Below are 138,392 nucleotides of genomic sequence, written 5' to 3' on the forward strand. Positions count from 1 at the left end.
GAGACACAGAGGCCAGGAGACACTCAGGAACCAGAGAGAAGGAGACGGGCAGACTCTGAGGCCTTGGAGACATGGAGGGTGCTAGAGAGCCCCAGCCGGCCAAGGTCAGGACCACAACCCTCAGTGGGAGGTGGGGGCTGGGCCCCTACCAGGGCCCTCTGGGCCCTGACCACAAGGGAGGTCCTTTTGCAATACAGGGAAAGAAGCAGCAGATTAATAAAGGAAGTGCTGGTCACCCTGGGGGTGGGCGGGTTTGGGGAAGGCCCCCACCCTCCCTCTGTCCTCTGAAGGAGCCTGATCTTCACTCCCCTGGTCCCCCAGTAGCCCCAGGTGGCCCCTCCTAGGACCCCGCCTGACAGCACTACAAATCCTCTCAGCCCCTGGAGGACAACCAGGCCATGGGGCGGCCCCAGCTGCTGCCCCAGCTGCTGCTGCTGGCGTCTCTGCAGGCTGGTGAGTGGGGGTCCAGCCTGGATCTGCCTGGGGCCTGGGGGAGCCCCGGGAGGGCTGTGACCTGCATCTGGAGCAGGGGGACTGCTGGGGAAGCCGGCCAGGCTCCCACTCCAACACTCAAAGGGCTGGGTCACCCCAACCCCTCACCCTCCTCCCACCCCAAGCCTGGAGAGGGCGACACCCAGGCCAGAGGGCCAGTCCTGCCGTGTGTCACACTAGTGCCCGCGGTGAGGGTGCCAGACGGGTTGGGGTTGTCATCTCGTCTCTCCAAGGCCTCAAAGTCTCTCTCTCCCTCCTCTAGGCAGCTCAGCCGGATCCAATAGACAGTTCCCCTATGGGGTCGACCAACCAGCGCACCTCTCAGCCCCTGAGGGCGGCTCTGTGGACATCCCCTTCTCCTTCTACTACCCCTGGGAGTTAGCCAAGGAGCCCAAGGTGGATATAGGCTGGAGACTGACACACTTCCACGGGGAGATCCTTTACAACAGGACGCGGTCTTTCACCCATCACAATTACAAGAACCGGATCGACCTTAACTGGACCAAGGGGTCCAAGAATGGCTCCCTCAGGATCAGAAACCTGCGGAAAGAGGACGAGACTACATACTTCTGCCGGATCCGACTGGACACACGGACAGAGGGCAGCAAGTTGTGGCAATCCACCAACGGGACCAAACTGTCCATCATCCCCGGTGAGTCCAACTGCCCGGCAGCCACCGTGCCCACCGCTGGGGCTTGGAGGCCACTGGGGCCCTCTTCCCCAGGCCTGGCCCAGGCCCCACTCTTCCTGCTTTCTCTCAGACCCTCTCCCTGCCCCCGACTCCTCCCCAGGCCTCTGCCAACTTGACCCTTTCTCCTTAATCTTCCCCAAACCTGGAGTGCCCTCACTGCCCATCACCCTCTGCCTCCAGATCCAGCCCCGACCCGGCCCCCAGGCCTTAGCACCTCCTGGAACCAACTTATCCTCCCTTCCTGCCCCCAGCTGGGGCTCCAGCCCTGCCGCCTGCCCTCACCCCACGTGGTCGGGTGGACTAGACTCCAGGATGTGGCCGGCCTCCCCTTTGCCGTGTGTCAGTGTGTGCAGTCCCAGCCAGCCCTGAACTTGTCCCCCTGAGGCTATGACCTCAGCCTGGCACACAGGAGGTCCTTGTGATGACCCTGGAGTCCCAGTCCCATGGCACCGGCTGTCACCAGTGTCCCAGCCTCACCACTCCCTTCTCCTGTCTGCTGCCGAGAGCACAGCCTCAAATGAAGCTCTCAGGGCCCACAACTGCCCCAAGTCATGTTCGTGGTGCGGGCGGGACCCCAACTCAGTTTGACCCCACAGCCTCTGCTCTTAATGCTTGGCCTCACCTACTGACTTGGCCAGATTTTTGTCTTGACCTATTTTTAACCTAATAATGGCATGTGCTGTATTCATAGATCTTCCTATACTACTCACTGGGGGCTTGGAATTTAAACCTGGTTTATCTGTCTCCAGAGCAGTGGGGGAAGGGGTCTCTCCTAGGCCCAGGCAATAGGAGGTGCATGGTCTGCAGAAAATTATTCAGAAAATGAAAAATCAGTAAGTTGGTTTGATTTGTACAATCCCTTGTGCTGGCAATTCTAAACCTTGTCAGCGATGCATTGCTGTCCCCCGGCCTCTCCTGCCCGCTGCTAGGCACAGCCCCATCCAGCCACCGAGCTGCTGTTACAGCAGTGACTCAATCCTGAATCCAGCAGAAGAACCTTGGATTTATATTTCCTACACTTCCTCCCTATTTCTTCAAACGGTCTTTTTTGAGAGATTTCCACCCTTCTGAGATCCCTCTTCCTCCTCCTGTATTCTTGTCATGTCTCTGTTAAAGTCACATTTGTTATATGTTTTTTCTTCAATAAATTAATCTTTCAAATAACTCAATTAATAAAATATTCCTGCTCATTAAAACACAGACCAGAAAAATAATATAAATGCTTTTGCTCCTAGTGAAGCACCACCACCAAAGACATCACACTAGGGCACTATTTGCAGTAAACATCTGAGAAGTTTGTGGTTGGCTTATTAATTTTTTTAACTACACATTTTATTTTTACAGCCAAATCTAATTATATTCATAATTTTTCTCCTTTATTTCTAATACCCAAATCTCATACTCTGCTAGGGGTTGAAAATAATTTAATTTTTTCTACATTTTGTATCATTTCTCTACACAGTAAAGCTCTTTAATGTAGTGAGATTTTGTTTGGGTAGATGGTGTGAGGTGAGGAACTATATAGATCCTTATTCCAAGAAACTAGCCAAGTCTCCCCACCCCAGCTATGGAATATTTTCTCTTCTCCGCTGATTCATAGGCCTGGTCTCTGTGCACAGTGTCCATTCTGGTCTATCTGTCCTGTTCCAATGGCTCTTTCTTCCATCACTACCACACTGTTTCAGTTATTGCAACTTTATCATCTTTCAGTGGCTCACAAGACTATTTCTATCTGTACCACGTCACTTCCTCAAAAACCTCATTATTGTATCTGCCTTTTCTTTCACATAAATATTAGAATAAGTCTGCCAAGTTCTGAGAAAAACACCTATGGGGATTTTTAAAATCAGAACTGCATAAACCTATAAAGCAATTGACAGAAGTGGAAGTCAGTGTAACACGCGATCTTCCCTGCCGAGGAGGGGCTCTGTTTTATATCCCTCAGGAAACCTTGGGAGTGTTCTTCTAAAGATCATGTTACTGTTTCACAAGATGTTTTCCTCTATATCCTTTATTTTATTATGAATAGGCAACATTATTATTTGAATGTTCAATTCTTATACTTTTCACTGTGAAAATAATGTATGAATTCAGGCCAAGATGGCAGGTTCTATGCACATATTTACCTCTGACCCTTCCAAAATCTTCTAAAATGACAGCAAAGGGTATTTTTTAAGACAAATATCCCCAGAACAAAAAATATGTGAGTTAGGTGGTGGAAAACAAAATTGGGCGGCTGGACACAGACAAAGGAATGTGACTGGCTGTGCAGAGCAGAGGAGCTGAGCCCCAAGCCCAGCGGGGGGGAGGCCCAGGGATGGGGACTGACACCCAGTCCCCATGAAGGCCCAGCAGCAGCGCCCCAGGCACCCCTGACAGCGGGAGTGAGAGGGCGTCCCAACTAGAGGATGAGCTGGAAATCTACTGAAGGAGCAGGGAAACCCCTGTGCCCACCGTCCACCCAGCAGAAGGCTGCAGATTTGCTTCCCAGAAGCAGGAACCAGAGGGGCTCTGGGGGGAGGACCCCAGGCATTTCTGGGGCCATGGTTCACCCTTAGAACTTGGCAAACTGGTGAACTGATGAGACCCTAAACGCCTGGACCCCTTTACGCCTCCCAGGACTCAGGCAGGCAAGCTGGTGGCCCACAGTCCATCTAGGGCAAGAGATGAGGAGATGGTTCTCTGGAAATCTATCTGATGCCCCAAAAGATCTAGAAATCCTGACAGATGCCCCTACAGCCCAGTAGCCGACCAGCTCTTGCCTGCGGCCACCCACAGCTTCCAGTCAGCGAGGCTTTGTGCACACTGGGAGCCAGGGGGCAGGGCGGGGGTGTTGGCCTGCACAGAATTTCCCAGCCCTGAGGATGGCGCCCTCCCCTCAGCTGTGCCTGGGATGCCGGGGGCTAGAAACACTATTTACAAATCCCGTGAAACTAAAAATTTGAGTAAGCCTTTCCCAAGACATGCAGAGAGCAAACCAAAGCTGGGGGCAGGGAGAGGGAGATGCAGAACCACCCGAAACCAGGGGGGTAGAAGGATACCTTCAAATAGTTAGAGAGGGCCCACCTGTACCAGACAGGGGTTACCAAGGAGCTTTCCAAACAGAAAGGAGCTCTTAGAAATTAAAGATATAAGAGCAAAAATGGAAAACTGGGTAAAAAGATTGAAATACAAAGCATGTGTGAATCTCTCAGGAGGTACAACAAAGGTCAAAGATTTGGAAGCTATCAAGGGTTGGATAGAGGCCCTATAAAGGCATGTCCATATCCCAATTCGCAGAACCCATGAATATTATCTTATATGGTGACACATGATTCAGTTCAGGATTTTGAGATGAGGAGGTCATCTGGGGTTAGCTGGCTGGGCCCTAAATGCAGACACAGGTCCTTTTAAGAGGGAGAGTTGACAGGGACACATTCCCAAAGGTTCTGCCAATTTATACTCCCCTGTACCAAAACTGGGTGTTTTCCTCCACTCACATTGCTTAAAAAAAAACAAGGCCTCTTGTTTAATCTGCATTTTAAAAAATTATGAAAGGAGATTAGCATCAGGGTTATATTATTTTCTGCAGTGAATTAGAATGGCATAGAGTTTTCCCTATTTGTCTATGTTCTGGAACCTTCTGTTTGGGAATTATCTTTCCCTTAAATTTTCTCATGAATTTATCCATGAAACCCACCTGCACTTCAAATGTTTATGAAAGGCATAAACACTTATTATTAATAGTGTTCTCAATTTCTTCTTGGTCTACCCATTAGTTAAAACTGATTGTTTCTTAAATCCATTAAAAAATTTTTGTTTCAGAAAGTCATCCAATTTGCAGAGGTTTTTCATTTATCCACCTACAGTTGGGCACAGGCTCACTCGTAATTCCAACAGACTCTTGTTGGGTTTGTTTCTTTGTTTTTTCTCTCAGTAACCACTTCTGCATTTATTATTCCTACTGCTGCCTGTTTCCTAATAAACTGATTCCCACATAGGTTTTCATTATTTCTTCTGCTTAGTTTTCTCAGGGCTGGCTTTTGTGTTTGATATTTTTTCTTTGGAAGTTGAGTATTTCATTTAAAAAAAATGTCTTCATATTTAAATACCAGAAGTGTTGAATGCAGTAAATTTAACTGTTAGTGTAGCTTTTGTTTTGTTTTCCATATGTATTATTCTTTTTATTTTATCTGGCATGTTGGCTTATTTTATCTTTCATTAAGGACTTTCTAAAATTTTAAATTCTCAATTGAGGGATAGTATTTACATCTTTATCATTAATTTCTAATTAGAGTGGACAATAAATTTGTTCCACACTAACATGAAAATTTTATTGGAGTTGGGTTTTTTTCCTTTATTTGGCCAGTTTTTTAGATTAAAAGAAGGTAGGATTTAGGTATTATTTTAATCTTAAAACCACATTCCAATACAAACTAGGTGCTTTACAGATGTTGTTGCACTTATGAAAGCAAGCATGTAAGAGGGCAATTACTGGATGATTCCCCTTATGTGAGTTCCCTGGAGAAGTCAAACTGATAGAGACAGAAAGTAGAAGGGTGGGTGCTCAGGCTGGGGTGGGTGGAGTGGAACGGGGAGTTAGTGGTTAAGGGGGCAGAGTTCAGTTTGGGAAGATAAAAATATTCTGGTGATGGATGGTGGTGATGGTTGCACAATAATGTGAATGTATTTAAAGCCATTGAACTATACCCTTAAATATGACTAAAAAGGGTAAGTTTTATGGTATGTACGTTTTATCACAATTTTAAAAAAGTTTAACCCTGGGCACAGTCATCCCTATTTATAGTGATGCACTGGGGCTGAGGCCACACCCCTGACAGGCAGTAGCTTCGGGGTTCACACTGAGTGATATGGAGTCTAAGCCTTCAGAATCCCACCTTGCTCCTCCCCTCCCCATGTGAGAGCTTCAGACATCTGTTCCCCACCTCCTAGAGCCCCCCAAACTGGGGATCAAGGAGTGACAGTTTCACCCAGATACCTCCTGTCCTCCAGGTGACTTTGCTGATTTTTCCTGTCTTCTCAGCATCCAGGACAACAAGCCAGGGCCCCACCTACACCCCAACAGCCACCACCGCTGACCTCAGGGGTCCGGGGAGCAAAAGGAGCTCAGGGTCTTGGCCCCTGAGTGTGGAAGCTGTGGTCGGGGTGGCACTGGTGAGCGCTCTGCTCAAAATCCCAATTTTGGGACTGATGGTCTACCAATGGTGGACGAGAAGCAAAGGTAAGTGTCCAGGACCTCCACCCTCTCACCAGGTTTCCAGACTGGGTGACTCTCAGAACCCACCCGCACCAGAATGTCTGGAGCAGCCCTTTAAAAATGCAGATACCCATGTAGCTTAAGGGCCCAGCCTGGGAATCTGCATTTCTAAGGCCTCCTCAAGTGGTGTTTGTGAGTGATCAAGTTTGAGAACCGCTGCTCCAGCCCAGCCCTTCTCACAGTCCCATCATTGTCCAGGGCTAGCCTGTTCACTTACTCATTTCTCACCAATCCTCACCTTTGGTTCATGGGGAGGGCAAGGTTTTCCCTGAAAAATTAGGAAAAAGCAGAAGGAACAGGAAGTTGGCAGAGCTCAGCAAAGAAAATACTGCTGTCACCTTCAATTTCTGTCCTTCTTGCCTAAAATGAACTATAATAGCTAGCTCACGCCCAAGGTCCCTGTTGCCTACAAACTCCAGGGAATAACCTCTTGGATTCTCTCCTAACACATCTAAAGAAAACACCAAACCCTAACCGGATCTGTACAATCCAGTAACCTGAGAGTAAAGATTTTTCAGAATTGAAGTGGACAACATCTGATGAGGTGGCTTTCCCAACTCGGCCAGTCTGGAAGATTCAGAATTCACAGAAGTTTCTCTGTTTCATCTGGATGTGACATGACTTTAAATTCTTACCCAAATTCATGGTTCCTGAATTTATAACTTTATAAGCTTTATTATTTGTAGCACATTTTGACCAAATGGTTCTTCTGAGGTAACTGTACCGTTTAAAACATCTTTAAAGTTTTGCTTTTTGCACCACGTCCATCATCTGTTGCTTCATGATTGTGCCTGTGCTGTATGTTTCCAAATGCACTGGGTAATTCTTGCAGTGTGCTCTTGCATTATTCACTGTTCTGCTTTTACGGCTGCTTTAAGTGAGGACTTTCAGAAGGCATAGTGATTTCAGGTTTGGCTCGGTTAAGGAGAACTTTTCTTCTGTGCCCATAAATATTACAGGTGGCTACTTTCAGATCTAGGTTCCTGGCTTAGAACCATTCATACAGTTTGAAATTGTCATGTTATTTTTGATTCTGTATTTGTTGCCTGTCAAACCTTTGCAAAAATGATGTCTCCAATACTTAAGGTCTTGATAAATACAGACTACAGATGGGAAGAGCCTAAGAGTTCTCCCTCCTACCCCTCCTTGTTAATGGAATGTGATCTCAGTAGGTTTACAGTCTGTCCAATTTCCCTCTGATGTAGGACATGACACCCAGGAAAGGTCCTTCCTGGCACCCAGAGACAAAAAAAAAAAGCTACTGAATTAAGAAAACTTGACTCCTGATCAGCAATGCTTTCAGGGAAAGATCTTTATCAAAAGATATGAAAATTGGTAAAGAGAAACCTCACTAAAGTGGAGTTGGGAAGCTAGAAGGCAGAGCTCTTATGCCATAGCACTGGAAGTCAAAATTCATCAACTACAGGCTCCCAGCAGAGGAATCCTCAACAGGAAAGAATTATCAGTTACAGGCCCCAAGAGGAAAAGATGTGCATGCCCACAGGAAATTTACTACCCCAGCAACTCAGCCAACAAGAAACCCTCATCACCCTGAACTTTTGTTTTTCTCCAATGGACTTTTCTAAACAACCCCTCCCAACTTCTTTCTTCTCCACAAAATAACATTCCTTTCCTTGTTTGTTGGATTAGTGTATGGTTTTTTGTCATACCTTGCTTGTCCTGAATTGCAATTCTCTGCTATTCCCGAATAAACCCATTTTTGCAGGGAAAAATAACTGTTTTATTTTTAAGGTTGTGAGTAAAATTGCATTATTTCCAGAATCTCTTGATTGCCTTAGTTCATCTCCATATCAGTAGGTATTTCCAAGAGGTGGAGAGAAGTAGTCCATCTCCATCCATATCAGTAGGTGATTACAAGGCGGGTGGAGAGTGAGTGTGCACGTGGACTGGAGAGGTTTGGTGGGGCCTTCGCAGCCAGGTTATGAGAGATTTGGATGAACAGGAGTAGACGACTTCTTGTAAGCAATAAATGGGTTTCTCCCACTTTATTTTTCCCTTTGACTGCTTTCAGCTTCAAAGGTTTATTTGCCCCTGACTGGGAACACATTTTTCCCCCAGAGTTACAAAGGTCAACCACCCCAGGAGCCCAACTAGATTCTCACAGAAAGTATGAGAAAACTCCCTGTGCTTCTAGCAGGTGGACAGCAAAAGGAGCCATTGTGAAATTTGCCAGGGCACTCTGTTTTTCTTAACTGGGTGTATCCTCAGGAAATACTAGTTAACCAGAGCCTAACCTACTGGGATGTTACCAGAGCCTAGCTACTCTTGTGGATGGAAAATACCCAGTTCTAGCCCACTCTAGCCATCTTGTCTCACCTAAGGGGGAAGGAAAAAACCAAGAAGCTATGTATGGTTCACAGTCCAGATGCATAGGCTTATTAAAAGACTGAGACCTAATCAGAGGACCATAGAGTGCTTCTACATGTCCCCCACTTTATCACCAAATTACTAAAAGCCTATTTATAGCAGTTCCTTTTACCCAGTATACCATGTCTAGCTATCAAAAAAAAAAATTGCAAGGCATACCAAGAGACAAAAAAAAGTCTGAAGAGACAGAGCAAGAACCAGAATTAGATACTGCAGGGATGTAGAAAGTATCTGACCAGGAATTAAAAACACCTATGATTAATATGCTCAGGGTGCTAATGGATAAAATAGCATTCAAGAACAGATGGGCAGTGTAAGCAGAGATGGAAATCCTAAAAAATAATCAAAAGGAAATACTAGAAATCAAAAACACTATAACATAAATGAAGAATTTAGAGGGCACTATGCTAAGTGAAATAAGCCAGGCAGAGAAAGACAACTACTATATGGTTTCACCCATATGTGGAACCTAAAAACAAAACAAACAAAATAGCAATAGTCTCATAGACACTGAGAAGTGACTGGTGGTTACCATGGGGAAGGCGTTGGGGTGTGTGGGTGAAATAGGTGAAGGGGATAAAAATAAAAAAGAAATGAAGAATGCCTTTGGTGGGCTTATCAGTAGATGACACAGATGAGGAAAGAACCTGTGAGCATGAGGGTGTCTCAACAGAAATCTTCAAAACTGAAAAAGAGAGAACAAAGACTAAAAAAAGAAAGGATTGTGAGACAACTACAAAATGTGTAATGTTTATATGATGGGAACTTCAGAAGGAAAAGAAAAAGTAAAAGGAACTGAAAAAATGTTGAAAACAATAATGACTGAGAATTTTCCCAAATTAATGACAGACACCAAACCACAGATCCAAAAAGCTCAGAGAACACCAAGCATGAAAAATGCCAAAACAGCCACACCTAGGCATTTCATTTTGAAACTACAGAAAAATCAAAGAGAAAGAAAAAAATCCTGAAAGTTGGAGGGAAAAAAAACCCACTTTACCTGTAAAGGAACAAAGATAAGAATGACATCCAACTTCTCCTCAAAATTATGCAAGCAAGAAGAAAATGGAGTGAAATATATAAAATGTCGAGAGAAAAAAACCTCACCAACCTACAATTCTGCACCCTGTGAAATTATCCTTAAAAAGTGAAGGAAAAATAAACATTTTCTCACCACATAAAAACTGAGGGACTTTGTTGCCAGTAGCTCTGACTTGCAAGAAATGTTAAAAAATCTTTAGCAAGAAGGAAAATGATAAAGATCAGGAACTCAGATCTGTATAAAGTAAGGAAGAGCATTAAAGAAAGAATAAGTGTGATGAAATAAAACTTTTATTTTTCTTATTCTTAATTGATCTAACAGCAGTCTATGCAACATAATAATAGCAAGAATGTATTTGATTACATATATATCACATATATCATAATGAATGATGCCAATGTTACAAGGGACAATAGGAATTAGATTATTTTGTTATTATAAGGTACTCACACTACCTGTGAAATGGTACAGTATTATTTGAAGTGGATTTGGATTATTTGTAAATGTATAATGCAAACTCTAGGGCAACTGTTAAAAAAAAGTTTTAAGGAATATAAGTCTTATGCTAAAAAAGAAGACAAAGGAATCAGAAAATGCTTAATTAAAACAACAAAAGGCAGAAAAAAGAGTGGAAGACAAAAATGGGAATAAAAAACAAGAGCAATGAACAGAAAACAGTAATGAATATGGTAGTACTAATCCAACTGTAACAATAATCACTTTGATGTCAATGGCCTAACGCATAATTAAAAGACAAACCAAAAAACATGGCCCAGTTACATGTTGTCTACAAGAAATCCATGTTAAAGGTAAAGACATATAGATTAAAAGTAAATGAATGGAGAAAAGTATAACATGTTAACTCTAACCAAAATAAATATGAGTAGCTATATTAATTTCAGACAGAGAAGATTTCAAAGTAAGGAAGTTATCAGGAATAAAGGCCATTACATAATAATAAAGGAGTCAATTCTGCAAGAAGACATAATAATTCTTAACATGTATTTGCCTAACTAACAGTAGAGCATCAAAATGCATGAGGCAAAAACTGACAGAACTACAAGGAGAGTTAGATAAAATCCACTATCATATTTGAAGATTTCAATACCCCTCTATCAGAAATTACTCTCCAGTGGGCAGAAAATCAGTAAAGACATAGCTGAACTCAACAACTCCCTCAATCAACTGGATATAATTGACATCTACAGGCTACTTCATCCAACATCAGCAGAATATACATTCTTCTCAAGCTCACACGGAACGTACACCAAGACAGACCACATTCTGGGCCATAAAACACACCTTAACAAATATAAAAGAATAGAAACCATATAATATCTTTGCCAGACCACAATGAAATTAAACAAGAAATCAATAGCAGAAAGATAACTGGAAAATTTCAAAATACATACCGATTAAACAACAAACTTCTAAATAACACCAAGGTCAAAGAAAATATCAAGAGAAATTTTTTAGTATTTTTAACTAAGTGAAAATTAAAAACACAACTTATCAAGATTGTGGGGCATAGCAAAATCAGTGCTGAGAGGGAAAATTAAAGCATTGAATGCGTTTATCAGAAAAGAAGATCTACAATCAATAGTATAATAGCTGTTGACCTGTAATCATACCACAAAACTACCTTTGAATTGAGACACTTCAAGGCAAACAAAATGATGGGTGATAAAAGAGATGCAAGTAGAATTCTGCAGAGGATAAAAAGATAAAATGCTAATATACATGAAAATTTAGATGAAAATAGATGAATTCCCCAAAAATATAACTTACCAAACCACAGGCATGCAGGTGTCTGCTGGGTCTATCGAGCGGTTGCGACGGAAGACGATCACTCAGTCCTCCACTGAAGCCTGGTCTGTAGCTCCCATTGCTTAGGCCACTGAATGGGTAGGACAACCCTTGAGTGGTCTTGGATGTTTTTCCCTAGATTCTTAAACAGAAAATGGAAATAAGGTTGATGGAAAATAAACAGTCTCTTAAAAAATAAATTCATTAAATAAAATATTCTTGTGACTACTTAACATTTAACCAAAAAAAAAAAAGACTGTTTCAGAATATTTAAGGTGCATAAGGAGAAAGAGGAGCCCACAAGGGGAACTGAGGGAAGCAGAGAACAGAGTAGTAGGTGTCCAGTTGAGGAAGCCAAGGGGACTTGCAAGTTTCAAGAAGGAAAGTCAAGGGCTGTTGGGTGGTCAAGTAAAATGAACTCTAAATGTCCTCTGGATTTGGCAATTATGAAGTTGATGAGCAATAGCATCCAGATCCCTTTCAGTGGAATGATAAGGGAGGAAGCCAGAGGGACAGGGCAGCGAGTGGGAAGTGATGCAGAGGGTCAGCAAGGACCTAGGGGAAATATCTGTGTGAATGGGTGAGTGAGAGACTGCTACTCTTCTGGAGGTGAGCCTGGGTGCAGATGCTGCCAAGTTTCCTGGTCTGGTGGCTTGAAGCAGAGACACCTGGGGCAGTGGCCTTTGCTGTCGTGGTGAAGAAATGCTGCCCCTGCTGGAAGTAAGGAGGGAATGGTGTGGTGTGACACAGTCAAGTGCTTTGGGGAATGGGAGAAGGCCTAAAAGGGCTGCTTTTAAGACCTACCTAAAACTGGAGAAAGTGAGCTTTTAGCATCACCATATCATGTACACACCCATCATGGTAGACTGTAAACTGAAAAGAAAGGACCACAAATTCTTTGCATCTCCTTCTATCAAGAGGTGAAATCTCTTTCCTCATTCTTTAAATCTGGGCCAGTCTTAGGACTGGCTCTGACCAACAGAATGTGGGGTAAGTGACATTGTGCAATTTCTGAGCCTAGACTTCAAGTGGCCTTGCAGCTCCGCTCTAGTGCTGGGAACCCTTCTGCCACCATGAGGACAAGCATGAGCTAGAAACCCTGTATAGAGAGCGGCCACAGCCCTCCCACCAGCTCCAACTTCAACACCCAATGCATGAACGAGGCCATCCTAGACATTTGGCACCAGCCATGGCAGTACAGATGGGTTACAGAATGGTAAGAAATAATAGATATTTGTGGCTTTAATCCACTAGGTTTTGGCATGGTTCGTTACACCATAAATGTTCATTGATATACTATTCATTTGTTATTCTTCAGACAATTTTTAAAGTCTGTTCATAACTGACTGGTTATTTCTGGTTATTACCCTTTTGTCTGAGTTTTCATCCACTCCTTGATCCTTCTAGAAAGTAAACTCAAGGAAAAATTTCTCTAAGTTCATGTTTCCTACACTGAAAAAAGGAAAACTGCAAGCACCATCGTGTGTGTGTGTGTGTGTGTGTATGTTGCTAGGAAGTTCAGGGCCAAATGTAACATTTCAGGAAGTGTCCTGATAAAATTTCCAATTTCCTAATAAATTTATCATATTCTATCATATTCTATCTCCCTTTCTTTTTTTTTTTTTTGAGAGGGCATATCTTATATTTATTGATCAAATGGTTGTTAACAACAATAAAATTCTGTATAGGGGACTCAATGCACAATCATTAATCAACCCCAAGCCTAATTCTCAACAGTCTCCAATCTTCTAAAGTATAACAAACAAGTTCTTACATGGTGAACAAATTCTTACATAGTGAATAAGTTCTTACATGGTGAACAGTGCAAGGGCAGTCATCACAGAAACTTTCGGTTTTGATCAGGCATTATGAACTATAAACAATCAGGTCAAATATGGATATTCGTTTGATTTTTATACTTGATTTATATGTGGATCCCACATTTCTCCCTTTATTATTATTATTATTATTATTATTTTAAAATAAAATGCTGAAGTGGTAGGTAGATGTAAGATAAAGATAGAAAACTTAGTTTAGTGTTGTAAGAGAGCAAATGTAGATGATCAGGTGTGTGCCTGTAGACTATGTGTTAATCCAAGCTATACAAGGGCAATAAAACATCCACGGATGCAGAAGATTTCTCTCAAAACAGGGGGGGAGAGGTTCTAAGCCTCACCTCTGTTGATCCCCAATTTCTCACTTGATGGCCCCCCTGCGACTGTGCCTGTCTTAGGTTGTTCCTCCCTTGAGGAATCTTACCCGTCTCTGGCTAACCAGTCATCTTCCGGAGCCATACAGGGAAATGTTAAGTTGGTAAGTGAGAGAGAAGCCTTATTGTTTGAAAAGGTTAGCTTTTTACTTCTTTGCAGATTTATGCCCTGTGGCTTCTATGCCCAGCATTTGTCTTGAGGTATCTTTACCACTTGGAGGAATTATGATACTCGGTAAATTCGATATGAGGCACGAATTCTATTTAAGGGTTGTAATTAGGAAGGAAGAAGAAAAGCTTTAGAGGTAGCAGACGGAAGAAAACATGGGAAGATTGATTATTTCTTTGATATATCTTCTTCTAGAGTAATTTAAGCATGCATAGGTTTTAAACTACTAATTAAATTGCACACACACATTAACATAATAGGAATACAGTTACATAACCAAAGCAGATCTATAATTAGCAGCCATCTCCAGTGAAACCAAGAAAACCAGTTAGGCACCCTAGGCATTTGTGAAAATTTGTCTATGATATGATGGATATTGTCCAACTGTACTTGAACAATCTGAGAGAAATCAGACAAATTAAAACAACACATTCCTGGGAACTGTTCACATCCCATATGTTCTTTTAACAGTAGATAGTCTGTAGTTGTAAGATTTTGGAGTGCTAGAACTTGCACTTCTCCTAATTCTTGGTTGAGTTCCAACAGTGTAGATCCAGTCAAATTTGTTGTTTTACTGTATGCACAGGCCAGCTTAAATATCTCCTTCTTCATTCCAATGGCAAGTCCAGGAACCGGTGGGATGAATGCAGCTACAACTGCAGCATCGCCTGGATCTTTGTTGAGGTTTTTTGATGATCATTTCTGGCATGAGTCTTCCAGAGAGTGCTGATGTTGGAAGTTCTTCTTCATATCGCATCTTAGTTCATTTTCTGGGTAGCCAAATTAGGCTTTGATCCTCTGTATAAACACATACAGACCCTTTGCCCACACTTTGATCTGCCCTTTATACCATTGTGTAGAACTCATTGGAGGTCACCACACAGGAACTGCTTTTTTTTTTTTTAAGAGAAAGGAATATTATCAGAAAAGTGTACCTCCATAGCTGATCATCTGACACCCTTTATGTGATCAAAGTTAAAGATATTTAAAGCATGCATTAATCGTTGATTTACAGTTAGTTTTATCCTATCATGGAGTAATCCCCCTTTTCTTTCTTTTTTTTTTGTTATCTTTAATCTACCCTTACATGAAGAATATTATGTTTACTAGGCTCTCCCCTATACCAGGTTCCTGCTATAACCCCCTTTAGAGTCACTGTCCATCAGCATAGCTAAATGTTGTAGATTCACTACTTGTCTTCTCTTGTGTTGTACAGCCCTCCCCTTTCTCCCACCCCCCCATGCATGCTGATCTTAATTCCCCCCTTATTCCTCCCCCCCTTATCCCTCCCTACCCATCCATCCTCCCCAGTCCCTTTCCCTTTGGTACCTGTTAGTCCATTCTTGGGTTCTGTGATTCCGCTGCTGTTTTGTTCCTTCAGTTTTTCCTTTGTTCTTATACTCCACAGATGAGTGAAATCATCTGGTATTTCTCTTTCTCCACTTGGCTTATTTCACTAAGCATAATACCTTCCAGCTCCATCCATGTTGCTGCAAATGGTAGGATTTGCCCTCTTCTTATGGCTGAGTAGTATTCCATTGTGTATATGTACCACATCTTCTTTATCCATTCATCTATTGATGGACATTTAGGTTGCTTCCAATTCTTGGCTATTGTAAATAGTGCTGCGATAAACATAGGGGTGCATCTGTCTTTCTCAAACTTGATTGCTGCGTTCTTAGGGTAAATTCCTAGGAGTGGAATTCCTGGGTCAAATGGTAAGTCTGTTTTGAGCATTTTGATATACCTCCATACTGCTTTCCACAATGGTTGAACTAACTTACATTCCCACCAGCAGTGTAGGAGGGTTCCCCTTTCTCCACAGCCTCGCCAACATTTGTTGTTGTTTGTCTTTTGGATGGCAGCCATCCTTACTGGTGTGAGGTGATACCTCATTGTAGTTCTAATTTGCATTTCTCTGATAATTAGTGATGTGGAGCATCTTTTCATGTGTCTGTTGGCCATCTGTATTTCTTTTTTGGAGAACTGTCTGTTCAGTTCCTCTGCCATTTTTAAATTGGATTATTTGACTTTTATTTGTTGAGACATGTGAGCTCTTTATATATTTTGGATGTCAAGCCTTTATTGGATCTGTCATTTTCAAATATATTCTCCCATACTGTAGGGTTCCTTTTTGTTCTATTGATGGTGTCTTTTGCTGTACAGAAGCTTTTCAGCTTAATATAGTCCCACTTGTTCATTTTTGCTGTTATTTTCCTTGCCCGGGGAGATATGTTCAAGAAGCGGTCGCTCATGTTTATGTCTAGGAGGTTTTTGCCTATGTTTTTTTCCACGAGTTTAATGGTTTCATGGCTTACATTCAGGTCTTTGATCCATTTTGAGTTTACTTTTGTATATGGGGTTAGACAATGGTCCAGTTTCATTCTCCTACATGTAGCTGTCCAGTTTTGCCAGCACCATCTGTTGAAGAGACTGTCATTTCCCCATTGTATGTCCATGGCTCCTTTATCAAATATTAATTGAACATATATGTTTGGGTTAATGTCTGGAGTCTCTAGTCTGTTCCATTGGTCTGTGGCTCTGTTCTTGTGCCAGTACCAAACTGTCTTGATTACTATGGCTTTATAGTAGAGCTTGAAGTTGGGGAGTGAGATCCCCCCTACTTTATTCTTCTTTCTCAGGATTGCTTTGGCTATTCGGGGTCTTTGGTGTTTCCATATGAATTTTTGAACTATTTGTTCTAGTTAGTTGAAGAATGTTGCTGGTAATTTGATAGGGATTGCATCAAATCTGTATATTGCTTTGGGCAGGATGGCCATTTTGACAATATTAATTCTTCCTAGCCACGAGCATGGGATGAGTTTCCATTTGTTAGTGTCCCCTTTAATTTCTCTTAAGAGTGACTTGTAGTTTTCAGAGTATAGGTCATTCATTTCTTTGGTTAGATTTATTCCTAGGTATTTTATTCTTTTTGATGCAATTGTGAATGGAATTGTTTTCCTGATTTCTCTTTCTATTGGTTCATTGTTAGTGTATAGGAAAGCTACAGATTTCTGTGTGTTAATTTTGTATCCTGCAACCTTGCTGTATTCCGATATCAGTTCTAGTAGTTTTGGGGTGGAGTCTTTAGGGTTTTTTATGTACAATATCATGTCATCTGCAAATAGTGACAGTTTAACTTCTTCTTTACCAATCTGGATTCCTTGTATTTCTTTGTTTTGTCTGATTGCCGTGGCTAGGACCTCCAGTACTATGTTAAATAGCAGTGGGGAGAGTGAGCATCCCTGTCTAGTTCCCGATCTCAGAGGAAAAGCTTTCAGCTTCTCGCTGTTCAGTATAATGTTGGCTGTGGGTTTATCATAGATGGCCTTTATTATGTTGAGGTACTTGCCCTCTATTCCCATTTTGCTGAGAGTTTTTATCATGAATGGATGTTGAATTTTGTCAAATGCTTTTTCAGCATCTATGGAGATGATCATGTGGTTTTTGTCTTTCTTTTTGTTGATGTGGTGTATGATGTTGATGGATTTTCGAATGTTGTACCATCCTTGCATCCCTGGGATGAATCCCACTTGGTCATGGTGTATGATCCTTTTGATATACTTTTGTATTCGGTTTGCTAATATTTTATTAAGTATTTTTGCATCTACATTCATCAGGGATATTGGTCTGTAATTTTCTTTTTTGGTGGGGTCTTTGCCTGGTTTTGGTATTAGGGTGATGTTGGCTTCATAGAATGAGTTTGGGAGTATTCCCTCCTCTTCTATTTTTTGGAAAACTTTAAGGAGAATGGGTATTATGTCTTCTCTGTGTGTCTGATAAAATTCCGAGGTAAATCCGTCCAGCCCGGGTGTTTTGTTCTTGGGTAGTTTTTTGATTACCGTTTCAATTTCTTTGCTCGTAATTGGTTTGTTTAACTTTTGTGTTTCTTCCTTGGTCAGTCTTGGAAGGTTGTATTTTTCTAGGAAGTTGTCCATTTCTTCTAGGTTTTCCAGCTTGTTGGCATATAGGTTTTCATAGTAGTCTTTCATAATTCTTTGTATTTCTGTGGAGTCTGTCGTGATTTTTCCGTTCTCATTTGTGATTCTGTTGATTTGTGTTGATTCTCTTTTTCTCTTAATAAGTTTGGCTAGAGGCTTATCTATTTTGTTTATTTTCTCAAAGAACCAGCTCTCGGTTTCATTGATTTTTGCTATTGTTTTATTCTTTTCAATTTTGTTTATTTCTTCTCTGATCTTTATTATGGCCCTCCTTCTGCTGACTTTAGGCCTCATTTGTTCTTCTTTTTTCATTTTCGATAATTGTGATGTTAGACTATTCATTTGGGATTGTTCTTGCTTCTTCAAGTGTGCCTGGATTGCTATATACTTTCCTCTTAAGACTGCTTTCGCTACATCCCACAGAAGTTGGGTCTTTGTGTTATTGTTGTCATTTGTTTCTATATATTCCCTGATCTCTATTTTAATTGGTTCGTTGATCCATTGATTATTTAGGAGCATGTTGTTAAGCCTCCATGTGTTTGTGAGCCTTTTTGTTTTCTTTGTAGAATTTATTTCTAGTTTTATACCTTTGTGGTCTGAAAAGTTGGTTTGTAGAGTTTCAATATTTTGGATTTTGCTGAGGCTCTTTTTGTGGGCTAGTATGTGGTCTATTCTGGAGAATGTTCCATGTGCACTTGAGAAGAATGTATATCCTGTTGCTTTTGGATGTAGAGTTCTATAGATGTCTATTAGGTCCATCTGCTCTACTGTGTTGTTCAGTGCTTCCATGTCCTTACTTATTTTTTGCCCAGTGGATCTATCCTTTGGGGTGAGTGGTGTGTTGAAGTCTCCTAGAATGAATGCATTGCAGTCTATTTCCCCCTTTAGTTCTGTTAGTATTTGTTTCACATATGCTGGTGCTCCTGTGTTGGGTGCATATATATTTAGAATGGTTATATCCTCTTGTTTGACTGAGCCCTTTATCATTATGTAGTGTCCTTCTTTATCTCTTGTTACTTTCTTTGTTTTGAAGTCTATTTTGTCTGATATTAGTACTGAAACCCCTGCTTTCTTCTCGCTGTTGTTTGCTTGAAATATGTTTTTCCATCCCTTGACTTTTAGTCTGTACATGTCTTTGGGTTTGAGGTGAGTTTCTTGTAAGCAGCATATAGATGGGTCTTGCTTTTTTATCCATTCTATTACTCTGTGTCTTTTGATTGGTGCATTCAACCCATTTACATTTAGGGTGACTATTGAAAGATATGTACTTATTGCCATTGGAGGCTTTAAATTCGTGGTTACCAAATGTTCAAGGTTAGCCTCTTTACTGTCTTACTGCCTAACTTAGCTCGCTTATTGAGCTGCTATATACACTGTCTGGAGATTCTTTTCTTCTCTCCCTTCTTATTCCTCCTCCTCCATTCTTCATATGTTGGGTGTTTTGTGCTGTGCTCTTTCTAGGAGTGCTCCCATCTAGAGCAGTCCCTGTAAGATGTCTGGTAGAGGTGGTTTGTGGGAAGCAAGTTCCCTCAGCTTTTGCTTGTCTGGGAATTGTTTAATCCCACCGTCATATTTGAATGATAGTCGTGCTGGATACAGTATCCTTGGTTCAAGGCCCTTCTGTTTCATTGCATTAAATATATCATGCCATTCTCTTCTGGCCTGTAGGGTTTCTGTCGAGAAGTCTGATGTTAGCCTGATGGGTTTTCCTTTATAGGTGACCTTTTTCTCTCTAGCTGCCTTTAAAACTCTTTCCTTGTCCTTGATCTTTGCCATTTTAATTATTATGTGTCTTGGTGTTGTCCTCCTTGGGTCCTTTCTGTTGGGGGTTCTGTGTATTTCCGTGGTCTGTTCAATTATTTCCTCTTCCAGTTTGGGGAAGTTTTCAGCAATTATTTCTTCCAAGATACTTTCCATCCCTTTTCCTCTCTCTTCTTCTTCTGGTACCCCTATAATATGGATATTGTTCCTTTTGGATTGGTCACACAGTTCTCTTAATATTGTTTCATTCCTGGAGATCCTTTTATCTCTCTCTATGTCAGCTTCTATGCATTCCTGTTCTCTGGTTTCTATTCCATCAATGGCCTCTTGCATCTTATCCATTCTGCCTGTAAACCCTTCCAGAGTTTGTTTCATTTCTGTAATCTCCTTTCTGGCATCTGTGATCTCCCTCCGGACTTCATCCCATATCTCTTGCGTATTTCTCTGCATCTGTCAGCATGTTTATGATTTTTATTTTGAATTCTTTGTCAGGAAGACTGGTTAGGTCTGTCTCCTTCTCTGGAGTCTCTGTTATCTTGGTTTGCCTGTAATTTTGTCTTTTCATGGTGAGAGGAATAGTTTGCAGAGCTGGAACGAGTGACAGCTGGAAGAACTTCCCTTCTTGTTGGTTTGTGGCCCTCCTCTCCTGGGAGAACAGCAACCTCTAGTGGCTTGTGCTGGGTAGCTGCGCACAGACAGGGCTTCTGCTTCCTGCCCGGCTGCTATGGAGTTTATCTCCGCTGTTGCTGTGGGCGTGGCCTGGCTTGGGCAGCTGCTCCAAAGTGGTGGAGTCGCGGGGGAGCGGCCGGGAGGCTATTTATCTCCGTAAGGGGCCTCCCTGCTCCCTGCAGCCCAGGGGTTAGGGTGCCCAGAGATCCCTGGATTCCCTACCTCTGGATTAAGTGTCCCGCCCTGTCCCTTTAAGACTTCCAAAAAGCACCCGCCAAAACAAAACAACGGCCACAAAAAAAAAAAAAAATTTTTTTTAATAAATAAATAAATAAATAAAAAATGGCCGCTCGTTTTTCTTTATTCTCTGGCGCCAGCCTCAGGCATCTGCTCACCGGACTTGCTGCCCTATTTCCCTAGTATTGGGGTCCCTATCCCTTTAAGACTTCCAAAAAGCGTTCGCCAAAACAAAACAAAACAAAACAAAAAAACAAACAAAAATATCGGCCGCTCACTTTTCTTTTGTTCTCCGGCGCCAGCCTCCGATACCTGTTCACTGGTCTTGCTGCCCTGTTTCCCTAGTATTGGGTTCCCTGTCCCTTTAAGACTTCCAAAAAGCACTCGCCAAAACAAAACAACAACAACAACAAAAAAAAAATGGCCGCTCGCTTTTATTATGTCCTCCGGCGCCCGGCCTCTGGCACCAGCTCACCGTTCTTGCTGCCCTGTTTCCCTAGAATCCAGGGCCCCGCACACGCATTGTGTCTGCGCTCTGGTCCAGATGGCTGGGGCTGGGTGTTCGGCAGTCCTGGGCTCCGTCTCCCTCCCGCTCTGCCTGCTCTTCTCCCGCCGGGAGCTGGGGGGAGGGGCGCTCGGCTCCCGCCAGGCCGGGGCTTGTATCTTACCCCCTTTACGAGGCGCTGGGTTCTCTCAGGTGCGGATGTGGTCTGGCTGTTGTCCTGTGTCCTCTGGTCTCTATTCTAGGAAGAGTTGTCTTTGTTATATTTTCATAGATATATGTGGTTTTGGGAGGAGATTTCCGCTGCTCTACTCACGCCGCCATCTTGGCTCCGCCCCCTCTATCTCCCTTTTAACCTTTATTTTCATTACACTGTACTGTATACACACATCTATGGTAGCCACTTGGGATCCTTTTTGAAAATAGGCATAGTTAAAATTATGAATATTCTCCTACCTGAACTCAAGCTTTTGGCCCCTCGCCTTATCTTCATTCTTATCATAAACATTTGTCACTCCAGAAATGCAACCAACAAAGCTCTCCTTCCAGGCCTCTCATCAGAGCCAGATGGCAGCTAAGAGAAGGCAAATGCTGACAGAGTGGGTGAGTAGCCCTGGGGTAGTTTGGGGTAGAGGCTCACTTACCTGCAGAGTTATGTCCATAACCAGACCAGCCTCTCCCTACAGTGGCTAACAGGTGGGCAATGGAGTAGGGAAGCCTGTGTTCACATGCTTGGTCTGATATTTGCCAACTCACTTAATTGCCCCACCTATTCTAAGAGGATGGTCATAATAGATGCACCCGACACAGAGTAAACACTCAAAAACTGTTGGCTTTTTTCACTATTTAGCATTGTTATGTTTTCCTCCTTCCTATTCCTGGCCCATAGACCCCCATACCACCCTGGGATCCTGGCCCCAAAGTGCTCTAGTTTCTACCACTGACATGTGTGGGACCCTTGCTGTCCTGCTCTGGCCACTTCTCTACTGTTGACAGCATTCTGGACTGCCTGGCTGGCCATGTCATCCACACAATGGGAAGGCTCCATACTTCAGCAGTGGAAGGAGCATAAACACGACACTGTGCCCTGCGAGTGGCCATGACAGGAAAGGCCAGGACCCCTGGAGCCTCATGTAGGAAGAGGTGAACAGGGTGGGCTTTGAGAGACACCCCATTGTTTGCAAAGTGGACAGGCTGCTGGGACTTCTCCAAAGGATTGGCAGGGGACAGGCATCTAAGTCCTGGACAAGGCGTCAGAGCTGGGCCACAGGTAACAGATCCCCAGGTAAATCAGAAAAATAGCAAGCATTTATTATGTGGTATCTATAGAGAGAAACACCAAGCTGTGCAGCATTCAGAGGAGCATTTGCTTTCTTTCTGCCCTCATGGTGGGAACAGGATGTTTTCAGAAAAAAATGACCAACAACAGGCATTATCTTATGCTAAGTGAATAACAGAGAGAATGCATTACAAGGGTTTAAGATAGGGTTGGAAAAGCCAGAAGAGGTTTTCTGTAGCAGATGAGCTGAGCCTGAATGTTCGGGATGATGTGGGAAGAAAGGCCTGCAGGAAAGGCCACAGGCATGTCTGGAGAGCAGCAGGCAGTCCAGCCAACTGGAGCAGACTTTGTCTTGGAGGGGACTGGGTGGGAAAGTTTGAGTTACTCTGCAAGCAGTGTGGAGCCACTGAATTTTTTTTTTTTTTGGAATGTTGAGGTTTTAATTTTTTTTTTTTAGAGGGCATCTCTCATATTTATTGATCAAATGGTTGTTAACAGTTAACAACAATAAAATTCTGTACAGGAGAATCAATGCACAATCATTAATCCACCCCAAGCCTAATTCTCATCAGTCTCCGATCTTCTGAAGCACAACGAACAAGTTCTTACATGGTGAACAAATTCTTAAATAGTGAATAAGTTCTTAGATGGTGAACAGTACAAGGGCAGTCATCACAGAAACTTTCAGTTTTGATCACGCATTATGAATTACAAACAATCAGGTCAGATATGAATATTCGCTTGATTTTTATACTTGATCTATATGTGAATCCCACATTTCTCCCTTATTATTATTATTATTATTTTTAATAAAATGCTGAAGTGGTAGGTAGATGCAAGACAAAGGCAGAAAACACAGTCTAGTGCTGTAAGAAAGACGATCAGGTGTGTGCCCACAGGCTAAGCACCAATCCAAGCCAGACAAGGGCAACAAAACATCCACGGATGCAGAAGACTTCTCTCAAAACAGGGGGGTTGAGGCTCCAAGCCCCACCTCTGCTGATCCCCAATTTCTCACCTGATGGCCCCCCCGCAACCACGCCCGTCTTAGGTTGTTCCTCCCTTGAGGAATCCCACCCGTCTCTGGCTAACCGCCACTTAATATTTTTAAGTAGAGGAATCTAATCATGTAAGTCAAGTTTTCCTAAGAGTTTTCACAAAAAGGAAGCTGAAAGAAACTTCTAAGAATACAAAGCTCTGGGCCCAACTTCCCAATGCTTGAAGCACTGCTTTCTCTCTGTTATCGCTATCAACCCTCTTTCCACACTGTCCACACTGCCTCTCTCTAATGGTTTATATCCATTCACGTGTCTTCTTGCTGCAAGTGACTGAAACCAGTCTGACCATCTAGGGCAGGAAAGGAGGAAAGGAGGTAATCAGCCGGGGTGAAGAGGTAAGGAGTGGGTCGGGCTCTCAGCACTCAACCTGCTCATCAGGTCTGGTTCTCTTAACTGCACACTTCCGCCCCCTACTGTTTAGCTTCATTCTCAGTTTTCTGTGGTGGCCCAAGCAGCAGTGTGCTCTTCTGACACGGTGACCCATCCTCCCAGGTCAGTCTTGAAGGAAAGGACTAGACTTTTTTCTACTAGTTCCAGCAAAAACCCTAACTACCTTAGGGGACTGAACTACCTTAGGGGACCCATCCGTCCTGGAGACAGTGTGGCCAAAGGGATGTGTTGTCATGGACAACCAGGCCTGTCATGGGCAGAGTACCTATGTTCTGGAAAGTAAGTCAGGACTGAAATTTTTATTTGTACAAGTTGAGAGTGCATAGCTCTAAATAACCTCTACCCCCTCCTCCTCCTCCTTCCCACAGCCCTGAAGCTGTTGGAACTATACGCCACATGGGATCCCAGATGGCCATGGAGAGTACTCAGGGCACAGTGCTAGACTGGCAGGCATACAGTTGGCCTCTGCGCTCCCTCCGCACACCAGCGGTCTCCCTGCACTCCGTGACCCAGGAGCTAGGGGACGTGGCCGAGGGCCCCAGATCATGGTGTTCTGGGCTGGGTGCCCACTTCACTGCTTTCCCTCCATCTTTATGTGATGATTGGCGGAGATCCAGGCAGCCATGGCTACACTATTGCCCTGGGAACCCCACACTCTGGTTGTCAACAAACTGGCCAACACCAACTACAAGGCTGAGTATGGCAGTGACTGGTTCACCCTCTGGGTGAACCAGCTCCTCCAAGCTGCCTTTGCTGACCTGTGTGGCCCTTGTGGACTCTTGAAAAATGACCTCCAGTCTGGCTCTGCCCGACAGCATCCACCCGGAGTGGTTCCTCATCTACAATGAAGTGGACTTCCTCCTCTCTTTTGTCTGCCCTACTGGAGTGCTTCTGCAGTTCCTGGGACATGGGGATGAAGGGCCTGGGGACTGGGACATGGTTTGAAGAGGACCGCGGCCATAATAGGACTTCTGGGTAAGAGCAGGTACCATCAACTTCTCTTGCCTGGAAGACTGCAATACCTTCCTCACTAGTCCAGCTGATTCTATTCTTGCCTCATGCCAAACCACTTCTCCCCTCAGAACAAGAGTGATTATTTTAAAACATAAATGAAACCATATCATTAGCCTGCTCAAAAGTCAAAGGCTTCTTTGTATAAATCCAAACCCCTTACCATGGTCCACTACCTGCATGATAGCCCCGCCTAACTGCAGCCTCATTTGCTTCCACTCCTCCTGGCACTCTGCACTACAAACCCATAGAATTCTTGCTGCTCAAGCAGGTCAAGCTTTCCCCCTCACCCTTAGGGCCTTTACATCTGCTGTTGCTGTGCCTGGAAGTCACCCCCCCACCCCGCCCCAGATCCTCTCTGGCCAGCTTTCTTCTCCTGCAGTTCTCTGATCAAACTCACCTCCTTGGAGGATCTTCCTAACCATCCTAAATAAAGCTCACCCTCCCATCCCAGCCCTCTTTCCCCTTCTTGCCTCCCCACCTTCTTTAATCACTAACCACAACCTGTAATTACTCGATCTATCTCTATTATTATTGCTCTTGTTTTCTTTTCTTTAAGGGGCAGGGAGTTTATCTAGCATGCTCACTGCTGTATCCCCATGACCTAGGCAGTGCTTGGGATACTGCAGGTGGTAAATAAATATTCACTGGATGAACGAATGAATCAAAGTCAGACGACTAAGGTATTACTTCCATGCCCTGCACCTTCTTTCAGCAACCTGTGTCCTCTGAAAAACAGGCAAAAGTGGCCCCTTGCTGTAGCTGCTGATTGTCACCTTCACATGATTAGCACTACTAATGCTTCACATTTACATTAGGGCAGTATTTTCAACGCAGTTGCCTGTTTTCATTTTGGACAACCCTCCCAAGAACATTCTTCCATTTTACTAGAGAGACCCCAAAAGATGGCACACGACTGAGCCCATCCTGGGTCCCAGTTTGGTTGTGGAAACAGTGACACTGGTGGTGGCAGAGGTAAGGGCACTCTGTCCTCACTGGAAAACCGGCCTCCGGAAAAGGCTGGAAACCACCGCCCAACTCCTCTGACTCGGCTGATTGGGGCCTGACCGTCAGTTCCTCGGCTGAGGGGCTTCCCTGACAGGAGCCTGGTCCCTCTTAGGGCTTGTAGGTGCACCGTGGGCTCCTTGTCTCCAACCATGGTATCCCGGCGGCTGTTCCCCGGACACTGTCTCTGGCTGCAAGACTTTTCTGACCACCCGAAAGGGGCCTCCGTGACCAGGCACGACCACGTCGGCCATGCCAAGGACTCTCTCCCGGCTTCGCTCCTGGGCCACAGGGTCTTCGCTCAGCACCTGCCACGAGTCTTCGTCTCCATCGCGTTCAAACACATCGCCCACCACCACCACGGTACCCAAGGCTGTGCCCGCCACCACCACGCTCACGTCGTGCTGGCCCCCATGGCCCGGCGTGGCCCACACCTCGAGCCCTGGCCCCAGCCGCAGGGGCCGCTCCTCACTTAGCCCGTGGGGGAGGTAGCGGCCCCCGGGAAGACAGAAGTCGTGCGACACCAGCAGGGCCGCCCCGGGAAACAGCCCCAGGTTCCCGATGTGATCCGAGTGTCCGTGGGTCCCCACCACTAGAGTCACGTCCCCGGGGTCCACGCCCTGCCCTGCCAGCGCCCCCAAGAGCGCCTCCCGAGCCCAGGGGCCCCCGGTGTCCACGAGGATAGGACCACGGGCCGCCTCCTCCAGGGCAGTCTTCGCCTCGTCCCCCTCGTACAAGGGTGCTCGGTGGCTGGAGGCCAGGGCCCCTACTTGGGGCAGAATAAGGGTCACGGAGCCGTCGGCGTACACTGCGCCTGCGACCCCGTCGGGCTCTGCGTAGCCCCGCAGCAGAACCACCACGGAGTAGGGATCGCCCGTCACCAGCAGAGGGGGCTCTCCGGGCAGCGCTTCAGTCCGCACCTGACTACTCATGGCCCGAGGGCGTCAGGTTCGGGAAAGGAAGCGGGGTTCTGGGAGATATCCAGTCCCTTCGGTTTCCCACACGCGCCCGGCCTCCGCCAAGTGGCACTTTCCAAGTCTGTTATTTGCCACGCCTCCCTTATCCCCTTAAGGTGGTATCGCCCTCAACTCCTTTTCGAAGATGGTGTGGCTCAACCTTCAGTCGACTTGAATCCACCCGGCCCTCAAGCGTCCTCGGCCCCGCCCGACGCTCCTCTTGCGTGGTCCTCACCCTCTAAAGGAAGTTTTTTACTTCATTCGCTCTCACCGGAGCCACTCTCTACCTTGCACGTAGTTTTATCACTTCCCTTTTGTCTTGTCTCCGACGGTAGAAGAGACAATGGGAAACCGTTGGAATTTTGCCCTCTGCGGGCTCCCGTAAGCCCAGGTATGGCGGCCGAAGAGGAACCACACGTTGAATTTTAATTCGGGCTCACTTTCGGGCATGCGCAGACAGCGACTACATGGACCCAAGCCTAAGAGGGTCTCAGCCCAGTGAACCCTGCCAGGCTGCTTGGGCTGCAAAGCGACTAAGGCCATTAGCTTTTAACAGGGCGGCGGCCAACGGCCCCCTTCTCTGAGCATTGCCATATCTGCCAGGTACAATTGTTTGAAACTAGCTTCGATATATATATTTATTTATTTAAATTTATTAGCGGTATAGAAAATTTGGCACCTGTGAAATTACATGGTGGACCCTCGGTGAAATTAATATGAAGTAGAGCAAGTATCCTCACCTAAATTAACAGCGTCCCATTCCCATCCACTGTCCTCTTGTTCCCAGTCGGTTGGCATGTAGCCTCCAAGGCGCAGGTAGTATATATAGACCGTAAAGAATGTCCATTCTGACTTTCTTGTAAGGGTATAAAAACAGACCCCAGAGTTAGAGTGACTTTCCCAAAGCCTATAGCTCTTGTGCCATTGCTGACCTCTGAGACATTTAAAAGGGAAGGCCTTCAATACTATCACCACTCACACCAGACAAGGGGCCAGATGTGTTGGGGCAGGGCTTTCACCTACTACTTCTACCTTGTTCCCTATACTCATGCCATGCTGCGCATCCAGGATCCTGGCTGAGATCAGATGGGAGAGAACAGCTACAAGCTCTGGGATGGGGTCACTCACACATATGCACACACACCCTTAAAGCTGTGGAGCAGGGAAAGCTCAGACTTAAGAAGGTTCTTTTCCATGGCTCCTGCCCCTCCTGGGGGCTCAAAGGCAACAGTCAAAGGTCCTCTGGGTCATGCTTGGGGTACCCTGCTATGTTGATTATCTCTTCCTCCCCTTCCTCCTCTTCCTCTTCTTCCTCTTCATTCTCCTGGTCTTGCTCCTCTGTGATCTTCTCCTTTCCATTCCAAGTTTCCTGTAGACATGCTAGGTTGGGTGAAAAGAAAATTTAGATATTGTCCTGGGGGTAGGAGACATTGTAGCCTGGCAGGAAAGGGGCCAGCTCACACTTACCAGTTTCAGCAGCTGAGAGCACATGACCTTCACAGAGAAAGTGCTGTAGGGGCTGCTCCTGATGGTGGAAGTACCAGTCTCCTATGACGTCTTCAAACTCCTCCAGCATTGTCTCACACTGATCAAGTGGAAGGGTGAGAAGGGTATCTGCTCTGCTGGGCTTTGCAAACCCTCCTCTCTGCATTACCCTCCCTGACCCCACCCCTTTTTGGAGAGGGCCAGGAGGTTAAACTTGGCTCACTAGATGTCTGTCCTCATTCATACAACAAACATTTACAAGCACCTACTCTGCCAAGTAGGTTATTAAAGTCTGAGTCTCAACTGCTTGCCTGTAAAGTGGGAAATGGAGTTGATAACTACCATGTGAGGTTGTGAGGATAAAATGAGGCTGAGGCTAAAAAATGTGGCCCTGAATGTGGCACATACTAGGTGCTCAGTAAGTGGAAGTGGATCTCATCACCTCTGTTATTCTTGATATGCTCTTGGGCCCACTTCAATCAATGGCAGAGCCCCTCACCGTGCCCACTTTCCCGGTCAGCAGAGGACCTCTCTGGGATCTAGCTCTGCCCCTCTCAGGTTCCCTTCTCACCTCCCTGGGCAGTGCAGAATCCTATCCTACCTGCTTCTTGAGAAATGTGACCTCCACGCTGGGCTCGTCCCACAGCTCCAGAGGGATTCCCAGATCCACCTTCACCCCCTTCTGCACCAGGCCTTTCAGCGTTGCCATGGTCTGACTCTGACCCTGAGAGATGGGGATTTGGGATCAGCCTAGCCAGCTGCCCCACCTCTGCCCTCCTCTTTCCCCCAGAGCAGCATTGTCAACAGGATGGCCTCACTAGGGATGAGCTCCATGAGGGTGTGGTGAAGGACTCTAGCTATAGGGAGGGAATACTCCAGATCTGGGGGGAGATGGGCCCCAGGAGAACACAAATCTTTGTTTCTGAGAAGTGGGATCCTGCCCTGGGGATGAGTCTGACCTTGGCATATCTCAGTGAGCCCTTGCGCTCAGCATGAACACTGTAATCCAGGATCCGCTCACATAGATTCTCTAAGGCCTCTTCCAGCCTCGTCTCTCTGTGGGAAGAGGGGGGACAAAGACTCCCTGGATACTGAGGGAGCTCCCACGGCTCCTTCGGGGGTTAGAAGCTGGAGGAGCACCAAGAAGGACTCACGAAATGCTGTAAGGGACATGTCTCTTCCTCTTGCCTGTGTCCAGCACCTGCCCCAGCTCCAGCACTTCTCGAGATCGGCCAGTGCGACTCAGCTCTTCCTGTAGCTCCAGGCTCAGCAGCTTACACACTGGATGTCCAAAGGGACGTGAAAGACAAACAACATGCCAAAAACTTGTTCCGAGGATGAGCGAGGCAGCAGCACATGATAGTTACAAATGCAGACTCTGGAGCCAGACTGGTGGGTTGGAACCCCAACTCAGCCATTTTGCTGTGTGACAGTCCTGCTGTGCCTCTGTTTCTTGCCTTCTAAAAATAGAGATAATTATATAGACTCCCTCATAGGGGTGTGGTGAGGATTAAATAAATCTATGCACCTGGCACATAATGAGCACTGTATAAGCATTTTCTGTTAATCTGCAGTTATTTATTGAGCTCCTGTATGTGCAACAGTAATACAGAGAGCAATAAAACCCACAATCCCTATCCATGGGACATCGCCAGTGTGGCTGGGGACAGATTAAAAAATGATAACAATATGGTGTGATGGACCCTACACTAAGGGTTGAGACCAAGAGACTTAATCTAATTAGAAAATGCAAAATTCATTCAACGGTCATTTACTGACTTCCTATTTGAGTTCCTTAAGCATGAGCAGTACCTAAAATGTCCTAGGCAGGCACTATACCAGGACCTGGGATACAGAGGTACTCTTCTTCTCTCCAGTGGCTTACACTATAGTAGAAAGTAACAGAAAAGGAAGAAGGCTTCCAAAGGAGGTGACATTTAAACTGGGTCTTGAATAACCAAATACAGAAGGGAAAGGGTCATTCCAGGCAAAGGGAAAAACAACACGCAAAAGCACAGAGGTGTAAGGGAAGGCAGCTCAGTGACCCCTGAGAAGTTCAGTGTGGCCAAAGCACAGGCACTTTGGGGATGGGAGCTGGCGTATGGCAATGTAAGAAAGGTTGGGGCCTTACAACAGAGAGACTTATATGCTATGCCAAAAATGTTGGTTACTGTCTGATCACTGCAGGAGGCCTGCAGATGTATTAACAGGACTGATGCTACTGGTCTGTTTAGAAAAATTGACGGGTGTCAGGGAGAAGAGAGGGGACACAAGTGAAAGGAGACGAGAGAGCAGGGCCAAGTCATTTACTGATATTGAAACGCAGTGTGGAGGGAGATGATAGCAAAAGAATCCAGGCTAGAAATTAAAGTCAAGAAAGGCAACAAGCTAGGGAAGCAGGGCAGTCAATGGCCCAGCTCTGAAGGGGCCCCTCCCAGCCGGCCCGACATGTGGTGCAACCACATGAGATGTGGTTGGTTGGAAAGTCCGTATGTTACACACCCTTCTTGTGTGGCCTCCTCCTTCATTTATGAGCTTCAAGGGCTGACTTATCCTCCTTCCCTCATGAGATCATAGGGCCTGTAATTTGGGAGCATCTATGCCTGGGTGGAGCAGAGGATCTTCACAGGTATAAGCCTCATGCCGCACTCCTGCTGGCTCCCCAGACTTAGTTGTAGTGGCATGGGACACACACACACACACACACTGAAGATGCTCAATAGAGTGGGAGATCCTGGGCAGATAGTCTATGAACCAAAATTCCCACAAACTATTAGGACCCAGCCTAGCAAAAAAGGCAGGCCCCCTCTGGAAGTCTCCTGGGAATTGTGATGCCATAGTTTTGGGGTCGCGCTATGTGTTCCCTCCCTTGACCCTGTTCGAATTCCGCCAGGCTCCACCAGAACGTCCCTTGGATCTTCAAGGACATCGAGTATATATGATCCACGGTCACACGGACTCACGTTCCATTTGGCCCGACAGGCGAAGGAGATGGGGCAAAGGGATGGGAATAGGGGCAACTCCCTTTGGATACCTTCGCATTTGCTGGGCAAGCGTTCTGTGTCATCGTCCTCCTCCTTCGCCGTCCCAGCCCAAGCGCCGTACACAGCCAGAATGAAAAGCAACATGCCCAACCGCACGGGTCCCATGACAAAGTGAAGTCCACAACCAACCACCCCTTGCTTTCAAACCAACTTCGGGAAGGCAGCGGGCCCTTTAAATTCTGAGGCAGTCGGCGGCAATTTTAATCCAGCCTGGCACGGAGGGCGCACGCGTAGTGAGGCCCGAAAGCGGGTGGGGCCTCTTCGCGCTCGAAGCTATCCCGCCACGGATTTGTGACGGCTCCTGAAGGTCCTGGCCGCCGGGTAGTGAAGGAATAAACTGAAGTAATTAAACGAGCAGTTGTGCTCCTTACACGCAGACACAGAAAAAGCATTTTTTTCCTTGTTTTAGGCCTTAAATTTAGGGGATTTATTCCGGTTCGGGGACGGAAAACAGTCACTTGCTCTCTGTCCCCACCAGGACCCGCTGTCGGGAGGGGGCGGGGCCAACATGGCGCCCAGCGCCGGGTGAGAGGCGCTTCGGCGGCGGTGAGAGACTTTCCCTGCACTGGGCTGTCGGCTGGCGGGGCGGGTCTGAGTGGTACCCGGGACTAGCCTCTTTGAAGGGCCCGTGTCGTGACTGGGAGGAGGACGATTGGTTGTGTGTACGTGCGCTTGGGGGCTCTGGGATGTTGAGGGGATGAGGTGGGCTCTCTGCGTCTTTCGCGCTGGTCCCATTGCGTGGGGACTTGGACCCGCTTCCTTGCTGGGGAAACCACCACACAGATCTAGCTCAAGTTAACCCTCTTCTGTGAAGCCTTCCCGCCAACTCCACTGATCTGAGGGGCCCCTGAGGCCATAGCGTGTTCTACGAATCTTTCCCGGCTGAGGGTACCGCAGGGTATTGCAGGATTAGTAGGAGTTTTCCAAAGAACTGGACACGACCGCTTCTTGAATACCCGGCTCCAGGCACGGAGTATGTGTTAAGTACAGGTGTTCCCTGCAGATAAAGCTCATAAAAATGGGGGAATGACCTAGGATGGCTTGAGAAGAACAAAATTCTCTTTCACCTCCATCTTCTCAGCCCTCCAGCCCGCTCCCACCTAAACCCCAGTCAGTCCCTTAACACTTTTGTTAGCCTTCCTAATGCCAGTTTCAAATGAGCCACATTTCTTTGGCCGCAAAGTAGATTCCAAGCTTGGGCTTATATCTTGTTCATCTTTATAATAGTGGTACTGGGTATTTATTGGGCATGTACATCACTAAGTCTTACAATTCATTCATTAATACAAGTATATATTGAGTGTCTCAGGCACCCATATGGGGTATTGTAATACACTGGTGAACACAACTAAGATCTTTGTACAGTGTGGGAAGGGGAGGCGTACTGGTGATAAACAAGAAATGATACAATATATATTAGCAGGTATTAAATACCAAGGGAAAAAAAGCAGAGTCGGGGTACAGTGTGATATTAATAGGTTGGCAGGAACAGGCAGCCAAGCTGACATCTGGGAAGAAACATTCCAGGCAGAAGTAACGGAGCAAAGGCCATAAAGCAAGAGCATGCCTGTCAGGTTTGAACAGCAAGGACAATGGGGCTGGATCAAGATGGAGAGGAAGGAAAAGAGGTCAGAGATGTAGTGGGGAGAGGGCAAATCATGCAGGGCCTTCTAAAGATCTTGGATTTTACTCTGTGGCAAACAGGGAGTCATTACAAGATTTTGAGCCAAGAAATGACACAGTCTGATTTATATTTTGACAGAATCACTTTTGCTGTGTTGGGATTAGAGGGAACAAGGGTGGAAGCAGGAAGACCTTCCCTGGAGGCTATTGAAGTCACCCAGGTAGATGATGACTTGGTCATGCACTGAGAATGGAGGAGTCAGGTTGGATCACCTGGTGGGTTTGATTTGAGGGCTCACATAAAGAATGAGTGCTTGGATGAATGGCATTGCCCTGAAGATGAGGAAAGCTGAGGCTGGAGCAGGTGGGGGAAATGCAGAGACAGTTTTAGAAGAGGTTTTGACATACAAATCTGGAATTAGGAAGAATGCTTGGGGCTTGGGGATATACATTTGGACATCATCAGCCTATAAACAATACTGAAAAGTGAGAATGGTTGAGGTCACTAAGGGAGTAAATATAGCTAGAGAAGACAATCAAGGACTGAGCATAGGACACCCTAACATCAGGCAGATAAGAGGAGGAGAACCAGTAAAGGAAACCCAGGGGTGGCCAGTGAGGCAGGAGGAAAACCAAGGGGAGATGGGGTGGCAGTGGAGTCAAAAGTATTTTCAGAAGGGAGTGGTCAGCAATGCTATGTGCTGCTGAGAGGTCAAGTAAGATAAGGATGGAGAGTGGACCTTGGATTTGGCAATGTGGAGTCATTGGTGACCTTGAGTGGTTTCAGAGACCTAATGGGGTCCTAAATGGAATAGGTTCAAGGGAGGAGCAGAGTTAGAAACGGAGTTACAACAATTCTTAGGGGGTTTTGTTGCAAGGAGGAGCCATGAAAGTGCACAGCTTGTAGAAGAAGGGAAGTGAAGAAAATATTTTTTTTAAGTTTTCTAATTGCAAAATGCACATAACATAAAACTTACTGTCTTAACCATTTTTAAATGTACAGCTCGGTGACCTTAAGTACATACTACTGTGTGCAACCATCACCACCATCCATCTCCAAAACTCTTTTCATGTAAAACAAACTGTAGCTATTAAATAGTAACTCCCATTCTCTCCTCCCACATCTCCAGGCAATCACCGCCCTACTGTCCAATGCTGTGAATGTGGCTCCTCTAAAAACATCACATAAGTGCAATCCTATAGTCCTTGTCCTTTTGTGACTGGCTTATTCCACTCAGCATAGTGTCCTCAAGGCTCATCCATGTGGTAGCCGGTGTCAGAATCTTTCCTTTTTAAGGTGGAATAATATTCCAATGTATGGATAGATCAGTTTTAAGATGGGAGAAATATAACTGCATTTTGTAGGCTGATGGAATGATCTGGTAGGGTGAGAAACTGACAGTGATGCAGGGAGATGGGAAAAATGCTGGAGTGATGCTTGAGTTGGTGAAGGACATGAATAGTTGCTGTACAGTTACAGGTGGGAAGGTAGGGTACAGGGACGTTGGTGCTGCTAGAGAGGAAGGTGTGGTGGTGGGAGTCCAGAGGTCTCTTCTGACGGCTGAAAGTGAGGAAGGTTTCCCATCAGACAGAGGGAGACCCAGGGCTCTGAGGTGTAGCGTGATAGTCTGACAGCACCAGGGACCCACTTGAGGTTTGTGACCATGAGTTCAAAGTGAGAACTGGTCAAGAGGATTGTGCATTTTCTCATCACATTCAATTATATGTAGGCTCAGAGTGGGAGGGTTGTATTGTATTTTTGTCACACATGAATAATGATGCAGGAAGGGGCAAGAGAGATGAAGGTGCAAAACTACCTTCAAAAAAGGCATTTTCCACATTTTATAGGAAGAAGCCCAAAGCAGGGAAAGTGGAAATAATCTGCCCAAATAACAAGGCCTGGTTGTGCCAGGGCTGGGATTTAAATTGAGGGCCACGTTCGTTCTACTATACCTCACTCGTACAGGGCCTGGCACAGAATCAGAGCTCAAACTGTGTTGACTTGGATCAGATTGCCACCTCCTTCTCTTACACCTGGTGCTGACTTGTGGAGATGGACAGAGACCTTCCCTCTCTGCAGCCACACTGTCCTCCGTGTTGTGGCCTCTCCTGACAGGACAGCCTCTCTCCTTTGGGTCTCATGTTTCTTTTTTCTCTTCTGCTCATCCCATCCCCCTGCCAGGGTCTCCAGCGCTCCACCCCGGGGTATCATCCTTTGGGGGAGGGCCTGCAGGGGCTCCAGAATGGCTGAGGAGAAGAAGCTGAAGCTCAGCAATACCGTGCTGCCCTCGGAGTCGATGAAGGTGGTGGCTGAGTCGATGGGTATCGCTCAGATTCAGGAGGAGACCTGCCAGCTGCTGACAGATGAGGTCAGCTACCGCATCAAGGAGATTGCCCAGGTAGCCCAGCCCGCACGGTGCAGACAGTGCCGCCCAGGCCCCTTCTGCCTCCAGGTCTTGGGCTGACGTGTGTTCTCCTACCCGCAGGATGCCTTAAAGTTCATGCACATGGGGAAGCGGCAGAAGCTTACCACCAGTGATATTGATTATGCGCTGAAGCTCAAGAATGTTGAGGTGATGGGGACGCAGGCACCTCCCAGACCTGCATTTGCCTGAGCCACACCTCTGCAAGTTCCGTTCTCATCTATGTCTCTCTCCCGGTACAGCCACTCTATGGCTTCCATGCTCAGGAGTTCATTCCTTTCCGGTTTGCCTCTGGTGGGGGTCGGGAGCTTTACTTCTATGAGGAGAAGGAGATCGACCTGAGCGACATCATCAATACCCCTCTGCCCCGGGTGCCCCTGGATGTCTGCCTCAAAGGTTGGAGTGGCGAGCAGGGTGGTGGGAGGAGGGGAAACATATATGGGCTTGAGGAAGCTCAGGCTGAGGAGACCCTCAGTGTGAGATTCTGGGGAGCTGCAGGAGGTGGAACAGGAAGGAAGGCACTCTTGCCTAGCGTGGAGTGACCCCCTTGTGTCCTTGTCCAGCAATCCAACCTGACAATTCCTTCCTTCCTCACAGCTCACTGGTTGAGCATTGAAGGCTGCCAGCCAGCTATACCAGAGAATCCACCCCCAGGTAACCTCCATGGCCAGAACCCACTCCTCTCTGTTCACCTCTCCTCCTTCCCTTACATCTGCTGCCATGCTCATCACTCCTGCTGTGACTGCTGTCCCACCAGCTCCGAAGGAGCAGCAGAAGGCAGAGGCCACAGAACCCCTGAAATCAGCAAAGCCAGGCCAGGAGGAAGACAGCCCCTTGAAAGGCAAAGGTCAAGGGGCTGCTCCAGCCGACGGCAAAGGTCAGCACTGCCAGGCCAGGCCTCTTCTGGCTCTTGCCACGAAGCCAGATGTCTCGTGTGAAGCTGGGGAGGTCAGGGCAGGGCCTGAGACCTGAGGCCAGAGAGCTCCAGGAAGGAGCAAGAAGCCTGAGAGGAAGCTGGGGCTCCTGGGCCCAGGGAGAGGAGGGGTTAAGGCATGTCCCTGGCATGCCCACACTGACCAGCTTTGTCTCATACTGATGCCTCTTCGGGAGCTTTCTTTTGCAAACCCATCTTCCCAATTCACACAGGGAAAGAGAAGAAGGCACCACCCCTGCTGGAGGGGGCGCCTTTGCGACTGAAGCCGCGAAGTATCCACGAGTTGTCTGTGGAGCAGCAGCTGTACTATAAGGAGATCACTGAGGCCTGCGTGGGGTCATGCGAGGCCAAGAGAGCGGTGAGACCCCACCATATTGCTGTCCCCCAGATTCTTTTCTCACAGGCCCTGCAAATCCCTCCCATCTCTGCCCCCACATCACCCGCTCCCACCTCCCGCAGGAGGCTCTGCAGAGCATTGCCACGGACCCAGGGCTCTATCAGATGCTGCCGCGCTTCAGCACCTTCATCTCGGAGGGGGTGAGCAGATTCAGGAAGGCCAGGACCTAGGATGAGGTTGCAGGGGGTGAGGTGGTGGCAGGGGGAGCTCACGGGAGGGATCTCACTAACCCCCTCCTGCTTCCTTCCCTCAGGTTCGTGTGAACGTGGTGCAGAACAACCTGGCCCTGCTCATCTATCTGATGCGCATGGTGAAGGCCCTGATGGATAACCCTACACTGTATCTAGAAAAATACGTGCGTGGTCCTGCCTGCCCCCCACCCCCCATCCCAGGGAATCTCGCTGCCACCAACAGGAAGCCCTTCATCAGAATTAGCTGACTTACCACTTCTCCTTTAGGTGCATGAGTTGATTCCAGCAGTGATGACCTGCATTGTAAGCAGACAGCTGTGCCTGCGGCCAGATGTGGACAACCACTGGGCACTCCGAGACTTTGCAGCCCGCCTGGTAGCCCAGATTTGCAAGCATTTCAGCACCACCACTAACAACATCCAGTCCCGGATCACCAAGACCTTCACCAAGGTGAGCACAAGTATCAGGTGTTCCACATCCCTACCCTAGGGTTGTCACCAGGACAGTGAGCTTCACCCAAACCAGTGGTGGGTCAGTTGTGGATAGAGGAAAATGACACTGAAATTGAGGGGTTGGAGGGACTGGGCTTAGCCACATCTGTAACAGCTGGCCCATGAGTGCATTGACGAGCCTTTCAGAAAGTCCCCTTCATCTGGGTTTATTTTTCATCCTCTTACAGAGCTGGGTGGATGAGAAGACTCCATGGACAACACGTTACGGCTCCATTGCAGGCCTGGCAGAGCTGGGACATGATGTGAGGCCCTAGTGGTGGGAGGCAGCTTTCAAGGAGGGGAGGCTTTGTGGCTCATAGAACGCAATGACTCCCACCTGGGAGACGAGGTGGTTACCTCAAGGCCTCAGCTTCTCTTTCTTTCCAACAGGTAATTAAGACTCTGATTCTGCCACGGCTGCAGCAGGAGGGGGAAAGGATCCGCGGTGTCCTGGACGGCCCTGTACTGAGCAACATTGACCGCATTGGAGCTGACCACGTGCAGAGCCTCCTCTTGGTGACCAGAGCCCCCCCACCCCACCCGCCCTCCACCACAGGCACAATGTTCAGGAAGCGTATGGTGCCTTTATTTACTTCTTCCGTCTGTCTTGGATATCCAGAGTCCAGTACTGTTTTACAGGTGGAAAGACAGACCTCAAGCTGTTAAGTAAGAAATCAGAGGTTGTCACTTTCAGCCTGTGACTTCTAGACTGCACTGTCCTCCCTCCCCTGCCAGGCCTCTGCCTTGCTCTGTGGCCCATTCTGTGCAAGGCAGACACCCTGTGGACCAGCTGCCCCTTAGATGTCACCAGTGTATCCAGCAAGAGCTCCCACACCAGCTGGTGCCTGAGAAAAACCACAGCATTCCTCACACACTGATAGCCCAGCAGACTGGCCCCCAGCAGGGCCATCCTAAGATAACCAGCAGTGTCCTTTTCCACCCCTTCCCCATCACACTTGTGCGGGTGCCAGCCCTTCCTCAGCAGGCACCTCTGCCTTCTCTGCAGAAACACTGTGCCCCTGTTCTGGCAAAGCTGCGTCCACCACCTGACAATCAGGATGCTTACCGGGCTGAATTTGGGTCCCTTGGGCCCCTCCTCTGCTCCCATGTGGTCAAGGCCCGGGCCCAGGCTGCTCTGCAGGCTCAGCAGGTCAACAGGACCACTCTGACCATCACACAGGTCAGTGACTGCGGGAGGAGGGCAGGTGAGCCAGTAGAGAGGAGGGGTGAGGTGAAATGAAGAAAAATAGGGGTGGGATGGAGCCGAGGTTCCCTTCAGAGTGCAGACTCAAAGACACGAGCACACTTTAAAACACAGGGCCCCTGGGTCAGCCATCTTGGGGAAGTCTGGGCCTCCCAAGTAAATGGAGACCCACCTGAGGACAAGCCCTGCTTTTTCTTTGACGTTGACATCTTTTTGCCTTTTCTTCCCACAGCCCCGGCCCACACTGACCCTCTCACAGGCCCCCCAGCCTGGCCCTAGGACCCCTGGCTTGCTAAAGGTCCCTGGCTCCATTGCGCTGCCCGTCCAGACACTGGTGTCTGCGCGTGCTGCTGCCCCGCCTCAGCCTTCCCCTCCTCCAACCAAGTTTATCGTAATGTCATCGTCCTCTAGTGCCTCATCCACCCAACAGGTACATGGAACCGTGTGGGACCAGGGGTGGTGAGGAGCATGTCACCATGCTGCCCCAAGGGGCCTGGGTTATGCAGAGCATTCTAGGGAGCCACACACTGGAGTCACCTCAGGGGCCAAAGACAGGAGCTGAAAGAGCCACCTCCCAGGGACTTGAAAGGCTATAGCTGCTCATTGTGAGCAAGGCTCTCAAACTGACAGCAGCCTACAGGCTCCTGAGGTTGGGAACTGGTTGTTCCCTGGTTGGAGCAAATGAAGGATTCCCCCAAGCCTGGGGAATGGAGGGTGCAAGGCAACTGGCACGGTCTTCCCTCTTTGCCCAGGTCCTGTCCCTCAGCACCTCAGCCCCTGGCTCAGGCTCCACCACTACCTCTCCCGTCACCACCACAGTCCCCAGCGTGCAGCCCATTGTCAAGCTGGTCTCCACTGCCACAACCACAGCTCCCAGCACTGCTCCCTCTGGCCCCGGCAGCGTCCAGAAGTACATCGTTGTCTCTCTTCCCACAGCAGGGGAGGGCAAAGGAGGCCCCACATCCCATCCTTCTCCAGCCCCGCCCCCAGCCTCCGCCCCCTCCCCGCTTGGGAGCAGTGCCCTCTGTGGGGGGAAGCAAGAAGCCGGGGATAGCCCCCCTCCAGCTCCAGGGACTCCAAAAGCTAATGGCTCCCAGCCTCCTGGGTCTGGCTCCCCTCAGCCTGCGCCTTGATGCTGTTGCACATCTGCCAAACGTACCCCCCAGGAATCACACTCGCTGGAGGAAGTAACAATCTGCTTCCCCCGTGTTAACTTTTTTAGATATTGTACAGCCAGTTCCTCAGAATAAAAGTTTGGTTTGTAAGTTCTGATCCATCTCAGTCCTTCCTGTGTCAGTTACACACAAGGATCCTCAGGACTCAGGACCCTTCCAGCCAGATCTGGAGCTGCAGGCCAGAAGGCTGGAAGAGAGCACAGTCCTCCCATTCCACAGACCACTGCTTGCCACCCGGCCCTTGTACGGGAGCCTCAGATCCGAATGACATAGGCGTCGCTGTGGCTCAGGTGTCGCACCCACTTGTGGGGGTTGGTGTTGCCGCACGGTCTGAATGCCAGCCTGAGGAAGCGGACCTGGAGGCCAGAGCATGTGTGCCGGGGAAGTTCAAAGGAGAGGCTGGCAGGGCCCAGTCCCAGAGGAGGGGCTGCGGTGGAGGGCCCTTGGCGAGTAAGTCCAGGGAGGCCTGGCACATCCATCTGAGGGGCAGAGGCAGGGGTTGGGTGTTGAAGGCACAGAGAGGAAAAAGGCCCAGGAAGCTAACCACAGCGATGAGCTGTGTGAGGAGGGCTGGGTCGGGGCTGACAACAGTGGCTGGGTGGGGAGCAGCTTAGAAAATTGGCAGCTGATACCTGGAAAAGGCCTGAGAGCTGAGAGCCCCCCTGCACCCGAGGCAGATCCCAGTGAAGGGCTCCATCCCCCAGCTCTGCCTTCTGCTCTGGGCTGCTCAGCTCCTGCGATAAGCTGGAGTTTGGAGAGAAAAAAGTGCTGTGCTCAACCCCTGCCTTTCTCGGGCAGGCCAGTTTCTCCCCACAGCTGACACCTCCTCCCCAGTGCTATTAGGAAGCTGGCAAAACCACCCAGGCTCCTGCCCCGTGGTGCACCCATGCTAACCTGACCACCCCTCGAGGCAGGGGCAGGTGCACCCTGACGTTGAGAGCTTGGCTGCAAAGAAGAAAGGAGGACTCAGCCCCAGGAAGGTGGTGACTTGCCCCCACTCTTCATTAATGTCACAAGTAGAATTCAGCACAAGTGCCACCCCAGCCCCTTCCCAACCTCTGGAACTTCTAACTAAACCGATTCTGAAGCTGCTAAAGGCGAAAGCAACAGGCATCTGAGCCCTGTCTCCCACTGTATACAGCTGAACTCGGCTTGGCTACCCGACTCTTACCTCTTTGGGGGCAGGTCACATCTTAACTTCAGATAAACCTGGAGCCTGGGTAGGAGGGTACAGTACTGTTATTCACGCCACAGTCTACCGACATCTAACCGCACCCCCCCAAGGCCTCCACATGTGGCTGAGTAGTTTGTGCCCCAAGAAGAAGAGAGGGGCTGAAATCCAGGCCAACCCAACTGGCATTCATGGGGCTCAGTCCACAGGGTGGGGAGAATGCCTTTTTCTGACTATGCCGTTATACCACCACCACCACCACCACCACCAATCTTCCACAGTGAGTCTAGGGAAACTGTGTGTATTGGTCGGTGTTCCAGAGAAGTTCTAGAACAGGGGAAATGGTCTCACCTGCCTAAGCCTCGTTCCCACTGCACAGAGGGAAAGAGCCGAAAGGGGAGAGGGGAGGGGAGGTCATCTGAGAGTTGGTACCGCATCACAGTCAGCTGAGACAGAGAGGAACCGAGCTCAGTTTGGTCTCTCTCCTTACACCTGAGCTGCCTCCCTTCCCCAGAAGTACATCGTCTTCTGTACATGCTGGATGGAACATGTTTGGCCGGCCTGATGCTAACCTCACCCTGAGGCGGCTGCAAGCGGAGGATTCGATGAGTCTCAAATTCATCCAGACGCACTGAGCTGTGAAATGAGACCTCATCCACCCGAATTCCAGGCCCATAACCTAGAAAAGAGGGAAAAACTCTCCCAATCCATATTTCGGAAGAGAAGAGCAGGGGGTGGAGGGAAGAATCTGTCTCTAACATCACTCCATGCAACCTGCAGCGGTGACCTACACCTAGCAGAAAAAGACCCACGGCCCTCACCTCTCAGTTCTGACTTGCCCACACAAAATTCTTCTGTCAAGCCAATGCGCATTTCTGTCAGAGAAAAGAACATCAGAAAAGGCCACCAAATACCACCATATATGCCACCAAGGAGCCTGTCCCAAACCCCACCCTGAGGCCAGCCTGCAGATTTCTCTCACCAGAGCCGCTGGGAAGAAAGCTCTTGAGTCGGATCTCTCCCTGCACGTCCACCTTCAGTAGCGAACCCTGAGAGTGGCAGGGAGGTTAACGCCCATAGGTGACCTCCCTGACATGCTTCCCAAATGCCATCTGTCTTTAGCTCCAGGGCGGGGTCCAAACTTACATTTGATGCCATCAGTACAGACAATCTCTCGACCACATCCAGAAACACTTCATTCTTTTGGCTCTGAGGACAAGAGGGGATTTGGGTGGTTGGAGGCTGCACGGCCTGTGTGCTACAATGGACAAGCAGAAAGGACAGGGCAGTGGTGGCTAGGGCCCTGGAGTGGGAACATGGGGGTAAGGAAGGGGATTATTATCCACATCTAGGGGAGGTGGAAAGATACACCAGGATCTTGGACTCTGGGATCCCAGGAAAAAAATCAGAGGGTCTGAACTTGTAAATCTCTCCATCACCTGGTCAGAGCGGCTGGACAGGACGGGGCGGCTGGCTGCACTGCTGGGGGCCACTTTGCTCTGTTGTGTCTCTGCCCCAAACTGCAAAGCACCCAATGCAATCAATCCTCAGGTTTGACATGCCCTGTGAACCCTCCTTCTCCCTCCATCTTCTGCTTTCCAGAGACTGACCAGGCCAACACTGCTGAGGTCAAAGAGGCTGAAGGGCTTGCTGACCACAGCCTCCGTCTGGATGAAGTTCCTCAGCATCTCTGTGGATGTCGTCTGTATGTAGCCATAGTCCTATGGGTGGAGGGTGAACAGCCTTAGGGTGGTCAGTGGAAGGATGGGTGAAAATGAGTGGACTTTGCTTCCCACGGGACATATCATCAGGGAGCGGACAGTGAGAGAAATCCTTGGACCTCACCAGCACTTCATCCAGGAGTTCATAGACAAGAGCCACGTTTCGGGAGATGGTCCCCTCTCCCAGGGAGCCACAGTAATCGCCCAGGAGAGTAGCTAGCCTGAGGAGACAGGGCAGAGTGTGCATATCCCTTCCTCTCTGCCCCCCACACCCAGGTGCCTGGCCCTGCCCTCCTCACCGGGAAAGCAGCTCCAGGAGGCTGAAGGGAGAAACGTTTTCTGAAGTCGTGGCCACCAAATAGAGGCCGCTGTGCCTGATGTGAATGAAATGACGATCACCGTGGTGCTGAGGCAGAGGCGGGGGAAAAGCGTTAGGAAGAGAGAGTTGCTGTGATTAAGGGCCCGTGAAACTTGGGGTTGTATCCTGAGTTCCCAACTCGCTGGCAGTGTGACTTTCAGCGAGATATTAAACACCCCCACCTTCCTGATGTGATAAGTGGAGTTCACAACAGCACCCACCCCAGAGGTGTTGAGGACTGAGATCTGTGAGGAGCTTTGTTTGCTGTATTACTAGCATTCAGTAAACTTGCGCTGATACTATCTGAATGTACCCACCAAGTGGAAAACAGTCCTGGGAGGAAGGAGGCGCCCCTGTTCCTGCCCGCGAGGCGCACCCCCCAGTGATACACGCCCCCCAACCCCGCAAGTGGTTACCATGACAACCGGGGACTCATCTCCAGGCAGTCCCGTCAGCTTCCGGTAGAAGAGCTCGGCTACATCGCGGCCGCCACTGTCCCCGCGGACTGACCGGGTGAAAGGACAGCTAAGGAGCCGGCGACACAGGCTGGCTCCGGGGCACTACTTCCTCCCAGCCCCTCCCCACCGTCCCGCGGGTCAAGGATACAGTCCTTGTAGATGAGAGGGTCCCCCTTGGAGGACAGAATGAAGAACTGGGAAATCATGGCCGCTCTGGCGAGCAAAAAAGGAGATGGCGAAGGCCCCGCCCTGCGGCCCCGGAACAAAAGGACGCGCGCTGGCTGGCCCTTTAAGAGCGACGCGCCTCCGCCCCTCCAGCTCAGACCGCGGGAAACCCGGCACCTTGCCCACCCCGCCCAGCCCTTCCCTCCCGGGGCTTGCGCCGCTTCTCCATCATTCAGCCCTAGCTCGCCCGCTGAGTGGCGAAGGCTGGGGCCTGCGGGGAGTGGGCGGTGCGGAATGGCTCCTCCCCGATTGGCCCGCACGCAGTGGCGCCGGTCACGTGGGGGGCGACGTTTCGCGCCAATTTTGGTTGGATGGGCTGCGGTCCGCCGTGCGAACGCTCTCTGCTACCTGGGGCCGAGATCCTTGAGTCGGACAACTGCTGAGGTCCCCGACAGCGATGGCACTGAAGGACTACGCGCTCGAGAAAGGTGAGGGTCTGCAGACCTGAGAGGGGCGTCCTGCGGGGGAAGCCTTTTCGGCCAAATACTTGTCAATGTGAACTGGGGTTTTGGGAATCCGGGATTGGCGCGCGAGGCCAGAGGCAGGGCCGGGAAGCGGCGGGGCACCATGGTCGGAGAAGAGCTGCTCATCTTGTCCGGAAAAGGAGTGGGGGTCGTGGGGGTGGAAGCGGACAGTGGTGCTGGGGATCCTGGGGGGGGGGTTCGCGCCCAGGAGAGACCGGGACCTCAGGGCCTTTCCTCCCCGTGGACTGGCACCCCGGGCCCGCTTCCTTTTGCGCCTTTAGGCACTCCCCGAGTGCCTGAGTGCTCCCAGGAAGCGCCGAAACCCCGGGGGCGGGCAGACCCTGGTTGCTGCTTGCCGGGATTGGCCATTTTAGGCCAATCTCCAAGCGGAAGTGAAGGCGGGCGGAAGTCGCGCGACGTCGGTGGAGGGAGTGTCGTGTGTAAACAGTGTCCTTCCGCGCGGCGGTCTTGGAGGGAGTTGCTGGGGGTGGGACGTGCCTGGAATCGGGGGACTGAGCTGGAGGCCGAGAGAGGAGGCGGTGGGGTGGGACGTAGTGGCCCCAGACGAGGCGGCCAATCGCCGGGCGGGCTCCCGCCTTGGGCGGAGGAATCCAGGCTGTGAGCAGGCAGCATCTGATCCCATGTGCTTCTTTGTTTACTAAGAGCGGAAGCAGTGGCGGGAGAGGTGGTGGGATGGAAGAAGGGCCTACTGGCTGAGGTTTACGGGACCGAAAGAAGGGGGAATCGTACGCCTGCAAGGAAAGCTGAGAACCTTGAGATGTGAGTGTGTTGCCGGGTGTGGGAGGCCTTTAGGAAAGAGTACTGAGGTTTAACTAGGGCAGAGGCTGGGATTCCTCCGGAGGGAGGATGTTGGGTAGTACTTAAAGCTGCCAGGGTTCCCTTATTCCCCAGGTGGAAACAGACGTGCTTGAAAGGAGTTCTGCTCAGTTTGGGGAGAATGATGGAGGCTTAGTTAAATGTTCATGTAACTAGTTTGTAGGTGTTACCTTAAACAAAAGTGGGTTTCTTAGATCTGGATCAGAGAATTTTGCAATAAATTCCCTTTCAGATATTGCGTAATATTTTAGACGAAAGTTGATCCTCGTGATTTTACATTTGTGTTATAGAAAAGATTAAGAAGTTCCTACAAGAGTTCTACCAGGATGAGGAATTTGGCAAGAAGCAGTTCAAGTATGGGAACCAGTTGGTAAGTCTTAAGATTGAGTGGAGGGAATAAGGTGGTTGCTTAAGGAGTTGTAGGGGTGGCTGGGCTGGCTTATTGCAGCAAGTGACACCTTTAGCAGGATGCCTGGTAAGTGAATATAATACACTCATAATGATTAAAGGGTGTTTAGCAATTGGGAGGCTGTGTTTTGGGAACTGAGAAGTGAATATTGCTCTGTTCATACTGTTTCAGTCTTCCCCTGGGGAGGCCAGAACCTGTGTGCTGAGCTCACGGATGTGAACACTGGTGAGCACAGTAAATTTGACTCTTGCTGCCTCTTCCCCACCCCAGGTTCAACTGGCTCATCGGGAGCAAGTGGTAATGTACATAGACCTAGATGATATAGCCGAGGACGATCCTGAGTTGGTGGACTCAATTTGTGAGAACGCCAAACGCTATGCAAGGCTCTTTGCTGATGCCGTGCAAGAGCTGCTGCCTCAGTTCAAGGAGCGAGAGGTGAGTGGTTGCTAAAAAACACAGGGCAAGGGACTTAGGTTTCTGTTAAGAAGCTTTCCAGATATTGGTGTTTTCTGAATGGGTAGACAGGCAGTGATTTCTGCTTGGCCACTCTTTATGCTCTCCCCTTTCCGCATCCTGCTACTTACTTTTCCTGTCCTGCTTTTTTCATTAGGTGGTAAATAAAGATGTCCTGGACGTTTACATTGAGCACCGGCTGATGATGGAACAGCGAAGCCGGGACCCAGGGGCAGCCCGAAGCCCACAGAACCAGTACCCTCCTGAGCTTCTGCGCAGATTGTGAGTGGTCTTGGTGGGGAAGGGTACAGGAATTTGTTTTTCAAGACCTTAATAATGACTATTTTCTTTTAGTGAGCTGTATTTTCAAGGCCCAAGCAGTAACAAGCCTCGCGTGATCCGGGAAGTAAAGGCTGACTCTGTGGGAAAATTGGTGACTGTGCGTGGAATTGTCACCCGGGTCTCTGAAGTCAAACCCCGAATGGTAGTGGCCACTTACACTTGTGACCAGTGTGGGGCAGAGACCTACCAGCCGGTATGTATGGAGCAAGAACCTGGAGCACATTTAAATGTTAGTGGATTGTTTGTTTTTTAAGAATTAATTTTGTCTTCTGGTATTTATCTGTTTATCATAGAACACATTCACTTCTTTCTTTTTCTGGTATGTTGTCTGTTCACATCCATTGGTGTTCTCGCTTCTTATCATTATTGACCTAGGAGAGTTGAAGGTGGCCTTGACTGTTTTCACGGTATCTGCCCTGAAGAGGAAATGTGATTCAAGTGACTGGCTGACTTGGAGAGGCTCATTTCCTACTGATTCCTTTAGTACTTCTTTTTTTACATCCTAGATCCAGTCTCCCACTTTCATGCCTCTGATCATGTGCCCAAGCCAGGAGTGCCAGACCAACCGTTCAGGAGGGCGGCTCTATTTGCAGACACGGGGCTCCAAATTCATCAAATTCCAGGAGATGAAGATGCAAGAACATGTGAGTTGGGGGTATGTGGTCCAGGGCCCAGGGAAGGCAGAGCGTGGCTCAAATCCTACAGTTACTCACACAGTGGAAGAAAGCTAAAGAGGCTGAGGCAGAGAAGTCACCTAGAGCAGGGGGGCGGTTTACCTAGAACTTGCTGGTTGAGGCGATCTTAGCTTCCTTTCCTGTCAGCTTGTCTGAGGTTGGGTGCTGAGAAGTAGAAGAGTGGAGTGGGATGCCTAGACGGAGGGTTAGGTCCTTGTAGACGGAGGGTTCCTTTCTGTTTGCCTATGTACTCTTCTCCCCTGTAGAGTGACCAAGTTCCTGTGGGAAATATCCCTCGTAGCATCACCGTGCTGGTGGAAGGAGAGAACACAAGGATAGCCCAGCCCGGAGACCACATCAGTGTCACTGGTATCTTCTTGCCCATCCTGCGCACTGGGTTCCGACAGGTGGTGCAGGTAAGGAAGGGAGTCCGAGGTGAGGAGGTGTGCCCCCCTTTCCCCCATCTGCTTGGTGTCACCACACCCTCTGAGAAAACTGTGAACAGCCAAATACCACACAGCAGAACAAAAGGTTTTGGCAGAACTCCCAGTGGAGGAATGGTGTGGAAGGGCAAGTCAAAAGGATTTCATTCCTTTCCTGGCATTTCCCGTCCAAGGGTTTACTCTCAGAAACGTACCTGGAAGCCCATCGGGTCGTGAAGATGAGTAAGAGCGAGGAGGAGGAGTCAGCTGGGGAGCTGAGCAGGGAGGAGCTGAGGCAGATCGCAGGTGAGGAGCCCGGGGAAGGGCAGGGAGTGTGGGGGGGTTCTTTCTTCCCCAGAAAATCCTTTTAACTCTCAACTTACCACAGAGGAGGATTTCTATGAAAAGCTGGCAGCCTCTATTGCACCAGAGATATACGGGCATGAAGATGTTAAGAAGGCGCTGCTGCTCCTGCTGGTAGGCGGCGTGGACAAGACTCCTCGAGGCATGAAGATCAGGGGTAAGGGGGGAGAGGCTGGTGTGCATGAAGGCATTTGGAGGAGAGGATGAGGGGGTCACAAAATAAGAGTTGGCATCTTGGCTTCAAGGGCACACGAAGGGTGGGATTAAAAGAAATAAATGCTGGGTGTTGGGGGACCTCAAAAATATTTGCCTCTGTCATTGGACCTCATTGAAAAAACAGTCACCCAGGAGCTTCTTCCCCTTCTCCAGGCAACATCAACATCTGCCTGATGGGGGACCCGGGTGTGGCCAAGTCTCAGCTCCTGTCTTACATTGATCGCCTGGCCCCCCGCAGTGAGTAATCAGACCCTGGGAGAGGTAAACAAGACAGGGATAGGACCACTGTGCTTATTTGCTTTGGGGGGTTTGGAAGGTAGGAGAGGAAGAGATGTCAGCACTGACACCCCACAGATCTTCACCTGCCTCAGGAAGGCCTGGGCAGGTGGGTAGAGCAGTTGTAGTTAGTCACTGTCTCCATTTATTGGGGGTCTCTCTTCCTAAACATGTCCACTTACTTCTCTTCCTAACCCTGCCACTCAGGCCAGTACACAACAGGCCGGGGCTCCTCCGGAGTGGGGCTTACAGCAGCTGTGCTGAGAGACTCCGTGAGTGGGGAGCTGACCCTGGAGGGGGGGGCCCTTGTGCTGGCTGACCAGGGGGTGTGCTGTATTGATGAGTTCGACAAGATGGCTGAGGCTGACCGCACAGCCATCCACGAGGTCATGGAGCAGCAGACCATCTCCATTGCCAAGGCGGGCATCCTCACCACACTCAATGCCCGCTGCTCCATCCTGGCTGCTGCCAACCCTGCCTACGGGCGCTACAACCCTCGCCGCAGCCTGGAGCAGAACATACAGCTCCCTGCTGCGCTGCTGTCCCGATTTGACCTCCTCTGGCTGATCCAGGACAGGCCCGACCGAGACAATGACCTACGGTAAAGGAGGCTCAACACTGAGAGACATTAAGTAATGATGTGTAGGAAAGGAGGAGAAACTGGAGCCGCCCACCCCCAAATTCCCTCATGGGAACTCCAGAGCTTCCCCTCTCACTGCAGGGACTGGCCCGCGGTTCTTAGGGAAACTGGATCAGGGCTGAAACCACTGATGAGGGTTTCCTGTGGAAGCTTGTCATTGTCAATACTGTGAGGAGATGGCAGGGCTGAGACGGGCCATAGAGTTGGGACATCAGGTGTGTAGCACCACAAAGTGTTCCTGCTCGCCTCTTCTCAGGTTGGCCCAGCACATCACCTATGTGCACCAGCACAGCCGGCAGCCTCCTGCCCAGTTCGAGCCTTTGGACATGAAGCTTATGAGGTAGGAGAGCTGGGTAAGGACCTTAGGTGCTTTACCAGCCCCAAGTGTCAAGGTTCTGCGCCATGTGTGTGCGCTGAACAGCTTTCAGTCTTCGGGAGTATAGTTCTCACCACTGCTCTGTCCCCTTCTACCATTGTCTTGGCTCTGAGGATATGAGGCTAGGTTACTGTCTCCCTCACCCATATCCACAGTCCTAGCCTGGCCATACGAGCAGCACATGGCATCAGAACCTGCCTTTTACATGTCCACCAGCCACCCATCTCAGGATTGAGGCAGATTCTCATCTTGGGCAAAGCTGGGTCTCGCTCTGTGGATACTTGATAACACTATTTTCTCTGTGGGGTCTGTCCAAGGGCTCCCGTGATCCCTCAAGCTTTTCTTCCTCTTACACTCTTGAAGTGAAATGAAATACATTTTTGTTCCCTTTAGCCATGTTGTATGTTCAGGGGAGGGGACTTGACCATCCTTCATGAGAAGTGGATTTGTCTTACACAAAGGCCTTTTTTCTGAAACGGAAATAATTTGAAATGCACCATTGGGAGAAACCCATCAGTGAGGTTTAAGCCAAGCAAATAGTTATCCACTAACTTGTTTATCCTATATTAAAATCACCCATCTCCCCTGCTTCACCAGGTTCTCTTACATGGAACACTTATTATGCAGAAAAAAACAGTCCCCATCTCCCTTTCCTGCTTTCTCACAAACCTTGTCTTCCACAGACGTTACATAGCTATGTGCCAGGAGAAGCAGCCCATGGTGCCGGAGTCCCTGGCTGACTATATCACAGCAGCTTATGTGGAGATGAGGCGTGAAGCCTGGGCAAGTAAGGATGCCACCTATACTTCCGCCCGGACCCTGCTGGCTATCCTGCGACTGTCCACTGCTCTGGTGAGTGCCAGGCCTGTTCTGCCGGAGGGTGGTGTGTGCTGGCTCTCTGGGCAGCCTGCCTTAGCTGGCCTCTCTGTCGTCTCCCCCTCGCACTCAGCCCTGCTGGGGCTAAAGTGCTGACAGTGCAGATAGCGGTCCTCCGAGCTACCGCACTGTGGGTACTTGCTGCTCCAGCAGGGCATGCGCAGCACCCTGAGGGGAAGGCCTTCTCGCTTCCCACACCTACAGCGGGGCGGATGGGTTAATTTCCCTCACTGTGTCCTAGATCTTGTGCTAGACACCTTCATTTCTGTCCTCACATCCTGGACCTTAGTCCTGGGGGCTCCAAAGTGCTGTTCGTGCAGGTAGTGTGATTGCCTGACCTACTGCTGAGCTAGCACTTCCCGAGCCCCAGGGACATGACCTCTGCCAATCACCTTCTTGGCTGAGCTCCCCAAGCTCCATCTGTCATGGTGGGGGAGCCCAGTGGAGTTCAGAAGCTCTCCCTCACAGGACAGCTGAACACCGGGACTGGCCAGTGTTGAGAGGCGGAGACTTGGGCAATTGCTGGACGCTGCCCTGGGCATTGCACTTGTCTCGGTCTGACAGTGCCGGCCCCACACTGCAGATGTTGGTGGGTGGGAAGGGTGCCTCCACTTGTTTTGTGAGTAGGCAACACACGGGGTGCCTGACTTTGAGCAAGGGGGCACCCTGACTTTGTTCCATCCTGTCCTCCTGTTCCCATCTTTGCCTACCTTCCCCTTAGGCACGTCTGCGGATGGTGGACACAGTGGAGAAGGAAGATGTGAATGAAGCCATAAGGCTGATGGAGATGTCAAAGGACTCACTCCTGGGCGACAAGGGACAGGCAGCAAGGTGAGTGATTCAGTGAAGGATATCAGGAAGTCACCTTGTCCTTGAGCAGACCACTCATCCTTGGGGTGTCTGCATCACGTGTACATGACGTTGGCTTCAGTTCTAACACTGACTTCTTGTTCTCTGGCGTGTTAGGTGTTCTTGTTTGTACCCTGACCTCTCACACCCACATTTATTTTCTTCAGGACCCAGAGATCAGCCGATGTGATATTTGCCACTGTCCGTGAGTTGGTCTCAGAGGGCCAAAGTGTCCGCTTTTCCGAGGCAGAGCAGCGCTGCATCTCCCGTGGCTTCACACCTGCCCAGTTCCAGGCAGCTCTGGATGAGTATGAGGAGTTAAATGTCTGGCAGGTCAATAACGCTCGGACATGGATCACTTTTGTTTGATTCCAGCTTGCCTGAGACAGTAGTCTGTACAGTGCTCACCTGCCCCTTCCTTTAATGGTCTGATGATGCTCCTGAGGGGAACATGCCTTGTGCTACACTTGATAGTTTCCTTTTGCTAATAAAGTGTTTATAGATTGCCGTCTTCTGTCAAAACAGGGTATTGTGAGTTTTCATTAAGTCCTGTTACACAAAGACAGTGTTTAAGCTGGCAGTCTGGTCCCGTCATTTTTACTGTACCTCATGCTCTTGGGGATACAGCTCTGGTATAAACCAGGCCAGTTCCTCTCCCATTTCTACATACTGAAATGCCTCCATAAGACCACTTCTTAACTTCTACCTACCTAATCTCTAACTCCCACTGTACAGCCTTGTGTAGGGTGTGATAAAATGCAGGAACTTGAGGGTGGACTGTGGAAGTCTGATACCCAGCCCAAGTGACTGCGTTTCATAGTCCCGTGTTTGGCTCATGTGAAGACAGTCCACCTGACTGGACATGGGTCACTTCAAGTGGCAGTGGCCTCCCAAACACAGGGCAGGTGTCAAGGAGAGCTGATAACAGATGCACATGCCCCTGAGCAAGGCTGGAACTAAGGGCTTTCTTTTAAGATCTGAGGTGAGACACCTGTACTAAACAGAGAGGGACAGAGCCTTTCGAAGGGGTGCTGAGGGGCTGTTCCCCTTTTATTAATGACCAAGGTTTCTCCAGGAATGTAGCACCCCTCCCCTCGAGGACAGTCATCAGACTCATGTCATCCAAGTACCCTCAGAAGAAGAGCCCTCGCATGCGCCTGCCAATGCCTTGCCGATCATACAAGACGTTGAACTTGTTCACAAACTGGTTCATGGTGTTGCATGTTTTGGTGATGGTGCCAAGGTAGGCCATGAGCCCCACATCGTTGCATTGCTGGGAAGGAACAGAAAGAACCAGTTTCCCTGGGAACACTTGAGTCCCATGTCCTGCATGCAACAGTGATACATGAGCCCCACCTCCCCACCCTGGGTTATATACTCACATCATAAAAGTCTGTCTTGAACTTGTCTGTGCTGAGCACTGGTAGGCAGTGACACAGAGCATAGGCTTCCCGCAGGATCTCATGGTTAAAGGGGACCTCTCCTAAAGCCATAAAAAGGCTGCATTAACATAGATGCTGTCGCTTCCCCAGGAGGGAGATGAAAAGTCGTGCCAAGGACACAACCTACCGGCTTCAGAGGCCTTGACATACTCCAAGATGAGCTTGACACGACTGTGCAGCATCTTAATTGCACTGTGTTGTGCTATCAGGTGTTCAGCCACTGTAAGGAGACGGACAGGCCAAGGCTGAGAAGGCATGGGGCCACATCTTCCACCCCCACTTCCAAAGAAGCCTCTCCAGGCTCCATTACCAGTAGAGTTCTCGCCACTGCCCGTGGCCGTCATTCGAGCCACGTGGTCTACACCAATGCGTTCAGCTTCCTCTGTGGCCAGAGTGTAGGTTAGCTCAGCAAACAGCATTGTGGCCTACATGGCACATAGGGAGAGTCAAAAGCAGGAAACACCAAGAGCAGGCTCTGAGGGTTGTTGAAGGGTAGGGTATTACCTCTCCATTGATTATATCAATGACAGACTCAAAAACGCTGACGGGAAGCTGTAAAGGAGAAATAGACAAGAGCTCTTAACATCAAAAGCACCCACGCCTATACTACATGCCAAAAATAGGGCTTGGCCCTTTTACGTTAGATATTCTTAGCTTGTAAGACACAGTCCAGTAGGGATTATCCCCATTTGACACATGAGGAAGATGCTGTATAGAGGTTAAATGACTAACCCAGAGTCACAAAGCTGGTAAGCCGCAGAATGGAGATTCAACTCCACAGAGATGTCATGCAGTGAAAGACAGCAGGGGATGAAGGCAGAAGAGGCATGGTGCTAGACAAGCACTGAACTGTGAGGTCAGTGTTACTTACGTCTGTGTGCTTCGTCATGGGATTCAATTTAAGAAAGAGGGGGCTCTCGATTATCTCGCACACCTGTTAGAGGGGACGATGGACATGACTTTCTTCCCCTCCTTTTCTCTGCCCTAGCATGCACACGTGTAAGCTTGTATACCTGCTTATGGACGTGGATGTCGGAGGAGTCAGGTGGACCCCCTGTGGTATACCAACCCAGAAACTCCAGCTCCTTGAATACCTGTTTAACTGGAGAGGAAGGAGTCAGAGCGTATTATTTCTTTAAACCATCCTTCCTTAATTGTAAGCTCCTGGCGTGTGTTTTCCCCAATTTCTCTCCTCCCAAATCCCGGCTCAATTTAATTGATCCTTCTTGTCTTCTCTCATCCTCTACCTTCTTTGGGGAATACTACTCAATGTATCTCTTCAGCTACTCTCTCTCCTCACTGTTCTTGACCTAGTCTCCTATCTCTTCCCAACCTTCTCCAGCTTCCCCATTCCGCTGGTTTTTAACTTCCACTTCTCTCCCCCACCTCCATTCCCCTCTCACACTGCTCCTCCTTGGTGTAATAATATTCCTTGTCAATGATAATCTTCTCTTCCACGGTGTGGGACAGCAGCTCAAAGGAGTTCATCACCTCGATATTTCGGCCCTCCTGCTTCCCGATCAGAGCCCCAATCACTAGGGGAGAGCAGGACACAGGAGAGGTGAGAATAGGGAATCCCGAAACTTCTCCCCAATCATAGGAAAACAACTCAGGAGGGTCTGCGGTCGGTGTGAACCAAGTCCTGGGGAAACGGTGACTCGGGGAAGGGGAACTGGCCTCAGGAAAAGAAGGGGAAAGACCACTGTTTGGAGGACGTGACCAAGGAGAGAAGGTCGGAGAATTGGGCCACTCACTCACCCTGCATAGGCCGCCCCTCCTGCGAGCGCATGCGAATCCAGTGGTCTGAGATGTTGAGAATGACCAGGGGATGAAGAGCGACCGAAACACTCCCCGTCACTCCGGAGGCCATCACGCTGGGGACTACTAAGGGTGGAGGAAAAGCAGGGAGGGTGAGTCCGGGCCCCACGTTCTTCCCTGGGGACGCGGAGCTGAAGACACACATCCATCCCGCAAGTTATCCCCAGGAGCGGCGCTGGCGTCCCGCCCTCCCGACGTCTCCTTGGAGCCCAGAGAGGCCTGAGCGCACGCCGAAGGGCGTCTCCAGGAGCCGCCTCCGCGGGGCCCGTTACCTGCAGCATCCACCTCCATCCCGCTGCTCCCTCCGGTCCCGTTCGCCGCCGCCGCCGCCGCCATTTTCCCCGCGCCGGCCAGCCTCGGCCCCGCACCCCCTCCCGGCTGCGTACGGCCCGCCGCGCATGCTCAGTGTCCTCGGGCGCGCGCCCAGCAGGGCAGGGAAGCGCGAGAACGTGAGGACCCCGGAAACGAGCGATTTACGGCGACCCTGGTCCCGCCCCTGCCCTGCTGCTGACCTAGAACTAATTTTAATCCCGTCCCGCCCCAATCTCATCATCCCTGTGGGTAGAACTGGGATAAAGCTGACTGCCTACTCCCAAGACGGTGGCAGAATGAATGAAAAATCGTGTTAGTGCTCTGAAGTAAAGCCCAAGCTCTTACCACGAGCTGCAAGGCCCTGCGTGGTCCGGCCCTGTCGGCCAGCCGGCCTGGCCTCTGCTTTTCTGCCCCTCTATCCCCGTGCTTCATCCACACCGGCCCTCAGGTCTGTTACCTTCACACGCCCCACTGGCTCCCACACCAGGGCTTTCTGTCCTTCTCATCACTGTGTCCCCTGGGACCAACACGATACCTGACACAGGGGCACCTAAATAATTTGAGTGAATAAATGAATAACTCGGGGTGGATCCTGCTTTTGAGTGGCTCCTTGTGCACGTCCTCTTTTCTCCTTCCAAATAGTGTATTACCTGCAGTTCTAGGAACTTCCCCAGCATTTCCTAACTACTTTTAGCCTCCCTCCGCGCTCCATCAGTCTTTCATAACTCAAACAGCCCACTCTGGCAAACAGCCCACTCCAGCCTCTCCCCACACTCCTGCACCCGTTAGGCTGGCTGACTCTTTTGGCATGTGATTGTTCTGCACCCAAAGTGTAAGCTCCTTGAAAGCAGGTAGAGACCTGAGTCTTGACCCTGCAGAGTCTTGTCTGGTGCCCAGAACTCACAGGTACCAGGAGATGTTTTGTGGTGATAATGTTGATTTACGTAAAATTTAAGCAACCTCTCCATTTAAGAGCCCGGATGAAGGGAAGTTGAAGGGCCAGCAACCCTCAAGAAATGCAGAGAGAGAGGTCGTCTGTCCAAGGGGAAGTTAAGAAAGAGTTTATCTCATTCTAATCCCTAGTGAAAAGCCTGCCAGCCCACTGAGAGAATTAAGGAAGAAAACCATATATGTCTTAGGAAAAACGAAGTCAGAAATATACAGTATATCTCTTATACATGGTAGACAGCGTCTAAGGAGTATAATGTTTCTCAGCTAGATAGAAAGCTAAAATAAAGACAAGAACTAGACTGGTGGTAATAAAGTTGATAGCTTGCTTGGCTGCTTCTCACATTAAAGACCTTCTTTGTCTTTTTGTTGTTTTGACCACTTTTGAAACCTTCATATAATTACACAACTCATTAAACAGTGGCTATTGTGAAATTTAAGGACGACTTTGAAATTGAGCCTGTTGATTATACATGCTTTGGAAGTAAGCTCAATGAGCTTTTCTTAAAAGTGCATTCTATGTAAAAACTACCAAAAACCCTCAAGTCGAAATTCTTGTGTTAGGACAACCATTCCACCGCTCTCTTCCTACCTTCCCACAAAACTAAATACAGTGCATCACTTTGTTGCTTGGTTAACTGTTCCTTCCACAGGGTGGAGGTGACCAGTCTTGTGGGGAACAGAGAGGGGGTGTGCTCTGACAGTCTGCAAAGAGAAGCCACTGAGGTACAGCATGGCAACTTCAGTTAACAATACTACATTACATATTTGAAAGTTGCTAGGAGAGTAGGTATTAAAAGTCTTCAGAAGAAAAAAAATTGTGTAACTATGTACAGTGATGGCTTAACTAGACTTACTGTGATCATTTCACAACATATACAAATGTTGAATCACTGTGTTGTGCACCTGAAACCAATATGTTCTATATCAATTCTCAATTAAAGAAATAAAAGAAGGAAGGAAGAAAAGATACTGGGCTCACCAGGAGAGAGCCCAGAATGGGCCACCGATTGCTCTGAGTCTGTGGTGTTGTCAAGAAATTGTACCTCTGGGGTCAGTGGTTATCCATCCATAATTCATTTACTTAAAAGTTTAGGAGTGCCCACTATGTGGTAGGCATGACTCCAGGTACTGGGGCACGGCACTGGACAAAACAAAGTTCTACCTTCATAGAGCTTACACTCTAGTTGTATGAAACACTAGGATATCAAGAGGGACTGAAGGGATGTCTTTTACATAAAGAGAAGAGCCGAATGGAGTGAGGGATTTAGACATCTCTGCCTCTGGGCCTCTTACCCCCACAGCCGTCTCAGTCTGTCCTCGGCGCTGCCACCACTCCAGCCTCTGCTCACCTGCAGCCAAGCAGCCATGCCACCATGTCGCCCAGAGCACTGAGCGGAACTCTTTATATATAAAGAGTCAATAACAACGGTCTCAGCCTCTGCCTTAGGGCGCCACCACTCCAGGCTCTGTCTCTGCCCAAGGCTCTGCTCTTGCCTCCAGCCTCTGCTCTCCCGCATCCTTGCCTCAAGAGCACTGGGCAGAGCCCTTTAATATAGCAGCACAGTCAGTAATAGTGGATTACCAACACGTGTGCCAGCAGCACCTGCCAGCACTGCACGTGCGCAGTGGGCAAGTAGCTTATGGCCAGGTGAGGGTTCTGGCCGTGGTAACTTCCATTTTCCTGACACCTTGTTATTAGGTGAGACCTGGACAGGTCTCCGAGTCCATCGCCTCTGGCAGTGCCCCATGCTGGCAGGAAGAGAGGATGAGCTGACCAGCTGTAGCTCACAGAAGCCCGGGCCCAGGGGCTGACCTCCAGTACGGTCCTGTAATCCACGATGGGCTTAGTCATCAGTGGGCAGTCCACTGCTTGTGGGCACTTTCTCCACCCAAATCACTACAGTCACCGTCTCTCTCAAACACACATCCAATACCATTAAAGCAGACACATCATCACCATCACCATCAGACTCTATGCACACATGCACACATCTCCCAGCTCTTTATCTGGGCTGAGAGTGGATAAGGTGTACACTCTCCTTTAAGGGCTGGAGGTGGCCAGGAGAGTTTAATCTGTAAATAAACCATCATTAATTTTCTCACTGATTAAGTCTCTGTAGGGGCACAAAGATAAATCGATCCATGTGCCTCTACCCTACGAGTTACTCTCGAGAAAAAGAGAGTGAGGAATGTCGCAGGAACCAGTGGACTCTGAGTTGGTCCCAATGCACTGAGGGTCAAAAAATTATTTCTTCCCATCCTCTGAATCAGGTGCCATGAGCTCTTGTGTCTGCTATGAAATTTCCCATACTGACCCTCTCTACCTGTTTCTGTGGTGACCCTAAAACCACGCAGCCCACTGGGCCACTGAGTACCCAGAATGTTTCTACTCACTGTAGCTCATAGGAGGCAGCCCAGGCCGGGGCACTTGGTGGGAACCCCCATCTCCACAACCCTGCCACTCCCCTCTCACCCTGCCTCCTGCCTGACACAAAATCAATGCTCTTTGGTTTGATTTATCTCAACTTCCTGATCTCTAACCGAACCTAGTAGGTATATACATCATAGCCATCTCAGGTGTAGCTGTAGAAGATAAAACTTACCTGTATTTTCATCTGAACAGCTTGCAGGAGCTGGTCAAGACCCCATGGCTACAAGTTTGCTTGGTGAACAAGCGGCAGTGTAAATAGATGGACCGCAGCCAGTGGGAACCACTCCTGGACATAAAAGTGTATTTCCACCCTTCCTGTAGCCTTAGGGAAGCCTCATTATAGACTAGAAGGTGTGGCTGAGCCCCTAATTTTGCCTCCAAAATTAGTACCCTGGGTCCTTTGTGCATGCTCATGAGGAAGAGGAGGGGTTTCCAGCTCAGAGGGGAGAACCTCGATCGGATGCTTCCCATGCAGTCCCAGCAGCCAGAACTCTGGGTCCTGCCTTTAGATTCCTCAGGCTCCCTGCCCTTACTTTCCCTGGAGTTCATCTGGAGAGGTGGGATTGTAAAGGCTGACAGAGCACTGGACTGCATCACTAACAACTCTGTGGCACCCTGAACATCTGGCTGTTGCACTTATTCTGAATGCCCTGGAGTTGCTGTTGCCCACCATGGACTTGCCTTGTAAAGGGGTGATCTGGAGGAATTAGCACAGCAGTTATGCCCAAAAAGGTAAGGATGATGAGGCCTCTCTTATTCCATGGCTTGCAGAGAATTCCATCCCCATATATATGAAAGAGAACCAGAGAATCATGCATCCACTTCCAATAACAACTGAAAACTACCTGGAGTGTCCCAATTCAGTTTGGGATCCACATGGATCCCCATCACAAGACTCATGCCTGCAGAGCTATACTAGGATGGCTGCATGTCCTGTCTGTCTCTGTCCACGGCTTCAGCTTGCTCCCACATTGCATGTCCAGGGTTCCCAAGTATTTAGATGCACATCTTGAGATACCTCTCAGGCCAGCCTCACATTTTAGCTCCTTATGCATTGTTCTTTCTTGTCTCTGGGCCTTTGCACTGGCTGTTCTTCTGCCTAGAGCAGAGGGACGCCCTCACTGGCTTGCATCACTTCTGGAAAACCTCTCCTCCCCACTGGGCCCTGCTCTTTGCCACCTTCCATAGTACATATCATAGTTAAGTGAAATTGGTTATTTAGTGTCCTCAGACTGAAGTCACCAGTCTGACCAAATAGGATGCAGAGCTACCTGGGGCATCAGGAGGATCCTTGTTACTCAGGATATTGCCAGATTGCATTTCACATACACTCCATAAGGGTTTGATTCTGACACATACAGGGTTTCTCCCATCAGGGCATAAGTGAGTGAGCCATGAAGCCTCGCCCTCATTCCCTCAAGCATCTCACAGCAGCTTCACCTGTAATGTCCCTGGTTTCTCTGGCTCTCAGCACTTGCAGAGGTTTTGTCCTTACAAGGACATGCTGGTGGGCTGTCAAGTTTTCTTCTGATTTTAGTAATTTAAAGGGGGCCTTTTTACATGACACAAACACCAAAGATGGCTTGCTTGGCAGCATAAACTTGGATTACTTGGAGATTTCAAATAAGGGCATATTTTTTTGCATTAATTAATCCTTATGTAGAGCAGGGACATGGGACAGCAACATGATTAATTTTTTCTGCCTGTGATAAAAAATGCCAAGATATAAACAGTATAGTAAGAACAGGAGGGACTCCATCTTAAGGCTAAGATTCCATTTTAAAAAGCAGGGAGTTGGAGGTAACATTCCTAACGTATTTTATGGTGATTAGCATAGAACCAACCCTATTGCAAGGCAGGGCATGTAGTCCTAAATGATATGTTTCCACTGCTTGAAGGTAACCACTATCTTGAAGAACAGGATCAGTAAATTCCTTGTGTTAAGTTTATTTTACAGAATATCTAGAGGACTATGGATGGTGACATGTCTCTCACCAGAGATAAGACATCATGAGACCACAAGTCAAGCCTACAGTCCCTGGCCTTTTACCCCATTCTTGAAATCCTTAAAAGACACCATTCCTAAGCCTTTAAGCGTATGTTCTTTCTGAGGCTGCCCGCAGTCCCCTCTCTTCAAGTGTGTACTTTGCCTTAAATAAAGACTTCTTGCCATTCAACTTCATGCATTTTGCCTCTGAGCTCTTCCAAGTCCCTTGGGAGATTAATTAAAAGACCCCTTTTCCCAGTGGTAAGCATGTTTGTTATTTCACGATTTCATTAAATTTTCTAGACGTAAGCACAAGTCTTCACTCTCTCTGTTCTACTTCAGACAAGCAGGCTACTGAGAGCTCTGACTTGGGCTTGCCAGTTCCTGTAGCCTGGGTGACCCGTACGGGACGGCAGCTGTATGATCATGCTCTTTGGTAGCCTGCCTGAAAACCTCCTTTCTTTGCCTTTGGGAAGTTCTCAGAACATAATCTCACTCCATCCAGTACTCTGCGGCTCCCCCAAATCCTGGGGTGGTAGGGACTTAGTTGCTACGCTGTGCAGATTCAAGAGGACACTGGACACCAGGTGACCCTGGCTTCAGGAGTTGGCAAGGAATCTGCCCTATGCCGAGCAGTTCAGTGAGCTTCCCTTTCCTCCCTCTGTTATTCTTGCTCTCTGCTGCCTACACGCCTGCTGCCATCCACTACTACTCTCGCTTTGATTTACTTCTTCCTTACGTATACTTGTCTCACCCATTCCTGAATTTTCTCTGTCAAGAGTCAAGAAACCTCTCCCATACACACGTTGAGGTTTCTTTTCAACTAGTGTTTAAGGAGGGGCCTAGTGCTCAAGATAGACTTTCAGCTTAGCTTGGTATAAATTATTTTACCCCCAATTTCTAATGTCCTCCTCTTTGCTGGTCTCTCCTCTGTCCTCTGCGGAGCACGGGTAGGATGGATGCCCCTGCCCCCAAAACACACAAGCCCCTCCCCACGCTCCGCCCACCCAACACCGACCGCTGGCACCCCCACAATGCCAAACCCTGCTCCCGGCCTGCGGCGCCCGAGCATGCGCCCTGCTGTCCGGTGGCCGAGGGGGAAGCGGCTAGTGTAAGGCCCCAGCGCCGCCACTGTGCTAGGCCCCGAGTCAGCAAACCACCGAGAGGCCAAGACCTCCCACTTTCCTAGAGAGAACAAGAGGGATTGGGGGACACGGGGGTGGGGTGGGTGGTGAAAAACACCGACCTGGAAGCGAAACGGAGAGAACTTCCGTTCTTTGTTCTATCCCGGTGTGTGGGTCTGTGACAGGTTCCAACAGGGCCTAGACCGTGGCCGGGCCCCCACATCTCCCGTCCCTGCCCCCAGGGTGAGTCCGGCCGCCCCCGGGGCTCGCGGTGAAGACAGAGGCTGAGGTCGTCAGGGAAGAGGGTGGTGTCTTTGCCGCTGCGACCCGCGGGGTCTCCAGGCCCTCCCGGAGCAGGTGCTGGGGCGCGCTTCTTCTTCCCCGCCGCCGGTCCCCGACTCCACTTCCCCAGGGACCGCCCCCGTCCCCTAACTCCGACCCTGGATCGGGACCCTGCGAGGAGGGGAGGAAACGGACTCCCGTTCTGATTTTGTGACTTAAACAGAGCCCAGTGCGAGCACTTAAAAGTTCCAGGGATGGCTGTAGAGGGATCTTGTAAAACAACAGATGACAGCGACTCTAACTTGGTAGTTCTCGGAGACGTTTCTCTTTACAATTACTCGCGCTCGTGGCAGGAGAGGCCTGTACTTAGCTGGGTCTGAGGATCTGAGAGTGAGGAGTTCTACGAAGTGTGCGTAGTTAGTACTAGTCTTGGAGGGGTGAAAATTTAGAGTCCGGGAATAATTCCGGTGGCGCCCAGTAAATGGAGTCTTTACGGAGAGCGGTACAACTGTGTATGGCTCCCGATTACAATTGTATTACATCTCAGATTCGATCTGCTTTTGAAGTGGGGTGGAACACAGGTGTTCACGCTCTGAAGGGCATGCGTAAACTGCACGAAAATGTAAGCAGGATGATGAACCAGAAACCCATGGAACAATTAGAAGAACCAAAGATATTTATCCCCAAGAAGAGAAGTTTGTGGAGACTGGGCGTCATTTGGTTTCAAATGTTTGATGAACAGTTGTGTGGAAGGAGAAGATTCCATCACTGAAGCCTCATAGGGCACTAGGCCTCTGAGATGAAGGTCCACAGGGATAGATTTTCAGTTTAGCATCTGAAGATCTCAGAGGGCTAAGCTGTGCAGCCATGGAACAGACTCGCTACTGAAGTAGTTGAGAGCATCTAGCAAGGTAGCTGACAGAAGGTTGGGAACTTGAGAAGGCATTTCTTACCCTGGGTGGGAGGTTGGCCTGGAGAAGCTCCAGTTCCCCTTTCCAGGGGTGTGGTGCAAATACTGGTTGTACTCTTAGTATTTATTAGCATATGTCCCCTCTTTTTTTTTTTTTTTCCTTTCTACCTACAGTAGAATTGAAGTTTACATGAGTATTTTAATTTTTTTTTCCTTAATCATATAGCATTGGCATCAGTTAAAGTCAGAATTCCAAGAAACTTGAACAGGCTGCCAGATTCCTAATAACTGCTACTCAGGTCTTATAGGAACTAACTCCAAAGAAGGGAAGAAGGAATCCAGCAGGTAAAGCTTTCCATGACTTGTTCTCACTGCCAGGTCTTTTTTTCTCAGTCCCCAAGAACTTCAGGGAGAGGGTTCAGCAGCTGAGCAGGGGAAGGACCCTGCCTGGACCTGAAGCTGTGGGGGCACAATGGAGATTTTGTTTTCTATAAGAAACATTGTTTACTGAACCAGACACTGGGGACTTATTTTTGACAGTATGCCTTTGAGGCCCAGCTTTGGGTAACACAGCTGTGAGGAGGGAGTGTTGATCTTTTTCTGTGGGGTCAGAGGCTCTGACTTACCTTTCTAATGAGAGTTTGGACTGGACTGTGAGCTGATTTGTTGGGGGTGTCTGCTTATAAACAGTCCTGGAAATTGAAAGTTGGTTTATAGGAACAAATAGATGGCTGGTTCTGAGACAGTTGAAGGGTGATGGTGGGAAGAGCATGTGTCACATTGATTGCCAGCGGGCCTGGCTCACGTCCAGGCAGGTTCTTTCTCTATGTAATGACATCGTTGGTGGGCATTCTATGCCCCCTTCTTGTGACTCTCAGACAGGACCCCTCCCCTTTTTATGCCTTAATATGAATGTAACAATTTGCAGTAATGAAGTAAATACCTTTGCATTGCTGTTTTTTTTACTCCTTCCAACATTATTGGTACAGTTGCACTAGAGTTGGCACTCAACAAATGATTGTTATGTGAGCAACTAAATAAAGAGAGGTAGACAAACCAAGGGCTTTTTCCTTTGCTCTTACATAAGTGTAAGGAATCTCTGATGGCTGCTGCACCTATTCTGGATCTGTTGATTCTTGCCTCAGCCTTCAAGTGTGAAGCAGAAACTTCTTGAGATCAAACCTCAGTCTAGGTCCTTCTGTTTATTCACTAGAGTGTCAGAGAACAAAGCTTTTTTGATTATCATAACAACTGAGGAATGGGGACATTAGGAGGGATAAAAACAGAATAATTAAGTAACCTTAAGTTTAAAAAAAAATACTGGTCTCTGTTTTAGGAACTTATATTTCCAAGGAAATTTATTAGAGAAGGGAGATTGAAACAAAGGCTGACGGCTAACTTCTCAGTAAGAGGAAACACTCCCCCAAGGACCATATAAAGGCCCAAGTTGCTCAGAAATATCCCATCTTTGACTGAGACTGGGAGCAGAAAACTGCCTTAGAAAGAAAGAGAGGAAGAATTTATCCTATTTAATTTGATGAATCTGAGCCGTTTGCCCTAGTTAGGTGAGACAGGGTGGTTTCTCCAAGATTTTAAAAATGAGAACTCATGGAAAGTTTCTCTGTTCTCTGTTAGGTGGGTGCTATTTCATGGCCCCTTTTCCTCTAAAGATAACACCTAAATTTAATGTAGCAGCTACACACCTAAGAAGGTAAGATTTTTTTTTCTCCTAATTCTGTTTATGAGGGTTTTTTTCAAAATCTGTAAACTGCTTTATCCATTATCCCAAATATTCTTAAAAGTTGATATATGCCACATATAAATTCTGCAATACTCTGATATTTTTGAATTCAATAGTTGCTTAGTATTTCATCCTGTTAGTATGATTATTTGGCATCAGTGTTGGGGGAGCCACAGGTGGGATGTCGCCAAGGAACTCAGGCCCTTTTGGGGTTCTCACCCAGTCTTGTTGCAGGGAGCAGGTGTGTATCTTCACCAGGATCGGGAAGACTGGTCCCAGTTGCTGTGTTTCCTATTGCAATTCTTGTTTAGTAACTGAAATGCTAGGTCCCCTCTTTGTGTATTCAGGTGTTTTTTTATTTTTTATTTTAAATCATTGAACCTTGAACTTTTACTTCTACAGTGCTTCCTCGTTTTCATTCAAAAACTTGCTGAGTCTGCAACTGGGAGGCCAGAGGCCAGAGCTTCAAGCCCCACCCATGGAAACTCAGGCCAGTCCTGTATCTCAGGAACCTCAGGCCCTACTTAAGAGTGGTAAGTCGTAGGTTTTCATTCATTCTCTTATTTAGTCATTCAGCAATCTTCTGTTGAAACTCTTACTCATCAGGTGCTAGGCCGACCTCTAGAATCCACATGTGGCTAAGACACAGTCCTTGCCATTCAGTAGGTGATAGCCTAATGGGGAACGCTGACTGCGCCCATAATTAATGTATAGTTCGATAGGTTTTATAGCTGAGGCATTTTGAAGGGCTGTGGGAGCCTCATGCAGGATTGAGAAACAGGATCACCGGGTTCCATTTTCCAGGTGTTCTGTGAGAGCTGGCTTCACAATCCTAGTTTGTGTTCTTTAGGGACGTGCACTTAGACTAGGCTCTTGGTAATCGCTTTGTAGGCCACGGGCGAAAGGTAAAGTGGATAAAAGGTGCTGAAGCATTGGTACTTTGGTTTCATAGACTGTACCCCTGACTTTGGAGCCAGTTTCAGTCCTAAAGGGTGTTATTCCCATGCTTACCAGGAAAAAACACTTATGGACCTTTTTGTCTGGGTGATTCTGCAGAATCTATTCTTTCTAGGGGTTTAGGGTCTCTAAGGGACAGAAAGGTTAAGAATTACAGAAGATGTGCACTCAAGCACAGCACCAGGAAACATCCGTAGTAAAGAGATGGGAGCTGGGGTTGGAGGAAACGGAGAAAAGTTACAGGCATCCTGGCTTCAGTCAGGGTTGGGGTGACGCTGCTAGTTTTCCTATGGTCTGAGAGAACTTCATGCAGGAGTTTGAGTTCAGGGATCTAGAGAACGGTGAGCAGGAGAGCCTGTGTTTCTGTCCAGCTTTGGGCAGATGGACAGGAATCCACCAGTGCCCTATGGTGGGACTGGGCATGTTCATTGAGAATAGAGTGACTGGAGAGGAGGGGCCTGGGGCAGAGTGGAGAGGGGGCAGTCACAGCTCTGTCCGGCAGGGGACCTCGCTCACCACATGTGGGTGTTGTGAGCACCTTTAGTGGCTGCAGAGGAAGTGACCTTGGAAGTAGTGTAAGAAGGAGTGGGGCCTTGGTTGTCTCAGACACTGTGAGTTTCTACAGATTGGGAGACCAGAATGCAGGCAATCTCACTCATGGACCCTTTCACTATCTTTAAGCTCTTCCTTCCTCAGAAGTTCCTGCATTTTCCAACAAGGACAGCCTGGGGGATGAGATGCTGGCAGCTGCACTCCTAAAGGCCAAGTCCCAGGTGAGCCTTCTTTTCCTCCCATCTTCTGGAAATATTTTGTGTGGCAACATACCCTACAGTGCCCTAAACCATGATTCCCTCCATCCAGATGATGGTCCTTTTCTACTGAATAGTGGATCTTAACTTTCCATCTTGGACTCTCATCTCCTCCTCCTCCATCCTTTCCCTCCACTTCCCAAATGTGCATTATTCAACCCCATCCCGAATTATGTCTCTGGTGCTGCCAGTCCCATCCCTTACCCTGAAATTGCATGGAGGAACGTGTCATTGCAGGAGTTGGTGACCTTTGAGGACGTGGCTGTGTACTTCATCCGGAAGGAGTGGAAGCGTTTGGAGCCTGCTCAGCGAGACCTCTACAGGGATGTGATGCTGGAGAACTATGGGAATGTGTTCTCGCTGGGTAATAGTTAGGCTTTCTCCGGAAAATTTTCTTGTCATTTCTTTATGTTCTTGGTTGCTAGTAACAGTTGAGTCACTGAAAATAATTAGCTGAGGACTGACTTAGTCCCAGGAAATTCTAACAATAGTAAAGATAATATCTCAGTTTGTATAGTAATTTGTAGTTTATAAAGGGCTTTCACGTCTACTGTCTTGGTAGGTTCTCACAGTAACACAGCAGTTGAGGTACTCGGGTTCCCATAGTCCAGGTGAGGAAAGAGAAGTCAGAGGTTGTAAGTGCTTTACGTGTGGTTGTACAGCTAACAGGTGGCAGAACTCGAGCCCTGGTCTTTGAACTCCAAGTCTGGTACCTTTTCCCATGTTATTCTTACCATATAATCTGGAGACCTTCCCAAAAGATTAGCATATTGGGATCCTTAACTGCAGGAGATGCTGCTCTGTGCCCAAGGGGACATGCTAAGACTCACCCTCCTGTCTCTGCTGGGCCACCTCAAGGGCCCTGTCACTCTGCTCAGGACCTAGTGCAGGTGTAGCTGCTGCTCCTGTCAAAATTTTGTCTTGTTTTAGGGAGCATTTCCTTCTTAACCTTTAGTCTGTGGATTGTTAATTCCTCGTCTCTCACCCACTTGCAGCAATGACGTTTTCCTGAGCGGTGCCAGGGACATCTTCCTAACTCCCATTTGAGACCTCCCTGTACATTTCCTTTCTGTCCCCTGCAGGTCCCAGGTCTGGGCTTGAGCTCTGGGACCACTCAGTTGGAACAAGATAAACCTTATCCCTGTCTTTCTCCAAGAGCAGGATTCCCATTTCTGAATTTTGACATGATCTCTGGGCCACAGTGACAGGAAGAGCCAAGGTCCTAGGCTTGAAGGGAACAGGGGGTTCCTGAGAGGTACCATTCATGTGGGGGAGAAGCACCTGTTTCTGTCCCTAACACACATTGCCCTGTCTTTACTTCTTAAAGTATAGACAAACTAAAAATGCTATCTAGTAGAGCCCTTCACTTATTCTCTGTGCCCTCAGAGCAGTGAAAGTAGAGACGTGGAACATGGAAGTTGTTTATATATCCTCACATCTTAGTGTAGACCTGTAGGCCTAGGGTCAGAGCTGGGCTGAGCTGCCTTGCCTGTTTCTGTGGACTTGGCATGTGTGGCACTACAGACATGACTGACCCTTTCACCTGAGGCTGGGGGGTCCTAGGTGGCCTCACTCTCATAGCTTCCTCCTGCTCTGCTACTGTTTCTCAATACCGGTCTCTGTTTTTTTTATATTTGCTCTCCCCTGTGATTGTTAAGGTGTTCTGGTCATCACTACCTCCCCAGTTTCATCTACAGTCTGATCTTGCTGAGAACTTTGTCACTTCATTAAACATGTCCTGTCTTTTCTGTTTTGGTTCCCTGCCTTTGCCTGATCCATCTTCCTCTTCCTTATATATCCACCTTTCTCTATACTTCCAGCTCTTTTTCACTTTGATTTTGCTTCCTGCCTTTCTCCTTTCTTGTTTACTTGACCCAGTTCTCTCATTCTGCCTTGGCTGCACACAGCCTGGGCCTCTTTGCATGCAGATGAGAAGCATGTGCTTTTCTCCCTGTAAACATTAATCATGTGATTATCCTGTCCTCTGGTTTTGATTGTTTTTCCCACAGAAAACAAATGAAGTTTATGTTTTGTATTGTGCCAGACGGTGAGACCAGAACTGAGCATGATCCAGAAATTTCTGAAGATACAGGATCACACAGGGTGCTATTGGGAAGATTCCAAAAGGATATTTCTCAGGGTCTTAAGTACGAAGAATCCTATGAACAAGAAGTCAGTCTAAAGAAGCAGTTGGGAAACTCCTCCGGGGAAAGACTGAGTAGGAAGGTACAAGATTTTGGTCAAGTGACAGTTGAGGAGAAGCTTGCCCCCTTGGGAGAAAGAAGTGAGAAATACAGCTTCACTGTGAGTTCCAACCTTCTTTCACATCAGAGATTTCCAGTGGGAGACAGACCCCATAAGTGTGATGAATGTAGCAAGAGCTTTAATCGAACTTCAGACCTTATCCAGCATCAGAGAATCCACACTGGGGAGAAGCCCTATGAATGTAGTGAGTGCGGGAAGGCCTTCAGCCAGAGCTCACACCTTATTCAGCATCAGCGGATCCACACTGGAGAGAAGCCCTACGAATGTAGTGACTGCAGGAAGACCTTCAGTTGTAGCTCCGCCCTCATTCTGCACCGGAGGATCCACACGGGGGAGAAGCCCTATGAATGTAGTGAGTGTGGGAAGACCTTCAGCTGGAGCTCCACCCTTACTCATCATCAGAGAATCCACACTGGGGAGAAGCCGTATGCTTGTAATGAGTGTGGCAAGGCCTTCAGCAGGAGCTCCACCCTTATTCACCACCAGAGAATTCACACTGGGGAGAAGCCCTATGAATGTAATGAGTGTGGGAAGGCCTTCAGCCAGAGCTCACACCTCTATCAGCACCAGAGAATCCACACTGGAGAGAAGCCCTATGAATGTATGGAATGTGGTGGAAAGTTTACCTATAGTTCAGGCCTTATTCAGCATCAAAGAATCCACACCGGGGAGAATCCCTATGAATGTAGTGAGTGTGGGAAAGCCTTTAGGTACAGCTCAGCTCTCGTGCGCCATCAGAGAATTCACACTGGAGAGAAGCCTTTGAATGTAATGGGAGTGAGCAAAAGTTCTCTCAGAGTTACTGCTGGAGTAAATGTCAGAGAGTCTACGTGAGAGCCACACACCTGTTTTCCTCACTTTCTCCGAGTCTAACGAGCTCCTGCCTTACTGTATAAGTATGAACAACTTAGGATGGGTCCCTTAAACTCAAACCGTTCACTCTAGAGAATAGGGCCAGTGGGCAAGTCATCCTGGCACAGTGGTTAGCGACCTAGTCCCCCCAGGAATACCAGCCATGAATGGTTAGGAGATGAGTAGTCGATTATGTGCTGGGAGGAGAGGGAGGCTCTGGGACCTTCACCTTCCATTTTGGAAGGGAGTTTGCACTAGACCATTTTTTCACACCAGAGGAGCCTTTCTTGCCATGGTGGGGATGAAGCACAGTAGGGTAAAATTCCAAGGGTTCTTCTAGTTGGGAGTCAGAATAGTCAGCACAATATGTTCTGGGTCCTGTTAATTTGCTAGGAAGGAGAAATGGAGGCTGTATTTCAAAGCCACTGTTCCTAGCCAGCTTCAAGTTTAGATAAAGAATGCTCTTTTGTTTCATGACTTAATTACAGAAATGCAGGGCTGAGGGATTTATTTTACTGGGAGGGGCCCCCGAGGTTCTCTGTGATCCTGTCATTTGGGGCTTGGAACAGTGAGAGCCATTGGAGATCCCCTCGCCCTTCCCTGTTGTGAGGGGAAATTGGGAACGCCATCCAATCAGCGGGTCTGACAGGAGGGAGAGGGCCAAGGCCATTTAGTTTTGGCCTGTTTCCTTTGTCCCATCTTCTTGCCAATCCTGTAATGGAGAGTGATTTAATCCAAAACCCTAGTTGCTTAAGATGCTTTTAAGGAGCTCAGCCAGCCAGCTGCCCTGCTCTGTCCCCTTGACCTATGACATCTGGCCCCAGCAGCTGGACCTCTCCTGATCCCACCTCTGACTTGAGCAGCTGAGTGTGGATGCAGACAGCCCAGCCCTGAGGCAGGCTCTGGCCTGAGCCTGGCCACAGGGCTCCCTGGCAGGTCAGGAGGGGTTCCCCAGGCTTCCCAGCTGAAGGGGCCTCATCTTTTCCCAGGCCCGCTCATCCTGTAGCGCAAAGTACACTATTAAACAGAATAGTTTTTCAGAAGGGGAGAAGGAGTGTGTTTTTGTGCTGAAGCAGATTTATTTTCAATTTAAACAGCAAACATTAGTGACTATAAATGGAATCTTTCAAAATATTTATAGACACAAACGTGAACTCTTTCCCAAGGCTGTATCATATTCTGCTAGGTGCTGCCACAGACTCGTTACTCACACTGTCACTCCCACCTTCACACCCACATGTAGGATATGTGCTGCATCCCATTCTGTGTGGCACAATACTTGGGGTCAGCAACCTAGAGAGGTGTTCTGGGTGTGGTGTCCCTGACAGGCACACTTGGATGTTGGGTGGCCCTGGGCATACTTTGGTTTCTTGGTTTGGCTGTTGGTGGGAGGATGTTCCAGTGATGGAAAAGTAGTGGAGAAGATGAAATGTCTGGAACTCTGGCCTCTGAACAATTTTGGATCATATATATTGTGAATGACCACCTAATGTTTTTAATTTCTTAAAGCCATAATGAAACTCATCATTTTGACGTTGACATTCACCATATACTCGCAGATTGAGTTTGTGCCTCAGAGTGTAGACCATGAACTATGCATATTGGAATCACTAGGCTGCTTGCTAGTAATGCAGGTTTCTGAGCCCTAACCCAGACCTATAAAATAACTTGAGAATGGAGCCTAAATATTTACACTGAGAAGGGAGAACTAGTAATGGAAATGTTAAAAGAAAATTCCTAGGAGATAAACTTGAGCTAGGTCTTGCAAGGGAGATTATGTGGTAAAGGAGAGGCGGGTCCAGGCAGAAAATTTGGGGTGGGCCAGAGCATGGCCACTTACACAGAGGTTCTTGTGGAGCCCTGAAAAGATCTCTGTGCAGGCAAAACTGCTGATGATGAATAGGCACTGCATGTGGGCCCTTCTCTGCCCAGATTCTGAACTCCCCACCCCGAAAAGACTACATAACTCAGTCGTTCAGAGCATCTCAGTGGGACCTGAGACTGATCAGAGCGATTACACTGTACTGAAAAACATACTTAAAAAAAAATGGAAACTACTATAATGTTCATCTGATTACCGCTTTTTCCTATTTCCCATAATGCTTCCTGTTCCTTTCTCAGTCTCCAGGTACCCTTTTAATGTTCTGTCATGGTGTCACTTTGTTTCTGTGCCATCATTCTTGGAACCCATTTACTCCCATGGCCTCAACTCTGAGCAAAAAAGTTTTACATCTGCACATGTGGTCTCCAGCAGATAGGGCATTTACAAATAGGCCTCTAAAAACTTCAAATTACACATTTCAAACTAGATATGTCTTATAAATGCCCTCAAAATGTCTATAAACCTCTCTGGATCAAAACTTCGGGGTTTTCTTTGATTATTCTCACCCTACTTCTAACCAGCATCAAGTCTTGGGCAAGTTCAGTGAGCATGGAGTGGAAAGGGATTGTCAGAGGGGAAGGTTTCAGATCTGGGGTGATGGAGGAGGTGGGATTTGCAAGTTATGGTAGTAATCGCAGCTGACCCATGTTGTATACTCTGGCCCCTTTCCAAGCAGTCTTCATATCTTAAATCATTGAATCCTCACACCAACCTGTACCAGCAGGGGAGGAAATACTTGAAGTCATCCAATGAGGTGACCATGAGCTCAGAATGGTGGGAGGTAGAAGCACATGACCTAGATGTGAGGTGGGGGACATGACAGTCCTGTAAGTCAGGGCTCTACAATCTTCACAGTTCCTCCCCTTCATTCGATTGCTAATTCTACAGTTCAAGTCCATATTATTCCCTTCCAGATATATAGTTTCCTAATGGATTATTGCATTTCCTCTCAAGTCAGTCCCCCCAAAGCACTACACCCATCTTGCCACTCCTTTATCAAAAAGTTGCAGTGACTTCTCCCTTCTTACAGAATAAAACTCAAGCTCATTAGCTATAGAGTCAAGGCTTTCCTTGAGCTGCTCCCTACATACCTGTCCAGCTTTCTCTCTTATTGTTCCTCTTCACACACCAAAAACAGAGCTGGATAGTAGTGGGAGGAGTAAAAGCAGGTTTACTTAGAACTACTGCATTAGGGGAAGAGACGTTGGTATAAAAAACGGCTCAGTTCCAAATACAGCAGGGGCATGTGGGAATTTGTAGCCAAGGAGCAGGATGGGGGTCAGTGGATGGGAAATAGCTAAGAGGAAGCATTGGAGTAAGAGGTTTTTGGCTAAAATGATGACAGAATTCTTGCTGAAGACAGGCCAGGGTGATGGTGAAGGATGAGGAAGCCAGGAAGATACTGAGAGGGATCAGACTTGCCAGGGTTCTTGCTGAAATGAGATGTCACAGGGAAGTGAATAGATGACCCTAGGAGACTCAGGGGCTTGGGTAAGGTGTGGACAAGCAAAGAATCATGACATCCAACATCAGGATAATGATAAGACCCTGTATACACCCAACATCTATGGCCTTGAGTTTGTTTACTCCCCGTGTTCCCATGTCGTCCTCCAGCAACTCACAGCCAGTCAACAAGACTTGGAGTCCAAGAAGGCTGACATCATCAGCTTTCCAGTCAGCCAAGCAAAAACCTGGACTAGTTCTGGATGCCACATTTCTCCATCTCACCCCTACATCCCGCTCATTGGCCAGAATATCCAGCCCATCTGTCGTGCCCTTCCTGGCTGCACCACCTATGTTGTCTTTAACCTGTCCCAGGACTTGGCACCAGCTTCCCAGCAGGGCTTTTTGCTTACATCATCTTCCGTTCTTCATACCTAGGCATACCTAGTTCTCTAAAACGTTAATTGGATTGACACTTCAAAATCTTTCAGTGGCTCCTCATCTGCCAGGTCAAAGTCCAAATTCTTCATCCTGTGGCAGGCTTTTCATTTCCTAGCCTCGCCTACCTCCCAGCAACCCTGGGTACCCAAACTCTCAGCCTGCTCGCTTCCCACACTTTACCCTAGGGCAATGCAGAAATGCTGTCCATGCCTCTGTGCCTTTGCATATGCTGTTCCTTCCTCATGCCCTCCCCTCCTGTTCACCTAATACACTGCTGTTCATCTTTGCAAACCTTCACCCTTTTTGGGGAGGCTTTCCAGGACATTGTGCACACCACCTCCCCCCCACCCCCCAAGCTCACCATTGCCCCTGTGCCACCTCTGCATCCTGTATGCACTTTCATTATTGCGCTTATTTATTTACCCTCTCCCCCAACCTGCTACTTATCTGTTCATACATCTGACTCCCTCACTCTGGTGTGTGTTTTCCTCTACATTTTCACACTTTCCTACCACAAATAAATCCTGCTTTCATAATCAGGAAAAAGGCATTAAGGGAAAGAGAAGATAATAGTAGTAAGAAGTCACAGCCGCTGAGCACTTATGATGTGTCAGGCATTGTTCTAGGTGCCTTATGTGCTCCCTCATTTTTTTCGTCAGGACAATTCTGTGAGGTGGGTACTACTATTGCCCCATTTTAATTATCTTTCCTGTGGAAGGCGGGCGCTCGCCAGACACACAGTAAATGGAGGAGTGAGATGCAAACCTTCAGCAGTTCAGCGAGTATAGTAGGGGACACAGCGACCACTGAGCCGGGGTTCCTGCCCTGAACCCCTCCAGGGTACTGGACAGACTGAGAAGCCAGGTGAGCTCAACACAGTAACCCTAATGGCCACCAGGCCTCCCTGCTTACATACATGTGCCATCTGCAGTAGTCAGTGCATATTAACTTGTCTTCACAGCAGCCATACGTGCTGCTAGTCTCATCAACATTCCTATTTTACAGGTGAGAAAACTGAGGCACAGGGTGGTTAAATGACTCACCCAATGAGACACAGTGGAGCAGGATTCAAACCCAGGCAGTCTGGCTCCAGGACTTGGGCTCTCAGCTACACACTGTACTGGCTCTATGAAGAAATGGGGGATTTCAGAGAAAGCTAGCTTGTGTTCTGCTTGGGGAGGGGCGAGGCACATGGCGGTCACAAAAGGCTTCATGGAGGAAATGACATTACAGCTAAATTTAGACCATTCATAGGTAAAATCCAGACCATTTTTTTCAGTCACAAACATGTCACCTCTTTCCCTCAAGACTCCATCATATTCCTCTAGGTGCTGCCCCAGTCCTCACTGCCACTGCCCCCTTCACACCCGTGTGTAGGACTTCCTGTGCCATGGACCCTTCTGTGCGGTATGATACTTAAGACTGTGAGCGGGCAGGAACCCTTAAGACAAAACTATGTAGGCAGAATCATGGGACTCGCTACCAGTGCCCCTCCCGTTCCTGTCTAGGGCTGACGTTCCATGAATAGACAGTTTACATCGTCTCTTCTGTGAGAAGCTGATGCACCATCAGAATCATGAAGAGTAAATGACCCAAAAAATTTGCTCTTAATTCTACTTACGTCACCTGTCTTGTGCCCTGAAGTGAACACATACTTTCTCAGCACCACTTTCCTGCTCTGGTGACACTACAGAACCTTAGCACGACAGCTGCACGTCATTCCCTGGGGTGGCCTCACAGGATTGTGCCCGGTTTTCTTCATGTCTGGAACTGCCTGTCCTGTATTTCCGTCACCTGGTCTGCGAGCTGACATTAACGGCCCGCCAGGTCTCCAGTCTCCCCGGGACCCAGCCAGCATCTTTGCTCAGAAGCAGGCTGCTTATTCTCCACTGCCCTACCTCTGCTGGCTCCGTTCCGTTTGCAGTGTCCTTCTATCCCCTCCTAGGGTGTTAACATCAGGGCAAAACATTCCAAGTGGGTGTTGAGGGTGTCTAGAGAGAAACGTGCTTGCTGTGCTGCAGGAACAGCACCGGGCATCACACTAGGAAGGGATGCATCTGGAAGTCAGACCATCAGACGCAAGAGGGGGGTTCTCATACAGAATCCTGGATCCTCAATCTGGTTGAAGTTCTGATAGAAAAATTCACTACCAGCAATGGTAACTGCTGTGTGAATCTCTTCATGTCAAGCCACATCTGACCCCCGGGTTAGGCTTCTCCTACTATGAAGTGGCCTGTGTGCACACCCACAGCTTTCTCCTGCTGCACCAAGGCTGGCCCCTTGCAATGGCTCTGCATGCTTTATGCTCCCCAGGAATTTGTGCATTTGCTTGAGTTTCCTTTTTTATTCTTAAAGTAACAACTTTATTCACATACCACACAACTCACCATTTAAAGTGTATAATTTGGTGGTTTTTAGTTTCAGAGTTGCCACCACGACCAAAATCAATGAATTTTAGAGTATTTTTATCACCCTAAGAAGACCCTGCACCCTAGAGCACTCACTCCCCATTTCCCTAGCTACCCCCTGCAGACCACCAGGCCTTTAATGCCAGGCCTTGGGGCAGGTGATGGGCCCCCATGGGTCCGTGCCAGTTGTACACCTACAGCACAGAGCTGGGAAACCAAAAACACTCACTTGGCACAATCATTTTAAAACATTAAAAAATTTCAGCCGTCTCACCTTGTGGCTCATTGAGCAGACAACATAATCCAGTGGAGCACAGACTGGCAGTTGGCTAGGTAGCAGGGACCCGCTGTTTTTGCTATTGGGCACCACCCATAAGGGTGCTTGCTTTTCCCCTTCCATGTGGGACAGGCCCTGTGGCTGGCTCTTGGCACCTGCTGTCTTTGCCAGACTCCAGAGAGCCCAGGGAGCTCTTACATTTGGGGATAACTTGGAATGTTCCTTCCAGCTAGGCCATCCACTAACCTCTGCAGATAATCTGGTTGATTGCCAGTGACTGCCTTTCGGAAGGAGAACAAGACCTGGTTCTCACAGGTTCACTTCTTAAATGAGGGCCCTTCTGTGTGAGGAAGTCTGTTCTTGGCATGCCACCGGCTTCTCCAGTCTACGCCATCTGTGAGTTGAGGGCTGGAGGGGAGGAAGGGTTAACTGCCGCTGGGCAGAAGTAGAGATGTGCTCCCTCAAGCAGATGGAGACCTCCAGCACATGTTCCTGAAGGGTCCGAGATTCCCGGCCACCTCTCTCACAGGGAGCCCCACCATGTCCAGAAGTTGAGGTGACAAGGATAATCAAGCTTTGCCAGTTATGAGCCTTGTGAACTTGAGCACATGCTGTGCCCTCCTATGAGGACATACACCCCGTGTCCCAGGTGCTTGTGACAATGACAGCACAGAGATGGGAAACCAAGAACATGGCCCGCAAATCATGACACTGAATGATGTCTGCTCTCAGCTTAAATCCATTTCACAAACTTCCTTTCCATACCAACACTGTCGCCAAACTGCTTTTCCACCAGCCTCATGAAGAACAAATGTGAATGGCGGGGAAGGGAAGCCTTGGCCCCTGCCCCTAACAGCTTTCACACTTGGGTGAGTATGAGGCAGGGCAGGGACATGGGACAAGCATCATGATTAATTTTTCCTGCCTGTGATGAAAAAATGCTGAGATATAAACTAGTAAGAACAGGAGGGACTTTATCTTAAGGCTAAGATTAATTCCATTTTAAAAACCAGGGAGTTAGGAGGTAAGATTCCTCATGTATTTTATGGTAATTAGCCAAAAACTGACCCTATCTTAAGGCACAGTAAGTAGTCCTACGATAGGTCCCTCCTGCTTGAGGGTCACCACTATCTTGGAGATAGTGATCACAATCAATAAATTCCTTGTGCTAAGTTTATCTTACAGAATTATCAAGAGGACAGACTATGGCTGCTGATATGTCTCTCACTAGAGACAGACATCATAAGACATGTCAAGCCTATGCCCCCCCACCGCCCTTTGCACCCTCCTTGAAATCCTTAAAAGAATCCTAAGCTTCAAGTTTACTTTCTGAGGCTGCCCACATTCCCCATTCTTTGAGTGTGTACTTTGCCTTAAATACAGCCTTCTCACTGCTCAACTTACTGAGTTTTGTCACTGAGCTCTTCCAGTGATCTTTGTTACTTTGCTATTTCATTCAGTGTTCTAGACTTAAGCACAAGTCTTCTCTCCATGTCCTACTTCTGACAAGTGGGGAAAGGCTACTGAGATCTCTGATTTAGGCTTGCCAGTTCCTGTTGCCTGGGTGACCCAGACAGGACTGCTTCGTCTTTAGCAGTCTGCCTGAAAATCTTTCTTTGCTTTGGCAAGTTCTCACAACATAATCTCACTTCATCCAGTGCTCTGCAGCTCCCCCAGATCCTGGGCAGTAGGGGCTTAGTGCAGAATACACTGCAGACTTTAAGCGGACACTGGACGCCAGGTGCCCCTGGCTTCAGGAGTTAGCAGGGGATCTATTCTATGCGGAGCGAGAGTTCGGTGAGCTTCCCTTTCCTCCCTGTTCTTCCTTGCTCTCTGCTGCCTATAAGGCAGCTGCCACTCCCTGCTACTCTTGCTTTAATGAATTCCTTCCTATCACTGACTTCCCTGTGACTCCCAACTGAATTCCTTCCCTACAAGGACAGATCCTCATTCAGCCACTTTCTAGCTGGGAGACTGTAGGCAACATGATTACATTGTTCCCATGACTATTTCTTCATTGATAAAACAAAGACAGTAACAGCAATACTGTTGTTGAAGAATAAATTAAATCATGTACATAAAGTGTTTAGCACAGTGCCTGGCACCTAGTTAAGAGCCTAAAGGGTATCCTCACTATGATTAAAATAGGAATTGTTTCCACTTGAATATATGCAAAATAGGTACTTGGTTACATTTATTCACGGGGTTTCATCTTCTTTAGAGTCTTAAAGTGAAACGAGTGATCACCAACAAATTACGTGTCATCTGTTCTTCAATTTGGAAGCACAGAAATACGAATGACTTATTTTTAAGTCCTAGACCCTGGTCAGAATGTGTATTTTGTTTATACCTCACCCCCATCCCTGTCAAATGTTAAGCATTGGCCCTGGTATAAGAAAATTAAATTTCTGATTCTCTTTCCCTTTACAGAATCCTTTACAACCTCCTCAGTAAAATACTTTTAAGTATTACTTTGTTTCTGTATTTTTCTTATGTGACTTCCAGAAAATATATGTGACGTACACTTGGAAAAGTAAGAATCCCTGTTAGTAGCAAACATTAAGTGTGAAGGTATGATGGTGGTGGTGGGGGATATTTTGTACGTAGTATTTTTACATACTAGTCAAAAATTTAAAAACAGCAAGCAAGTTAGCTTGTCAGAAAAAAATAACCAAATATTTGTCAGCAGACTAACACGGTGTTGGTATAACTTTCGTAACCCTCAAGCCCACTGGGCCAGGCAGAGTCCTCAGCGCTTGAGACCCAGTCCCAGTCCCGCCAGACTCCGCCCAGTACAGGCGCTGCTCTTTCAGTCCCGAGATAGGGCCCAAACGGCTCAGGGCACCGCGTGCTCAGCCTACTGAATTGCAGGCTCTACTTTGTTGGCCTCTGCCACCGCAGGCCGTCTCTCCCGAGCCCCCCAGGGCGCCCAGGATCCCGACACACTGACCTCCCGGCCGGGGACGTGGCCGCGGGGATCTGCGCGCCGCCGGCACCCGGGCACCTCCCACTTCCGGCAAGACCCCAGCGTGAGACCCGCTACCTCCCATACAATCTAAGCCCCTCTAGGATCCTCCTGCCCGCGTCCCTGTGCCCGGAGGGGCCGGGAAAGGGAAGGAGCGGCAAGTTCCCACCCAGCCAGGTTCCTCTCCGGCAGCGACGTTGTGGTGGGGGGAGCCGGAGCTGGGACACGTCGGGGTGCGGGTTCCCGCTCCCGGGCGCTGGGCCCACCTTCCTTGAACATTCTAGAACTGCGATGAACAGTTAAGTGGCAAGTGTACCTGGATCCCTCAGTAAACACGCATTTCAGAGGATGGGAGTTAAACCCTGTGATTCAAATGTATTGTATAAGGCATGCTGGGAATTCTGAAGGTCAAATTACTGCATCTAATCCTCACTACTGAGGAGGCAGTGTTTGGTGGGCCTCCTTGGATTTTGGAGGCAACATACACACCTTCAAGGGTGGCCCAGAGTCATATGGTCCAAGGACCATATGACCTGGCAGATCCAAATGATATAGAGGTACCTTTGGTACATAAAATACCGTGTAGAAGTCTGGTACGTGCCAATAGGAGCTTGCCAATAAATTCTAGAGCAAGGCCATGCCTTCTGCAGCAAAGAACTCTTCAGTCTGAAAAGCAGCTCCTGGGATGAGACCATGAGATGCCAAGTGACCATTAACTGGAGCTATTACCACAGCTGAGTATTCTCAGACTCTCCAAGCCACTAGATCCCGTGGACACAGCAACAGTCTGTAATGAGGAAATGCCACATTTGGGTCAGCATGAACAGGTCAAGTCACAGGTATATATGCAGGAGACTCAGATCTCTGTCTCCTATCTCTGCTGAACTGATGCCTCTCCCTCTGGTCACAGCTGTGGGTTCACGGAAGGCTCCCTTGGACTTGGCAGAAGAAACAGCTAGGGTCTGTTTCGCAGAGGATCAGCCCAGTCAGTATGTTGGTGTGAACCATAAATGCAGTTGATTCACCATGGCCTTTCCTCAGGAGTGGCCCTAAAGGCCAGTGTGGGGGAAATCCAGTGGGCAGAGCTGCAGTCTATCCAGCACCAACTTTGTACAGAGGAAGGAGTGGCTAGAGGTAAAACCTTCAAGGCCTCCTGGGCTGTGGCAGCTTATCTAGGGAGGGGCCTGCAAAGAATAAGGCTGTAAATATGGACACCACATCTGAGAAGCCAGCTTATGGTTAGACCATGAGAGCTGAAACAAAGTGTGATCACTGTGTCTTACATCAGTGCCCACCGCAAAGCACCCACTGTACAGGACAAATCAGGAAGACACGGGGCAGTAAAACTGGGACCCACTCACCTCTCACCAGAGGAGGACAGGCAGGTCTTCGGCCTCAGCAGGCTCTTCACTTCCCTCATGGGGAGGGGATGCTAGAGCCGTTCCAGCAGGGGCCCTACAGACAAGTAGCTGCTGCCTAACCACTGGATTCTCTGCAGGCCTTAAGGGCTAACATACGAACAGGATGGCAACATGGAGCAAGCTGAGTTTAAGGTGCTACTGGAGCAGTAAGAACACTCCAGATTGCAAGCACTAGTGATTCCTTTCCAGTGACGACCTTCTCCCTAACATACTGGGCTGGTGCATGAAGACCTATTACCTGTAGTTTAATCTGATCCCAGGTTGGCACACAGGGTGGTTTCCAGAGGTGCTAACTGGTACTAAATATGAAGCTTTCTTGCTGTCCCTAACCCTGGCATGTCACTTTTGCCTGACCACTATGGCTGTAGCAGTGGACGAGATACTTCAGTGGCTACGAATCAGAGGTGAAAAGCAAGAAAAAGGAAGGAGTGACGTAGTTGGATTTCTAGGTAACAGGAGGACTACTGGCCAAAAGATGTTATAAGGCAGAGAGGATCCTAAGAAATCAAAACTGCAGCCAGAGGGAAAGATGGCAGATTTACCATAATCACACTGTGTACAATTGACTTTGGGGGTTTTAGAAGGACAATGCTTCAGGGGAGAGTCAGATTTTCAAAGACTTCGGCAGAGACAGAATATACACAACCAAAATGCAAATAAGGCTAACAAAATGTTCTCAGTGATGAAAAAAATGTGTTCAGAATGTGGGGGGGAAAAGCACAATGTAGATGAAGATGCAGACCCTCAACACTCTACCCCAATTTCCTAATACACACATTCACAAGTACTGAATGTTCTATTTAACCCTGAACCCAAAGTTTCCAAAAGCTAGACTAGTAGGAACAGTTTTCTTTCACTAGAAGAGTGTTCGATAACCAACATACAGTAATAGTCCTGAGGCATTACAAGTGTTATAAGTTTATTCTGAATCAGATTAACTTGTGTTCAATGTGGCTCAATTCTTTACAAGTCATAATTCTTGAATATATGTTAAAATAGTTCAACAGCTGTTTCTTCTCTAATTATACTGGATATACATCTGCTGAACGATACAAAAGGCAATGCCAGACTGGTTTACAGGACCCGAAGTGTAGTGAGGGGACCTTTCCCCAGTGAGCTGGTGGGCCAGGAACTTACTGACACCCCAGGACACCCTTTCTACTGTGCCACCACGGGAGCTCTCCCTGCTCAGGCATCCCATGGCATTGAGTTAAACAAAAACTACCACGAGAGTTTATGCTGCAATCACTGGGCTTCTCCCTGGCATTCATGCTCTAAAGTTTAAAAAACAACAGAAACCACGGGGAGAGCGTACCTGCCAGTTAAAGCACTTCCCCCTCTGCAGTGTGGACTCTCTGATGCTTGGAGAGATTGGACTTACTGCAGAAAGTTTTCCCACAGCTGTCACACCAGTAGGGCTTCTCCCCAGTGTGGATTCTGTGGTGCTTATTAAAATTGGAGCTGTGGTTGAAGGCCTTCCCACACTCCGTACACTTATAGGGTTTCTCTCCTGTGTGGAGTCTCTGATGGGAACTAAGGCCTGCATGCTGACTAAAGCTCTTCCCACATTCGTTACACTGATAAGGTTTCTCCCCTGTGTGTATTCGATAGTGGCGAATGAGGCTGCCTTTCCCACTGAAAGCTTTGCCACAATCTTTACACTGATACGGTGCCTCTTCTGTGTGCATTCGCTGATGTTTAAGGAGGTCCGAGCTCTGACCGAAGGCTTTCCCGCACTTACAGTCATAAGGCCGGTCCTCCAAGTGGGTCCTGTAATGCAGGGTCAGATTTGAGCTGTGGCTGAAAGCCTTCCCACATTTGGTGCACACATAGGGTTTCTCCCCAGTGTGTGTTCGCCGGTGTTTTGTAAGATTTGAGCTATTACTAAAGGCTTTTCCACACTCAGCACATATGTAACGTCTCTCTCCTGGGGAAGGTTTAGTAGGAATTAATTCTTTCCCTTTCTTGGAGCTTTTGTCTATGTGGGGGGTTTTTGTTCCTCTTTCCTTTTCAAGGTTTACCCTCTGTCTTTCTAACCTGGCCTCACATTTATTGCCAATGATCATGGGAATAAGATCTCTTTTGAATCCTTCTGCGTGAGATTCTTCACAGCTTTTCTGCTTATCTGCTGACCCTTCACTCAGGGTGTCGGACTTATGATCTGAAACAATAAGTAGAATGAGGACATGTCAGTTGTTCCTGCTCTGAGAAGAAACTGTTAAGGGGGAAGTAGAACCATCAGATGACACTGACAGGCTCCAAAGGGTGGCCAAATACCACTTCACGAGGAGGCGCCATCTCACACTGACTCATACAAGTAAATCCTCAGCATATCTAGCGTACTGCACCAGACTTGCAAACAAGCCCTTCCCAAAGCTATTATGGCAGGAAAAGCACGTGGCTTTCTCTGCCAGGAAAACAGCTTCACACACACAGGGCCGTGAAGCAAATCCGAGTACCCTGGACAGCAGCAAAGCAGCTGGTGAGGCTCAGGCAGAAAGAAATGAGAAAGACTGCTGAACGGTCAATGTTATGGAAATAAAAAGGGTAATTAAGGGAGAGGTGGCTAGTGACAAATGTGCAAAATCCGTATTATCGCAGAGGCTGAATATAAAAGCAGTAAAAAAGGGTTCAGCCATTTCTAATCATTCCTGTCCTGGATCCTGATTACTTTGATAAAAGTACTGAACTCCCATGCGGGTGTAACTCATCATCTAACCTACACAGGCCAAGGTCTTGTAATTCTTTTAGCTATGAAGTAACACTGCTGCGATCAGACTGAAGCAGTACATCTTTTTTAGAGCATTTCACTAAGCAGTCACACTGCCTCCAAGTCCATCTAACCATCCATAGAGGAAAGGGCAGGAAGAGAATCCCACACTGAAACACGGGCTTCCGCTGAGCATGGCTGGCCCTCCACAAGTAGACAAACCTCAATCAACAAGGCACTTTCCTCCGAGCCCCTTTCCCTTGCCCCTCTGTGTCTCTCTCCACCCGACCACCTACTTCCTTCCTCTGCCCGCGGTGACCCCTCAGCTGCTTCCAGGCTCACCCTGCTCACTATCGGCCCTGTTACTCTGCATGATGAGCACTTAGCTACAGGTACAGGCTTCCCTTCAGGTTGCCATAAATTACGTGTAGGAAATAAGTTAAAAATTTTAAATAGCCTAATGAGGCAGAAGTTGAAAAAGAAGTGAACAGACCCTTTCTGCATAATCCAAAGCTGGTGGTGAAAGGTTCACGAAGTCATCAACAAAGGAACACGCCGCCATCTCTAACTGGTTCATCCAACCTGCCCACACCTCCAGAGACAGTTCCTTTATTAAACTCACTTTGACTGACCCTTTAGGAGTGTGTCATCTGTTCCCATCCTAGGACTCTGCCTGAGACACACCTGAGGGCAGAAAGGCAATGCATTCTGCCTGGTCAGCCAGACCAGTCAACTCGATCAGGGGGATTGCCTCACAACCAGGAATTAGAATCACTCAGTTTCTTCAACCACAAAGGCCTGGGGCACAGAGTGGGGCCTAATAGATGGTCCCTACCTGAAGTCTTCTTCAGCTCGGGAGTGAAGTCCTGCTCTTCACCCGTTTCTTGGATGTACAGGGGCCCCCACGCTTCGTATTTGTGACTGGTCTCCGCAGACTGTGGCTGCATGCTGCTTGGGGACTCCTTTGCTGTTCTGGCAGAGGATCTCTTCTCCCACGCCTGTTTCTGTTCATGTGGAGGAGCTGAGACCTAGAGACAATTGGAAATGTCCGGCTTTTGCACAGCTCACTTTGAGAACTAGGATGAAAGAAAATCTCAAGAGCTACATGGAATCTCTAAAAAAGAGAAAAGACAAACATCTATTCCATTCAATTCCCAATGCTAAAGATCACCAGAGGATAGAGAAAGAAAAACAGGAGGAAACAAGGTCTAACTGAGCAGAAACTTCCATTCAGCTATTCTGTTTGGACAAACCTGCTCCTGTCTGGAATGCCATGCTCCCGATCTCACGGGAAGGTCTCTGCTGCCTACCGGCTGTCCTGGCTCATCCAGTTCTTGCTCCAGATCTTCCAGGAGAGTGACCGCCTCCTCCGCACTCTCTGGGCAGTGCTCCTGCACCCAGGCCTGCAGCTCCTGGGGCAGGATGGTCAGGAACTGCTCCAGCACCAGCAGCTCCAGGATCTGCTCCTTGGTGTGGATCTCGGGCCTCAGCCATTCACAGCAGAGCACCCGGAGCTGGCTCAGGGCCTCCCGGGGGCCGGGTGTGTCATGGTACCCAAATTGCCTGAAGCGCTGGCGGAACATCTCCAGGCTAGGAAGGCACTTCCCTTTCTCCTCCTCGTCCTCAAGTTTCACGACCACAGGCCCCTGCTCCTGTGGAGGCCTAGGGCCCAGAACGGTGGCCATGCCCAGGACCTTGGTCATCACAGACTCCAGAAACAGCCTTACTACAGACAGGCTCTGTGGAGCAGGAGTATCGGTTCCTTTGGGTTTCTGGCTCTTTAGGGCTACGTGTTGAACCTAAGAAAATATAGTTACCATAAAATTACCAAAAGATTGTGTGTTTTGGTTTTTACAGCCAGACCTTTAGCACAAGAAATTGTGGAAATTATGCCCATTATAAAACTAGCATATGAAAATTACTGTTAAAAATCTTTCTGGAGTCAGGTCAGGATATCCTACATTGATTTTAGCTGGTCACCTAAAAAGTGCACTGTGGGATCATTTTAAAGTTAAATTTAAGTTAACTTTGCTTGGAAAACTGTTTCAGAATCTTACAACTCCTGAGATTTCAACAGGCTATCCTCTCATGGTCAAATGCAGCCAGTCTAAACCCAAAACTCTAAGCTCCAGCATAAAAAACTTAACAATCAAATGACTGAGCTAGTCAGCATAACCATGTTAGAAAGTCGGAATTAACTAGAATATTTTTAAATGATTGAGTATTAACTAGTGATGTAATTCAGAGCTTCACTCGGTCCACTTTAAGTAGGGTGTGCTTGGGTGTTTGAATGCCCTTTACCTCTAGCTCCCACAGAAAGGCAAGTGCAATGACAGAAACAATAGACTAGAAGTGACCTCTGATCTTATAAAGGTATATAGCTTGACGAAATACATACTGCCAGAAGAAACTGAGGGAAAAAAAATTTAACCACAATAGATAATACAAATGCAAGTATATTGGAAGTATTTTTTCCTTAAAATTTTAGATATTCTCAATATTTTGGTCAGTTGAAATTTTAGAATACTAAAAACATCTGTAAAAAATATGACTAATTCTATTTCCTTCACTTGCTACAAAAAGTGAAGTACGTTCACTCACCATTTACTCTGAGCTCAGAGCTAGGGCTGCAGTGGTAAGACAGATACACCCCTATAATCCTGCAGCTTTCAAGCTAGTGAAGGAGACAGGAGATAACCGAGTAAACAGATTACAGAACCAGTCTATTGTTATTTGCATGCATTAAATATATTATGGGGGAAAAAAAACCTAAATTAATTAACCTTACATGCTTATAACTGGCCTTCCTGAGAGTGTGTTTACACTCTAAACAGCATCTTTCATGCCACAGAAGTGTTCCCAAACTGGGCCTGGCTAATCTACAGGAAAACTCTAGCAGTCTCAGTGAAGAGCCAAACAGACAAAACTACATGGCTGTATTTGTTACATGATATTAGATAATAATGGTAGAGACCATCAAAGGGATGTATGAATGGCCTATGAAAGCTGAGCTGCAGATAATCTAAATCTAAAGCACTTAAAAATGGGAGCATGCTAATCTCTTCTTTTTTATTATTTAATTTTTTTATTAAGGTATTATTGATATACCATCTTATGCTCAGGTTTCACATGAGCAACATTGTGGTTACTACATTCCTCCCATTATCAAGTCCCCACCACATACCCCATTACAGTCACTGTCCATCAGCATAGTAAGATACTATAGAGTCACTACTTGTCTTCTCTGGGCTATACTTCCTTCCCTGTGTCCCCCCTTCCCATATTATGTGTGCTAATCATAGGAGCATGCTAATTTCTAACATGCCTGTCAGTCTCCATGGATCTAGCTTGATAGCACTTGATATATCAAAAGTCTCTCTCTCACACACACACACCTGTAATATACACGTAATCACAATGCAAGAAAAAGGACAAAACACTACTAACTGATGATATTTCTTGGTTATAGAATTATGGATGACTTCAATTTTTTAAATTCTTTAATTCTGTGAATTTTCTGTCATGGGTATTACTTTTATATCAGAAAACAGAAAATCTTTAAAGGGATCATTAGCAGTTGACAAAAAAATAGGTTTTACTTACACCCAAATTTCATGGCCTTCCAAACCCCCTGAAAAAAACAAACAAAAACCCCACGAAAAAAGGAATTCAAGCCCATGCAGAACCCCCAAACAAATATAGATTTGGGTTACAGCTTTTATATTGGATGTTTAGTTTCATACACTCAGCAAATGTATTTTATATGACTGTTCCCTTCATTTATTTTTGTGACCAATGTCAGTAATTTCTAAATATATGAAATGGGATTCTAGGACTAGAACCTCAATATGTAACCTTGCTTTTATAAGACATTCAATAATTAATTCAGAAGTCTAGGTATATCAGTACATGGGCTCCCCGCTACTGCACCCCAAATCTGAAGCATCCTAGGAGATGCCAATGGCATCCTAACAAGGTGGAGCAGAATCAGCACCAACCACTTCCTCAAGCTGCCCCACGCACCCAATACACTGCTAAGGCTCTCAAGTTTAGGTTAGTTGAAAATAGAGCCAGAGAGAAACACTGCCACCTAGCCTCCTAGAATAACAGAGCAGGGCTGGGAGCATTCCTTAGAAAAGCTCAAAAGTAGACCTCAGTGTTGGAATAACTTTCCATAACTGGTTACAAAGTTTCACACTCCAGCCAGGGAACCTGAGCAAGGTATGAGGAGTTATTAAACTGCACCAAGGGCATTGAACAGGGAGCATCCTCTAACACATTCACGCGGATCTGTTCCCGGAACTCAGCAAGTCCAAACACACAGGCGTGACTACATCACATGATTGCCCCTACAAAGTAAGGATAGTCCCACTGAAGGAAGAAAACGTCTCCAGAGATGCTGCTGCTGGGCAGCTGGCTGGGGGCACTCACCGATGTATTCTGGTGCACCAGTTCTGTAGCACCACAGTTCAAACTCATATCTCAGCAAAACCACAAACAAGTGGAGGGCTGGGTGCTTGGACCCTTTCTTCCCTGCATGCATTCTCCTTGGAGATTTCATCCAGTCATATGGCTTTGAGTATCATCTCTATACCCACAATTGCCGATTTATCTCCAGACTGGATCTCTCTTCTCCAGGCTCACAGGACCCACTACCCACTTGATATTGCCACCAGCATGTCCAATGGCACCTTAGGCTTAACATCTCCAAAACTGCCCTTCCCATTTCCCCCCCTCATCCCCCAAGCTGCTCATCTCAGTTAATGGCAACTCTATCACTGTTTTCTTAGACCAAAACACCTGGTCATCCCTGACTCGTTTTCCATGTTCTATATACCATTCATAAGCAAATTCATAATCCAAATTAATAAGCAAACCCTGTTAGCTCTACCTCCGAGAGATCCAGAGTTCAACTGATTCTCACTGCCACCCAAGTGCAACAGCTCTTCCCAGGAGTACTGCAACAGCCTCCTAATTGCTTCCACTCTCACCCCTCAGTCTATTCAAACACAGCAGCAGGAGTTATTCTATTAAAACACCAATCAGATCACACCACGCCTCTGCTCACACTTTTCAAGGCATAGTAGCTCATTCAGACTAAAAGTAAAGTCACCACAATGGCCAAGAGATCCCAGCCCCTGCTGCCTCTGATTTCATCTTGTATCTTTCTGCTGAAACAGACTGTTCTTAAGGTTAATTGGACGTTTAAAAAAGCTGTTAAGCCTTTTTCCGTTTTATGATTACTAGGAGAGAAAAGGTGCCTGCTTTGTCTCTAGGGGCGATAGTTAATTTCTAACTCTCTTCCAACAGCTGTCAGAATACTGGCCTAATGAAGTAAAGTTTCTAGCAAACCTATTTCAAACATAACACAAAGCCTCTTTTAAATTTTAACAAATACTTTTAGCTTTTAACTAGTTGGCAGTGTTATGACAACATTCCCTCTTCTTTTGAAATCACACGGGCCATTTTCCAGTTTGACAATTCTGTCTCCATAGGCTCAAAGGCTACATGCAGAGGTTTAAAACACAAATTTGCACACATGACCCAGCGGTTTAAAACCACCTAATAACTTCTTGCTTGGGAAACAAAGTCAGTCACAATCTGGCCTCCACCTCCCCAGTCTCCTCACTCCCTTTGTCATTCCCCATGGCCCATCAACACCCAATTCTCATGGCCGACTTCTGTTAAATATCAGCTTAGTAGTAATTAATCCATGAAAAGATGCTTAACCTTAATTATAATACATAAATGCAAGTTAAAGATATAATGAAGCGCTTCCACCTGCCAAATCTGGCAAAGATTAAACAAACAAAACCAACCTGATAATGTCCTGTTGTGGTTTTTTTTTTCCCCCTGAGCAAAGCCAGTAATTTCACTTTTGGTCATGTTGAGTTTTGTCTAAAGGTTCATTTAGGGATGCCCCCAGGTCTTGGATTCTTAATTTTCTTGATATTGTGCTTATGAAATAAAAAAGGTTATGGGTAGAAATGGAGGCTTCATTACTAACATTATCTTCAATCATACTGAATTACTTTCTTTAGGATATCTAGGGCGTTTAGCTCAAGAGGACCATCAAGCAAAAGTTCAGGGTATAAGCAGAAGGCCTTTGTTCTGTTCCCAGTTTCCCGCCCTTCCCCCCTCCTTTATGCCAATTTCCCAAAGCATACGCGCCTTTATAAAAGTGTCCCAAATCCATTCTGGAACAAGATGAGGTACAAATAATAATAGATTCTAATAACATAATGGGATTTACCAATTAATGTTAGAATGCCTTTAACACAATTCCTAGGCAGGCCATTTGGTAATTCTTGAGGCGCAGAATTCTATTGCTGGACAGAACTGTTAAAAGTTTTCTTTAAAATGAACCAAATTCGTAATCACTTTTTCTCTTCTTTCTTCACTGATCCTACTTAGTTCGGTCCTACACCACTATTTACTTTCTCCACAGCTGCCTGACCCACACTCCTCCCTCCCCGAACCCTTTCAGTAAAACGTGAAAACAATGATCTTGCCTCGTAACTATTTCCTTCAGTTCTTTCAACTGTTCCTTATGTAAGGTTCCAAGTATCTCACCCACCTGATAACCTTTCTCTTGACAAACTATTTACAAATGGTCCTCTAAAAATGCGTTTCAATCTTAATGTATACGCTTGCTAACCTGAACAAAGCCCAACGGGAGAAATCCCTCTCTTGGATGAGCCACGACCCAGGGCTTCTCATGAGCCTGGCTTTCTCATAGAAGGTCCTCAACCCCCTCGGGCGTGTTCTCAATTAGCCTTGAATTAGGACCTCCTGTTGAGAGCCAGGAAAATGAGAAGGCGGTCCCGGTTAGACTGATAGACGGCTAGGCTCTGGAACGCGAACCAAAGTTTCATTTGTTAAACCCCTGTGGGAAGCAAAAGGCTTTCTAGGGGGCATGCGCCACCGCTACCTGGGGCTGGGCAGGGATGGGGGCTCCTCCCCACAGGCCTTCCGAGACCAGCCTGGGGGACCCCCCCTCCCAGAAGCCACAGCTGCCTGACCCACTCCTCCCTCTCAGAACCCTTTTGATCAAAGCTCCCTCTCCCGCCCGCCACGCGGACCTAGGATCAGGAGGCTCACTACGACTCGGAGCTGCTCCAAGCGCTGGGCCACCTCGATGCGCACTGCGGCCGGCGCAGCCGGAAGTACGTCACAGCCCCGCCTCAGCGGAGAGGGGTGCGGGTCGCAGTGGCCCCTCTAGGAATTCCGGAGGCCTCTGAATCTCGGTGTCTCGGGTCCGCGGGAGGCTGAGACGCGACCAGGACTAGCGGAGTCGTCTTCTAAAGAGAAAGGGCAGGAACCCCGTTCCCTTTATTTAGCAAGGAAGGGCCGACCAGATGAAGGCTTCGGCGGTTTGCGCTCGCGCCACCGACGCCCCGGGCCAGGGGGAGGCGTGGGCTCAGCGCGGCGAGCTCGGTCCCCTTCGTGGACTTGAGAGCCCGATTCTCCTGTGACCCTCAAATCCATCACCTCGTGAGAGCTTGGGCCACATTTATGCACGTGGAGCCCCACGCTTGGCTCATGAAGCCAGAGATTCGGTTGTCACTCTGAGACCCAGGTCAGGGAGGCATCAGTCCGAAGCGCCGGGCCCTGAGTCTAAGCTTCCTGGGCAGAAATCTCAGAGTACGTGCCCTGGTGCTGCAGGACTTGATAGAAGCTTTTGCCCACCTTTTTCTCCCGCTGTTCTTGCACATCTGCAGCTTTGCAGACTAGATTCTCCCAAGTTTTCCATCTCAGTCCCATCCCCTCCGGCCGCCTTGAGTTTGTTTGCTTGTTCCCTCAAAAAGCACACGAGATATGTATGCCAGCATGCGGAATTCCCTGTCCAAATGTACCGTGAATTTATTTCAAATAAATGCACCATAACATTATTTTTCCCTTATGTTTTTAGGGTTATTAAGACAATTTTTTTTTCCAGGAAGAATAACATGTATCAACTGACTAGTTTCAACAGTTACCACGTGGTGCATCTTGTTTCACTGATTTCCCCCATACACTGGTCAGGAATCTAAGATGGCTCCTTCTGGGTGCCACATGTTAACAGGGACATTCCAAAGCCAATGGCCATCCAGAAATGAGCAAATCCGAAGATGTGAGGTTTGAACACCATGCCATTAAACCTATAAGAATCTGGAGAATTTTTCCTTACCTTACGGAAGAGAGGACAAGGGTACAATGGAGGTACAAAGCAGTCTTAGTATTCACATACGTGAAGTGCTGTCATTTGAAAAAGAAGTTTGTCTTATGGCACCCCAGAAGACAGATCTAAGACCAATGAATGGAAACAATAGAAAATTTTAACACAAGGAAGGACTTTCTAATACAGTTGCTCAAAAATGGCTTCTTCCTGCATCATCTTGACTGTTGTGAAGTGAGAGAGCCCTGGGGATGGGAAGGACAGTTCTGCAGAGTAATTTTGGGGCTAGATGATCTTTAACATCTTCCTACAGCTTGCGCCAGGCTCCTGTTAGTTCTTCCCCTTAATCTCCAGCCCTTTAAGGACACTCTCTCACCTTTCCACTCTGCACACACCTCCTTCGAGTACTTGCTATGGGCCAGGTACTGTGTTAAGCACTTGGTTTCAGTTCTTTATTGCCACATAAAAAACTACCCCCAAACTTAGTGCCTTACCAAACAATTGTAATTTCTCACATGATTTCACACATCTGTGGATTGGCCAGGTTGTTCTACTTCCTGTGGTGTTAGCTAAGGAGCTGGGAGGGCTGGCTGTTTATGCCCGGCTCAGCTGGGATGTTGGCCTGAGGCTTCAGTGCTCCTCCCTGTAAGTCTCTCTACGTGGCTGCTTGGGCTTCCTCATGGCATGATGACTAGGGTCCCCAAGAGGAGCATTAAGAAGGTCAAGGTAGAACTTGCAGATGTTTAGGCCCAGCCTTGGAAGTTACACAGCATCATTTCCACCACATTCTATTGTTAAAACAGGTCACTGGGCCAGATTCAAGTTGAAGAAAAACAGACTGTAACTCACAGACACATTGCAAAAGAGTACATGTGATGGGAGGTATTGTTGTGACGATCTTTGGAAACAATCTACTATACACATTTATCTTCATTATATCAACCCTATGAAATATTATAGCCCTGAGAATACCCCTGTGAAATAGTAAAAGCTCTGTTTTATAGATCAGGAAACTTGGGCTCACAGAATTCAATCACTTTTCCAGTGGGATACAAGTGATATGTAGAAAGTCAAGATTCCAACTTGGCTCTTTCTCTAAAACCTATGCTTTGAAGCACTATCCTACTGCTGAGTTAGACTGGAGACAGAAGAGAGGATTGGAGGAAACAGAATCACTAGGGCTGAGGGGAAAACCAGGAAGACTGCACAATTCCACGAGCCACACCTGTGTTGATGCCTTGGTAGTGCCCTATCACCTCTTCATCAAAAGGATCTGTCTACACACAGTCATTGACTTGGGGTGGTGGGCTTGAAGGAACTCCTTCCAATTCATTCTAAGGTCATTGTTTTCTCTAAAGCACAGGGGGCTAGAGCTGCAAAATCTTGATGCCAAAAGAGACCTTAAAGACAATCTGGTTAAGCTCTTGTTTTCAGATGGAGAAACCAATGCCTGTAGAAGTTAGATCTGAGGCACACTAGTGACCTAATCAGTAGCAGAACTGAAAGTAGAATCCAGATTTTCTAATTCAATTTCGTGTCTTTACTATATCTCAACAGACTTTTAAAAACTGCATTAGAAAGATCAATATACTGTCCATGCAAATCATATTATAGTAAAACAACTTAGGATGATCCATTATTTTCTTCCACTAATATAACCATGACCATATGACAAAATCACAAGAAAGCAAAGAAAAAGTTAGCTGATGTGACTGGTGGCTCACTGCAATGGACCACCTACTTTCCTCTTCAGAATGGTTTTGATTTCCAAGAACCATGTACTCTTTCAATGAAGCCATTCAACACTTACCAAGAACCTAGAGTGTGTCTGGCATTGTGTTAAGGCACAAAGTAAAAATGAAAAATGAAAAATATACATAGTGCTTGGTAGATAAGTAAAAAAATAACTACAGATGTAGTTGATGGAGTTGAGGCTGATGAATGGTGACTGAGATAATGCATCATCTTGAGCATCACAGCCTGACCTCTCTCTACAGGCAAACATCCCTTCCATTACACTCTGTGCTTCTCCCCGTTCCTGTGGCAGGGAGTTTCCTACTTCAGAGGCCAGTTCCCTCCTTTTGGACAGTTCTCAGTGCCAAAAGTTCTTTAAATTAAAGCAAAAATCTGCTTTCCTATAATTTTAACTCTTGATTTCAGCCGTGATCAATCCTTTTTTTTCTCACAAAATGAATGTGGCTGTTTTTGTCAGCCCTTCAAAATATTTGAAAATGGTCATGTACAATCATCCCAAAGGTGCACCTGCAACAATTCTGTGATATTGTCTGAAAGTTGCTTCTGACTCTTGGAATGTGAAATGTTTAAACTGACCAGGAGCCCTCTAAGGATTCATGGCTCCTAATTTAAAGAACCTCTATTATACTCTCCCACTTCATGTTACTCAGTTTTCTCTTTTGTCTTGAAACATTATTTGGCTTGAGAAAAAGGCTTCCCCTCCCTTTTGTGCAGAAATCCTGAGGAGGGCAAGTACCAGTGGGCTACCTCTGGGCCTGGTCCCTCCCCATCTTCCAGCAGGGTGCTCAAGACTCTCTCTAAAATGGTTGCTTCTGGACCTTTCCCGCTCATTCTTGCCTTCCCTTATTTTTTCTGCCATCACTATGCTTGGTCGGTAGAGCATGATCAGACCTTGATTTCTCTTAGAACAGGGCTGGATGGCTTATTGCCTATTACAGCTCTGAAAACTTCCACTTGTACAGCATGTTAGGAAGCTGCAATGACATTCATTCAGCTGAAGAAAATGGAAAGAGAATAAAAGTGGAGCTCTGTTGCTAATGAGCCTTGGAGAATTGAACATGCAACTTGATTTTCTGGAAAACGGGCATAACACCACCTTCTGTGGCAACTTTAAAGCATGCATGATGTGAGAGTGAACTAGCTTTGTAACTAGCTCATTATGATGACGGATTTTTTTTTTTTAATTTATTGAAGGGTAGTTGACAACAGTATTACGTTACATTAGTTTCAGGTGTACAACACAGTGATTCAACATTTATATACATGATAATTCTAGGTACCAGCTATCACCATACCAAGTTGTTACAATATTTTGACTATATTCCTTATGCTATACATTACATCCCGGTTACTTATTTATTTTACAATTGGAAGTGTGTTTATATATATATATATATATATTTTTTTTTTTGTGAGGGCATCTCTCATATTTATTGATCAAATAGTTGTTAACCACAATAAATTTCTGTATAGGGGGGTCAATACTCAATGCACAATCATTAATCCACCCCAAGCCTAATTTTCGTCAGTCTCCAATCTTCTGATGCATAACGAACAAATTCTTACATGGAGTACAAATTCTTACATAGTGAATAAGTTACATGGTGAACAGTGCAAGGGCAGTCATCACAGAAGCTTTCGGTTTTGTTCATGCATTATGAACTATACACAGGCAGTTCAAATATGAATATTCATTTGATTTTTAAACTTGATTTATATGTGGATACCACATTTCTCTATTATTATTATTTTTAATAAAATGCTGAAGTGGTAGGTAGATACGAGATAAAGGTAGAAAACAGAGTTTAGTGTTGTAAGAGAGCAAATTTAGATGATCAGGTGTGTGCCTGTAGACTATGTGTTAATCCGAGCTAGACGAGGGCAATAAACATCCATGTATGCAGAAGATTTCTCTCAGAACATGAGGGGGGAGGTTCTAAGCCTCACCTCTGCTGCTCCCCATTTTCTCACCAGATGGCCCCCTGCGACTGTGCCTGTCTTAGGTTGTTCCTCCCTTGAGGAATCTTACCCGACGATGACGGATTTTTAATCTTCAAAACTCTTGGCTGCGTATTACTTCTGATCTTTGTTTTATCCACCTATCACAGATCATTTTTTTTCCAGTCTGCCCTTTCTGAAGAGGGCCACTTGCCTTAACAAGAGTGAGTAGTTTCCTGCCAAGATTTTTACAAGAGCAGGTTGCTGGCTTGTTCCCCCTTGTTTTGTGGAAGAACACAGAAAAAGTCTGCACTATCTCCAAGTCGAAGGAGATCAAAAAGGGCATCTGGCCCAGCACACCCCCATACAAAATCCCTTCCTGCCCAGGACCCGAGCGTCCCCCAGCCATACCTGAATGCCTGGATTGATGCAGCCACCTGCTCTGGCTAGCTCTGTAACAAGGATCATTCTTTTTCCAGTGGCTTCCACGAGGGCCACTCCTGGTTGTGCAACTTGCGCCCTGAACAACCCCAGGGGCCACCCATTCACGTTATCAGGGAGTAGTTACCACAACTTGCCAGCAGAGGGGGCAGTTAAGTGTCTTGAGATGGGTGCCTTTTTCTAATTTGCCCAAGTCCTAGTAGCGGGTAGGCAAAGCTGGCCTTACTTATCTGGCCAGCTCATGGCAGTTTCTCTTTCATTATTCCTAACTCCCATGGCCTGACAAGTAATGTTTGTTGGAAGGGATTTTTAGTTCTATTTCTTGGGAGTCATGCAGAACAATTCAAAACCTTCTCATAACATGACAGGCCTTCTGATATCTGAGGGCAGAGACCAAGTCCCCAGTGAATTTTCTCCTAACCAAGCAAAACCCTTGGTGTACACATGAGGTGGTTTTGCTTTCCATTCTGCAGTTGGTCTGTCAATCTTTTAAATGCAAAATCCAGAACCAAATGCAGAGCACGCGATGAAAGATAACCCAGTAGGGTAGAGTCAGACTAGCGCCTACTGTTTGTGAATCTGGAGTGGAAGCCCTGCCCAAGCCATCTGAGACCTGGGGCAGTGGTGGTAATTCCCGTTTGGGACAAGAAAGGCCTCAAGCCTGTGCAGCAATGTCCATGACTCCTTGGGAAATTTGGTTCCTTGGAGAATTTGGGATTGCAAAAGCAACTGCGTAAGTAAACTAAAGGGTTGGGGCAATCTGGGAGAATAACACAGGTCGTGTGAAATTCTGTCAATATCTGGGACTCAAATGGGTCCAGAGCCTGGGCGCTCCGACTGCAAGGTTACATGCTTTAGGGACTCATAGGATGGAGGACACTGCCAGCATGTTTTATAAAAAAGGAGACTTCTGTGTGTTTGTGTGGGGTGAATGAACATTCAGAAGAGGCCCTGGAGAAAACAGTAATAGCTACTATTTTTGGAACACTTTTGTCAGGCACTGTTCTGTAGCTGCCTTGACACATAATAGCTTATTTAATGTTTCGTGAATTCTATGCTCATTCTGCCAATGAGGAAACTAACACACAGCAAGTTAAGGGGTAGATGAAGGATTTGGTCCTAGGCAAATTGGCTCAATGCCTTTGTGTGTCACTTATGCTGGTTGTAGGGTCACGCAGGTGACGTCAGAGGGTGAGAGAACCGCTGAGCTCACAGAGGAGGACAAGCGACAATGGAATCATAACAAGAGCCTGGCTGCTGGAGGCAGATGGGCCTGGTTTTAAAGTCCAGCTTTGCCACCTACGGGAAACTGCCTCACTTTTCAGGCCCGCTTCTGCACCTGTGAAAGGGGGGCACTGTCTTTACTAAGCTGATGTGTGAGTTAGAGAAAATTCTTGGCTATTCTTCAGTGGAGGGAGGTTGGAGTTGAATGACAGCATGATTCCAACTGACAGCGTTTCAAGGAAATGGTCAGATGTTACAGAAAAGTAAGAATGAAGATGGAGAAAATGCTCTGACAACACTGGTGACCTTTAAGCGGCTGGGGTAAGAGCTGACTTACGGAATGTTAAGAGGGAGGGTATCGGCAGCGAAGAGACTGGAACAGAATCAGTCCACTTGGTAGAGGAATTTAGCAGCCAAAAGTGGGGGACAAGGTCACACCAAAGATTTTTACAATTTGCTTTTGCTCCTTAAAGCTACAGGTTTGCACTTATTTAACATAGGGCAGGGGTTGGGGTGAGGAAGCAACAAGAGCGCAAGGCCATAACCAACAGGCAGCAGGGGCCCCAGGGAGCAGGAAGGACAGACCGGAGTAAAGCACATGGGATTGCCTGAAGCCCTTGGGAGAGGCTATCTGCTAAGAGGGCGAGCTAAGCCTGAGGGCGACTGGGAGTGGGGGGCACGGCAGACACCCGGCCTGTGAACCCAGGACTGGGGCAGAGAACAGGACTGTCTAGCACAAACAAGAGTTAAGAATGGCGGTGGCCATGTCCTCATATTCTCTTCCTGTGCAATCTGTGACTAAGGCACGGGAATGGAACACATGCAGGAAGCCACCAGGGTTTGGACTAGACAGAGCAAAAGGCTGACAGCAGCTCTTGGAAGGTACACCCAAGCCTGATTCCTGGGGCTCTTTGTCTGCCCTGGGGGCACTGGCAGGCTCTCATGCCCAAACCTCTGCTCCAACCAGAATCTCCCATGGTACTGGCGTCCACCGCAGTGACCAAGTTCAGTAGCATATGGGATTTCTCCTTGTCCCTCACTTCCATTCTCTGGAATCATTTCATGTATAAGCCTTCACCCCAGGTTCTGCTCTGGGGGCCCAGGCTAAGAGAATGGGACAGATAGGGTGATGTTCCCCTGAAGAATGTCAGTTCTTGATTGTGAAGACACTACTTTTTCACATGTGTCACCTTTTATTTTGTTTACTCTTTAAAAAACTGGTTTATTCCACCATAGGCCTGGAAAGCCAGCTGGGCAGGGTGAATATTCCTTAATGGCACTGAAACCCAAGCAGAGGAAAACAGAATAGCTGCACATCTATTCTGGCTTCTGAATAGGGTGCACAGATCAATTGTTTAAATACGACAAAGTAAAACAAATCAAACTGAGCTTGTTTCAATGTATTATGCAATAACAAAAAAAGGTTATTAAGTTAGAGGTCACAGTGTGAAAGGCTAAACTATCAGATCGCATACTGCACCAACCATTAGGTCGTTCACTTTTTTAAGCTTCATAAATTGGCCCAAAGTTCTATTTTAATGGTTCCATTTAATGGGAAAATTATGTATTGGCAGGATCATTAAAAAGCTACTTTACTCCATGGTTTTTCATCCTGTTGCCTTCTTATAAACAGCTCTTGGGTGGGTTTCATAGGGAGCCTGTGTGAAGTACGTAGGACACGGGCATCTGTGCAGGGACAGGGTGTGGGGTCAGTTTGTTTTTAACTTTGAAATTATACCTTTTTCCTTACTCAAGACACTTGTATTTACATGACCAAGGATGACAAAAAACAAACACCACAAAAATTGCGACCTAGAGATGATAATTTATTTACCGTGACCCAGAAGAGAAACAACAGAGTATTACAATTCCCCACGAGTTCCTTCCCCAGCTCACTACTCTAGCAATTTCTTTGTCAGACACACGGGCCCCCTAAAGTGGAAGAGTGACTAATGCGTACACACTTCATTTTGCTGCCGTTTCCCGTGATTGAAACTTCAGTCCTCAATCAAGGTTTCCAATTATTTTCAATGGAGGAGTTCCCTAGTTTTTAAAAAAATGAACAATTTTTCCTCAAAGATTCCATTACTTACTGAGAGAAGCCTTTCTATAAACATTAAGGAGGATTTTAATTTAACAAATTCAATTTAAAAATCATTTATGGAACATCTACCAAGCATCTGGACTTTTCAGACTAGTAAAAAGAAAAGGCCAGGTTTTACCAGCAATAACTTAATTCTGCAGGTATATGAAGACAAGGAAATTTATTCTTTTGGTCTAATTTACTCTAACCTAAGAAACTAGGAACTGACCAAACAGGAAAGATTTGTCTTAACCAGTCTACAGGTAACAAAACAATGAGTTATTAGTTCTTTATATAGATTTAGGCTTATCATGTTGACCTGGTTTTAATAATCTATATTTAACTAAAAGTTAACAAAAATAATGTTCATCTTAAAATAACTGATTTTGCTTGCATATCCCATCCTAACCCCTAATTCATATAGTTTTAGAACAAGATTTTCCTGCATAATATTTGCTCCCCACCCCCCATATATTTGTTTCCACGTTAGAATCCCTGCTACCAGCAGCAGGGTCCCTAAGTCTAACATGCTTTGCCCTTCCTAGGGCAGCGAAGACCTTACTGACCTGCTGTGTCGTTGAGGTGAGGGGGAAGGCAAGTGAGCACCTACCCCAACACATGCCCCCTCCTCCCCATTTCTCCTGGCTCCTGCCACCAGGCACTCTCCTTCCTAAGACCCTGACCATGTTGGGGGACTAAACGAGAGTTGCTCTGGGGCGAGTGCAGCTGCTGAGTCCGCTCCCTGGACCAAAGGAACTGAAAACAACTCAAACTGGAATGAAATCCCAGTTTCAATGATCACCTTTCCACCACTCACAGATCTCATTCTTTCTTTTTATCTTCACACACTCAGCCTCACTGCTCCATGAGGGCTTGCTGAAGAGAGAAAAGGTAATTTTCACAGACCAATTAACTTTGCTAATTATGGTATAATTCTAAGTGAGTCATGATTCTTTAGTAAATGGAGGTGAGAATCTCAAAGATTAAATGAGAAAAAAAGAGAAAGCTTCTAAAATAACAGCAGATCATGTTTGAAAGTCAACCTAATGCCCACTCTTTACCTTCTGCTATTTCAGGACAAGAGAAAAACATGAGGTTTGTGGTGTCCACTACGACAGAAGCAGATGATACAAAACTAAGCCCCCACGTTCAGACATTCTGTATTTGGAGATGCCCAAATGGTTGTTTGACCTGTGGAACTGGAGATGGCTTGACCTCCCTATAACTTCAAGTTTATTTTTACAAAGCTTTGAAAAGTAAAACAGATACAATAAAAAAATTAATCTGAATAGCAAAATAACTAACTGCTTCTAAATGTACAGTAGTGTGTCCATTTAAAAATGCAACCTAAATCTATGTTAGGAAAACTTTCCACATAATGCTTATTAAATTCTCCAGTAGTAGCTGAAATAAAAATCTACTCTGAATGTCCATGAAAAGATCTACTGATACCACTTAATTTCTTTTTTCTGATTCTACATTTCACTTTGCAATCTGCAGATCATCATTTGATTTTCTAGATGGGAAACCCCAGATCCCTCACAAATATTTCTGGGAAGTTGCTCAGAGTGGGGCACACAAAAGTATGGCTCCTCTGATAAGTATTGCTGTCACTGTTTGACCACATTTTAATACTGTTAACTCCAACTCACACAAAGGATCGCCCACAAGGATGCAGGATGCAACCTGGTTGGTTAGCTTTAGATGAGTAAGTACATCAGGATGACCAGACCCTGGAATAAAAAAAGGTGATCTTGAGGATAAAAGTTAGAAAAAAAATTCTTTTGTAGCCGTAAATCTTCACCAGCCCTCTCTTGTAATCATCTCAAACCAGGGGAAACAAGCACAAGGGAAACTGGCAGGAGCACAGCCAAAAGGAATATTGCAAAATGCTTCTCCAGCCTTATCAGGAAAACCTCCTGTAGTGCCAGACACTGGACCATCTGTGCCCATTTGCCAGGAAAAAGCCCATCTTGGTGTTTTCTTATCCCAGATTTTCTAAGCAAAGATTTAAGAGTTAGTGGGGGCAGCAGAACAATATGGTTTACAGAATCCAGTCAAGTGGCCCTACTGGCCTTTCCAGAACATACCCAACTCGGTTCATGAAGACCCTCCTACCTGCCTGCGACTGCCACACCCCCCACCCCAACAAGATCAGAGAACCTTTTCTCTTTGCTAGAAATGGTGACCTGGCAGCTAAGAGGTCAGCTTTCCGGCCAAGACGGAAAACTCTCAGGAAGCTGCAGATATTTACAGGGATTGCTCCATGTTAGTGCCCTATCACCCTGTCTCTCCTAATGAATCTGCTAACCTCCTCTCTTGATTTGATAAGCACCAAACTATGAAGGTTTTTTTCCTCATTTCCCCCCTCCTCAGTTCTGTGGACTTTTTGTCTATAACCACACCAACCTCCAAGATCACTATTCACTCCAAAACCTTGCTGCTTTGGAGTGATATGTTCTGTCAAATAGATTAAAATAAAATACATTATCTGTTTACAGGGAATATACAGATTAACAACAGGGGCTGGAGGTACAAAACAAAGACACTGATATTATGGTCATACAAAATATATAGAAGTACCCAACAGAACAATTTTTGTAAGAACAATTTTGTAACCATTTTTGCTATTTCTTTAGCATTTCCCCACATTTTTTTCTTTTGTGGATCCTCAAGTCAAGATTGAGCTTCCTCTGCAGTGTTTCTGAAATCCATTACATGGTCGGGACATACTGACAGAATTCATTTCTGTCCAAAGCAATGAGTGCTGCACATGAAAAGTTGTCCTCACATAGAATATTTATACAGTTTATTTACAGTGTAAGCTTTCTGACACTAAGGGCTGAGATGTGATGAAAGGCTTTGCTATATTTATCACATTCAAGAGGTTCCCCTTTCTGGAATGGATTCTCCAATGTATGTTAAGACGCGAACTGTCTCACGTATCAAACGTGTCCACCTCTACACAGTCAGCAGTTTCACTTGCATGCTTTAATAAAATATTAAGTGCCTTACATATGAAGATGCTGCCTACATCCATATTCTCTTTAGCCTTGTCTGCCAGGCTGGAGCAGAAACAAATTCCCCACAACCTGAGGAATTTTACTTCTTTTCCTGGCAAGGTTAAGGTGTATTTTTAAACACCCTTCAAAAACTTCCACTGCATCAACTAGCATGCTAATGGTCTGTTGTACAGTTCTTCTACTGTTAACAGACTTCAGTCAGTCAAGAACTTTTGAGTAACTGTCCTGAGCTCTATGAGATGTTGCAGCCTTTCTGAGCAAGACCCAATTACACTCTGCACTAGAGCGCCTGATAAATGAGTGCAGTGTAAACGGTTTTAATAAGCAGGTACAGCCTGTTTTCTTCAGAAAACACATCTTCAAACAGCTGCCTCAGGAAGTGCACCTGCTGAAGATCTGACGTGACCTCAGCAGTGAGCCCACACTGTTGGGAGGATGTCCTGGTGAAAGGGGAATTAAGTGTGGAGGCACAGGTTATATTTAACTATTAAACACACACACACACAAAACGATGGCTGAATTACATCAGCATGTAATTGTGGCTAAAAAAAGGCCAATGTGGAACCAAACGAAGTTCTTTGCCGCTTGAGAACGGTCAGTGCCTGGCGTTTGGCACCCCACTGCTTTCAGCTGCTTCCCAGCAGCCAAGTCTTTGCTCAGAAGCACCAGCAGTTTTCTCTGCCACCACCATTGTGACTCATGCTTTGAAGAAAATGTCTTCTACCCCCCTTTACTAAAAGAAATTACTTAGGTATACTTTTCTGGAGTCTCTCCTGTTTTCCTTTAGAAATATTCTGGTTGCCAGCTGACTTCCCTGAAGTTTCCCCAGGCAACACCATGAAACTGCTCAGAAGCTACAGGGAGTTGTGGTTGGTCCAAGTTACAGAGGCCAAGAACTACTGCTGGGCAGAACTGCAGTCTGGCCTGGCCTGGGGCACAGCCGCCTCCAGCTCCCTGGCTCTCCATAGAGCCCTGCTGTTTGTGGGCTGGAGTTGCTGGTCCACGAACAACTGATGAATGATGGTTTTTAGTTCTCTTTCTTGCTGGAAAATCTCAAACTCTGTGTAGGGCTCTCCTATTATGGGGACAGTCTTCAGGTGTGCCCTTAGCCTATGATTCTAAGTTCCTGCGGGGTATCCATGCTCACCCGCATGCTCTCCTGAACAGGTCATCTCCACCCAAGTTCTTGTGACCATCTATGTAGTAGCCCATGATACTTGGGTCTTCCATATGTGTATCTGACAATGGTCTGTCATTAGCTTCTAGGCCACCAGCTGTATCCTCCTGCACAGAGGGTGGAAAAGACAAAAGTCTCATAACCTCTCCTCAGGTTTTAGTGGTGAGAAACAGGAAAGACCATGTTCAGTAGGGCTACAATACCACCAACCACATCTTAGCAGGTCGACGCACTTCTTGGGGCAACCAACATGCTTAGTTATTGTCAGCTCACCATGTCAGACGCTTCTGCAAAGTTTCTGGGAGGTGTGAGGAAAAAGCTCCCTCCAAGTTTCCTTTCTTTGAAAAGCCAACAAAAATCACATCTTCTGAACTGTATTATTTAAAGTTACAAATGATTCAGTAAGTGCCTAAATCATCATGTTGTTCAGCAGCTGACTTAAGAGAATCCTGGCTAAGATCTTTGTCATAGAAAGATGTCAAAAAATGGCCTTAGTAAGTATTCGTATTTTTCTTTAGATGACGAGATTCCATGGTATTTACTCATTAATTCCATGTTTAGAGTCTATGTAGGTGGCTAACCAGTGACTTTAAAAAAAATATTTAGGACAAAAATAGCATCAGACCCCAGAGCTTTTGCATGCCTTGGGCTCTGAAGGTCCCCTTCAAAAGTTGGCCCAGGCTACCATATTTCAGGTACTCAGGATTCATAGGGCTTCATCATAAATGTAAAAGTCCTGTTAGAAGTTGGGCATAACGCATGCCTCTTATGTGTTCGGCACTGTGTCCAGCAATTTCAGGGATAGAGATGTACCCCTTGACAATCAAAGTATCTCTTGTGGGGGGTAATGAAATCTTAAGACACACAAGACAATGAAGGATTAAAAGAAAGCAGACAATCAAGTGCTGAGTTGTGGAGAAATGCATACAGGAGTGCGATAGTGCTTTAGGAATTTGAGGGATTTCTAGAAGGGAGAGAAGTGTTTTCAATCACTGTTGCCATTTCAGTAGAATTTATCTCAGTGATGAGGATAGAACCATCTACATTTGGTAATCCTTTGGAACTGTAGACTGGAGCACACACCCTCTTTCAGGAAGAGATAGAAATCTTTGGTTTGATACTGATCAGCACAGTCCTAGATTTCTACAGCTTTGGTAGGCTACCAGTGATTATATATAACTCAATTGTATATATAACTAGTTCGAGCAGCATGTCCCAATATGGTTTTCGTTTTAACTGTCCCTCTTTTTTGAGAAGTACAGCAGGATGTTGGCCAAGTAGGGCTTGTTTGCAGCGAGCTTTTTAACCTTAGTATCACTTTAGGAGAGCCAATCCAAACCTTGCAATTATATACTGTGGTTGCTGAAGTCCAACAGTGCTTTAAAGGTATCCTCATTACTGAAAAGCTTGACATTTTACTGTGTTTTTGTCTTGTGCAGAAACAACACGTGGATTATCCATGACTAGCTTTTCCCTGCGGGGGTTCTGTGGAATAATTACATGCCCACAGACTATGCAAGGCAGAACACTGCTGATGGAACCATAAGGATCCTAAAATGTGTGTTTTTTTTAACCTGTTGAGGCTGTTTCTTTTCCCCCTCCATGGACACACACCTCTGAAATAATTTTAGAAACAAACGGGGAAATGACTCATTGACAAATTCTGGCTTTATACACAGCTCTTCAGGAATGCTCCAAACGCATCAAGGGAGGCTGGGCTGTATTCAGAGGCTCTCTCCCTGGTATGGATTCTGTGGTGCAGAGTGAGGGTTGAACTCCGGGTGAAGGCCTTGCCACACTTAGTGCACTTATAGGGCTTTTCTCGGGTGTGAATTCTCCGATGCAAAATAAGGTATGAGTTTCGGTTGAAAGCTTTTCCACATTCGCTACATTCATAGGGTTTTTCCCCTGTGTGGATTCTCTGATGTTTAGTAAGGTCTGAGCTCTGGCTGAAGGCCTTCCCACACTCATTACATTCATAAGGTTTCTCTCCAGAGTGGATTCGCTGATGCAGAATGAGATTTGAGCTGTGACTGAAGGCTTTGCCACACTCATTACATTCATGAGGTTTCTCTCCTGTGTGGATTCTCTGATGCAGGACAAGGTTTGAGTTAAGACTGAAGGCTTTCCCACACTCACTACATTCATACGGCTTTTCACCAGTGTGGATTATCTTATGGCGAATAAGGCTTGAGCTCCTTGTGAAGCATTTACCACATTCATCACATCTATGAGACTTTGTTCCTGTTGGGACTTCCTCAGGGGTGTTAAAGTTTGAACTCAGACTGAAGCTTCTTCCCAAACCTTTACCCTTTTCCCTTGGACCTCTCTCTCCTGCGGTGGGCTTTTTTTCCTTGATGGTAGCTGGCCCTGAATCTCTCTTGTCTCTTCCAGTTTTCTCCTCAGGGTTTCTCTGCTGCCTTTCTACTATCCTGCCCTGCTGTTCACGTTTTTCTCCAAAATCTTTCTGGTATCTTCCTGTTGTCTCCCCATGCGGTGCTGAGTCTTTGGCAATCTCTGCCTTTGAGGTGGACTCATTCTCATTCCTGTTCTCACCACCTGGCACAATAAATAGAAAATACAATAGCACCTTTTCTTTTGAATGTATAGGTTAATCAAGTGACATTGTTTTCCAGGAAGTTTCTACATGCTATTAACCAGAGATAAAATAGAGAAATAAGGAGAAACAACAACAAAAAGGGACAACATGGAGTAGAGCTAGGAAGTTAAGAGGGTGGGCAGAGTGGAGAGGACAACAGAGAGCACGTGCAGAGAGAGTGGGATAGAGCAGAGGGGACAGAACCATCTATGAAAGAAGGGACGAGGAATTAAGGAACATAGAGAGGTCACAGTTCACAGTTCTATTATTTGGTCACCTGCTAAGTAGAAGGAACAAATATACATTTAAACAATCATGCTCCACTTCTAATGTAAGTATTTTCAAGTTAAAAAAAGAGAATGGACAGTCTTCCCTCAAAAATGGTTAAGTTCTATTGGCAGAAAGCAATATACGAGCATACCTCAGAGATATTGTGGGTTTGGGTCCAGATCACCACAATAAAGCAAACATGGCAATAAAGTGAGTCAAGTGAATTTTCTGATTTCTCAGTGTATAGAAAAGTTATGTTAATACTATGCTCTAGTCTATTAAGTATACAACAGCATTATGTCTTAAAAAAGTACATACTTTAATTAAAAACACTTTATTACTAAAAAATGCTAACCATCACCTGAGCTTTCAGCAAGTCAAAATCACTGATCACAGATCGTCATAACAAATATAGTGATAATAATAAAAGTTGGAAGTATCACGAGAACTACCAAAATATGACAGAGAGACCTGACGTGAACAAATGCTTTTGGAAAAATGGAACTGTTAAGACTTGCTTCATGCAGGGTTGCCACAAACTTTAAATTTGTGAAAAAAATGCTCTCTGTGAAGCGCAATAAAACAAGGTGTGCCTACAGTTAATAAATGAAAAGTGAATAATCTTCCAATTCTGTGAGATTTTTATCAGCAAGCCCATGGTTAATGCACAAAACAAAGAGCTCTGACATTGACAGGTGATGTGGACCTTCTGGCACAGGCACCAGTCACTCCCCACCAGGAGAGCAGCACAGAGCTTACAGTGCTCAAGTAACAGAGATGAAGGTGAAGAAGTCAGCTGGGGAATTTATAATCATACCTAAAACCTTCCCTGACAGAAACTGGAAATAATTCCAGAAATACCCATGAAGAGATAATATAAGAAAATAAAATTTTACCAATACAGAACTGACCCTCTCATTTCAGGAATGAACATATTAAAGCACTGGAATATATTTTTATTGTAGATCACTGTTATTTTGTTTTTGAGTAAAGACTGAAAATTGTTCAATGAACACACACTATTTATATATGACAACACTGTGTAGGAAAACCTCCAAATATCCCAACTTTATTCTTTTTACTTGGCCATAAGAAACCTTTCCAAGTGGCCTCTGAATACAACTACCAAGGGAGTTTAGTAATATCTAACCCATGACTTTAGTGACGAAATTGCCATAAATACTGAACCAGTAATAAGGAAGAAGAAATTCTTTGGAATTCTGAGCCAAGGTCCTTGATGAACTGGATAGTTCCTAATGTTTGGTTTTCAAGTTATTATGGAGTAAATACCCAGCTCATAAACACACATCCAATTCCACTTAATTTTCATCAAGTCCAAACAGCAGTACCAAGAATCCATAAACCTGTTATGCTGACAGCTACAAACAAAACTTGAGGTTTCTATGCTAATATCCTTTCTCTGTTCATTCACCTCCTGCTGTCCTCCTCAGGCAGAAGTCCCATGGGACTCTCCTGTGACATGGTTTATTTGAGACCTTCTCTGTAGATCTGTAGGGGTGGAGATCTAGCAGAGACAAACAGGAATGTTTCTCAGCTGTGTCACCTTATCTGGTTAATGTCTCTTAAAGTTTTGTTCTTACCACATACCCAAGAACCAGAGCTCTCTCCACAGAAGATCACTGTTAGGTATGGAGACTAAGAATCCTGGTCACAAGGGAGGTGTAGACTCAAGCTCATGGAATTTTATCAAGCTGTCATGGAGCAGTGCTCACGGGATGGAAGACAACAGAAAGCCCATGGAAGGATACATGGTAGTTCATGAACATGGTCCCAAGTTATGATCAGACCAGTATCAGTTCTCACCTCGCCCTCTACATTAGGAAATAAAAGACATTCCTCCAACAGAGACACCTAAATTGTAACCCATTGGAGGTGGAGCAGAACCCTCCTAGGTAACTGAGTGGCTGAAGGGGTGAAGACTCAGAACATGGAAATATTTCTGATTTCAAAGAGCAAAAACCACCTAGAGGTAAAAAGTCCACCTGGAGTCACAGTACCAAGCTTCTGGGGTTAACTGAACACAAACATTCTTATTCTCTGGTTTGGAAAAGGGGCTCAGTCATCTCCAAATCATTGTCAACACTCAACTGAATACATCAGAGATCCCACAACTAATACAAAAGAGGCAAAACAATCTTATCGGACAATAATCCTGTATCAGTCTTACCCTGGGAAAACACGTTCCCAAAATTCTCCTGCCTGTTGTCCTTACTGAGATTCCTCCGAGCCAGGTTCTGACATCCCCATTCCTCCAGGATGAGGGACACGGCCATGTCCTCGATCTTCACCATTGCCTGAAATAATATGAGATGCCCACACTCAGTTCCCCCAAAGGTCATGCACAATCCCATTGCCCAAACCTGGAGTCAGGGATGGAGCTGACTACAAGTCTACAGAAATGCTGGGAAAAAAAAGGTGACCATGCCAGGCTCTGGCAGACAGGCGGGTGGTGGGATTACTCTGTGGGCAGGGGGTTCAACAGTGAGTGTCCTGGGCAGAGACTGCAAGGAGTTCCGGGAAGAGAGGCAGACACGAGGAACTCAGCAAGGCAGAGGGGCCCAAAGCTCACCTGGGAATCTGCTGTGAATAGTGCAGATGCCATCGCCTGGTCTCTGGGACTCCCCTCGTGAGGAGGGGCAGGAACATGAGTGGCAGGGAGAGCTGAGGAAGAAGAAAGGAGCTGTGAGTAAAACCAGCTCTGCTCTGGGCCTCCCCAGGGGCACACTCTTTCCTGCACCAGTCTGTTTGATGTTCAGTGTTTAACTACAGAGAATATATATTTTAAGAAGCATGGCCTCTATTTTCCCAAGATTTCTATTCTTAAGCAGGAATCACAAGGAGTCATGAAAGGGTCCTGGTCCAACACCTTTATTTTAAGGAAGGGGAAACTGAGGCCCTAAGAGGGTAAACAACTTGCCTAATGTCACACACTTAAGAATGGCAGAGCCAGAATAGCTATTTGCAGCTATAGAAGTGGGAACATTCAGCCTGATTCAACTCTGGCTTGTGATTTAATTTTCTCCAGAACATCATCAGAATCCCATTTAGTCGTGAAAACCACCATCTGCTTTAAAAATCTTTAGTAGTAACTGTACAGGAAGGGGATCTTCTTACTTCTGGGTAAGTAGTAAAAAATTTTTGCCATTTTCTATTCCTCTACTTTTCTCCTTCACTTAGCCACAATGTTTCTGATACAATGTATATTTGGTTCAAAAGTTGGTGAGATATTTACAAATGTATAAAGGTATGGGTTGATACTCAGCTAATAAAAGGCATCTGTAATAAGTCAGATGATCACACTAACTGCACTGTGTAAGAACAATTAGGAAGATTTTAAACTGCAAAATTAAAATACCAAGTAGAGGTATCCCCAGGCTGTGAAAGCCCATGTGAGTACACTTCACTTTTACAAAAGACCTACATTAATGCCTGTTTACACTAACCAACCAAAATGCAAAGCTGGTTTTTGCTTTCACAAAAAACCACAAACAGCATCTGTTCTGCATGGGGCTGTTACTGAGGCAGCCCCACCCTGAGCAGCGAGAATGGCGCTTCCAGGCTCCTGCCCAGACAGCACACCCACACCTCAGCAGCAAGCCTAGACGGATCTGTGTTCACCATTCACGCTGGCCCATGGCTGTGGGCATCTGTGCTGCCACACCATCCATTAGCAAGATGTGTCCTGAGGTTTCAGAAAAGCCTGAGAGACATTCGTTATTTTTGGGGTCTGGAAACACTCAAAAATTGTTTGCCACTTTGGCTTATGAAAGGTTTCATGGGAACGCTCTACCTTAGGATGGGGGGAGCCTGTAATATTAGACTCGGAAATGTTACTGGTGAACAGATGACGTTACTAAACTGCACAAATTAGAGAAATGAATTTGAAATGGAGTCACTAAACCTTGTAATTATTTCAGATGGTACAGTAAGATAATCTAAAGAAAACGTACAGAGACTAGATGCCTAGTACCCTAACGTTGAAGGGTTAGCAAGTGCTCGGGAAGGTGAGTAATATGAGAGGGAACTGAGGATGAAGGCATGTGCTTCAATTCTTTGAAGAACTGTTCTCCAAGTAACAACAACTGTATGCGCCACAGTCTGTAAAACTGTTACTCTGGCAATGGGAAGCTCAATCTGCATGTAAAATCACGAATATTCCTCTTCAATTTCCTGATTTGCCCCTTGCGGAGTGTGGAGAGACCTCCCAAGCCCCAGGACATAAACGGGACTGGGTAGACATTGGTGCTCACTACACATCACAGTGCGTTGGTTCCCATGGGCTCTCCTCAAGGATGCACGGAGGAACATGCTTCCGTCAGCTCTGATGGGCCAACCCTAAACGCCATCGCCAATAAATACACTGGTTAAGGAATGGGCCTTTATCAACTCTTCTTACTTTCAGTATGTTATTTAGTTATTTTTTTAGATATTACTATTTTATTTTTTTCTTTTTTAAAATTTTGGTATCATTAATATACAATTACATGAGCAATATTGTGGTTACTTTTAGTATGTTATTATTTTGGCTGATATTCTGTCCCTAGACTGGTTTTAAAATTTGATAAAGACATTAATGTCTCCCTCAAAGGAAGAAAGTTAAACTAAGTTTTATTTATACGACCCTGACATTTTTTCCCTCAGCTCCTCAACCAAAACCAAAATACTCTTTCCACTCTTTCCCCATTGTTTGAAAATTTTGAAGTAACCTAAAAAAAGATTGATGTTATACAACATTTTATATGTTTTAAATCAAATAAATTTTTTAAATGATCCCTCTTAAGATAATTTATGATATACTAGAGTGTTTCAAAACCCAAGCTGGAAATATATTATCCCTTCCCAGTACTTTTCTGTGAAAAAATTCTGCTAGACATCCAGAATGCTAACAATTCAATAATGTCCACCAAATTCATTATGCACATTTCACTTACCTCCTTAGTGACATTAGCTCCTGAGATTGGTTTGTAAGCTATACTTCCCTGAATATTTAGTAGTAATGACAATAATGCATAATGATAAAAATAAGCAAGCTTCTTATATCATAAGCACTTAGCAACATGGAGAGGGTACCACCTGTCCTAAACAGTTTCTTTTCCCCACATGAAGCCCTGCTTCTTACCCCGTGACTGTAAGAGGCGGGGTTTCCGAGATGAATGCTTGAAATGGGACTGGGTGGCCTCCTGATGAAGGTCAAAGCTCGAGGACTCCTGTACTGGATCCAGAGGCACCATCCCCCTTGCAAGCATCTCAGGTCCGTGAACTTGCCCTGGGACCTGAGGACAAACAGGTTGGGTTTGTGGGTAAATCACTCTTTAAACAGGAGCCCAAACAAACAAGAAGACCAAAGTATACCAGCAGATGCAGGGGGAAGGCAGCCAGAATACATTTTAATATCCAAGCAGAGCAGGGAGAACCACCACCACAAAGGTTACTTACTAACACAACTTTACATCAGTATCCTTTTCTCAGCTCCAGTCTCAAAGTCCATGCACTGCTCACACATAATGTTTCACCTCTTCTTACCTGTTGTCCTGATAAATCAAGTTCCAGATCTTCCAGAAGGGTCACGGCCTCTTCCCCACTGTCAGGACGGTATTCCTGCAGCCAAACCTGGAGCTCCTTGGGCAGAATGGAAAGGAACTGCTCCAGGACCAGCAGCTCCAGAATCTGCTCCTTGGTGTTGATCTCTGGTCGTAGCCACTGATGACAAAGTTCCTTCAGGCGACTCAGAGCCTCTCGAGGCCCAAAAGTGTTCTGGTAACAGAAGTGCCTGAAACGCTGGCGGAATATCTCCGGGTCGGGAGGAGGAGTCTCCTGTAGGCTGGAGTCCTGCCCCCACACATGGTCTTCCTCATCTTCCTCCTCTACCTTCACTATGACGATACCGTCCTTCTCCTGTGCAGCCTGAGGGGACAGGCCGGTGGCTTCCCTTGATTCAGCAGTCATCATTCAGCTCTAGGAACTGCCTTGATTCCAACAGGGTCTGTGCTCTCCTTTCTGTCCTAGGAGAGGTTTCTGACGTCTGCTTCTGTAGTCTTCCTGAAGTATTAAAAAAAGTTATCGGTACCTTTATGAAAAGTGACCTGTGCTGCCAACACATAGCCCAAGGCTACAGACCAAGGCCCTGAGAATAAGCCCCTGGAGAGTTAAGCGGGGGAGGGGGGGGGAGGCCTCCAGAGCGCGCTGTTTCCTCTGTCACTTTATATACTGGGGTTTGGCAAACAGAAACCTCCACAAGGCTAATTCAACCCTCAGGCTGCGTGCCTGAGTACAAGCACCTTACCTCCACAGGACAGCAGGTCATGACATCATGCGATTACTGTGCTTAGCCCAGGGAGAGCCCAAAGGGGGCAGAGCGCCAGCACCAGGGTTCAGGTCTCAGGCAGGGCACACACCATCCTCCCACAACTAGGCACAATTGCTGGTGTCATTTTACAGATGGCATGACTGAGGCTTAGACAACTTAAGTCATTTGCTCAGTAGCAGGTGACCACCTACCTAGTGGAGTCAACATTCAAGCCAAATTTGAAGCCCCAGAATTGCCAATCTACCATCTCACTTTTTCTGTCATTTTTATGGGTGCCTCAGTCAGCTTAAAGTTGTGGTCTTTGAAGTACAAGACAATCCACTCTGGATACACAAAGAAAATATTAAAATGCCTGCTAATAGTTTTAAAGTGAGAGAAAGTGAGCCACATTTAATGTACAAATTGATACTAACACCATCACTCAGTCTAAACACTGAACCGTCACATGTCATAAAGGGTACGTGATACATCCCAAGGGAGAAGCGGGGGCCCCCTTCCTGCACACAGAGAGCTACCAAGGTGCCCTCTTCCCTTGTTCTTTAGGTATTGAGCTGTTTCCCGGTTTATCTGAGACCAATTGTGTGGACTCATAGATTATTTCATCTAGCTTTAATCTCGCCTTCATAAAAAAGACAAGCATGGGGCGGGGAGGTGGCTGAAATGGGTGAAGAGAGGCAAAAGGTACAAGCTTCCAGTTTTAAAGTCAGTCCTGGGGATGTAATGTATAGCATGGTGACTATAGTTAACAATACTGTGCTGCATGCTTGAGAGACGCTGAGAGTAAATCTTAAAACCTCTCATCACAAGAAAAAAAATTGTTAACTATGGTGAAAAATGTTGACTTACTGTGGCGATCATTTTGCAATATATATAACATTATATGTCAATTTTAATCTAAAATAAAAAGTAAAAAGACAAGCAGTTTTAAGGATCCTGCAGAGAAACTACAATTATAGAGGAAAAACTAATGATGTACACAGATGTAAATAAGAGAATGGCACAGCTGAAGTTTCTATCTAGAACAAGGTTTACTCAGCCAGACGAGGAGATAAAAACCAATGTCGATCTAATATAATAAATAAAACAAGTCAACCAGTAAGAAAATACCTGTTTTAAAAAAAAAAAAGGAAAGAGCATGAGGAAAGGACTATTATGAGAACAGATGTAGACTGGGAAGTATTCCCATTGTTAGGTAATTTTAACTGCCAAAATTGATATTAAATATCCTGGAAAAATCCTTATTATTTATACATATTTAAAAAACCTCGGAAATATTTTCTAATCTGTTTAAAAATCTTCCAAATGAAAAAAAATCTAGAGGGACACAAGTCTGTTTGTTAAAAATATACACCTTTTGATTAGTTTGTAAGAACAGGGAATTTATGGGCATGAAAAATGGGAATGTACTAGCTGAATGTTAGCACAGAAATTTAGCACGGTTGGTGGAGAGGACCAATCACAAGTCACTAAGCATTTCTTTCCACTGAACTGACAAATCTTTGTGAACTATCTTTTTCAATCCTACAGCCATCAAAACTAAACATCAAATTCAAGTTTCAGAGACAAAGCAACTAATTTCTGTAACATATTGAGTTAAGCCAAGAGTTTTACCCTAGCATTTTGAATTACATGGTTCTCACTAAAAAATTATTAGTAATTTTGGTGGGAAAAAATCATGTATAATTGACTCTTGAACACATGGGTTTGAACTGTGTGGGTCTAGGTATGATCAGATGTTTTTCAATAAATATATTGGAAATTTTTTTTTGATATTTGCAACAACTTGAAAAAACATTTCCTTTTCTCTAGCTCACTTTATGTAAGAATATAGTAAATAATGCACATAACATAAAATGAGTAATCAATTGTTTATGTTATTGGTAATACTTCTCATCAACAGTAAGGTATTAGTAGTTAAGTTTTGGGACACACAGATTTTTTCACTGTTGGGGGAGTCAGAGCCCCTAACCCATGTCATTCGAGGGTCAACTCTACATTTAAACCACAAAAGTTATCTTTAAGTAGCACAATTCAATGTATTTCTTGTTTTATTATACAAAATACTGATCTAACAGTACATGCATGTAATTTTTATAAATAATTTTTACTGATAGGAATGTGTGGCCAAAAAAGTTTAGAAATGACTGTTTTCATCACAAGAACAGGATTTTAATCAAAGATTACCACAGGATCAGTTTTTCTATCTCATTTTTTGGTCCTTAATAAAAAACAGAAATCCTTATTAAAATAGCAGTCTATAATAACTATAAAGAACATTACATCCAAAAAACCTTTCTATGCAACTGTAAAGAGAATGTGGGGAATCAAGTCATTTCTCAGATGATTTTAAACTGGTAAAAGTCCTATTGCAAAGTATCTTCTAGCCCTTCCCACTGATCCCTTCAGACCTGTTTTGCACCCCACCCTCCTTGCTGCCGTAAAATACATTTTGTTTTCAACCTCAGAGCAGCTTGTGAGGTCCTTACAGTGACAATAATTCAATTTCTTAAACATTCCTGTGAATCTACAATATGCAGGGTGTCCTATGAGAAGCCCCATTCCTATTTTTACAAAAATAATTACAGTACAAGCACAATGTGCCAACAGGTCTAAGGTAGTTTTAACAGGAGCACCACAGCAGCTCTGAGAAGTAACAGACATGTTAACAGGGCAGCTTCCAGGAAGAGGCCCCCTGGAGCTGGGGCAGGTGCCAGCCAGGACCTCCACAGGAGGCAGCCACAGGTTGCCCAAGAGATCATGCCTTTGGCTAGCTTTTTCCCAACTGAAGGCTAAATAATTTCTATAAGCCATAGTTACTTTCATTTCATCCTGAAAAGTCAAAAGAAATACCATCTTTTCCTGCTATATGCCTCCCACAATTATTTTCCACCACCCTCATCCGGGCTTCTTATCTCCTGGCTAGGCTAGGGACATAGTTCCCGAATAGTTTCTCCCGCTTAATTCCAATATGAACAACATACCAAGGTCAAGGCAGCATTGCCCAAGTATGCTCTGGCATTCCCTGCTTCCCCTCAGTTACTGTCAATGAATCCTCCACCTACTAGTTCGGTGTTCAACTACAGACAGAGTCAGCACTTCTCCAGTCTTGCCTCCCACTACTTTTCTTAACAGTGATCCCCTATCTTTCAACCTATCCGGCCCATCCATGTTCCCCAAACATAGGATGTGATTTTTTTACCTTCACCCCTTTGCTGTGAACAATCTCCATTTTATCAGCTCTACTGGTCAAATGTTTACTTATCCTTCAAGGCATAGAACATCTCCACACATTCTGAATTAAACTGTGAAACCTCCCCTCCTTTGAACGCCCTTAGTACTTTCTTTGCTCCTACCTTAGGGTGCTTATGTTCTCCTTGTCTTTTCAATATTTGGGTTGAAATTCCTTCTCCACCTCCCAACTCAACTTTAAGCCCCTTAGACAGGGACATGTCTTTTCTGTACTTATCTTCTAGAGAACCCAGCAGTGTTTAATTCTGTTAATTCTGTGCTTCAGTCTCCAAGCACCAGGAAGAAGTAATTCTTTGTCCATACTTACTTTTCTACCTAGTTCTGTGAAGTCCAGCTTCCTCTCTGGTTCCCTGCCTTCATTTTCTCCCTACTTTGCCTCCCACCCCCATCTCCTATCTTACTCTCAGATTACTCTTCCTAAAACTACTGCCTGCAGTCACCATCTTCCAGTAGTCTGTTTCCCCTCAATTTCTTCCCCGTCCCCACATGAACCTTTTGATCCAGTAAAATGAGTCTACTCAGTACTTACTACATAGGCTTTGTATTTTGATTGCCATCCTTTCCTTACATCACACTCAATGCCTACGATTTCCTTCTCTGCTCTTTCAAATCCTACTTATCCTTCAGAGCTAAGCTAAAATGTCACTTGAACCTCATGGCTGTTCCATTCAAGAAGCTTCTAGGAGGCATAATAGTTAAGAACCAATGTTTATTGAGTGCTTTCTATGTGCCAGGAATCACATTACCCATTTCACACAATCCTGAGGTAGGCATAATTATCATCTCACTTTTTAATGACAAAACTGAGGTTTACTGACATTAAATAACATAACCCAAGGTCACACAGCAATTAAATGGTACAGTCGGCATTTGAAATTAGGTCTGTGGGACTCCTTGGATTAAGCTCTAACCATCATACTGTGAAATAAAATTCTTATGGCTCCCCACAGAGGTGCCACAGGCAAGGACAGCTTGGTAAACTGTCGAGGCCCTAAGCTGTTTAGCCAGACCAACTCGGGCTGGGCTGTGTTGTGGAGAAGCCGTGCAGCCACTCTCACCTGTGCCAGCAAAACTGCCACAGGCCTTTGACCGTGGCCGAGAAGAGAAACAGCCTGGAATGCTCACAGAGGATAAACTGGCTGGGAGTCTGGTTCTTCTGTCCTTGACCGAATTCTTTAGGAGAATGATTAACAGTCCTGATCCTTGCCTTCTCTCACACACAGGTAGCAGCAGAATGTGCACAGTATGTTCTCCCGTGACACTGAGACGTATCCTTGACATGCTGCTTTAATACACTGATTTATTAATGTAACCTCTTTTCCTCCAGGCATTCCCTGTCATAAAAAGGCATACTAACTGTCTCCAGACAAAGGACTCCGAGCAGTCCAATCAGAACTCTCTGAATGACTGTCCTCCCAGGCCAGGGTCCTCAGTTACACTGAATACACTCTTTCTTAATACAGCAGCCATGTTGATTTCAGTCGACAATAACAAACTCACTCTGTCCTAACATGGAGTAAGGAAGGGCTTCCTTCTACATAAGATTCTGTCTAAGAGGAAGGCCAACGAAGGGGTCCATGAAGAACCATCACTCAGGAATGGGCCTCATCTGCCACCTGCTGTTTTCACTATAGAGAGCCGTGTGACTAAGGAGACTCACGAGATGCCAATGGATTCATCTATTTCATCTAGAAATAGCGTGGTAACCAGCCTGGCATCAGAAGTATCTATTTTTATGAAAATTCTATCCTGTCTCAGCTGTATTAAGGAGAATAAAGCAATCCTGATTTGTGCCCACACCTAGGCAGGAGTTCTAAAGAGGAGGATATTTCTAGGGTCATTGGGACTGAACAGGAAGAGACTCCAAGAAGGAAGTGAGACCCGAAGGGCCAGAGATGAGGGCAGAGGTGCATTCCCTCTTCCTCCGATTGGGGCAGGTCCTCTCCCCACCCCCAAACCTTTCTCTGTTCTTATTCTGGTCAAGAGAAAAGTCACAAGTGGCAGGGTTGGGTTTTATTTTAGGTCCCCAGATGATCTGACCAATGTCTTCTCCTCTGTCTAAACCCCCACCCTAATGGTCTCTACTGGTACCTGCTGTGAAGTCCTTATGTTTCTTTCTCTTAATTTAGTTTTTCATGCCCTCCTCCTCAACTGAACTACTGTTAAGGATATGCGTCTTCATACCTCTTAGACCATTTAATATGATATCTTGCAAGCAACCATTTTTAAAAAACACACCTGACTGTATTTACAATGTACTATTCCTTGCCCATCCACACAGCATTCAACCATTGCCTTCAAGTTGGCCCCTGGCTACTTGGAAAAGTTTAATTAAGGGGCACCACCACTTACCAGCTGATGATTTTAGGCAAATTACTCTCTCTATACATGTTTCCTCATCTGTACCATGGGATAAAAAACATTATTTGCCTCACAGAGGTGTGAGGATTAAATGAGTTAACATACATAAAGCAGTTAAAATGTATCTGGCATTTAGTAGGCACTAGAGAAGTAGGTGTACTTTCCAATTTTATGCTTACTTAAAAGACTAAGCAATGGGAGGCATCCTGTAACATGGAAAGCAGCACAGGTTGGAACACCAGAACTCTCGTCTCCCACAAATAAGTTACACATCCCTGAGTGAGTTATTTAACCTCTTTGACACTCAGAATCCTTATCTGTCAAATGGGGTGGGGCAGGTGAGTAGTAGTAGAAAACTACCTGTGGGGTCCCTCTGAGCTGGAAGACATTCTGATACACTATCCTATTTAGATAAGATTACTCCCTGCCCCCAACTTGTTCTCACCAAGGATAAATAAGAATGACTTTCTTACAAAAAGGCCTTGGAGTTACAAGCTCAATTTAGTCCAAAGTCTATTTTCTTAACAGACCAGTATCTTTACCAGGGCATAGTCTTCAAAGTTTAAACAAACTGCCCACTCTCATTTTTGAACAGAGCTATAAAATGCTTTAAAGTATGAAAAAGCTACCTTTAAAAGAGAGCAAGCTACTCAAAGAATACTGTACTACCTCAGAATGAAAAGGCAAGATTTCCCATAACACTCACCTGTATTGAGATTCAATATCAAGTTAGAAAAAAATGAAATGCTTACATCAAGTAGAGAACCAACAAAAGACTATGGTATCTTAAGTAGCTTAGCCCTCCTGTTTGCATTTTAAGATTGGTGAAAACTGTCTGAAATAATGAACAAGGATCTTGCATAGTAAGTCAGAGACAACACAAACTTGGAAATATATTCTGGAGCAAATTATCATTATGATTCCCTATGTAATAAAGCTATTTCTCCACATTAGGCCAGCATACAGAGTAACAGTGCTTTGTTGATCTGGTTACAATAAATTGTCCACAATTCAGTTTGACAAGTATTTATTGACCACCTTCAATCCTCCTAGCACTGGCATGTACAATAAATGCTTTCTTTGGCCATATAACTGCCACTCTCTATAATCAAAGTATCTTATTGTGCACTAGAAGAACTGCGGGAAAGAGGGGGAAGGGCAGTACCATCAGGCTAAACTGTAAACTTAGTTTTTCAATTACCAAATCAAACAATTTCATAGTTGTTAGGGCCTTCCGAGAAAATATAGCTGATTTTATGGATGACAAAACAGAACTGGTGTACTGTTCTGTCTTATGTGAGGTCACTCAGTTAATCAATCTCCTAACGGCTCGGTGCATTTCTAGAAATTCCCCTCACTCTTCACGAACTCCAAGACCAGCAGAGTAACTACCCAGAACTGAAAAATCCACCTAATCTCCCGGACAGCTCATTTTTATTAAAGGCCTTCAAAAGATTCCAGAAAGCTGAGAGAGTGGATGTACATAATCTCCACTAGACCCGAATCACTTCTTCATCTACTAGGACTAAGTTTTCAAATACTCTCATCAGCGCTCGGGGGTGGGGGTGGGGTGAGAAGCAGGTGATCTGAAAACACGTACGCGGCACCTCAAAACATCTCCAGTTCTCGGCCTTACGCATTTTTCACCTCGAGGTCCTGAAGGACCCCCAAAAACATCTCTCACTGTAATGAAAGCAAATGGCGACGATGGGAAAGCAGAAAAATCAGAGAGGGGTCGATTAGCTCGCGACCCCGTCCTCACAAACGTCAAACGACGATGATGACACTGGGGTCGAAGGGCCCGGAAAGGGCCCTCAGACCGCTTCTTCCCAGGTCTCCGAGCACCCCCGGCGCCTAGACGCTTGCGCCCTCCCCGCCTGGACCCAGAGGTGGGGCGGGGACGTCCGCGGGGGACGGCGCTTCCCACAGTCGGACCTGGGGAGGGGAGTGGGGCCTGGGTTCCTTCACACTGCGCCCAGGCAGCCTGGGGGGGCCCCGGGGCCGCGGCCGCAGAGCCCACCCTCGTGCACACAACCCTGCGGCCCCGCCCGTCCTCCCCAGAGGCCGGCCCCAAGTCTCACCGTGAGCCCCGGGAGCGGCCCGGGGGCGCTGGGCGAGAAAGGGGAGCTGACTCTGGGGTTCAGGTCGGCAGAAGGGCGCCGCACACAGACCCAGGCCCTTCCGACGCCTCGACACAGACACAATGAGTCACAAAGGCCGGAAGTGTGTCAGCACCTCTTCTTCCGGGACTGCGCTGGATTTCCGGGTCTTCTCTAGGAGCGCGGGAGGATTTTGCATCTCGGTTCCAGAGTCGCGAGACAGGGCGTCTAAGCTGCGGGAGAGAAACCTCCAGCCTGGGGACCAGGGGCCTCTGCATGTGCGCTCCGAGTGCAAGAGTGCATAACGGGGACGGACGAGAAGGGGGTTCAGGCTAGACGAGACGCAAACTGTCCAGCTATGATAAATCGCAAACACCAGGTCCATATGATAAATAAGTTTCTCCTGTCTTTTCCATCTCGGGCAGTCCTTAAAGTAATGATAGTTATTATTACAAGCAATAATAATACTAAGTAATTGTACGTCTGTGGCAGAGGAACAGAAATAAGGGTGTAAACAGAGGACCATCAAAGTGAAGCCGGGGGTGCCTGGTTTCATAAAACAGCCATAGTAGTTTCTCTGGAGCCCTGGAGATGTCTGCCAAGGAGCCCCTGGTATTTTCAAATACCTGGCTTGTGGACAGGGACGCCTTGCCACAACCACGCTAGTTATAAGAGTCTGGGTTTCGCTCATGTGGCATATGCTATTACAGTAGTTTAAATGAAGTTTTCAGCGTAATAACAAATACCTTTGCCCTCAAGGTGCTTTCACAACCTACAACAATTATGGCCTGTGGCCTTCACCTTTATCTGGCTAGGTAAGGCAAGGATAAATGCTGCTCCACATTGTGCAAGAGTGACCATAAGCTTTAATGATTGTGACTTTACGTTCCAAGACAAGTTCATGGGTGAGACTGAACTTAGCTTAGTTGTGTGACCCCTATTGTGTGGGGCAGATCACTTAAAAAAAATCTGAAAACTGAAAAGCAATTACAGCATCATTAAATGAAAATTGCAAAACAGAGAAAAATAATCACCTCTAATCCCTCCACCCTAACTGGGCCATGATAGTTTTAATTTATCCTGTTCCTGTCTGTTTTCATACGTAATATATTTCTTATTTATTATATTAGACATAGTGCAAAACTATAGTTGTTTTGGATAGGTGACTGATAGGCTTGAAGTACCTACCATATTCGTGCTGTGTGACCACTTTTTGGACCAGAGCTGATTGGATCAGACAGAGTAACAGTTAATATATATACTGACAAGTGGAATGTGGAGATGACCTGGCCTCAGAGGTCTGACTCATGGAACAGTAGTGACTAATTGAAGCAATTAGATCCCCTTTCTTAGGGAGTTAAAATAGGAGACACACAGAAAACTGGAGGCCAGCAGAAATCAGTAAGCAGAAGCCATACAGGTGATAAAAGCCATGAAGTGTGGAAGGCATGAGTAAGCAGAGGCTTGAGTAGAAAGAAAAGCAAGCCACGCTACAGAAACAAAGACAATGAGGGGCTTGTGCACCAAATGGCAGAGCTCACGGATGCAAGCCCAGTCACCTCACACTGAGGGCCCACAGCATAATGAAGTCATGTCCTGAATAACCTTCAGGCCCCAAACAATGTTTTATTCTTTGCATTGCTGATGCAACTGTGCCCTGTCTCCCTACTTCCTTGAGTGTCCTTACAGTAAATCTCTTGCCAACAAGAGTCTAACTTTGTTCTCTGTCACCTGGAAAAGCTCAGTGTGAGTGATGGGAAATCTTGTATACTACTTAAAAATGCCTAGCATTGTATCATTAACGTTTAAATTTTGATGCACAGAATGAATGATGGTTATTTTAATAGCTACATAGCATTCCATTGAGCAGCTGTACCATTCATTGTTTAATAACTCTTCTAAGTCTAGACATGCAGAATACTTCCAAAGTTTGCTAGCTTAAGGAATATTTAAATGAATATTTTTGTGCAAGTGTTTTTGGGGTTATTAGGACAGATTCTGACAAGTGACTTTACTTAGTTAACAGGTATGAATTTTAAAAATATGTATTTTACCACATTATTCCCCGAAGAGGCTTAATTTCTATCTTTGCCCTGCAGCAAAGTCATTTTCACTAGGAGAGTGGCAAGTATATTTCCACTGACCCTGCTTAATTTATTGGATCACGTCAGAGTATGGAAGAATTTATTTCTCTGTAGGCATTTATCACCTATTATGAGTCAAGGATTATGCTTCATTTTGGAGGATTACAAAAGTGATGTGTTGCTGGTCTTCAAGTTTACTGTCTAATAGGGGACACTAGACGTATGCATGGATCACCAAAATGCAAAGTGAAGTGGGGTGTACGTCCATAGCCACATAAACGCAGTTCTCTGGCATGGCTGCAGGTTTTTCAGGGCAGAATTAAGGGTTCTGTGAGGGCCCGCCTTTCGGAAGGTTACTCCTTGTAGTAGAAAATGGGGTCAGCTTTGCTGCAGCTTCTCCTCCTGCCCCAGGTGCTACTGCCTGCTGCTGTCTTCTCTGGGTCACCTGGCTGGCAACAGCCTCTTCTTCAGTTTCTGGTCCTCTGAAAGGTCCATAATACAAGACTGATGTGCATAATAGATTTAATCCTTGGTTTAAAGGATTAAATATATTTAATTTCCTCATAATAGATTTAATGAGGAAAATGATAACAGCACGGACTGGAATCAATCTCAAGATGAGTATTAAACATTTTTGGCCCTCTCAGCCATCAGGAATTCATCCCAGGCCAGCTTTCCAATGCTTAGCTCCCCTTGAGGCCCTCTGCTTCGTCTAGATCCTTCCTCGCAATTCCAGTCTTCTAGAAGCCTAACCATCTCTTGGAGCTTTTATCCTATTAAGCGTTGATTTCTCTTTAGGTATGTCAATCTGCCCTGCCCCGACCCTTATATGCCCACTGAGGCCAGGAAGCCAATGACTGGAATAAATTTAATTGTCACCTGAGCGTTGAGTGGGACTGTGGGTAGCCGCCCATCCGTTGAGTACACGCCCAAGTCCAGGGACGCAGTCACTCTTCAGGCTATTGTTGCAAAGTGGGTTGTGGACTCAGAATTACCAGATAGGCTCATTTTTCCAAGGAGAAAAGAGAAATGAGATTTTAGATGAAATTTCTCAATTTTTAAGTGGTTCCCAGCAAACAAATGAGGGGCACCCTTGCAAAGGGCATTTACACATGCACACCTCCACTGAGTAGGGGCCAGACAGGTTTGCAGGTGGGTGACCATGGGCCACCTGTCTAAAGAGCCCCATGGCCAAGCAGCCTCTCCTTTCTTAAACAAGTTCCTTCAAGGGGTTTCCTGAAACAAAGAGCCTTCTTGCAACACACGTGACAGTTGCTTTTGGTTGTTTCCCCTACTGTTCTCAAGATGACTGCCACAGCTCCAGTCACCTCCTCCTCATACCATATCCAGAGGATACTGAAGGTTCTGGCCTGTCTTCTGTTGTGTCCTCTTTTAAGAGCAGGAAGTTCTCCTAACTCTTTACCCCCAATCCCCATTTCCCGTAGAATTTCACATCTCTTCAGCTAGAAGAGCATATCCATATTAAGAACCATCAGAGGGAGCATAAAGGATGAAATCATCATGATTGGCTAAGACTTATGAAGATTCAGTGTCTGGGATAGGGTGCCTGTGAGCCGCATGTAAAGTGAGAACCTAAACAAAATCAGAGCTTTGCCAGCAGGGAGAAAGTAGGACAGCTGAGATACTTGGGGCAGGAGGGGCAGAGATCTGAGTAGACCAAATAATAGGTCCTACCACACTAGACAAGAAACTTAAACATCTAGGCCACTCTTCTCTGAGATACTTCCTGTTCCAGGGAAGGCTTAAAGGCTGGTGAACTCCTATTAAGCATCACCATACACTGGGCATAATGTTCTTATCCAAAAATTAGAGTCAAATGGAGCCGAGTTCAAGTCTCATCTCCACCATTAACTAGTGATGTGTTGGGGAGCTTTTAAATAACCTCTCTAGGCCTTCATTCTCTTCACCTGTAAAATGATGATATTTGATTATTATTGGTAATAATTGATAATGGTGATAATCACACTAACCTCATAAAGTCTTTGTGGGAGTTAATGACATAATGTGTATAAAGGGTGTAGCTGAGCACATGGGACACAGTAAACACAGAATGCCTGTTACCTATCATTTACATTATTTTTGTTATCCTTATCATAATCTTAATTAGAGGAGAAAATAGTGGCGCTTACCTCCATATGGGAGAAAAGAGACAAGTAAATAATTAAATGAGATAGTTTCATAGTGGTGCTGTGAGAAAAGCAAAACATCCTGGTCCATAATCATTAAAGCCATTTCTGATTATTTCCTAAAGATAAGAGTCCAAGAGATGAGATTGCTGGTCCCACAAAGAGGCAGAGGGTCTTTAGGAAAGAGTGCTGGGCACCCCAGCGTTCTGGACCCATTGGCAAACTAACTCAGCTAATGGGATGAGGTGGCATCCACCCAAGAGTTTTGAAAGAACCCGAAGGTAAAAGTGTTGCAAGAACTGCTAAATGTAATGATGTACTACTGCAAAGAGATGCCATGCTTAAGGACTGCCAGGCTGCCCTGAACAAATAAAACTTTCTGAAGAGCACTCCATACATACTGTGGACTCCCAAGTTTAACTTTGGTATTGTGTAAGCTGGTAAGCCTAATACTGAAGCCTCCCTAAACACGTTACCACTGGGGCCTGGGAGGGTTTCCCTGTGTGTCTAGTGCCTTTTCCCTGCCGGTTCCCCAGGGTCCAGGGTCCTGTCTGCATGAACCAAAGGAGTCCTGAGTTTATAGTGACGATCTGTGTTTGCTTCAGTCTTATACCCAGGAACATGGAAAGTTAGGGTCACTATAAACTACATTTAGCTAGAGATCTTTTTTGGCCATTCAGATTGTGTGATTTCAGGCCCCAAACCTTTGTGAGGGTGGCCTTGTGGTTAGGAATTTTCCAAGGCCCAAAGAGCCACAATACCCCTCTCATCTTCCTCCTTAATGTGGATTTTACTCTCATTCACCCTTCAGAGAGTTGTCCTAGCTTATCTTATCACCTTATCTGCTATCTGGCCAGAAACAGGAGTCCAGGAGGGTGTATATTTAAGATCTGTAAGTCTGAAAAATTGTAAGTGTTGTGGCTGGAAGAAAGCAGGCTTAATCATTAAATCTTGGAACGCTAGAATGAAGCAGCTCAGGCGGAGCACAAAGGATAAATGCTTGGAGGTACTGCTTTATAGAGAAGACAATGAGCTGATGGTCTTATTCCAGGGGGACAAGATGGGGAGGTGTGGTCCTCAATAAGTGCTTGCTAAAAGAGTGGAAGGCAGGTGGGGGTAGAGTTGAACAGACTTGTTAGTTGGTTGTATTACCAGATCCAAGTTTCATCAACAAATTCCGATCAACTTTGAATGGAGTCTCCAGAGCCAGCTCCTACTGGGTTCTGTCCTCCTGTTTCCTGTTGAACAGGATCCTCTTATGTGTGCTTTACAGGACCTGTTTCCTATTTTATCAATGTTATGAGAATGCTAGTGATCTAAAGTTAGATTTGTGTATGCCCTTAAGCTGATGGTAAAAAAGCAATGCCCGTCCATACACTCCTGCCCCAGAAAAAACACAAACAGGGAGTAGTAGATGGGTTAAAGTGGAATAGGGCTGTATGTTCTGCATGTAGGTGGAAAAATCTATAAAATATCCTTGTGGCTCCATCCAAGATGGAACATCAGTCTTGAAAAAATAAATATGGGAGGACTGGAGGTGGCAGATGAAGCTTTTTGTCAACAATAGTAGCAAACAAGGCCTGGAGCTCTTCATGGACTGTAAGCTCAAAGTGAGCCAAGAGTGTGGTTGGCTCACAAAGCGAGTTGAACCAATCTCAGTGTCCACTGCCAGCAGCACAGAGTCCAAGCGTGAAGGGAGAGGCATGGCTTCCTCTGCAATGGTTAGGCCACCCTCTGCAAGAGGGTGCAGGGCACTGGAATAAACCAGAGGAAGGGGAGGGGACAATTAGCAACAAGGAGCAATGCAACCTTCTCTTCCAGGGTTCAGCAAGACGAGTGAGGTCTGCATGGGCTGAAAGGGAGCTTGGGAGGGCTAATTCAAATTTTTGGAGGGAGGCAAAGGGGGCCTTTGAGTTAAGAGGAACACTTGAAAGTTATAAATAGTATCTTACCAAGAAGGTAGTGAAAGATCTGAATGTAGGTTGGTTAAAAGAATGATGGCAAGCAGAGTTCAGGTGCGTTGAAGGTGAAGACACAGAAATGAAGAGTTGTAGTAGTTAAGGCAGGAGATGAATGGAGGTTGGGTGGGGAGGAGGAGTTAGCTTCTAAATGAGACTCAGTATGGATGTTTGCCTGCCTACATATGTGCAAAAGTACTTTTCAAGCTGCAAAACACAGTAACACATTAGTTGTTATGGGAAGGTGGTCACTTGATTGGCAAGAAGAGAGGAAAGCCAGGATTTGACAGTGGTGGGAAGGGAAAGCCCAGCAGGTGAGGCTGGTGGCTTGAGTCAGGTGCTGGGGCCGGGCTGAGGGTGGTGGGAGAAGAGCCGAGAAGTCCGACTCAGTCACACAGGTCAGTGCGGTTTGGATTGAGCAGCGGGGGTGGACGTAAAGGACAGGGATGAAGAGAGAAAGGCAAGGAAGCTGGGAACGCCGCTGTTGGGAGGGTGTGGTGTTTTGGGTTAGAAAAGGGAGGATAAAGATCTGGGCAAGAGTAGCTATGTCAGCCACAGGAACTAAGGTAGGGCTTCAGGTAGACAAGTGCAGGTTTGAATGCAGGCCGGAGGCAGGGACAAGGGAACCCGGAGGAGACTCAGTGATTCTGTAACACACTCCTTGCCTCCATGACTTTGCTGGTGGTAGAACAATGTGTACGTTTCATGTGGTTTCACATGATTGATCCTCAGGCTCTCCCCAAAAGGCTTATGTGGTTCCCAGGAAATGCCCCATAGGTGGGACCCACAGACAGAACCAAAGTCCCTCTGGCTTAGTGTCCTTGTTACTCACTGCCTTGGCTTCCACTATGTTCCTGAGATGCTAGGCTCTCTCCTGGGAGTCACCTAGGCAGGTGTCTGCACACCTGGCTTTACAGTCAAATGGGGAGGCGGGGACCAAGCAGAAAGAGATTCAATCTGCACTTACTCGGCCTCAGCCTCTTGTGGGTTGTATGTGTGTGTGGTTTTGTGCAAGCAATTGGCCTTTCTAAGTATCAACCTTAAGTGTCAATCTGTAAAATAGGGATATTTTGGCCACAGCTACCCACGCTGCTGTCTTGAGGACTGCAGGAAGGGCAGATATGACAGTGCTCTGTAAGCCCCAAAGTGCCTTACAGGTGCCAACCATTACCGTTGTTTAAATGCTGAAAACTGCCTTTCTCCCCACCTTGCAAAATAAGACTAGGGGAAAGATCCTCCCTGATTTATTTGATGTGGGTGTGAGTTAAAGGGAAAAAAATAGCACCCTTCTTAAAATGTTTCCCAAATCATCGACATTCACTCTCAAAAGAGAGACGAGTGTCTCAGAAAGCCTGTTGTGGAAGGGCTGCCTCCCTAGAGACCCGGGGACAGGTGGTGCCTGACCTGTGAGCACTCCCCCGCTCAGCCAGAGAACAGCCAGATGGCCGCTGCCACCTCCCTCCTTGTGCAAACATCTCTCACCCAGCCGAGTAAACAGGACTCGGAGGGGAAAGAGGCGCCCCCGTGCTGCTTGTGTGTGCGGTAGCCCAGAAGCCAGGAGGCCGAGCCACGGGCGCTGGGCCTGGATTATGTTTTCAATCGGGCCCCTGAGCAACAGGGTCATCTGTCTTGGCTCCTTCTCTATGTCAACAGGGCTGGCGGCCCATGTGGTTTGAGTACAGCCAGGCCCCTGCTCTCATTCCTCCCAGGGTAAACACATTACAAAGAATCTTTGTAACTGTCCAGGCAGAGTGGTCTGGTCCAGGGGGAGGGGTGCATTAGGAAGGCAGTGAGGGTGGAGATGGTGGGTAGTGGGGGAGGTGAGGGGAGGCCCTGTAACATACAGTGCAGAGAGGTCAGCTTTGTCCAGTGTCTGACCTTGAGAGGAGAGGGTCTGTCACCTGCAGCAGAAACCCTGGGGGTTGTGAGAGAGGGGGTAACAGACCTTATACCCTACAGCCCTGACACCTCCCCAACTGCAGCATTCAAGTGCTGTGAAGGACTAAGCCCTCCTCTTAAAGCAGGGCAGGATAAAAAATGAGTATCAGCTGGAGTCGAGAAAACAAATTGTATTCCTGTTTCCACCCCCAACTGAGCTGTGTTCCCTTTAGGTGGTGCCTTAACCTCTTTGAGTTTCCTTACCTGGATTAGTTAGACTTATCCTCTCTGCCATTTGTTGATCCCCAGGATGTGACAGGAACTTTAGAGACATTATTTTATTAATCCATCCAACTACTCAGTGAGAGTGATGATTAGCCCCATTTTCGAGATAAATTGAGACTCAACTAGGTGGACCACTCACCCCATAATGTGCATGGATGTGGCAGAAGCAGCTTCTCTCCGCCAAACCCCCGCTCTGCCCTTGCACTAGGAGAGACCGGCTTTCTTTCCTTGATGACGTCACAGCTGAGACTAGACAAGTTCTGGCCCTCCTAGAAAAATGTTACTGCAGGAATGGAGGTTCTGACTCAGATAAGCTCAAGGCCTGGGAGTCAGGGCTCTGTCTCAGAGCCCCACCTTTCCCAGAAATCTCCTCATTTATCACCTTGGTTAAAATCCAGGGGAAGAAAACAATGAACAACTTGTTCCACCCCAGGGTAGAACCTGCCAGGAACTCTCAGAATGGCTGTTACCACCTTTTCCACTTCCAAGGCGATTCATAAATGTCTAAATTTCCATGGCACGTCTTAGAGGCTGCCCAAAGGCGAGAGAGCTAGTAGCCTTTATGTCTACAGACAAAAATTAGTGCTGGGAAGTATTGCTGAAGGGAAGAGTAAGAAAGATTCAGAGGCTCTTGGCAAGTAACTCTTGAGGTTGGTATTCTAGGACAGGGGTCGGCAGACTCCCACCCCTGGGCCACATGCACCTGCCACTTGTTTTTTGTTATGCCCAGCAATCCGGGAATTCAATGTTTTTAAATAGTCGAAAAAAATTAAAAGAAGTATCATTACTCATGACACTTGAAAATTATATTAAATTCAAATTTCAGTGTTCACACATAAAGTGATTTTGGAATGCAGCCGTGCTCCTTCTTTTACATAGAGTCCATGATGACTTTTGTGTTATGATGTCAGAGTTAAGTGTTGTGACATGAACCACATGGCCCACAAAGTCTAGAACATTTACCATCTGGTCTTTTACAGAAAATATTTGCCATCTTTTGTTTGAAAAAGCAGGTGCCTGGGCAGGACTTGGGGGAGGATCTCACTATTCCAAAGGTAGGTATTTATTCAATCCCTTGTTTTCTGTACACAGCACTTAAACCTCAGTTGTGCCCAGTGTCCCTGATCCAGCTGGTCTAGTTGGCAGCCTGAGGGGTGTGGGCTCTCAGACCACCAGCGGATGAGCCACTGGCCCTCACCCCTCCCACCTTTGAAGGTCAAGTCCTTTCTTCCTGAGGCATCCAGAGTGCTGGCAGCCAGGCTTGGGCCCCTCAGGAGGGAGATGGGAGTTTTTCCCTTGGAGAAACTGACCAAGAGATAAGACCTAGATATGATCAATTAGGAGTCCAGCTCCCAGAAATCATCTAAGGGAAGCTCAAGTGCACCATGCCTGCCCACACCCAGAGCCTCCCGGAGTCCCACGCTGACATGTGAATGGACAGCTGAGACATTTGAGGCAAGCCCCTGTCTTAAGAGCAGGTGTGCTGAGCACGAGGATTGGGGGTCTGATCAAGGAAGAGACAGGACCACGATACAGCAGTATTGCACAAACTTTTCAGAAAGAACTTAGACAGGATTGTAGGAAAGGGACTTTACAGAGACAGCTGTAGCCCCCACAGTAGGCAATAGGGCTAGGGAACTCCCAGGAGAGAGGGGAATTGAGATGGGACGTAATTAGTATCTAGGTGGTGGCCCTCTGCAGCAAGGTGGGGAGCCTCTGGGTCAGAGAGCCCTGATCGGCAGCAGTTTGGGGTCTTGTAAAGCCCCGAGGTATGTCATATCTATAGCTAGCAGATGTTGGTGCAGTTTCACAGAGCAGGCAGCCTCCCAATGGCTGAAAATATGCTTCTTAGGGCTATATGTAAAGCAACAGGATGTGTAAGAATTTGAGTTAAGCACTGGTGGGCTTTGGGCCTGCTGTGGGGTAAGAAGCATAGGGGCCATGTTCAGCCCATTTATAGAAGAGCAGGCCACAGCAAGAGAAAGATTAGGAACTATGGCAACACAGGGAGCAGAAGGCACCAAAATGCTTGCAGCTGAGAGCCTCAGGGACAGGAGAAGAAATTGACAGGTGCCCTATAAAAGGCACATTCAGAACACAGAAGGAATATCTTGGAAATAGAAAACATCAGTGCAAAAATGAAAAATTCAATAGAAGAGAAGGTTAAGGAAATACGCCAGCAGATAGAATAAAAAGTCAGAGATTAAAAAATATGAGTGAAAAACATACAAAAATAAGAGAATCAGCCAAGGAAGTCCCACTTCTGAATCTTAGGAACTTGGAAAAGAGAGAACAGAGAAAATGTAAATTATTGACAAAAGCACTTAAAAAATAATTTCTCAGAAATAAAGAACATGTACAGCCCATTGAATGCTCAGCAAAATGAATGGGAAAGAAGTACACAGAACTGACCCATCAGTGTGAAATTTTAGAACCCAAAGATTTCCAGAAATAAAATAGAGCCCTCACATAAAAGGACCAAGAATCGGAAGGAATGCTCCTGGATTTCTTAACAGCAACACTGGATGTTAGAAGATAAAATTCCAAGGGAAAATAATTTCCAAACCAGAGTTTTATACTAAAAAAAGTGTTGAGAGGAGCAGAAAGACATCTTCCAATCTGTAAGGTCTTAAAATATTTACTCCACAGGTGCTCTGTCTCTGGAGGCTGATGGAAAAATATGCTTTTCCAGGAGGACTATGCACAAGAGAAATGGGATCCGGGAGCAGGAGACCCAACATGGGGCTGGGCTGGTGGGGAGGAGGGGTGGTCAGGGCTCCCCAGGGTGCTGCTGCCTGCAGGTCCTCAGGTGACAGGTGTGCAGAGCTGAGAGAGCAACCAGCCCCTTTAGAAGCAGGAAGAGTCCAGGATTTTTCTAAAGAGTGAAATGGATATCTGTATTCAGATTATAAATTAAGCTATTCTCAAAAGCTAAAGAAGATCTTTTAGCCCCTTTGGAAAAAGACATTTTTGCATTTCTTTAAAAAAATTTTGTTGTTGTGTTTAGTAGTTTTCAAAAATCAATCAAGTGCTGATTAGGACACATGGTGTGTGTGTGGGGGGTCACGGGGAAGACAGTGTAGCCCAGAGAAGACAAGTAGGGACTCTGTGGCATCTTACGACACTGATGGACAGTGACTGCAATGGGGTATGGGGGGTACTTGGTAATATGCGTGAATCTAGTAACCACAATGTTTTTCATGTGAAACCTTCATAAGAGTGTATATCAATGATACCTTAATAAAAAATAATAAATTAAAAAAATCAATCAAGTGCTTATGTTTTCCTGCATCACTTGCATATCTACTTGATGATATGGAAATACAAAGCTTCCAGTAAAGAAGATCCCATCGTTTTGGGCCCTCTCTGGAATGCAAGATCCTACTACCCTCTTGTCTTATGCACTTGAATTTTCCTTATTTACATTATGTGGCAAAACACCCCCAAATGCATAGAGCCTACAGGTTTTCCAGGCAACCTGAGGCCTGGAAGAGTTGGCAAGCTTCTCAGCCAGCTGTGCTGAAGCCGTGATTAGTCACTGTCATCCTGTCTTGTTCGGTTAAGAACTTTACACACAGTACTGGTCTTCATTCTGGGTAGAAAGGAAAATAACAGCCTGTATGTAGAGAAGGATCTTAGTGAAAAGAGCCTGAGCTTTGAACCCGCACTGACTTGACTCTGCTACTCTGTAGCTGCTGAACTTTGGCAACTGTCTGCACCTTGGTTTCCTCGTTAAGGTTCCAGGCATGATAATTCCAACCCTGCAAAGTTGTTCTGAGTTTTAAAAGTGATTGCAGGAGGGGAGGGGGGAAAAAGTGATCACAAGGTATGTCTCCCGGGCAAGGGAGACAAAAGCAAAAATAAACTACATCAACCTAAACACCTGTACAGCGAAGGAAACCCCTAACAGTATAAAAAGGCAACCCTGCTGAACGAGAGAAGATATTTGCAAATGGTATATATTAGGGGTTAATATCTAAAATATATAAAGAACTCACAAAACTCAACAGCACCCCCCCCAAATTTTTAATTAAAAAATGGGCAGAGGACCTGAATAGACATTGTCCCAAAGAAGACAAACAGTGGCCAACAGGCACAGGAAAAAATGCTAATTATCAGAGAAATGCAATCAAAACCACAATGAGGTATCTCCTCACACCGGTCAGAATGGCTACTTCCAAAGGGCAAAAAGCAACAAGTGTTGGCGAGGATGTGGAGAAATAACCCACACACTGTTGGCGGGAATGTGAACTGGTGCAGCCACTGTGGAAGACAATATGGAGGTTCCTCAAAAAGTTACAAATAGAAATAATTTGTGATTTGGTAACTTCACTTCTGGGTATTTACCCAAAGAAAATAAAAACACCAATCTGAAAAGGTAAATGCACTCCTGTGTTTTTTGTAGCATTATTTACAATAGCCAAGATATGGAAACAGCCTAAGTGTCCACAGAAAGATGAATGGATAAAGAAACAGTGGTACATATATACAAAGGAATACTACTCAGCCATAAAAAAGAATGAAAACAACAAATGGATGAACCTAGATGGTATTGTCCTAAGTGAAACCAGTCAGAGAGAGAAAGACATATAATTTCACTTATACTTGGGATTTGAAAAGCAAAACAAATGAACAAACAAACAGAAATAGACTCATAAATACAGAGAATAAAATGGTAGTTGCCAAAGTGGAGGGGGACAGTAGGTGGATGAAATAGGTGAAGGGGATTAAGAGGTACAAACTTCCAGTTATGAAGTAAATAAATCACGGGGATGAAAGTACAATGCAGGGTATATAGTCAATAATATTTTAATACCAAAAAATAAATAAAAGGATTGCACCATGCATATGAAGCATCTAGCACCATTCCTAGTTCCTAGAGGGTACTTAACCCTTTGTGGCTGTTACATGTGTTTTACAGTTTCCACATCCTTTCTCACTGGATTCTCAATGAGGTGGAGGGACAGGTTTTATGCCCCCATTTAAAAACAGATAAAACTGAGGCTCAGCAACAGGCTATTCTTACAAGATGGATCCTTTGGGGCACAGCATTTCTGATCACTGGGCAATACTGTAAAACAGAGCCATTGGTGAGTGAACTTCTTTCAAAGTGTAACCATCCTCGATGTGAATTTATTCCCAGTCTCACCTTTACATCAGCAGAATCATGTGGTTGCAATGACAGACCTGCTCCCAGAAAGATGGCATTTTAATGTTCCAAATGGGACCAGGAGGCATAAGTGATGACAGGGGATAGAGTGGATCCATGAAATGGTGTTTTTATAACCATTGCCCACAAGGAAATTGGAAAACAGGTGTGTATGAATCACTTCACTCTTGTAATTACAATCACTACATAAATGGGGTAAGAATTAACAGGGCAATCTGCAGACAGTTTGAGAAATTAGGAGTAAGTCCCAAGCAAAGGCCAGAATTTGTTTTGATTTTTAAACATGCTTAGAGCTCCTCTTTGAACCTTACAGAGTAAACATTGGTGTCAAACCACATTTTTAAAATGGTGTATGGAAAGGGTTGGGTCAAGGATGGCTTAAGTTCAGACTTCTTGAGTCATTTAGAAATAACTTAAAACTTCAGAGTATTACAGTAACTGACATGAAAGCAGATTTTATGCTTGATTGTCTGAGCAAATTATCTGCTTAGGTGAGGCTTCTGCTTATCTTTTAAAATAAATGTACTGGGAAACTGAGAAAGTTGTGTAGGCAAGGTCATTTTATGTAGGGCAAAGAACCCTGAGCATGTCATTGTGGCAAGGATGTTCATAATGTTGATGGAGTCAGAAAAAATGAGCTAATCATAGACACACAGGAAGGTGTCATAGATTTTAGAAAGATTTCCCTAGGCAGAATAGTTAAAAGTAAAAGTGTTATTTCTCAAAACATTAGCAAACAATGAATGTAGGAGGAATGAAGAAAAATTATTTGCAACAGTAAACATTTGAAAACTTAAATACTAATGTATGAGTGGTTATCTCTAATACATAACAGTAATATATTCCAATGGTCCATTTATAGATTGGATCTCAGGAATTTGGAGCTGATTTCCCAATTAATGTTATAGACGTCAATTCTGCCCTCAAAAAGTTTAGCGGGCCTGAGGTGGCATAACTGAGTGGTAAGCAGTGATGGGCAGGAAAAGTACCTAGCAATGAGTACCTAGTTTCCCTGAGGGGGTGAGGAAAAGATGACAGATCACGTGTCCATGAGCCTTAAGAGTCTTAACTCCTGGGTTCCGGTCAGAGCTTGCAAGGGTGGTGGACTGGGGGTGGGGAAGGCTGGAGAGAGAAGGCAGGGTGCATCCGACCACTGTACTTCAAGAACATCTGTGAATTGGGCATGTGTACATTGAAGACTACCTGTACTACATACATTTCAATCTCATTCCCCCCACCCCACAGGCTTTCTCAATGTTGGATAACTGTGCATCTCTGCTATAGAAGCAAGCATTGTTATCTATCAGATCCTCTGCTGAGAAATTAAGAAAAATGTAGCTTGAGGAGCTCTAAGAGGACCACACGGTCGGTTTAGTTCTGTGTTTCTGGTGAGTGAATTCGTTCATAGATACTTGGCAAACGGGGGGATGATATTAGCATATTGTGAGATCGTGTTGTTTCATATACAATGTTTCTCAGCATGTGAATGTTTCATGCTGCTCAGCTAGAGCACCTCAAAGCAAATCACAGCAGCCGACTAAATGCAGCAAGCTGCCGGCCAGAGAGTACAGTATGCGTCTCGGCTCTCCTCCTGTTAGCACAGGTGGCCACGTGCCTTATTTCCAAAAGGCTTACTGCACAGTTGTCCCTACTCTGTGTATTTGCTTGTGTCTCCTTAACTCAATAAACAGCCCAAACCTTTCAACCTTCCATCAAGCTACCTTCTCTTTTTATGTAAAATTTTGTCCAGTTTTATTGAGATGTACTTGACATATAACACTGTATTAGTTTCAGGGGTACAACACAATGATTTGATATATGTATGTATTGTGAAATGCTCACCACCATTAAGTCTAGTTAATATCCATCACTTCACATGTGGTTTTCTTTTTTCTTTTGAGAGGGCATCTCTCATATTTATTGATCAAATGGTTGTTAACAACAATAAAATTCTGTATAGGGGACTCAATGCACAATCATTAATCCACCCCAAGCCTAATTCTCATCAGTCTCCGATCTTCTGAAGCATAACGAACAAGTTCTTACATCGTGAACAAATTCTTACATAGTGAATAAGTTCTTACATGGTGAACAGTACAAGGGCAGTCATCACAGAAACTTTCGGTTTTGATCACGCATTATGAACTATAAACAATCAGGTCAAATATGAATATTCGTTTGATTTTATACTTGATTTATATGTGAATCCCACATTTCTCCCTTATTATTATTATTATTATTATTATTATTTTAAATAAAATGCTGAAGTGGTAGGTAGATGCAAGATAAAGGTAGAAAACATAGTTTAGTGTTGTAAGAGAGCAAATGTAGATGATCAGGTGTGTGCCTGTAGACTATGTGTTAATCCAAGCTAGACCAGGGCAATAAAACATCCAGGTATGCAGAAGGTTTCTCTCAAAACAGGGGGGGTGAGGTTCTAAGCCTCACCTCTGTTGATCCCCAATTTCTCACCTGATGGCCCCCCTGCGACTGTGCCTGTCTTAGGTTGTTCCTCCCTTGAGGAAACTTACCCGTCTCTGGCTAACCAGCCGTCTTCCGGGCCCATACAGGGAAATGTAAAGTTGGTAAGTGAGAGAGAAGCAATAGTCTTTGAAAAGGTTAGCTTTTTACTTCTTTGCAGATTTATGCCCTGTGGCTTTTATGCCCAGCATTTGTCTTGAGGTATCTTTACCACTTGGAAGAATTATGATACTCGGTAAATTCGATCTGAGGCACGAATTCTATCTAAGGGTTGTAATTAGGAAGGAAGAAGAAAAGCTATAGAAGTAGCAGACGGAAGAAAACATGGGAAGATTGATTATTTCTTTGACATATCTTCTTGTAGAGTAACTTAAGCATGTATAGGTTTTAAACTACTAATTAAATTGCGCACACATATTAACATAATAGGAGTATAGTTACATAACCAAAGCATACCTGTAATTACCAGCCATCTCCAGTGAAACCAAGAAAACCAGTTAGGCACCCTAAGCATTTGTGAAAACTTATCTATGATATGATGGATATTGTCTAACTGAATTTGAATAGTTTGAGAAAAATCAGACAAATTAAAACAACACATTCCTGGGAACTGTTCATATCCCATATGTTCTTTTAACAGTAGATAGTCTGTAGTCTCAAGATTTTGAGATCCAGTATAGATCCAGTCAAATCTGTTGTTTTACTGTATGCACAGGCCAGCTTAGATATCTCCTTCTTCATTCCCATGGCAATTCCAGGAACCAGTGGGATGAATGCAGCTACAACTGCAACAGCGCCAGGATCTTTGTTGAAGTTTTTTGATGATCATCTTCTGGAATGACTCTTCCAGAGTCTGTTGATGTTGGAACTTCTTCTTCATATCGTATCTTAGTTCATTTTCTGGGTAGCCAAATTAGGCTTTGATCCTCTGTATAAACACAAACAGACTCTTTGCCCACACTTTGATATGCCCTTTATACCATTGTGAAGAACTTATTGGAGGTCATGTGGTTTTCTTTTTTTGATGAACACTTTTAAGATCTACTTTCTTAGCAATTTTCAGATACACAACACAGTACTGCTAACTGTAGTCACCATTCCGTACATTACAACTTCCAGACTTCTGGATGGAAGTTTGTACCTTTTGACCACCTTCACCCTTTTCCCCCAATCCCCAGCCTCTGGCAACCACCAATCTGTTCTTCATTTCTGAGTTTGGTGTCTTTCTATTCCACATGTAAGTGAGATCATACAGTATCTGTCTTATTTCACCTAGCATGATGGCCTCAAGGCCCATCCATGTTGTTGTAAATGGCAGGATTTCCATTTTTAGGGCTGAATAATATTCCATTGTGTGTGTAGCAGATTTTCTTTATCCATCCACTGATAAATGAACCACCTAGGTTGTTTCCATGTCGTGGCTATTGTAAATACGGTTGCAGTGAATATGGGAGTGCAGATATCTTTTTGAGATAGTGATTTCATTTCCTTCAGAAAAATGGACTTTCTGGATCATATATTATATAGTTTTTTAACTTTTTGAGGACCCTCCATTCTGTTTCCCATAGTGACTGCACCATGTCACATTCTCACCAACAGTACACAAGGATTCTCTTTCCTCCACATCCTCACCAGCATGTTATCTCTTGTCTTTTTGATAATAGCCATTCTCAGATGTGAGGTGTTATCTCATTGTGGTTTTTATTTGTATTTCCCTGATTAGCCATCTTGACCCATCTTTTCATGTACTTGTTAGTCATTTGCATGTCTGTCCTTGTATTTATTTTTAATGTAAATTCCTCTATATTTAGTATTCCTTTATTATGAATTAGAAGTCTTTTTAAACTATGCTAACATTTTAAATTAGGATTGTTATTGTTTATTGTTTTTCTTGATGTTCTGGTTACAAAAGTACATAGTTTCAAGGAGTCTTCCCCACTCTATTAACCTTGGTCCAATTTTGGGCAATTCAGTATAACACAAAGATTTTTAGAACATAAACTTTTAGGAATGCGTTCATCACTATACAGCACAAATGCCAGTATATAAGCTTGAAGACAAAAAATAATACATTTGATTTCAACTCTGAAAATAAATTTGAGAAAATACTCAAAGAAAAAAAAATCTTAAAAAGCTGAATAGAAATAGAATCTAAAATGAGGAAACTGAGGAAGGCAAGAGGGAAATAACATAGCAAAGAGATTTGTGCAAAGGAAAATGAAGATGGTAGGAAAAGTGCCAGACGTCTGAAATGATATTAGACAAAAATAGTGGTACCATTTCAAAGCATGGGCAGCAAGAAATACAGGACTTTAGTACTACCTGCCACATGCAACTGAGGTGTCTTTTTTATACATCCTGCCTTTTTTTCCTCCCTACTAAATACCCACTATTCTTCCTTTACAAAGAAAGAATCTGATGGTCAGAAAGGTTAAGAAAACTGCCCTAGGCCACACAGCCAAATGGGATATCACACTACCTCCAGTAAACAAGCTTTGTCTATCTTTTTTTGTTTAGTTTAAGGGGGTTGGCTATTTTTAGCAGAGGGGATTAAACAATATCTAGAGCAGGGATTTGTGGCCACACATTCTTTAAACTTCACAACCCGCCACAGAATAAATATTTATCAGAATTGTGTTGAAATATTTACCACTCTCTCTGCAATTCTCTCCACCTTTTCACCTTTGTGCTTTTGTTGCAGCTCTAGCTGGAATGTTCCGGGCATTTTCACAGATCCAGTTCCTACCTGTCCTTGGAAAATCACCCACTTTGCAGTCTTCACAGATCCCAGAGACATTAGATCTTTGCCTTACCTCCATTGTTTCTCTTTAATTCTATCTCACACTGCACCAGGACATGCATGTCAGTTTCCCTTGCTAGAGTGTCCTGTCTGGGTGAGGCAAGAATCTAGTCTGTATATTTATTTTTGTATACCTAGCCCAACACTTGTGTTATTGAGGAAGGGCAGGCATGGGACAAGCATCATGATCTTTTCCTGCCTATGATGAAAAATGCTGAGATACAAACGGTATAGTAAGAACAGGAGGGACCCCATCTTAAGGCTAAGATTCCATTTTAAAAAGCACAGAGTTGAGAAGATTCCTAACATATTCTCTGGTAATCAGACAATAGCCCAACAGCCTATCTTAATGCAGGCCAAGCAGTCTTAACTGATATGTCCCCACTGTTTTTGGGTAACCACTATTTTGAAGAAAAACAGGATAAATAAATCCCTTGTGTTGGGTTTATTTAGCAGAATCAGCTAGAGGACTGATAATAAAGGAAGGGAGACATGG

General features: G+C 46.1%; 9 protein-coding genes and 1 long non-coding RNA gene across 22 annotated transcripts; 4 read left to right on the top strand and 6 right to left on the bottom strand.

Annotated features, from left to right (window-relative positions):
* Positions 1-253: 253 nt before the first annotated feature.
* Positions 254-6,689, top strand: LOC118922189 (paired immunoglobulin-like type 2 receptor beta). Of its 2 annotated transcripts, none has more exons than XM_057487330.1 (3): positions 254-453; positions 755-1,148; positions 6,214-6,689. In XM_057487330.1, exons 1-3 carry the CDS (start codon positions 399-401, stop codon positions 6,521-6,523), a joined length of 759 nt encoding a protein of 252 aa, XP_057343313.1. In that variant the 5' UTR covers positions 254-398; the 3' UTR covers positions 6,524-6,689. The 2 variants fall into 2 exon arrangements, with proteins under 2 accessions (XP_057343313.1, XP_057343312.1); XM_057487329.1 differs by having other exon boundaries at positions 755-1,144; positions 6,207-6,624.
* Positions 6,690-22,450: 15,761 nt separating this feature from the next.
* Positions 22,451-27,157, bottom strand: MBLAC1 (metallo-beta-lactamase domain containing 1). The gene is given in 2 exon segments (XM_036904668.2): positions 22,451-26,083; positions 26,085-27,157. Coding segments are annotated over 2 exon segments (1,089 nt in total). The 5' UTR covers positions 26,840-27,157; the 3' UTR covers positions 22,451-25,749.
* Positions 27,158-27,487: 330 nt separating this feature from the next.
* On the bottom strand, positions 27,488-31,623 carry CNPY4 (canopy FGF signaling regulator 4). Its single transcript, XM_036904669.2, has 6 exons — positions 31,383-31,623; positions 29,503-29,629; positions 29,308-29,404; positions 28,950-29,072; positions 28,331-28,448; positions 27,488-28,243 (listed from the first exon to the last, which is right to left on the bottom strand). Exons 1-6 carry the CDS (start codon positions 31,495-31,497, stop codon positions 28,095-28,097), a joined length of 729 nt encoding a protein of 242 aa, XP_036760564.2. The 5' UTR covers positions 31,498-31,623; the 3' UTR covers positions 27,488-28,094.
* Positions 31,624-34,917: 3,294 nt separating this feature from the next.
* LOC130679169 (uncharacterized) lies at positions 34,918-37,363 on the bottom strand. Its single transcript, XR_008992209.1, has 2 exons — positions 37,214-37,363; positions 34,918-35,754 (listed from the first exon to the last, which is right to left on the bottom strand). It is a non-coding gene; the product is annotated as an uncharacterized LOC130679169 (long non-coding RNA).
* On the top strand, positions 35,234-39,924 carry TAF6 (TATA-box binding protein associated factor 6). Its single transcript, XM_036904676.2, has 14 exons — positions 35,234-35,414; positions 35,502-35,588; positions 35,681-35,834; positions 36,036-36,092; positions 36,196-36,315; positions 36,585-36,730; positions 36,832-36,909; positions 37,023-37,124; positions 37,228-37,410; positions 37,640-37,714; positions 37,842-37,967; positions 38,458-38,631; positions 38,888-39,085; positions 39,408-39,924. The coding sequence occupies exons 1-14, from the start codon at positions 35,259-35,261 to the stop codon at positions 39,786-39,788; spliced, it is 2,037 nt and encodes a 678-aa protein (XP_036760571.1). The 5' UTR covers positions 35,234-35,258; the 3' UTR covers positions 39,789-39,924.
* AP4M1 (adaptor related protein complex 4 subunit mu 1) lies at positions 39,861-43,901 on the bottom strand. 3 transcript variants are annotated; one of them, XM_036904679.2, is made up of 15 exons: positions 43,687-43,901; positions 43,497-43,585; positions 43,022-43,096; positions 42,847-42,943; positions 42,612-42,722; positions 42,441-42,521; positions 42,148-42,210; positions 41,984-42,050; positions 41,823-41,876; positions 41,574-41,680; positions 41,353-41,447; positions 41,002-41,046; positions 40,725-40,775; positions 40,463-40,574; positions 39,861-40,309 (listed from the first exon to the last, which is right to left on the bottom strand). In XM_036904679.2, the coding sequence occupies exons 2-15, from the start codon at positions 43,514-43,516 to the stop codon at positions 40,085-40,087; spliced, it is 1,203 nt and encodes a 400-aa protein (XP_036760574.1). In that variant the 5' UTR covers positions 43,517-43,585; positions 43,687-43,901; the 3' UTR covers positions 39,861-40,084. The 3 variants fall into 3 exon arrangements, with proteins under 3 accessions (XP_036760574.1, XP_036760575.1, XP_036760573.1); XM_036904680.2 differs by having other exon boundaries at positions 43,022-43,128; XM_036904678.2 differs by lacking the exon at positions 41,823-41,876 and having other exon boundaries at positions 43,022-43,128.
* Positions 43,902-44,032: 131 nt separating this feature from the next.
* Positions 44,033-51,485, top strand: MCM7 (minichromosome maintenance complex component 7). 5 transcript variants are annotated; one of them, XM_036904671.2, is made up of 15 exons: positions 44,033-44,191; positions 45,355-45,434; positions 45,744-45,908; positions 46,084-46,208; positions 46,281-46,461; positions 46,775-46,912; positions 47,209-47,358; positions 47,559-47,670; positions 47,753-47,884; positions 48,097-48,180; positions 48,427-48,820; positions 49,116-49,199; positions 49,919-50,087; positions 50,833-50,942; positions 51,128-51,485. In XM_036904671.2, the coding sequence occupies exons 1-15, from the start codon at positions 44,161-44,163 to the stop codon at positions 51,327-51,329; spliced, it is 2,157 nt and encodes a 718-aa protein (XP_036760566.1). In that variant the 5' UTR covers positions 44,033-44,160; the 3' UTR covers positions 51,330-51,485. The 5 variants fall into 5 exon arrangements, with proteins under 5 accessions (XP_036760566.1, XP_036760565.1, XP_057343314.1 ...); XM_036904670.2 differs by lacking the exon at positions 44,033-44,191 and adding an exon at positions 44,648-44,763; XM_057487331.1 differs by lacking the exon at positions 44,033-44,191 and adding an exon at positions 44,879-45,007.
* Positions 51,486-51,978: 493 nt separating this feature from the next.
* Positions 51,979-54,656, bottom strand: COPS6 (COP9 signalosome subunit 6). Its single transcript, XM_036904681.2, has 10 exons — positions 54,493-54,656; positions 54,161-54,286; positions 53,806-53,937; positions 53,416-53,504; positions 53,274-53,336; positions 52,907-52,954; positions 52,713-52,827; positions 52,530-52,622; positions 52,343-52,443; positions 51,979-52,233 (listed from the first exon to the last, which is right to left on the bottom strand). Exons 1-10 carry the CDS (start codon positions 54,554-54,556, stop codon positions 52,093-52,095), a joined length of 972 nt encoding a protein of 323 aa, XP_036760576.1. The 5' UTR covers positions 54,557-54,656; the 3' UTR covers positions 51,979-52,092.
* A 6,461-nt stretch (positions 54,657-61,117) lies between these two features.
* Positions 61,118-69,884, top strand: ZNF3 (zinc finger protein 3). 4 transcript variants are annotated; one of them, XM_036904683.2, is made up of 7 exons: positions 61,118-61,268; positions 62,444-62,562; positions 63,853-63,928; positions 64,361-64,491; positions 65,597-65,688; positions 65,962-66,088; positions 67,769-69,884. In XM_036904683.2, exons 3-7 carry the CDS (start codon positions 63,867-63,869, stop codon positions 68,821-68,823), a joined length of 1,467 nt encoding a protein of 488 aa, XP_036760578.1. In that variant the 5' UTR covers positions 61,118-61,268; positions 62,444-62,562; positions 63,853-63,866; the 3' UTR covers positions 68,824-69,884. The 4 variants fall into 4 exon arrangements, with proteins under 4 accessions (XP_036760578.1, XP_036760580.1, XP_057343341.1 ...); XM_036904685.2 differs by having other exon boundaries at positions 61,119-61,268; positions 65,612-65,688; XM_057487358.1 differs by having other exon boundaries at positions 61,225-61,382.
* A 10,700-nt stretch (positions 69,885-80,584) lies between these two features.
* Positions 80,585-119,223, bottom strand: ZKSCAN1 (zinc finger with KRAB and SCAN domains 1). 3 transcript variants are annotated; one of them, XM_036904687.2, is made up of 7 exons: positions 119,076-119,223; positions 110,601-111,116; positions 110,197-110,350; positions 107,647-107,738; positions 107,245-107,371; positions 103,931-104,746; positions 80,585-81,608 (listed from the first exon to the last, which is right to left on the bottom strand). In XM_036904687.2, the coding sequence occupies exons 2-7, from the start codon at positions 111,024-111,026 to the stop codon at positions 81,001-81,003; spliced, it is 2,223 nt and encodes a 740-aa protein (XP_036760582.2). In that variant the 5' UTR covers positions 111,027-111,116; positions 119,076-119,223; the 3' UTR covers positions 80,585-81,000. The 3 variants fall into 3 exon arrangements, with proteins under 3 accessions (XP_036760582.2, XP_057343327.1, XP_036760583.2); XM_036904688.2 differs by lacking the exons at positions 80,585-81,608; positions 119,076-119,223 and adding an exon at positions 118,595-119,059 and having other exon boundaries at positions 97,710-104,746; XM_057487344.1 differs by lacking the exons at positions 103,931-104,746; positions 107,245-107,371; positions 107,647-107,738; ... (1 more) ...; positions 110,601-111,116; positions 119,076-119,223 and adding exons at positions 83,224-83,416; positions 83,699-84,187; positions 84,990-85,011 and having other exon boundaries at positions 80,585-81,839.
* Positions 119,224-138,392: the final 19,169 nt, after the last annotated feature.

Source organism: Manis pentadactyla, chromosome 10, assembly GCF_030020395.1.
Source record: "Manis pentadactyla isolate mManPen7 chromosome 10, mManPen7.hap1, whole genome shotgun sequence".
NCBI classification, from domain to species: domain Eukaryota; kingdom Metazoa; phylum Chordata; class Mammalia; order Pholidota; family Manidae; genus Manis; species Manis pentadactyla.

Bases quoted from the DNA above. Each gene is read 5' to 3' on its own strand.
- LOC118922189 (XM_057487329.1), top strand. From the start codon at position 399: ATGGGGCGGCCCCAGCTGCTGCCCCAGCTGCTGCTGCTGGCGTCTCTG. The intron at 454-754 runs GTGAGTGGGGGT...TCCCTCCTCTAG, and splicing joins GCTGGCGTCTCTGCAGGCTG to GCAGCTCAGCCGGATCCAAT. The intron at 1,145-6,206 runs GTGAGTCCAACT...CTGTCTTCTCAG, and splicing joins CAAACTGTCCATCATCCCCG to CATCCAGGACAACAAGCCAG.
- CNPY4 (XM_036904669.2), bottom strand. From the start codon at position 31,497: ATGGGACCCGTGCGGTTGGGCATGTTGCTTTTCATTCTGGCTGTGTAC. The intron at 29,630-31,382 runs GTATCCAAAGGG...TTGGACATCCAG, and splicing joins CTTGCCCAGCAAATGCGAAG to TGTGTAAGCTGCTGAGCCTG. The intron at 29,405-29,502 runs GTGAGTCCTTCT...CTCTTCCCACAG, and splicing joins CATGTCCCTTACAGCATTTC to AGAGACGAGGCTGGAAGAGG.
- TAF6 (XM_036904676.2), top strand. From the start codon at position 35,259: ATGGCTGAGGAGAAGAAGCTGAAGCTCAGCAATACCGTGCTGCCCTCG. The intron at 35,589-35,680 runs GTGATGGGGACG...CTCCCGGTACAG, and splicing joins TGAAGCTCAAGAATGTTGAG to CCACTCTATGGCTTCCATGC. The intron at 35,835-36,035 runs GTTGGAGTGGCG...CCTTCCTCACAG, and splicing joins CCTGGATGTCTGCCTCAAAG to CTCACTGGTTGAGCATTGAA.
- AP4M1 (XM_036904680.2), bottom strand. From the start codon at position 43,744: ATGATTTCCCAGTTCTTCATTCTGTCCTCCAAGGGGGACCCTCTCATC. The intron at 41,877-41,983 runs GTGAGAGAAATC...TTTCTCTGACAG, and splicing joins CTTTCTTCCCAGCGGCTCTG to AAATGCGCATTGGCTTGACA. The intron at 41,448-41,573 runs GTTAGCATCAGG...TCTCTGTCTCAG, and splicing joins TGCAGCCGCCTCAGGGTGAG to CTGACTGTGATGCGGTACCA.
- MCM7 (XM_036904671.2), top strand. From the start codon at position 44,161: ATGGCACTGAAGGACTACGCGCTCGAGAAAG. The intron at 47,671-47,752 runs GTGAGGAGCCCG...AACTTACCACAG, and splicing joins GGAGCTGAGGCAGATCGCAG to AGGAGGATTTCTATGAAAAG. The intron at 50,088-50,832 runs GTGAGTGCCAGG...CCTTCCCCTTAG, and splicing joins TGCGACTGTCCACTGCTCTG to GCACGTCTGCGGATGGTGGA.
- COPS6 (XM_036904681.2), bottom strand. From the start codon at position 54,556: ATGGCGGCGGCGGCGGCGGCGAACGGGACCGGAGGGAGCAGCGGGATG. The intron at 54,287-54,492 runs GTAACGGGCCCC...CTCCACCCTTAG, and splicing joins GATGGAGGTGGATGCTGCAG to TAGTCCCCAGCGTGATGGCC. The intron at 52,623-52,712 runs GTAATGGAGCCT...GTCTCCTTACAG, and splicing joins CAGTGGCGAGAACTCTACTG to TGGCTGAACACCTGATAGCA.
- ZNF3 (XM_036904683.2), top strand. From the start codon at position 63,867: ATGGCCCCTTTTCCTCTAAAGATAACACCTAAATTTAATGTAGCAGCT. The intron at 63,929-64,360 runs GTAAGATTTTTT...TTACTTCTACAG, and splicing joins GCAGCTACACACCTAAGAAG to TGCTTCCTCGTTTTCATTCA. The intron at 66,089-67,768 runs GTAATAGTTAGG...GTATTGTGCCAG, and splicing joins TGGGAATGTGTTCTCGCTGG to ACGGTGAGACCAGAACTGAG.
- ZKSCAN1 (XM_036904687.2), bottom strand. From the start codon at position 111,026: ATGATGACTGCTGAATCAAGGGAAGCCACCGGCCTGTCCCCTCAGGCT. The intron at 110,351-110,600 runs GTAAGAAGAGGT...GTTTGTCCTCAG, and splicing joins TTGATTTATCAGGACAACAG to GTCCCAGGGCAAGTTCACGG. The intron at 107,372-107,646 runs GTGAGCTTTGGG...ATATTATTTCAG, and splicing joins TATTCACAGCAGATTCCCAG to GCAATGGTGAAGATCGAGGA.